The sequence below is a fragment of the Pleurodeles waltl genome, chromosome 1_1 (assembly GCF_031143425.1).
Source record: "Pleurodeles waltl isolate 20211129_DDA chromosome 1_1, aPleWal1.hap1.20221129, whole genome shotgun sequence".
Classification (NCBI taxonomy): Eukaryota; Metazoa; Chordata; class Amphibia; order Caudata; family Salamandridae; genus Pleurodeles; species Pleurodeles waltl.
Genome location: NC_090436.1, coordinates 637,115,189 through 637,259,367, shown reverse-complemented (window position 1 = coordinate 637,259,367; position 144,179 = coordinate 637,115,189).

Sequence of the window (144,179 nt, the reverse complement as noted above, 5' to 3'; positions counted from 1 at the left end):
AGCTACTGGAAGGGAGAAATACAGCAATTGGGCATCTATTTTTTAATTACATGTTGACCTAAACTACTAAGATTAGGAGTAGTTGTGTAGGGCTACACGCTAAATTATCCCCTTTTCACCATAAAATGTAGTGACCTATTTAAGGGCTAGGATGGAGCGTTGGCTCTGCGCCCTAAGCTTGTTCTTCACAGATGATTTTGTTGTACGCGATCAGCCTGCAGGGTAGCATGGATATTTTACAGGTGTACCAGCCACAGATTCTCTTGAAATAGGTACATGACTTCATTAAATTTACGGACAGTCAACTTTCATTAGCCGCTGTACGCTTTCAACCTTGTGCAGACATCAATAGATGTAGTCAGAGATCTTGGCGTGTTACCTGATGATTGCTGACTTGGAGACGCACGTGCGACCTACAAGCGTGACATTCCAAGCCTCCAGAAATGGACTGCACTGGTGAAACTCCTATGGTGCATCAACCTATCTCCCGGTGCGCACTTTAAGTTTAGTGTGCTGGAGCTTCCAGTGACCACTTGACATGGGTGCAAAATCAGGACACTGAATGTAAAAATTCAGGACAAACGGTCAAAATTCGGGACAAATGAAACGTTTTGCAGACACATCAGAGAAGGTTGCGTAATAGTATATAAGTAAGAAAATAGACAAAACCAACATAAGTAAAAGTTAAAATACGTTTATATTAGGTAATATTAGGTTAAAAAAAGTAAAAAGTAGTAGAGGCACACCAAGCAAAATTTGACCACTGAAATAAACGACACTTAAATATGAATGCTAGCACATGGAGCCTGACCGCAAGATGGCCACCATCTGCCGGCTGGAGTCCCTTATCCACCGATTATCTGTCCCCAAAGGTGGTATTGGACTGCACAGGCAGAATATCCCCATCCGCTATACTCAGCTGATAAAAATTATCCCCATGGGAGCTGCTGCCGGGGCCTTGGGATGGAGTTGAAGCACCCGCGCGGGATGCCTGACCTGCACTGATTAAGCTAGGGATTTAGGCGGCACACAGTTGGACTCTCTGGCTTGCCCCCTCCGTGGACGCCTGTGCCAGCCAGGTGAAGTGGACCCCGAACCTCAGGGTTTGCATTTGAGACCTGTACTTTGCCGGGGACGAAGTGAGCTTCCAGCCTTAGGAATCCCCTCCTTGAGGGACAGACTGTTTTGTGCTGTGCTCCAAGGGTGATGGACTTGCCTGCGCTGGGGACCCTGGAGGGTTTTCCCACCTCCTATTTCTGCTGCAGCTCTGGTTAACCCGACTGGTAGATGCACCGAGGTGGCGCCTGGAGCGTCACAATGTCTTTCTGTGGACTCATTGCGCCGTCAGCCTGCTCATGCCACCTGCAGCAACACCCAGGGGTGTCACAGGGCCTTGACCAATATACTGCACTGATTCCTTCTTCGGCGGTGTGGGCTGTAACCTCCCTGTACCTGCTTGCTTGGGTCACTGAAGGAGACCCAGCTGGGCCTGTCAGACTTGCACTGTGGACCCAGAGTACGAGGATGCCTGGCCTCGGCTGGTGTCTTCGGCTGAGACCCACCCCCGCTGGACCCAGATGACCTCTCAATGTTCCTTGACCTGAAGCACAGCCTCACTGTAATTGATACCAAAATCAACTTACTGATGGACAGATTTGATTGCCTGAAGGACAAAGTGGACAAACATGATGAACACATTGATTAGCGTGAACGCCGCACGTCGCAAGTTGAAGATGCCCAGCAAATGTCATGCAAGAAGCTACTTCAAATGGAAAAAGTCCTAGAAGTGATTTGTAACAAGAATGAAGACCTAGAAACAATGTCTCAAAGGAACAACATAAGGATCAACTGAGTCCCAGAATCAATGGCAATAGGCCGAATGGAAAACTATATTAAATCCATGTTTCGGGAGCTGTTTGCAGATGCGCTCTCCAACATGCTCATTGTGGAGTTTGCCCGTTGCTCCCTTGGACTGCAACCTCCCCCTGAGGCTACTGCATGGCCCATCATTGCCCGCTTATTAAATTACCAGAAATGTGACACAGTTTTTTGCCTGGCCAGGGAGCAGCAAACACTACACTACCAGGGCAACCCGATCTCAATTTTCCCAGATTTCACGGTGATGGTCCAGGCAGCTAGAAGGGAATTTCTTTGAATAAAACGCTCCCTCATGCAGACAGATGCCAAATACTCACTTCTTTACCTGGCCGAAATCCGAGTCTTTTTTTCAGGTAAAATCCACTACTTTATGGATCCGAAGGCAGCCACTAAGTTTGTTAAGACCATCCCAAAGGCCACGCCATGAAGGTCTCCGGAGGCAGGTCACTCCGGAACTGAACATGTCAGCAATAACGACTAATCCCAACACCAATGGAAACTTGAGCTGGGCACTGTTTTCCCCGTTGTGCATAACATGGGAGTTGTTATGCCCTGTGAAGTAAAATTGGGGCCCACCTGGTTGGGCCCTGGCTACATGCTCACTAGTACACCGGCCACCTGCCTATTCCATGGCTGGGAGTTGTTGGGCCTCTTGCTCGCCCCCACAGAATGAGTTCCTGTTTTCTTTCTATGATGTTCCTATTGGTAATGTTAGTTGGGTGGGTTGGGCTGGTTTGGCTTATTTGGGAGGCCAACTTGGGAGGTGGGAGGATTATTAGGGAACTGTTTCTGTTTACTATTGTCAGGTCCTGTAATCCCCTTTCCCTGCCTGCTCAGCACCATGCCATGATTACATGAGCTGCCAGCACACAGTAGGTCCCCAAGCTACAACTACATATACCACCATTCCACGGTAGGCCTGCTGTTTTCTGTATTTGTATCAGAGAACCATCCCCATACTTGCCGCATTTGCGACACTTGAGCATATATGCAGCGGCACCAGGTGGACATTTGTCTGCTGCAGGAGCTGCACCTCACGACCGCCACCAAATCGCGGTTGAGGTCAGGCTGGTTTGGACAGTGTCACGTCACACCCTATTCTAATTATGCTCAGGGTGTGGAGATTATAATGAGGAAAGGGCTTACCTGGCGTACTCGGACAGTGCTGTGCAATCACTTGGGGCACTATGTGCTGCTTGCTGGTGTACTCTGTGACCGTCTGTTCTGGATAATATCAGTATAAGGCCCCCAACTCGTAATGCCCTGGCTTTTTCGCTGAGGTCTACCGCTTGGCAGGTACGCTTGCCACAGGAGCGCTTCTATAGGGCGGCGACTTTAACACTCTGTTGAACCCTGCGGTAGATCGCAATAGCATGACCAGACTGCCACACCCTAATGCATCTGCACTCTTACACTGACTCATGAAGGAAAATCAATTGGTTGATCTGTGGCGCTCTTAACACGCATTTGACAGAGAGGACACCTGTGTCACTGCCTCCTACAACTCTTAGTCACACTATAGACATTTGGCTAGCAACTCACAATGTAGAGTCCTGGACCCGGCAAGTCGAGCACTGCCCATGCACGCTATCAGACCATGCCCTGGTCTTAGTAGAACTGGACATTCCCAGGAGCGCTCAAAGATCATCCTCTTGGCACCTTCCCTGTGGCGTCCGGAGTGACCAGGTTTTTAGAACAGAGATCAGGGAAGCTATAGTAGATTACTTCAATTGCAATAAGCACTCTGTCCAATCTCGCTATACTGTATGGGAAGCATTCAAAGTAGTTATCCGGGGGGGTCTGCATTGCCAAACAATCCAGAATACTGCAGACATTGCGATGAGAGCTGGTCTCATTTGAGGCAGAACTGCTGGGCTTTGACTGCCAATACTAGTTGACGGGGCACCAGGCCACCCTTGCGCAGATTAGAGTGAAGATCATCGACTTTGAGGAGGCTGCACGGCAGGGGGTGTGCTACCTGGGGCGTGAGGGAGACAGAGCAGGAAGAACACTTGCAAACCTGCTGTACAGGCCTTGGGCTACTATGTCATGGAACTCGAGGACAGCCAGGCGACCCTTCAGGTTGGCAAGGAGGCAGTCCAGCGAACATTGGTTGCATTATTTACCTCGCTCTACTCCTCCACACATGCAGCCCCACTGGAGACCTACACTGACTACTTTGACACCATCGACCTCTGTGGCTGGATGTCAGCCACAGGCAGTATTTGGATGCCCATCAATGGTAGAAGATATTGTTCAAGTGATTCGAGGACTCCATAGTGACAAGGCGCCTGGTCTGAACAGCTTTACAGCTCTCTTTTATCAGGAGTATTCTGAGTTACTGGCACCATATCTCCTTGACACGTACACCTTTGCCGACGGGAGCCCTCCCCCCATCACTGAAAGAGGCTCTAATCATGACCATCCCGAAGCCAGGCAAGGATCACCGTAAATGTGACTCATACCGTTTACTCCCCATGATTAACACTGACAACCAAATCCTGGCTAAACTGATTGCCTCCAGGCTGCGCCCGCTGCTGCCCACTATCACTTGCCAGGACCAGTCCAGTTTTATACCAGACAGGTCAACAGCCCATAACTTGTGTACTTACTTTGCAGTGGTGCAATCAGTGGACCCACTTAGCAGGACCACTGTGGTCTTCTTAGATGCCACTAAGGTGTTTGATTCCTTGGAATGGTCCTACCTTTTCTTGTTGCTGACCCTACTGGGAATAGGTGCCAAGTTCCTTTGACTACTTGGACTGCTGTATGAAGAGCCTACGGCGCATTTGCGCATAAATGGAACCATAACTGCACCATTCTCAGTGACAAGGGGTACCCGACAGGGATTTCTCCTCTCCTCTTCCCCTCTGTTGCTCCCCATGGCAAATGGAGCCCCTGGCTGCCCATTTACAGCAACATCATACCCACAGCCTTTACGCCTCAGGAGGTACTGGTGTCCGTATACGTCAATGATGTCAACCTATATGTGAAGGAACTGCAAGAAAATTTGGACACCCTCATTAGAGAGTTTATACTTTTTGGCAGCCTCTTGGGCATTACAATTAATTGGACTAAGTCCATGATATTCCCCCTGACTGCCGCCACCACCCACTTTATCTCCGCATTCCCGCGAATATTTAGGCATGTACCTGAGTCTGAACCTTGACAAGCACTGGAGAGCAAATTATGGCAGAGCAATAGCCTGGCTAGAAGAAAAACTGGGACGCTGGCGCTCGCTCTCACTTTCCTTGACAGGCAGAATTGTGCTAGCCAAAATGGTGTTCCTCCCCATATGCCTTTATTTGCTTGTAATCCTCCCCATACCTCTATCACGCAGCTCCCATGCCTGATAGCTCTTGTCTGGGCTGGGAAACTGCATAAGGTATCCTGGGAGGTGCTCACACTTCCGTTCGAGCAGGAAGGACTGGTAGCCCCGGACACGGAACTCTGTTATAACTGTGCACAAGCACATTTCGCACACTTCTGGGTTCACCCTATTCAATATCAGCAACACAGGGCCCCTCAACACTATTGTGCTCATCCTTGCCCGCTACGTTTGGCAATTTACTCACCTCTGCGATGCCCGTGGGCACACATGGACACAGTGGCATGCACAATATGGGACTGGAGAGAACTCCATCACAGGGCCCAGACAGACGTCCTCTTCGCCGCTTTGATGCCTGTCCTCAGGCACCCAGAGCTGCCCTTCTCCAGGAAGACGGACACGCGTGCCTTGCTCTGTGCAATGCTCTCAATAAGCATGGAAGGCTTGTACCCAGAGGGGCAGTTTATTGCACCTGAGCAGGCCGTGCAGGAGCCTCTTTATACCTTCCTCTATAAAATGACATACTTCCAGCTGCACGCTGCTATTCACTCCCAACATAGTACCTTTCTAGAAGCCCCTATGATGCTCTGGGCGCTGGAGGTGCTGCTATCCGCTCCCTCCCCGTGCCACCTGATCACTAAATTGTACCTTGCCATGCAGAGCACAGCTCCTGTTGTGCTCCCTGTAGGAAGCTGGCTCTGTATATACTATATCAAAATGAGATATAGGGGGTTATTCTAACTTTGGAGGAGGTGTTAATCCGTCCCAAAAGTGACGGAAAAGTGACGGATTTACCACCACCCGTATTACGAGTCCATTATATCCTATGGAACTCGTAATACGGCTGGTGGTATATCCGTCACTTTACCGTCACTTTTGGGACGGATTAACACTCCTCCAAAGTTAGAATAACCCCCATAGTGTGCACAGAGTCCAGAGGTTCCCCAGAGGCTTAACAGAGGCTAAAGTAGATAATACTAATGCTCTCTTTTGTGGTAATGTGGTCAATCAGTTAGTCTTATCAGAGGGTAGTGCAAATCATTTGTTGTACGGACAATAGAAGAAGCACACACTCAATGACTTAACTCCAGACCAATGGTTTTTATATAGCAATAATTTATTTTTCGAACCACAAGATTCAAGTTGCAGGTAAGTACTTCAATATATTTGTTTTTCACACATATATCAACAGTACTTTATTTGAAATCGATAAGTTGTACAGTTTTGAAAATATTGGCAATAATCTGTTTTCAAACTTGACACTGCAATTTTCTTAAACAGTTCCTGGGGGGAAGAAAAGTTTGATTGGTTTACAGGTAAGTACAACACTTACAGTTCCAGTCTCCGGGGATTAGGAAGTCCACAGGTTAGAGTTCAAGTTAACCCCAAACAACCACCACCAGCAACACTGGGCCGGCCAGGTGCAAAGGTCAAAGTGTGGGCAAAATCAACATGGACGCCTATGGAGACTGGGGGCACTCGGTTTCAGATCTGCAGGCAGGTAAGTACCCGTGTCTTTGATGGGCAGACCTGGGGGTTTAGAAAAGCACTGAGGGGGGCCAGAAGTAGGCACCAAACATACCCCCTCAGGGGCGCTGGGGCAGTCGGGTGCAGGGTGCAAACAATGTGTCTGGTCTCCAATAATTCTCTATGAGTGGGCCCCGGGGATCACTCGGAGGCTGCAGGCGAGGTCCAGGGGGCCGTCTCGGGCAAATTACAGGCTGGACAGGGAGGAGAGCCACCTACTCAATGTTGCTGCACCGGGGTCGGTTTCTCCAAGGCCTGGGTGCTGCAGGTGCAGTGGGTCCTTAGGCATCGGATATCTTCGTCCGGAGCTTTCGCGGTGAGCGGGGTCCTCGTGATTCCCTCTGCAGACGTCGTCGTGGAGGGATGGAGAGGTCAACCAAGGGTGGGCACTTGCTTGGAATCGCCTAGGGATCCTCTCTAGCTGGTTGGGCCACCTGGACACAGGCCGTGGGCGTCGGGTGCAGAGTGGTTAGGACGCATTCGGAGTGAGGTTGGAGTCCTTAGTTGTTGTTTCTTCTTGGACAGGTCCACTGTCCACGGGAGTTATTGGTCCTTTTGGGTGCTGGGCAGTCCTCTGGAGCTTGGCAGAGGTTGCTGGTCCCGCTAGATGTGTTGCTGTTCTTTTGCAGGTTATTTGAAGCAGGAGACAGGCCGGTAGGGCTGGGGCCAAGTCAGTTGTCGTCTTCCTTCTTCTCTGCTGGGGTTTCAGCTTAGCAGTCCTCCTTCCTTCTTGTCAGGTTGCCAGGAATCTGGTGAGCTGGGTTGAGGGTGGCCCTTAAATCCTAGATTTAGGGGTGTTTTAGGGGGTCAGAGGGCAGTAGAGAATGGTTACTGTCCCTGTGGGTGGCTACACCTTCCTTGTGCCCACTCCCTTTGGGGAGGGGGGCACAAACCTAATCCTATTGGTCCCTGTCCTCCAAACCAAGATGGAGGATTCTGCAGGGAAGGTGGTCACTCCTCCCTGTTTTCCCTAATTTTCCTGCCAGACTTGTCGCCAAAAGTGTGGCTTTGTACGGGGGGGCGGGCAGCTCTATTACCTGGAGTGCCATGGGGCACTGTAATCCGAGGTTGAGCCTTTGAGGCTCACTGCCAGGTCTTACAGTTCCTGTAGTGGGGAGGTGTGAAGTACCTCCACCCAGGACAGGCTTTGTTTCTGACCACACAGTGCACAAAGGCTTTCACCCCATAGGGTCAGAAACGTGTCTGAAAGTGGCAGGCTGGGACAGACAGGTCAGTCCTACACTAGCAGTTGGGCTAACATACAGAGGGCATCTATAAGATGCCCTCTGTGTGCATTTTTTATGAAATCCCACACTGGCATAAGTGGGGGTTTATTGTGGTGCGAAGTTTGATATCAAACTTCCCAGTATTTAATGAAGCCATTATGGAGCTGTGGCGTTTGTAATGACAAACTCCCAGACCATATACTCAGTATGGCTACACTACACTTACAATATCTAAGAATGGACTTAGACACTGTGGGGGCATATTGCTCATGCAGCTATGCCCTCATATGTGGTATAGTGCACCCTGCCTTAGGGCTGTAAGGCCTGCTAGAGGGGTGTCTTACTGATGCCACAGGCAGTGGTTTGTGGGCATGGCACCCTGAGAGGGGTGCCATGTCGACTTTGCCTTTTTCTCCCCACCAGCACACACAAGCTGAATAGGCAGTGCATACATGCTGGGTTCCCTAGGGTGGCATAATACATGCTACAGCCCTTGGGGACCTTCCCTCACCACAGGGCCCTTGGTACCATGGGTACCTTTTACAAGGGACTTAACTGTGTGCCACGGTTGTGCCAATTAAGGTTGTGCCAATTATGGAAACAAAGGTACAGATTTTGGGAAAGAACATCGGTGCTGGGGCCTGGTTGGCAGGATCCCTGCACACTTTCAATCAAAGTTGGCGCTCAACACTAGGCAAAAAGTGTGGGGGGGGTAACCATGCCAACAGTGGCACGTTCCTCCACTCACAGGAGGCATGGGAAGTCGAGTTGGGCACCCCCCTCCTGGCTGATAGATGAAAATACTGCTGTGCACATATCTGCACCCTCTCTCCTAATTACAGGCTACACTTTTTCCACTTCAAATTCCTGCACCGCATTTATTACACACCTGCGTGCTTGTATAGACTAGGCCTCCATTCAGATGCGCATTGCCTGTGCTGCTTCACACCTATGGTGAATTTTGTGCATTTGGCCTGGGCCTTCCCCGTGGTACAGGCATTCTGACAAGAAGTCTTTGATGCACTAGATGAAATATTAGCTGGCAGATTCTCCGCTCCCCACAGATCGCCTGGCTTGGTTACGTATAGGACGTTCCAGATGGAGGGAGGAAGCTGGCAAGCATACACTTACTGTTGGCAATGCGTAGGATTGCAATGTGCTGGGGAGGGCATTGTGTGCCCTGGAAAACTGACTGGCATAAAGACACTGCTAACTGCCAAGAAGAACTGCAAACGTATTGGGAACTGATGCCTGCAGGTTCACGCGCTCCAAATATTTGGATTCCCCTGGTCATTTACCTGGAGAGGCAAGCTGGTGAAGCAATGCACACACCAGCGGACCCCACTGCTGAAAACACAACCCCTGTTGACAATGATCGCTGATAGCACCTTATATGCTAATGTAACATCTGTCATGCTTTACTGCAATCTGGTTGTTCCCCCTTCCCTCCCTTTCTAAGCTCCCCCTCCCTTCTCTCACCTCCCATCTCCTCACCTCACTGCCTCACGCTTTCTGTATCATCCATAACTGTAATGGGAACTTTTGCTCCCTGTATAACTCGAATGATACGATGTACTGTACCTGGTCTGCTGATAATTGCTGGCTCCCCTCCCCTTAACAACCCATATATGAACCTGTTTATTATGTGATTGTTGTTTAAAAACTCAATAAATAAAGTTTTAAAAAAACATATATGAGTGCTAGCACATGGATTCATGGGCAGTAGCAATATTGGTTTTAGTACTTGTTTTTGGGACAGAGTGACCAAACCGAGACTCGTTTTATGTGTGTAAAAGGCCGCTTTATTGGAACAGGTGCCCTTAAACCTACCCCCCTGACCTTTGCCTTACAAAACTAAAACCTCACTAGACATCGAATCACCTGTCCCCGCCCCTCTCCCTCTCCTACCCCGATTCCTCCCCCCCTTACTCTCGACCTGTCTTTTCCTTCCTCTTGTCTCCTTTACTTTCTCCCGACCTACCCGCTTCTTTGAACCTGTCCGCTAATGAGCAGTCTCCTGCCTGTCCTTGTCTAATTAATGCTCCTTCCCGTCCTAATACCTGACTTTCCCTGAGAACCTGACAGGGGTGTATTCTTCATGTGTTTTCGCTTGTGAATACTTGCCAAGATGTATATTGTCTGAACATGGCATCATGTTGCTAAGCCTGGCTTGTTGTGCAGAAAGGAACTTGAAACTATCTGCCACCATGGTGTCCCTGGATTTACCTGTCTCATAGAGAATATGTAATATATGCACTGAGCGCAGATGATGATTGGTGCAGGTGTCATTCATCACATTTCCCTGCATTCGTTACTGCTGTCATTTATGGCATAGGCAGTCTAGTCATTCGGCTAAGGTGTATGACAAACTTATTACTGCTGTACTGCAATGAGTCCATATGCAGAGGTGCATTGTGTATTCTTTGGTTTAGTGCGTTGTTTGCTGAGTGGAAAAACATTTTCAGGAATATATTGTGTTTTTGTTGAGCAAAGAATGGCATCATAAAAAAAACTGGCTTTGGAAATATGTACCATGCTCAAGATTAATTGAAGACCAAAAACCAAAAAATAGCTCACAAGTCAAACAGTGATGAGCAGAAAACTGGTAGGTGCAGGACTGGAACAATTCCACACAGGCCTATTTCTCTGGAAAACCACAAAGGCCTGTGCAGAGTTGGTCACTAAGCCTATAGGACTGTAGCAAAGTCATTCACATGCCTCATGCACCTCTTTATAGGACAATTGTACCATGGCACAGTCAGTTAAATGTGAGGCCCATCTCTGATAGAGCACAGGGCTAAAGTATAGTCACATGCTTCGCACAAGCTGGTAAGACATGGATCACTCAAGAAACAGACACATCTCTGAAAGGCTATTAGCTCTGTTCCAGTCACTCTCATATTAGGCGACGGCGTACTGCTGAAAGATTGGTATGGGTGGGTAGAATTAGGCATGTGGCAATTGCATATTGTACAAGCCTGTAGGGGCAGGCCATCTCAATGACGTCAGAACACATTTTGCCAGAAGAGAGGGCAAGAGCGTTAGTAACTAGCCATGTGCACCTCTAACAGATAGAGTGAGTCAGTCAGATGAGCTACTCCTCTCTGAAAGGCCGGCTTGGCACAAAACATACAGGCTAGCATACATACAGTAAAAAACAGTTAAAGGCTTTTATACGCATACACATCCCTATGCACTGAGACAACTCACATACAGTGACCTCCTATGTAGAAACCACAAGTAGCACTCATGCAGACTCCCATACACACCTCTGTCTGCGTGGGAAAAGCTAGTATTGCTGATGCCATGTGGTGCCTGTTGTATGTGTACCCAAGTACACTCAGAACGGGGTGCTCACAGTGCCTTTCTGCCCAACCCTCTGTTGCATACTCCCCATTGTGATTGCCCTCAGCCAATGACTGAAGGCCCAGCCATGTGCTAACCCAATGAACCCATCACAGGAGGCCTTCCCCAACTGCCAATGGCCTTTGGCCATTGACTCTGAGGGTTGGCCACAGGGTTACGCATCTAGCATCCATTATTCTTCACCTATTACACAATGACTTTATCAGTAAGCCAGACTTTAAAAAACTAACAGGGTGTAGACAATGAAAAATATGATACTTATTAAAGTAATGAGTTTCACAATTATAGGTGACATCAGGATGGTTTTCCCAAAAGAATATCTTCCTGCTTTTTCCCAAGAGAGCTCTTGTTCACAAAGTTTACAGATCACCTTGTGAGCATTTAGGTTTTTTTGGTCAGGAGGATTCTAGAAATATTTCATAACCAAATATTCTGCCTCAATAACTACCCAATAATGAGGGCATCAGCAAATGGTAATGATGCTATTGCTGCTTCTCGAATTGCAGTCTGTGATGTTGTGATCTGGGTTGGGCCTACTGATAACTGAGGACGTGAAGCCACCTCTTTTTCCCTTCCATTAGAAACTATGCTTCTCTGCTACTCTCAGGAGATACCCCTATTGACTCATCTGGAAAGCAAAACTATATCAATGCTCTACCAGTTGTCGTGGAACAATAATAATGTCATCGTCAAAGAGAAAACTACATTTCTGCATTTTTCTGAGCTCCTGAACCTGAATAGGATATTCGTGACCCTACACGATGATATTTTGATGCCGGATTTCCTGATTTCTGCTTGTGACCTTCCGAGTGTAGGCTGTGAGCTTGTAAAATTGCACAGTTTACCTACATTGCACTTTAATATCAACAGTCTGAACATTGAATCTAATGAATAAAACTTGTATTTTCACAATCTAGATTTTTTGTGTGATGTAAGCACTCTGGCCCAGAAGCAGATGCCAATTGGCTAAAAAAGAAAGTCCTACCTGCGGAAATTACTTTTTAGTCAGGACGCAGTTATACACAATCTGACCACACCTGTGTAAAATACAGGTATATTAATTAACTTGCCCATTCCTCTCAGATCGGTTGAAGCTCTGCAGTGGTATCTACAAATGGTCCAGTATAATGTATGCCAGTCGGCGGTATGTCTGTCTCCTCAGCAAGCTTCCTGGGACCAGTCAGCTTGTTAATAATCAGGTGCTGGCACAGTTCTGGAAAACAAAAGTCTAATCTGTGCTCCTTCAAAATCAAGTTGTACAGCCCAGTAAAAACATCAACCTTGCTGCCCCTCACCCAGCTCTTCAGTGCCTTTCTAGCATAGTCCGCGCATGTTTGAGATGAGATTTTGTGGCTGCCCCTGAATCTCTGTCTATACTACTCAGGGTTCAGCCTGAATTTGTTGACTAAAATGGCCTTCATGGGGATGTACTGTGTTTGATCCTCTACCTCTAGTGTCAAGTGTGTGCCTCTCCACTGTGGACATAAATCTTCACAAACTACTCCCAGGACTCCTCAGGGACTTTGCATACCCTTAGAGCCACTTCATAGGTGGAGAACCATTTGTCAGTGTCATCCCCCACAAAAAACTGGGTACCATATCTTTTGGGTTGAGGACATTCCCTTCTCCAGCAAACACTGCAGGTATGCTGCCACCATTACTGCTGGAATCCATCTGCTTAGCTCTGAGATCCAGCTCTCATGTGCCATTTAGCAGTCCTCCATGACTAGTCTCCACTCCTCTAGTGCTTGCCCCTTCCCCAATTTTGCAACCTCCAGCCTTAACTTTCTCTGCTCCCTCCTGTCCTCCAGCTCCTCTGGGGGCAGTTTCCTGGAAGACATGCTGCTCCCTGCTCGTGGATGGACTTCCAATCCTGGGAGGATGCTCCCACCCACCTCAATAGATAGCATGCTCTGACTCTCCTGGTCTGGTTGTGATTTTTCCTCAGATCCTGATCTTTCCTCATTGTCTCTGTTGATCTGGAGGGCTTCTGCCTATGTTCCTGAAGCTCTTTGGAGCCCTGCTTTCTTAAAGTTTCCTTTAGAAATCACCCCCTTCTCTTGGCAGAATCCTTTGAGCAGGGCCACAGTGTAACTCTTCAGGTTGGCCAGCTCAAACTCAGTCCTGTCAGGTGAGGTCACAGACACAACAGAAAAAAATGGGAATAGGAAAATTATGGAAAAATCCAAAAGTGTCAATCAGGGAAAAGTGATTTGAACTGGCCTAGATATGGAGTCGTAGGGTACACCAAGTGCTTGTATGGCACTGCACACACACAAGTTCTATTCCACTGTTTGCCACCAATGTTAGAAATTGGGTTTCTGGTTGGTAGAGGTATGCATCCTGTCCAAGCAGGAACCACAATCCCTGACAGGGTAAGTCATATAATGTAATGTAATGTAATTCGAGATTTATAAAGCGCGTTCCTACTCAAAGAGCATCGAAGCGCTGGGAAGAAAGCACGTGGTAAAAAATAGACAGAGGATAAGAAAAATAACAGAAATAATGAAGATAGAAAAACATCCAATGGAAGAAACTGAAACAAACTAAATCAAAAGACCCTGATCTTGATGTACCAAAAAATTAACGAGGAAAGAGCCAAGTTTTCACCATTTTCCTAAATTTCATATAACCTGATTCTTGCCCAATATTCTGTGGGAGAGAGTTCCATCCTCTGGCTGCAGCTACTGTAAAAGCTTTGTCTCCCCATTTGGCCTTATGTGTGCGAGGGACCTGAATCAAGTGAGCTTGGGAAGACCTCAAACTTCTTTTAGGTACATTCAGGAGGAGTCTGGAAGTCAGGTACCGTGGTCCTATTCCATGAACTGCCTTAAAAGTAAGACAGAGCGACTTCAACTGGATACGCTGCGCCACTGGTAACCAATGTAATTTCCTGAGACTCTCTCTAACTGATATACATCGTGGGAGATTAAGAACCGCTCTGACAGTGGAATTCTGAACTAATTGGAGTCTTTTTATCAGCCCCTTATCCAGAGTAAGGAACAGTGCATTACAGTAGTCTATCCTGGACATTACCAATGCCAGGATAGCAGATACTCTCCATTCATGTAACAGATAGGGGAAGAATTTTCTGAGCATTTTAATTGACCATAAACTGATGTTTACCACATGATTAATCTGTTTTTTAAAAGACAGATGTTCGTCAAACAAGATGCCTAGGTTTCTAGTAACAGTAGTGGGCACAGGGCAGTTACCAAATTCAGAGGGCCACCACCGTGAGTTCCATAAATTCTTTCCAGGTCCAAAACATAAAACTTCAGTTTTGGTGGCATTCATTTTTAGCCAATTGGCCTTCATCCATTTACTCACTTCCACCATACAATTACTAAACCGATCTGCAACCTCCTCCCATGGCTGATTAATAGGAATAATAAGCTGGGAGTCATCAGCATAGGAAGATGGAATGAAACCAAAAGTACGAATTAGACTAGCCAAAGGCGCTATATACACATTAAACAATGTGGGGCTGAGGGAAGATACCTGCGGAATCCCACATAGCAGAAGATAAGGTCTAGATTTGAAATCACCACAGCTAACTGAGGTCCATCTATTTGTAAGAAAAGACTTCAAAAGTTTAAGCGCCTTGTCCCTCAAACCCACATGATGCAAACGGGACATTAATAGTGTGGGAGAGATAGTGTTGAAGGCAGCGGATAAATCTAAAAGAACCAAAACGGCCCCCTTGACTTCATCAACCATCCTTCGAATAGTATCAGAGGATTAGGGCAGTTTCAGTACTATGCCCTTTTCTGAACCCGTATTGGGAGATATCAAGAGCATCCGCTTTTGTTAAAAAGTCGATCAATTCAGAGTTCAAAATGTTTTCTAGAATCTTTGCCAAAAACGGGAGACTCATGTCCTGATTATCCCCCTCTGTTTTTTTCTTGAGGGGTACTACTATTGTTTCTTTCCAGATAGATGGGTACTCCCCAGACATAGCTACCTCTTGGTAAATGGGCACCAACATCCGTGCCATTAAATCCGGAACCAAGTGAAAAATGGAACGAGGACACGGATCCAGAGGGGAGCCCGATTTAATTTCAAGAATCTTCTTTTTAATAGTATCCATGGAAGGGGGTTGGAAATATGACATTAGTGACTGGTCATCTGCTGTAGCACTCTCTGTTATCATGGGGGGTAATACTTCGGGAATAATCTGGGTATCAAAGTTGCTATGTATTTGCAATATCTTATTTTCAAAATGAAAAGCAACTTTGTCACAGAAACCCTGAGAGTTTTCTAGACCAGCCGGCTTCATGGGCACAGTTAGGGCCTTAATAGTCTTAAAAAGTTCCCTGGGGGCATTAATAGCCTCCTTTACTTTGGTAGTATAGAATTTAGATTTGGCCATAAATTGTGCTGCTTTATAAGCCTTTAGAGTGGACTTAAGGGCCACCCTTTCCTCAGGTACTGGATTAAGTTTCCACCGTCTTTCCTGCTGTCAATACTTTCTTTGAAGGAGTTTGAGGTCTTTTGTAAACCAAGGGTGACGTGGTTTCTTCTGACTATTGGGCCTTCTAATTACGGGGGTACCATTTCTTCCATGGTCATTTCCACTCCTTTCAGAAAGCTGTCAATCAGGGGCAAGGCCATAGCTTTAGCCTTATCCCAACCAGCTTCTAAAGCTGGGCCTAATTCCTCTGCTTTAACCTGTTTCCATAACCTGGCTACCTTGTTCGTTTCCACGTTAGCAGCCCCAACATTCTTTGAGGCGAGTTTAAATTTCAGCAGATGATGATCTGTCCAACTCAACTGTATCATGGTTACCTCCACCTGTTGAGTAGCTCGTACAAACATCCCATCCAGAATATGCCCTGCAATATGGGTGGCCGACGAGACTCTGGAGGTCCAATCCAGGGCCTCCATAAAGTCAATGAATTCACGGATTTTAGGAGTTGACGTCTCATCAAAGTGCATGTTAAAATCGGCCAATATCACAGCTTTTGCAGACAGAACCATAGGTTCAATCAACTTAGGCCAAAACTGTAAAAAAATGTTAATCGGTCCCGGTGGACGATATATCAACAGCCCCTCTAGTAGTACCCCACTGTTTTGAGACATTGTAAATGTCATTGCCTCACATGAATCTGTCGAAGAACTAATGCATGTGCATGCCAACGTAGACCTATAGATAATGGCCAGACCCCCCCCCCCCCCCGTTCTGAGGTCTATCAAGTCTGTGGAAGGTAAAACCTGGTGGAGAGGTGACAATAAAGTCTGGGTCTAATTCTACTTTACCCCAGGTTTCAGTAATAAATAGACAATCAATCTGCCAATTATCAATCATTTTGCAGATTTCCTGTTTATGTTTGGGAAGGGACCTATCATTTATTAAGGCATACTGAAAGCTGTAATTATGAAATGCCTTCTGTTTCATTTTTTTCTCTCCCAACCCTGCCGGCCTAATGTCTTGGTTTCTTACCTTTGTTGCCTCTATAGGGACTTGAATAGCCAAATTACAGGTTTCACAGGTCCAAATAGCTCCACCCTTCCTTAAAGGCTTAGATACTACATTATTAGTGGGATTAGGCGATAGTTTATTGAAATCTTCCTCTCCCCCAGGTACTGCACAGCTATGAAAAAGGGCAGCATTTCTGGCCCCGGGGCCCTGTCGGGCGCGGACGGGTGCAGACAAGCTTGCCTTTGGCGTGCCTTCGGCTGCGCGGTCGCTCATTCCAGCACATTTATGCCTGCAGGAACGAGGCCCAGCCCAGAATTGGCTCCCTAACACTAGACCGCTAACTTGCGGTCCCAACAAGAAGGAGGGCTCTTACTGACCCTCACTTCCTGTTTAAAACAAGTGAAACCGATTTCCACTCCCTACACAGGCTATTTTAACTAAACTCCCCTTCCCCAGACCCCCAGAACATTAAAAATACTCAGAAATGACTTTTGCACAATTTAAAAATGCTAAATTTTACAAAAAACACACACATTGATTAAAAAACGATTTTCCTTATTTTTCTATTCTATTTTCCTCTTTCTATTAAAATACTAAAATTTAATACATCAAAGCCACAGTAGTTATAAAAAGCAGAGGTCACCACACAAACCTTAAAACAGCAAAAGCTAAAAAAAATGCTTTCTTCTCAAGCGTGGTCGCTCGTTCCGGCACATTTATGCCTGCAGGAATGAGGCCCAGCCCAGAATCGGCTCCCTAACACTAGACCGGTAACTTGCGGTCCCAACAGGAAAGAGGGCTCTTACTGACCCTCACTTCCTGTTTAATACAAGTAAAAATGATTTCCACTCCCTCCACAGGCTATTTTAACTAAACTCCTCTTCCCCAAACCCCCAGGACATTAAAAATACTCAGAAATGACTTTTGCACAATTTAAAAATGCTAAATTTTATAAAAACACACACATTGACTAAAAAACGATTTTCCTTATTTTTCTATTCTATTTTCCTCTTTCTATTAAAATACTGCAATTTAATACATCAAAGCCACAGTAGTTATAAAAAGATACACACTCTAAATTAACCTGTGCTCATCCTCTGGTAGCTAGGCAGAGAGCAGTCAGGCTTAATTTAGGAGAAAATGTGTGAAGTATTTCTGCAGCACGTAAATACTGTAGCACAGGGGAAACACCACAAAAAGACCTCACACCAGTTTAGGAAAATAAAGTATCTTTACCTGGTTAGAATAAGACTAAATGACAAAAATCCAATCAATATTTCTCAAGCGATACTTAATTAAAAGCAAGTATGCAATCATAGTGCTTTAGAACACATTCTTCTCTTAGAGTGATTACAGTAATTCTAGTCCAAGTACATTGTGCTCGTCAAGAGAATTAGACAGCGTGTCTGTCCTACTGGGGAATTGTAAGCAAGGTAAGCAGTGATTAAGAAAGGGCCTTCCCGGCTGCCCATGATACGCTGATCGGCAGTAAGAACCACACAATCCCACAGTACCTGAGCTATGGCTGGGGCACGAGGATGGTGGTCTCTTGGGTCAGGGCTGGTCACATGGCACACCCCCTGAGCTAAGGGGCAGCCTGATGGCAGTCGAGCAGAGTGGCAGAAGGCAAGAAACACCCGGCAGCCTGAGAAGGTTGCAGGGTCCAGATGCAGCGATCACTCACAGTTGACCCCACCCTTCTGAGTTCGGTGCTGGCGGGCACTCAGTCACAGAGGGAATCCCTGGTTGTTCAGGTGATGCTGGGGTCCACACACAAAGGCTTCTCTCAGCGCTGCAGTGCCGGCTCACACACAGGGTGAGTGGTAATGATTAGTGCAGAGAGTGGGTCATTTGAGTTTGTACTTGGAGGTCAAACAGAAAATTCTCATACTTTGTAGAGCGTAGTGCTTGAGCTGGTGGAAACAAAGGGGGTCATTACGACCGACCGCCAGGGGTAATGTGGCGTCCGTACCGCCAACAGGTTGGCTGTACAGAGACCCGTATTACGACCACGGCGGTAGCGCCGCGGTCGCACCGCCGGGGTTAAAACGGCCCGGCGGTGATAATCCACCAGGGCAGCGCTGCAAGCAGCGCTGCCCTGGGGATTATGACTCCCCTACCGCCAGCCTGTTTCTGGCGGTTTGCACCGCCAGGAAGAGGCTGGCAGTAAGGGGAGTCCTGGGGCCCCTGGGGGCCCCTGCACTGCCCATGCCACTGTCATGGGCAGTGCAGGGGCCCCCTAACAGGGCCCTGTGCTGCTTTTCACTGTCTGCATAGCAGACAGTGAAAAGTGCAACGGATGCTACTGCACCCGTCGCACGGCCGCAACACCGCCGGCTCCTATGTTGCGGCCTCATCCCCGCTGGGCCGGCGGGCGTAAACTAGGTTTGCGCCCACCAGCCCAGCGGGGATGTTGTAATGGGGTCCGCCCGCCAAGCTTGTAATGACCCCCAAAGTCTTTTATGGCACTGAGACTTCTACAACAGGGGGCAAGCCAACAAGCCGTTGGAGTTCTTGGGTAGCAAAAAGGTTGTATAGGGCAGATTCAATGCTCCCTCACTGCCAGAGGTTGCAGGCAGCAGGCCAACACAGCAGAGCAAGTTGCATTGTAGTGGGGGGGGTCTGGCCATTATCTATAGGTCTACGTTGGCATGCACATGCATTAGTTCTTTGACAGATTCATGTGAGGCAATGACATTTACAATTGCTCAAAACAGTGGGGTATTACTAGAAGGGCTGTTGATATATCGTCCACCGGGACCGACTAAACTTTTTTTACAGTCTTGGCCTAAGTTGATAGAACCTATGGTTCTGTCTGCAAAAGCTGTGATATTGGGCGATTTTAACATGCACTTTGATGAGACGTCAACTCCTAAGATCCGTGAATTCATTGACTTTATGGAGGCCCTGGATTGGACCTCCAGAGTCTCGTCGGCCACCCATATTGCAGGGCATATTCTGGATGGGGTGTTTGTACGAGCTACTCAACAGGTGGAGGTAACCATGATACAGTTGAGTTGGACGGATCATCATCTGCTGAAATTTAAACTTGCCTCAAAGAATGTTGGGGCTGCTAACGTGGAAACGAACAAGGTAGCCAGGTTATGGAAACAGGTTAAAGTAGAAGAATTAGGCTCAGCTTTAGAAGCTGGTTGGGATAAGGCTAAAGCTATGGCCTTGCCCCTTATTGACAGCTTTCTGAAAGGAGTGGAAATGACCATGGAAGAAATGGTACCCCCGTAATTAGAAGGCCCAATAGTCAGAAGAAACCAGGTCACCACTGGTTTACAAAAGACCTCAAACTCCTTCAAAGAAAGTATCGACAGCAGGAAAGACGGTGGAAACTTAATCCAGTACCTAGGAAAGGGTGGCCTTTAAGTCCACTCTAAAGGCTTATAAAGCAGCACAATTTATGTCCAAATCTAAATTTTATACTACCAAAGTAAAGGAGGCTATTAATGCCCCCAGGGAACTTTTTAAGACTATTAAGGCCCTAACTGTGCCCATGAAGCCGGCTGGTCTAGAAAACTCTCAGGGTTTCTGTGACAAAGTTGCTTTTCATTTTGAAAATAAGATATTTCAAATACATTGCAACTTTGATACCCAGATCATTCCCGAAGTGTTACCCCCCATGATAACAGAGAGTCCTACAGCAGATTGCCAGTCACTAATGTCATATTTCCAACCCCCTTCCATGGATACTATTAAAAAGAAGATTCTTGAAATTAAATCGGGCTCCCCTCTGGATCCGTGTCCTCCTTCCATTTTTCACTTGGTTCCGGATTTAATGGCACGGATGTTGGTCCCCATTTACCAAGAGGTAGCTATGTCTGGGAGTACCCATCTATCTGGAAAGAAACGATAGTAGTACCCCTCAAGAAAAAAACAGAGGGGGGTAATCAGGACATGAGTAATTTGCGGCCAATAGCTCGTCTCCCGTTTTTGGCAAAGATTCTAGAAAACATTTTGAACTCTGAATTGATCGACTTTTTAACAAAAGCGGATGCTCTTGATATCTCCCAATACCGGTTCAGAAAAGGGCATAGTACTGAAACTGCCCTAATCTCATCCTCTGATACTATTCGAAGGATGGTTGATGAAGGCAAGGGGGCCGTTTTGGTTCTTTTAGATTTATCCGCTGCCTTCGACACTATCTCTCCCACACTATTAATGTCCCGTTTGTACCATGTGGGTTTGAGGGACAAGGCGCTTAAACTTTTGAAGTCTTTTCTTACAAATAGATGGACCTCAGTTAGCTGTGGTGATTTCAAATCTAGACCTTATCTTCTGCCATGTGGGATTCCGCAGGGATCTTCCCTCAGCCCCACATTGTTTAATGTGTATGTAGCGCCTTTGGCTAGTCTAATTCGTACTTTTGGTTTCATTCCAGCTTCCTATGCTGATGACTCCCAGCTTATTATTCCTATTGATCAGCCATGGGAGGAGGTTGCAGATCGGTTTAGTAATTGTATGGTGGAAGTGAGTAAATGGATGAAGACCAATTGGCTAAAAATGAATGCCACCAAAACTGAAGTTTTATGTTTTGGACCTGGAAAGAATTTATGGAACTCACGGTGGTGGCCCTCTGAATGTGGTAACTGCCCTGTGCCCACTACTGTTACTAGAAACCATAGGCATCTTGTTCGACGAACATCTGTCTTTTAAAAAACAGATTAATCATATGGTAAACATCAGTTTATGGTCAATTAAAATGCTCAGAAAAATCTTCCCCTATCTGTTACATGAATGGAGAGTATCTGCTATCCTGGCATTGGTAATGTCCAAGATAGACTACTGTAATGCACTGTTCCTTAATCTGGATAAGGTGCTGATAAAAAGACTCCAATTAGTCCAGAATTCCGCTGTCAGAGCGGTTTTTAATCTCCCACGATGTATATCAGTTAGAGAGAGTCTCAGGAAATTACATTGGTTACCAGTGGCGCAGCGTATACAGTTTAAGTCGTTCTGTCTTACTTTGGAAGGACCATGGTACCTGACTTCCAGACTCCTCCTGCATGTACCTAAAAGAAGCTTGAGGTCTTCCCAAGCTCACTTGATTCATGTCCCTCGCACACATAAAGCCAAATGGGGAGACAAAGCTTTTACAGTAGCTGCAGCCAGAGGATGGAACTTTCTCCCACAGAATTTTAGGCAAGAATCAGGTTACATGAAATTTAAGAAAATGGTGAAAACTTGGCTCTTTCCTCGTTAATTTTTTGGTACATAAAGATCAGGGTCTTTGATTTAGTTTGTTTCAGTTTCTTCTACTGGATGTTTTTCTATCTTCATTATTTCTGTTATTTTTCTTATCCTCTGTCTATTTTTTACTACGTGCTTTCTTCCCAGCGCTTCGATGCTCTTTGAGTAGGAACGTGCTTTATAAATCTCGAATTACATTACATTAGTAGTACCTTCTGGCAGCATAGTGATCAGCAAGCAGCAGGCCACCACAGCAAAGCAAGTAGCAAAGTGGCAGTCCCTCCTGGCAGCACAGCTGCTCTTCTTGGCAGAGTCTCCTCAGGAACCAAAGGTGAACTGATTTGGTGGGGCTTGGGGTCCAGTTTTGTACCAAAATCTGTCTTTGAAGTGGGGGAGACTTCAAAAAGGTCTTTGAAGATCACAAAGTCCCTTCCTTCCTTCCCTGTCTCCAGACACTCTACAGGGTGTATGCAGTCCTTTGTGAGAGGAGAGGCACAGACCTATTCAGGTGTTGGTCTCAGCTCCTCCCTCCCACCAGCCCAGGAAGACCATCAGATAGGTGATGGGCCATCTGGATGTAAATGCCACACCCAAGCTCCCTTTGTGTGTGACTGTCTAGTAGTGTATTCAGAGACATGCCAACTTTCTAAAAGTGGCATTTTCAGACTTTAAATCCGACTTCACCATAAGATGTGATTTTAAATTGTGAGTCCAGAGACACCAAGCGCCATATTCTTATCTTTTCCCAACTGAACGTTACACTTAAAGGATGCTTTAAGATAAGACCCCAATGTTGGCCTATGGAAAAGACAAGACTTGCAGCAGTGAAAAACATATTTTCACTACCTGGACATGTTAAACTTAAAAGTACATGTCCAAGTTTTTAAATACACTGCACATGCCCTTGGGGCTGACTAGGGCCTACCTTAGGGGTGACTGATATATAATAAAAAGGAAGGTTTGAGTCGGGCAAGTAGATACACTTACCAGGCTGAAGTGGCAGTTTAAAACTGCACCACAGGCTCTGCAGTGACAGGGCTGAGACATGTTTGCAGGGCTACTGTAGTGGATGGCACAATCAGTGCTCCAGGCACACTAGTAGCTTTTAAGTTACAGGCCCTGTGTGCAAATAGTACACTTTAAAAGGGTCTTACAAGTAAATTAAATATGCCAGTTGTGGATAAGCCAATGTTACCATGGTTTAAAGTACAGAGCACCTGTACTTCAGCACTGGTCAGCAGTGGTAAAGTGCCCAGAATCCTAAACGGCAGCAAAAATTAAATCAGGAAACAGAAGGTCAGAGGGCAAAAAGGTTGGGGAACCACACCAATGATGCCAGGCTTAACAGTGTTGCTTTGCATCAGTCCTGAGGAGCTTTGCAGCAAGGTTTTGCGGGGCTTGCTGTCACTATCCGTCTATCCCAGGGAACTGTGTAGTGAGGCTTTGCAGGGCTGGGCTTCACTGTGTGTCAGTTCCGATGGACTTGCAGATGCATGGCGAGGAGGGGAAACCACTTGGCAGGGTAGACTCACAGATGGCTGAGTGAAATCCGGTGGCAGGTGAGTTGGAAGTCTTTTGTATTCCTGAAACTTCAGAAAACAGGAGGCAAGCCCTTGGAGACACTCTGAGGTCAAGTTAGATGGACCAAGCCCTTCCTCAGCAGGGCAGAGGGTAGCAGGCAATAAGGCAGCACAGCAGAAAAGCAGTTCTTTCAGAGCAGCAGTCCAGAGTGGCAGTCCTTGTAGCAACACAGCAGTCCTTTCTCCTGGCACAGTTCTTCACAGGTCCAGTAGTGTACTGAGTTGGTAGGGTCACAGGTCCAGTACTTAAACCCAGTTGTACTTTTGAAGTGGGAGTGACTTTAAAGGGTCTTTAAAATGCACAGAGGTGCTTTCTTCCTACCCTGGCTCCAGCCTCACTAAAGGAGGTGGGTCTATTCAGGATTAAGAGTTAGCTTCTCCCTCTCATCCTGTCCTGGATGACCCATCACGATATTGATTGTACATCAATCACACGTAACTTCATTTGTGAATGCCTGTCTTGAGACAATAACACAAAGTCCAGCAGTCACCCAATCCAGAAGTATATTGGAGACATGCTACAGGCTTATAGGGCTAAGAGAAAATGGCTACTTTCTAAAAGTGACATTTTCAAAATTGTAACAATAGATCCAACTTTACCATTAAAGAGTATTTATTATTACAATTCCATAGGTACTAAAAAATGACAGGCCTGATTCACAAAGGTATACTTAGACCGAAAGTCCAAGTTTAGACCAAAAGTCTAACTTTACTTCTTGTAAAGTTAGACTTAGACGAAAAGTCTAACTTTACTATGAATAAAGTTAGACTTTAAGTATAAACTTAGATTTTTGGTCTAAACTTAGACTTTTGGTCTAAGTTTACCTTTGTGAATCGGGCCCGACATGTCTACTACATCTCATTTAGGAATTACAGCCTATTAAATATAATAAGGTTTCCCCAATGAGAGGGGTAGGGCCCACAGTAGTGAAAGACGAATTTGGGAGTGTTTCATTACAAGGACATGTAAAAGTTAAAAGTACATGACCTGCCTTTTAGTTACATAGCAACCTGTCCTGTGGTCTACCTAGGACCTACCTTAGGGTGGTGTATATGTAATAAAAGGGAAGTTTAAGGATCTTCAAGTGGTTCTAAATGCTAAGTCGACATGGCAGTGTAAATTGTCCACACAGGCTCTGCAATGGCAGGCCTGAGACATGTTTAATGGCTACTTTAATGGGTGGCACAAGCAGTGCTGCAGGCCTACTAGCTGTTGCATCGCAGCTCGCCGCGGCGCGAGTTGAGCATTCGGTTCCTGTTTCTGGCGGCCAGGTGTGCCGTGCCCCTTCTGTTCTATATTTCTTCGCAAGAGGCCCCAAATTGGGTATGGGGCCTTGGCGAGTTCTGGGCGAGTCGCACCCTCGATATTAGGCCTGGGCACTCCAACCCCTCACTTACCTTGTACAGCCTGTTCCTTTCTTCTTTTCTTCTTTTTCTCTTCTTTCTCCTTTTCTTCTTTCCTTATTTTTACACTTAGCAGCCATGTTCTTCTTTATCCCAGAATGCCCTTCTTTTTCCCTGCATGCCTTAGGACCCTTTTCCAAAATGGCACCTTTCTCTATATTCTCCTATGATTCTTTCCCAATCCAATATGGTGTCTTTCTTCTTCCTGTTGGTCATTTCCTGTTTTAAGGTATATAAGGAGTGTGATTCTTGTTCTCCTTGCGCTGCAACACTTCCTTCGGTGGTGATCTTCGCACTTGTTTTTTCTCCAGTTTTTTTTCCCCCTCACTTGTGCCAGTTTTTTCCGGTATTGTTTTCTTGTTGGAAGACTTACCTTTTTGCTTATTTTTGTTCCAGGGAGCTCCTGCTATAGAGGTTTTTCCCTTTGGGGTTGTTTCCTCTGGGAATCCTTCTGGAGGACACGGACTGCCTTTTGGTGTTCCATCGTCAGCAGCACCGTGGCTATCTGAAAGGGCCGCCCTTACCTTGGTCAAGGCAGAACGTACAAAGATCAGGACCACTCTGCAGTTCCAGTTGGCCAGAGACATAAACGCCGAGTAGCCCGTGACACTAACAGCATTTCATTTATAGGCACTGGGCTCAAGTAGTGCACTTTACTAGGGACTTGTAAATAAATGAAATTTGCCAATTAGGTATATACCAATCAAACCATGTTTTAGGGAGAGGGCACATGCCCTTTAACACTGGCCAGCAGTGGTAAAGTGCCCAGAGCGCTAAAGCCAACAAAAACTAAGATCGGAAAAAGAGGAGGAAGTCAAAATGTTTGGGGTGACCCTTTAGAGAGGGCCATTTTCCAACATGCCTAACCATATATTTACTTGGATTTTGAAAATATATGGGGGCAGATTTAGCAAAGGGTAGTAACAGGACTTCAGTCACAAAAATGGCTAAATCCCCTTCCTCCCTGTTATGCACTGCTCTGTCTCATTTCAGGGTCGTTGAAAGAAGGCCTGCAGGATGGCACAGTCACTTTCAGCTCTGCCACAGGTAATATGAATTTGGTGCTTATGCCAATACTGGAAACATCATAGGACCCATTTTAAGGGTGGATGCCTAACACCATTTGTTGTGGCATCAATTATGTCAAACACTGCCATGTAAACTTTGGAGGGATATTCTAGACATCCCTCTCATTGTCTCACTCATGCTGAAAGAAAACTCATAGCACGACATGGGACTTTTAAACGTGGGTGCTGCAGAAGGTCATTTTCGTTACCTCCATTTGCGGTGGCAGTCACACTGTACTGGCACAACATGGTAGACTTGCTGCCACAGAAACGTGAACCTCAAAGTATCTTTAAGGCTTCATCAGTGCAGTAAATGAGTTACCTTTGGCCCAATAGCAGATTACCAGCCCATCCACCAGAGCTTAAACCTGGCCCATAATGCTCTCTTTTTCTTATTTCACTACACATAACAACACTACCAAGCAGGTGTGTGGGGATGTTGGTGTACTATGATACAGTTCTGGGGGCCTTATCCTGCAGTACACTTTCAAATACCATCTTGGGGCCATTCAGGGACTTTTACTTAACCTTACGCACCACACTGGGTAGCTGTGGCTGCAAGCAGTAAGGCTTAGCAAAGGAACAATGTGTAAAGCATTTAACAGCAACAAACCACAAAATAAGAAAGCAACAATACAGGAAAGAAAGATACTGATTTTTAAAGCTAATACTACTTTTATATGCAACTGCAAGCATGCATTAGTCCACAAAAACTTTGAAAACTTTTTAAAAGTTTGAAACAGTCAGTTTGAATACTCCAGCCTGGGCTGTGGGACTATTTCCAGCAGGACAGAAGTCTAGGGGCCTAGCATGGAAAATTTGGAGTTACCTGGCCACCAAAGCGTTTTTGAAGCAAAATCCTTACTTAACAGGACAACTGCCATAGATGACAATGGAGTGGTCCTGATGCAGGCAAAATATTTTCAAAGGATGCTCCAGTTGTGATGCAGTCAACCGGGGTGGCTTTGTGGGTACTCATTGGTCCACAGATGTTATGGGGTGAACTTGGCCAGAGAGAACTGGGTTCTCTCGAAGTTCTCTACGCTGCAGTAGCGGGGCCAACCGATGCTAGGCTACTGGCCACTCTGCACCGCAGTTGGGCCGAAAACCTTAAGTGGGATCTAGTTTTCCTTGGATGCAACAAATTCAGACTTTGGTAGCACTCCTAGGTCAGGCAAACTCGGGTGCAATGTTTGGCTATTTCAGACTTGTTCTCTTGTGTGCCCAGCGACTAGTGGTGGCTAAACTTCTGCAGTGGCTACAAACTTGGCTTTTTGGGCAACTTCACCTCTTGTGCCTCTGGAGCTGGTTCCAGATTAGCCAACTGATCCTTGGAATTACTGCTGTTGTTGGATGTCAGGAATCACCTTTTCCCAAAGCTAGGAGCTGTAGGTACAGTCTAAACTTTACTAGACCAAAGTGCAGCAGGTGCAGTCCTTCCAAGGGTGCAGCCTCTCTTTGGGCAGTTTCAAGGGCAGCTGGCCAGTCCTTCTCCTATCCTCTCTCTGATTCCAGGATGATCTCAGGGTTAGAGTGCCAGGGGCACCATAGTTATTTCAAGAAAGTGCCCTGAGGGGACCATGCGGTCACTAGTCAATGGGCTACTAGGTCCCCTTCAAGCTAGTGATAAGTTCCTGTGATGTGTGGCATCTAGCTATCCCAGAGTGCCACATTCGTGCTGCTTTCAAGATGGCACAGCCGTCCTTAGGTTATTAGGAGCTTGGTAGCCCACCACAGAGGTCTGGCTACCAGAGGACTACACACCCACTGTAGAAGTGGTTTGGGCGAGTTTTCACTCTTTTACCCTGTCTCCACATTGCAGGAACAAAAGGCATCCTGCTCAAGGGTATTGGCACTTCTTCCCTCACCTCATAAAGGCTTTTTCAACTTGGAAGCTCGCCTTGTGGGCTAACACCGCTGAGTGGCCATCCTGGGGGAGGAGGTGACACCTCTCTGCTGCACTGCCTTTGTTCTTGTGTGGGTGAGTTGTTTACATATCTCCCCAGGCAGTCAGAAACTTGCCTGTGTGCCTGGGCTTTTCTGGGGCCGCTGGGATAGCTGTGGCACTGAGTGGCAACTTCCTAAAAGTTGCCTACCTTTAATAGTGGTATTAAATTCAACCGGGGCATCAAGTTGGTTTACTGCCACAATTAATTTGACACCTTACAAGGCCCAGTTTGGTAGTCCTATTCAAAAGTTAGCTGGGTTGTAATGCTAATCGGGTACCCTGTGTTAGCCAATGGGGCTTCTAACTTTATCCACAGCAAAATGATAATTTGGAAGTGTTGCTGTTAAGACATATCAAAAATATATGTCTTACTTAACAAAAAACAGCTCCCTGCCAAAAGGCTCTACAGGTCTTCCTTAAGGAAGACTTGCATACAGTGTTAAGGATAGAGTGGCTTTGCCATTGTAGTGAATGGCAAGGTCGAACTGGCAGCGAGTGCACTGTCCTTCTAGTCTGCAGTGGCAGGCAGGGCCATTTTGTACTTTGCCACACACAGTGCTGAAGCTGTTAGTGGACACTGCCTTACATACCTTGTGTAAGGAAATGGCTCCCTGTTGCAATTACCCCCCACTTTTTACCTGATACTGATGCTGACTTGACTGAGAAGTGTGCTGGGACCCTGCTAACCAGGCCCCAGCACCAGTGTTCTTTCACCTAAAATGTACCATTGTCTCCACAATTGGCACAACCCTGGCACCCAGGTAAGACCCTTGTAACTGGTACCCCTGGTACCAAGGGCCCTGATGCCAGGGAAGGTCTCTAAGGGCTGCAGCATGTCTTATGCCACCCTAGGGACCCCTCACTGAGCACAGACCCACTGCTTGCCAGCTTGTGTGTGCTGGTGGGGAGAAAATGACTAGGTCGACATGGCACTCCCCTCAGGGTGCCATGCCAACCTCACACTGCCTATGTCATAGGTAAGTCACCCCTCTAACAGGCCTTACAGCCCTAAGGCAGGGTGCACTATACCACAGGTGAGGGCATAGGTGCATGAGCACTATGCCCCTACAGTGTCTAAGCAAAACCTTAGACATTGTAAGTGCAGGGTAGCCATAAGAGTATATGGTCTGGGAGTCTGTCAAAAAACGAACTCCACAGCTCCATAATGGCTACACTGAATACTGGGAAGTTTGGTATCAAACTTCTCAGAATAATAAACCCACACTGATGCCAGTGTTGGATTTATTAAAAAATGCACACAGAGGGCATCTTAGAGATGCCCCCTGTATTTTACCCAATCCTTCAGTGCAGGACTGACTGGTCTGTGCCAGCCTGCTGCTGAGAGACGAGTTTCTGACCCCATGTGGTGAGGGCCTTTGTGCTCTCTGAGGACAGAAACAAAAGCCTGCTCTGGGTGGAGGTGCTTCACACCTCCCCCTACAGGAACTGTAACACCTAGCAGTGAGCCTCAAAGGCTCAGGCTTCGTGTTACAATACCCCAGGGCAGTCCAGCTAGTGGAGATGCCTGCCCCCTGGACACAGCCCCACTTTTGGTGGCAAGTCCAGGAGAGATAATGAGAAAAACAAGGAGGAGTCACCCACCAGTCAGGGCAGCCCCTAAGGTGTCCTGAGCTGAGGTGACCCCTGCCTTTAGAAATCCTCCATCTTGATTTTGGAGGATTCCCCCAATAGGAATAGGGATGCGCCCCCTCCCCTCAGGGAGGAGCACAAAGAGGGTGTAGCCACCCTCAAGGACAGTAGCTATTGGCTACTGCCCTCCCAGACCTAAACACACCCCTAAATTCAGTATTTAGGGGCTCCCCAGAACCCAGGAAATCAGATTCCTGCAACCTAAGACGAAGAAGGACTGCTGACCTGAAAGCCCTGCAGAGAAGACGGAGACACCAACTGCTTTGGCCCCAGCTCTACCGGCCTGTCTCCCCACTTCAAGAAACACTGCAACAGCGACACGTTCCACAGGGTCCAGCGACCTCTGAAGCCTCAGAGGACTACCCTGCATCTAAAAGGACCAAAAACTCCCGAGGACTACGGCCCTGTTCCACAAAGACTGCAACTTTGCAACAAAGAAGCAACTCTTAAAGAACACACGTTTCCCGCCGGAAGCGTGAGACTTTGCACTCTGCACCCGACGCCCCCGGCTCGACCTGCGGAGAAACAACACTACAGGGAGGACTCCCTGGCAACTGCGAGCCCGTGAGTAGCCAGAGTTGACCCCCCTGAGCCCCCCCAGTGACGCCTGCAGAGGGAATCCAGAGGCTCCCCCTGACCGCGACTGCCTGCTTCAAAGAACCCGACGCCTGGTAAAGACACTGCACCCGCAGCCCCCAGGACCTGAATGATCCAACCTCCAGTGCAGAAGCGACCCCCAGGTGGCCCTCTCCCTTGCCCAGGTGGTGGCTACCCTGAGGAGCCCCCCCTTGCCTGCCTGCTTCGCTGAAGAGACCCCTGGGTCTCCCATTGAACTCCATTGCAAACCCGACGCCTGTTTGCACACTGCACCCGGCCGCCCCCGTGCCGCTGAGGGTGTACTTTTTGTGCTCACTTGTGTCCCCACCGGTGCCCTACAAAACCCCCCTGGTCTGCCCTCCGAAGACGCGGGTACTTACCTGATGGCAGACTGGAACCGAGGCACCCCCTTCTCCATTGAAGCCTAGGCGTTTTGGGCACCACTTTGACCTCTGCACCTGACCGGCCCTGAGCTGCTGGTGTGGTAACTTTGGGGTTGCTCTGAACCCCCAACGGTGGGCTACCTTGGACCAAACTTTGAACCCTGTAGGTGGTTTACTTACCTGCAAAACTAACAAACACATACCTACCCCAGGAACTGTTGAAAATTGCAGTGTCTAGTTTTAAAATAGCTTATTGCCATTTTTGTGAAAACTGTACATGCTATTTTGCTAATTCAAAGTTCCTAAAGTACCTAAGTGAAATACCTTTCATTTGAAGTATTACTTGTAAATCTTGAACCTGTGGTTCTTAAAATAAACTGAGAAAATATATTTTTCTACACAAAAACCTATTGGCCTGGAATTGTCTTTGAGTGTGTGTTCCTCATTTATTGCCTGTGTGTGTCCAACAAATGCTTAACACTACCCTCTGATAAGCCTACTGCTCGACCACACTACCACAAAATAGAGCATTAGAATTATTTCTTTTTGCCACTATCTTACCTCTAAGGGGAACCCTTTGACTCTGTGCATGCTATTTCTAACTTTGAAATAGTACATACAGAGCCAACTTCCTACACCTTGGGTACCATGTACTAGGGACTTTTAAGTAAGTCACTACTTGCCAATTAGGTGTATCCAATTCAACATGTAATTTGCAAAGGGTCAGAACACTGGCAGTGAGGTCTGGTTAGCAGGCCTCAGTGCACTCTCAGAATCAAAAAGCCAGCAGCATCAGTCCAAAAATGTGTGTGCACATGCATAAAGAGGCATTTTCTTACAAAGTACTTCCAAGCCTCGACCTGATGCATCTTTTCTCTATGCAGGATATGTAGAACTGCATTATCTGTGAGCATTGTTTCATATAGTGTTACTGAACTGCTAGGTCTCTCCTTCAGTTGCGTTTTGCTGCCAGTTTAATGGGCCGTGCTACACAGAACATGCACATAAAAATAAGCACAATCTGTTACTCTGGGAATGAAGGATATGTTTTCTCTTAAAGAGATAAAATAGCCTGTTTAGTTAAATGTCTGCTGACTGAAGCATTCCTGAAATAATCTGTAATGATGGTAGTCTTCTGTTCTAATATAACTCTAGGGAGATAAGGAAAGTATTTTAAGATAAGCTCTTATGTTATCATAGTCATAATATGTTAGTGTACAATCGCATGTTGGAACAACATTCCATTTATGGCACTCACGGTAAAGCTACTTGCTTAAAGAACTGCACAGAAAAGAGCCTTATTTGAAAGCACTGCTCGGGAGTGCTAAGGAAAGCTGCTCACTGTTATTGATATCATTATTATTAATAGTAGTAGAAATATTATTGATAATGATGTGTCAACATAAAAAATGGACTACTCTACGATAGGTTTCAGCCAGATATCTGCATCAAGCAGTTATGCTGCTGAGCTAGATCACTGAACTTCTAGCTATGACTAGAGGTGTGTCACAAGACAGGGACGAGGTATTTATTATTAACTGTTTGGGCTGATAAATTGTCAGTGCTGTAGGTCAACTGTTGAATTTTAATGCACGTCCCTATGTATTTGCAGATATAGGAACGTATTTAGAGATTAATGAATGGGGTACTCCTTCACAAATGTGGGGGATGCCTCATCTGCTGTATTACAAGGACATTAGAGTCTATGACACTTGGAATACAGCAGACGTGATATCCGTCACATTTTAAGGGAGTATCCCATTTGCTGAACTCTAAATAATGCCATAATTGTTCTTCATTGTGTTCTGATTACATCGGTCTTTCGGCTTTTTTGAGTTACAGATTGCCATTTCTAGATTGACTGATTATACTTTGTACCACAGTTGCAACCTTGGTCTATGGGAGGTATGGTACTGCAATCTCCGAACTGTAGTGTCTAGTCACAAAACTCCTGTATAGACTTCTGTGTTTGGACTTAATTTCCAACCTGTATGGCTTTCAGAAATACTTTCAAAAGTACAGATAGATACATAGGCAAGTGGTAGCTATTTCTGAGCACTCAAATGCATAATTCTTTCTGACAAAAAAATGGCGTAGGCAGAAATGCTTTGTTTTAATTGACTTTATGGTACATGGTTCTGGCAAACAGAATAATACACATCAACAATTGAACACTGCAGCAATATCTCCAAGTATGCAGACATGTTACACGTAGTGGTTCTACACCACATCACCTTTAGTGAGTAAGCTTTGACTGTTTAATATCAACAGCTCCCAAAAAAGGAGTTACTTGGCAATTATTGGACTTACAATAGTGCCTGGTTGCTGTAGTTCTAACACAATGTTCAGACTTGTCACAAGGATTGGTAAGTTGCGCTTGAACACCAAACTGACACAAAGAACAGGCCTCACAGTAGGATGGCGACCTATGTATACTGGGCTTTTACTTTCTTTCAACTGTCCATCCTTTGGACATAACACATATATTCGAACTCAACCCATTGTGCTTTGCATCTCGAAACCTAGGTTTCATCACTCAGAATCCTTGTTCCGCCAGTCAATTGATTCCGCCTGCTTTTACATCTCTTTTCCTCTGCATTGCATTATGCTGGATCTGGTAAGCCCCTACAACACCATGCCTCAGCAAAATCACCTTACAGTCACCGAACTTGGAAAGTTCTCTGAGGTTGTCAAGCCTGAAAAAATGTAACCTGTCATTTAGTTAGACTATGATTTTGTTGCGTTTTTTTTTACAACCAATGTTATTGTTTTACAGGGACAGAAGATCATAGCAACCACCACATCCGGTGACTCCCGGTTGACATTTGAAGTAAATTTAGTAGTCTTACAGACATAGTGGCAATCCACCGTTACCATACCAGAACAATTTTTCTCATGAAAGTTATAGTGGGCCTAACCAAAAACATTCACACCATTTGCCCCAGATCCCAGCATGTTTTTCAGGGCATCCTCTGGCTTCGTAGTTTTTCTTGATAGGTTCAACAGTCCACCCCTTTACGCCACTGAGATAGTAAAGGACCCACTGCAGTGGTCACTCCCAGTAGTGCTCAGTCAGCCCTCATGCCTCCCATGCCCTCAGAATTGGCCAGAAGAAACAATCGTTGACAGGTACACCGCTCAGCCCAGTACCTCTGACAACTCCCCAGCGATAGCCTTCCAGTACCTCACAATACTTGGACATCTCCAGACCATATGGTAAAAATCTGCATGAGCACTCAAGCATATAAGGCAGGCAGGGGTGAGGAGTAAGCAGGATCTGTGTAGGCGAGTGGTGGTAAGGTAGGCATTGTGCAGGTTATGTCTGTACCAGCTGCAATTAAGAAGAACTGGAAATGGTGAGGGGGCTATCACAGCATCCTGCCAGTCCTCGTCATCCAATTTTCCTACCCACTCCTCCCATTGAGCCATTAGGTTTATCAGCACATCAGGGGTGTTTTGCATCAGCGTCCAACAGATTTGAGAAATACCACCTTTTTGGAGGGCACCCATGAGGAGGTTAGCCTCCATGAGACATGATTCAGGGAGAGTTGTATCAAGTGAGATGTGTTACTTCACTGCACGCATCAGTTGGAGGTATTTATGTAACTTAGTGCCAGTCGCAGCTAGCGGCAAGCAGAAGGGGTGGGGCAGTGCGCCGGGGGGGGAAGGGGTCTGGGAAAGAAACATTTTACAATTTTTTTTTTTTTTTAAACCACTTATCTCCATTGCCACCACATGGTGCTCCATCTGCTTCTCTGTTCCAGGCACAGGTTCCCAGCAGCTCAAAGCAGCATCATGATCGTCTGAGAGCACCCAGCCAGGGCGCTCCCAGGCAATATGGGAGCCTGGGCAGGCTCTCTCCAGCCCGGCAAGAGGACTGGAGAGAGCCTACTGCACATGTGTGTTTGTCCGCCCGAAACGGCCAGCCAAACATACATGGGCAGTGAAGGGGAGTGCTGTGCACTCCCCCTCAGTGCTTGTCACAGCCTGTGGCCCACCCCTTTTACCGAAAAACGATAATAAACAGTTTATTATAATTTTTTGGTTAAAGGTTTGCAGCTGCCGCTGCTGGTGCTGGGGGGGGCTCCGCCTTAATGGAGAAGCTGCCCCTGCTGAGTGCGCGACAGAGTATATGTGATCTGGAGTTCTTGAAAGGAGCACATTCAAGTGCCTGACTAGATCTGTCCCAATAGGTAGATAGCTATTGTGTCCCATCATCGAACCCCCCTCTCTGCCAGCTGTCTCTGCCAACCACTTCCCCACCTACAATGGTGTTCGATGGGTGAGCTTAGAGTCCCAACCGATGTGGCGAAGCGCAGCCCACCACTTCACAAAATACACACTGGTCGCTTCTGGGAGAGTCTGCTTGAGTCGGGCACCGTACAGCATTGCCAAGACCTCCTCGAATCCCAACGAAGACAGCTCTACTCTATATGCCGGGTCTGACTATCCACTGTTAAACTAGTCATGTATGACTACAGTCTGGAATGATAAATAATAAAGGGACAAATTGGTCATACCTAGTCTACCCTCATATGGCGTTGGTTGATATTTAACAAGGACCAATCGCGATCTGGTATCATGCCAGAGAAAGGACATCGCCAGGGTGCCCATCTCTCTAAACCAGTGTCGAGGTATAGATTGTGGGTAATTCTGGAAGAAGTAGAGAAATGTGGGTAATATTCTCATCTTATAGAGAACGATGTGCCCCATCACATTAAATGGGAGAGGTTGCCATCTTTTCAAATCTGCCTGCACTTAACAGAGAAGCAGTGTGACGCTCACGTTCCAAGTTAGATCAGGGAGGAGTGCCACTTGGATTACCAGATATCAAAAGCTCAGCCTCCACATTGGTATAGTCTCCTGCCAGGCAACACAGTTGTGAGCAGGATGAAGAGGAACTAGATGTACTTTGCATGGTTCATATGTAAACTGGAAGCCTCTGCAAATAATTGAAGGTGATGAAGACAACGTGGGCAAGTCTCTTCAGCTCTGGAGAGGAACAAGAGGACATCATCCGCATAGAGTGAGATACAATCTTCGTGCCCCATGTCCCACTCCCAGCTCCGCACCTGTGCATCGCTGCATATAAGTCCTGCCAGGGGCTTGATGACAAGAGCAAAAAGAAGAAGAGACAGAGGGCAGCCCTGTTGGGTGCCACGGCAAGTAGGGGAAGGCCCTGAGACCACACCATTAATATGCACGTGGGCAGATGGACTGAAGTAGAGAGGTTTGAGGTAATTGCAGAAGCAAGGTCCCAGCCCTGCCTTTTGAAGACCCTGTGGCAATTATGTCTGGCCTACCGTATTAAAGGCCTTCTCAAAGTCTATCAATAATAAGGCCAGAGAGGGGGACAGAAGGTGTCAATGAGCCAATGCAACATGAAGGCATCTAAGACAGTACCGTTTACTCCGAGCTGGCATAAAGTCACACTGATCCAGATGTATAAGGGTACTGAGGAATGTCCTAAGACATGTGGCCAGAATGGTTTTGAAAATCTTTACCTCACTATTAATAAGCGAGATAGGTCGATACGTCACAAGTCGCTAGATGATGGGCTTGATTTGGGAATGACTACAATGGTGACCATATCTAGTTCCTGCGGAAAGTGCCCAGCTTTTGCTGCTTCAGTGCATAGGGACAGTAGATGTGGGAACGCAATATCCCTATTTGTGCAGTAGAATTCAGAAGGGAATCCATCTGGGCCAAAGGGTTTTGCCGAAGGCTAAGTTCGAGATGGCGTTAGAAATGTCTTCGATCGTGAGGGCCTGTTCTAAGGCCTGTCTCTTCTAGCTAGTCACTCTAGGCAGTGAAATGTCATCTGGCAGGTGGGATTTGAACTCTGCTGGTGGCTGTAGAGCCTCCACATGGTGGTGCTGGTAATATTCCACAAATGTCTTTACTATATTTTGAAGAAAATATTGTGGGGAGCCAGCAGCATCGAGTATCTCCAGAATCTCTCAGGTAGTCATGGGTCAGGAGGCAAGCCAGTACAATAGCTTGCTGTTTTTACCTCCTCATTCATACATGTGCTGTAGAAGCCCACCATAGTGGATGCCCTTGTTCCAGCGATAGGCGACGAATCTGGGCACAGGTCAGCTGACAGGCTATTTCCCCTTGAGGGTCTTCAGGGAGACGTATCTCCAAACGGAGAGCACAGGCCTCCAACTGGGTTACCTGATGGAGCATATCTTTTTCCATTCTTCAAAGGATGTTTCTGGTGTGTCCCCTAAGAGTAGCCATACAGGCCACCCAGAGTACACAAGTTGACTCCACCATCCCCACATTGGTCTGGAAGTATGTGTGGAGTTCATACAGATCTTGAAGACACCATGCATTTAAATGCTGCATCGGTTGCTGAGCGGCGGTCCAGGGACCCAATTGAAGGAGTATCTGGAAGTGTATCAGGGAATGATCAGAAATGCGTTGAGGGAGAATCTGCACTTCAGATAGTCGGAGACTATCCACGGCCGCTACGAGCACTAAGTTAATTTGTGCATGGGAGTGGTGAGCAGCTGAGGTGTGTGTGTGTATTGTCGTTTGCAAGGGTTCCATAAGTAACATGCATCGCATAACCCAAGAGGGTCCACCCAGCTACAGAGCCGATGGGCTCCTGCACACCAATGAGTAGACTGGGCACCAGTAGCATCTGCAGTGGGGTCGAGTACTGCATTGAAGTCAGCCCCTCACTGTAAATCCATCGGGGAGCGCCAGGACTTGATCTGTAAGGGTCTGTTTAAAGCAATCCGCCATGAAGGGAGGAATATAGAGACAAAGAAGATTAAAACCATGGCCCCCATCCCACTCTCAAGAACAAGGAAGTGAAGGAGGGTCAGATACCACCTCATTGACCACCATAGGGAAGGACTGATGAAGACGGATCACAACTCCACGGGAACCCCTCTTATAGCCAGGATTGAACACTCTATCATACCCCTGAAGGAGTAGGTGGGGGCAGTGACTGCCCAACAGGTGTGTTTCTTGGAGCATCAGGATAGCCAGCAGAAAGGGATGGGCAAACCGAAGGACCACTGAGCGCCTAATATGGTCCAGCACAGTGGTTCCCAACTTGTGGTCTGGGGACCCCTGGGGGTCCGCAAAACCTCCTCAGGGGGTCCGTGACTGCTTAGAAAATTAAATAATATTAACATACATGGTCCCAATCTTTTAGTAATGACTCAGTGGGGATCTTCAGATTCCAATAATGATTCAGCAGGGGTCCCCGGGTTCCAGTAATGAAAAAGTGGGGGTCCAGAGAAGTAAACAGGTTGGGAACCACTGGTCTAGCAGCCCATTAACATTCCATGATAGGATCTGAAAGACCACAGGAGGGAGTATAGCGTGTAGAAAGGATGAAAAGAAAGGCACGTGCAGCATGCAGTGGATGTCATATGACCAGGTGATATGGAGGTTCTTACAAGTGTAAGGTAAAAATTTAGGTGTTGTGTGAGGTGGTGGGGTGGACTAGAACAAAGGAGCGAAAACAATTGCAAACAGTCAAATGAAGAGACCACCAACATAAGAAAAACACTAACCCCACCAACAACCCCCACCCCATACTCATCCCAGAAGCATCTATCGCCATCATAACTGAAACACAACCCCAAAGCATCATATTCTGAATGTGAAATTGTGGACCCCTCCTAGATGCAGGGTCAGGTACTGATCAGTTCCTATAACGAGAAGATGTAGTGTCTCAGTCACATCACAGGACTCAAAGACAGTCTTTCATCCTCATCAGTGGACAGAGGAGGGGTAGTGCCCATCAGCAGCCCCAATGACCCAGACCCAAGCTGAGGCAAATGGGCCAGCTCAGATTACTGCAGTTCGGATGCCTCAGATGCTGGGGAAAAAGATCCTGTCTCCAAGCGACTGTGCCCTTTGTAAGAGCGGGTCCGCATTCCCTGCCCCATCTTAGTAGTCGCAGATTTTTTGTGCAGGGATTGTTTCTCCATGGGGTGGGGTGAGCGATCTAGGAGGTGCAGCCACTTCTTGTCAGTGAGCCACTCCCATGTCTCCTCTGGTGTGTCAAAACAAAATGTGTTTTTTCCTCATGAATCAACATGAGCCATGTCGGAAACAGAAGCATATACAAAAGATTGATGGCCCTCAATTTCTGCTTGACAGTGGTGTATGCCTGTCTCCTGGATTGTACCTCTCTGGTGTAGTCCGGAAATATCAGGATTTTGGAGTCATTACAGTATAGTTCCAAGAGGCGCCTCACCTCGCGCAGGATGGAGCCTCCATAGCAGAAGTTAAGAATGCAGGCAATCATGGGTCTATGGGGGTTTCTTTCTATGGGGGAGGCCTTGGGACCAGAGCCCTATGTGCTCACTCCACAACAAACCAAGTTGACAACTTATCTGCCAGCATCCATGACCTGATCCAGTGTTCCAAGAACTCAGCATAGTGCGGCATATCCATGCCTTCCGGAAGTTCAAGAAATAATAAGTTATTACAACGAGTTCTATTTTCCGCATCTTTGGCGTGGTTGTGAAGTTTCCCGGTTTGGGACATGAGGCAAGATATTTCGGTTCCAAGTTCAAATATGTCATCAGATAAGTTCACGAGGCACCCGAGAGACAGAGAACGCATAAGGCGGTTACAAGGGGACCCCAGGGTGGGGGGAGAACACACCACCTCAGGAAGAGTCCCCACAGTATACAATCTTTTATGAAGGAGAGATGGCAGTTAAAATCCAGAACCCCAGGCACGCTGTCAGTAGGGACAATACAATCACATTAGCTGCTGGGGTTGCAATATGTTGCAAGGATGGGGGCACCAGGGGGACAGCCTCCAGCGTCATCTCTCAGGTCCCCAGGAGCCCCTAAAGCACTAGAGTGCAGAGCAATCAAGCCTGCACAGGCAGGGAGCAGCCATAACAGGTGTGGGCCCCCATCCCCGTTGGTAGAAAAGGATGTCTTGCCCCAAAGCACCTGCATGTCAACTCCCTCTGAAGAGGAAAATCCCGACTGCCCCTGCCCCACCCCTGCAGCTTCTGATGAGGAAAATCACCACTGCCCCTGCACCATTGCACCCACCTGCGAGATCGACAAATCGGGCGGCTGCTCATCAAGAGCAGTTTCAGTCCGAGGCTGCCCCTCTGCCGTTTCGTGCATCTGTTTTTTCATTGGGGCTGCACAGGAAAGAGGCTGCGACCCACACAGCCAGCGAGGGACCCACGGCACAGGAGCCATGTCCCACGGTAGCTGCACCCAGCAGCCTCCCAGCCCAATGGCCCTGCGGTGTGTCAGATGGTAGGACCCAGGCCGGCAACAGAGAGGGGGGCTGATCCCCAGTTACCGCAAGTAAGTCTCCGGGCCCAGCTAGAGGGAGCGCAGTGTCCAAGCGCGGCCCTCCGCCATGATGGGTAAGTCAGCGGCTCCACTATAGGCATCTCCAGGCAGTCGAGAGTCTCTCACAGTCAGACCCCAGGCAGCACAGAGGGTCGCTTCAGTCAGTGAAGGCAGTCAGGCGGTGAGTTAAAGTGGGACGAGTAGGCTGAAGGTGGGGATGATGGAGGGGGTTGCAGGCACTCTTAGAGAGCAACCTCCATCTAACGGCCCTAGGCCACGTCCTCTGCTGTGCAATTCTTAGCATAGTTTCCATCTCTCCACTTTGGGTACATTGGAACTAATGATATTATATTTGTCCTTTAATGGGCTACTAATCTTTGTGCCTTTAACTGCCAGCAGTTGATTTGATTTTCAAAGGCTATAATCTTTCTGAAAGTCTAAAACAACAGGTTCTCCATACTCCAGTACCCTATTGTTTGCTTTTATTCTTACCAGGTGTAGGAAATTACCATCTTGCCTGGCATGTTAACCCCATTTTTTACTTATATGTATGTTTGTTTTTGCCTGTGTCACTGGGATCCTGCTAGCCAGGACCCCAGTGCTCATACGTTGTGCCCTGTATGTGTTCCCTGTGTGGTGCCTAACTGTATCACTGAGGCTCTGCTAACCAGAACCTCAGAGTTTATGCTCTCTCTGCTTTTAAAATTGTCACTGCAGGCTAGTGACTAATTTTACCAATTCTAATTGGCACACTGGAACATCCTTATAATCCCCTAGTATATGGTACCTAGGTACCCAGGGTATTGGGGTTCCAGGAGATCCCTATGGACTGCAGCATTTCTTTTGCGACCCATAGGGAGCTCAGACAATTCTTACATAGGACTGCCACTGCAGCCTGAGTGAAATAACATCTGCACTCAAGTAACTTATAAGTCACCTATATGTCTAACCCTCACTTAGTGAAGGTTAGGTGCAAAGTTACTAAGTGTGAGGGCACCCTGGCACTAGTCAAGGGGCCCCCACATTGTTCAGGGCAATTTCCCTGGACTTTGTGAGTGCGGGGACACCATTACACGTGTGAACTACATAAAGGTCAATACCTATGTGTAGCTTCACAATGGTAACTCCGAACATGGCCATGTAACATGTCTAAGATCATGGAATTGTCCCCCAAGCCAAATCTGGTATTGGGGTGCCAATCCCATGCATCCCCGGGGCTCCAGCATGGACCCCGGGTACTGCCAAACTAGCTCTCTGGGGTTTTCTCTGCAGCTACCGCTGCTGCCAACCCTCAGGCAGGTTTCTGCCCCCATGGAAGGCCCAGGAAGGCAGAACAAAGGATTTCCTCTGAGAAAGGGTGTTACACCCTCTCCTTTTGGAAATAGGTGTTAAGGGCCTGAGAGGAGTAGCCTCTCCTGGTCTCAGGAAATGCTTTAAAGGGCACAGATGATGTCCTCCTTGCATAAACCAGTCTACACCGGTTCAGGGATCCCCCAGCCCCTGCTGTGGCGCGAAACTGGACAAAGGAAAGGGGAGTGACCACTCCCCTGTCCATCACCACCCCAGGGGTGGTGCCCAGAGCTCCTCCAGTGTGTCCCAGACCTCTGCCATCTTGAATGCGGAGGTGTGAGGGCACAATGGAGACCTCTGAGTAGCCAGTGGCAGCAGGTGACGTCAGAGACCCCTCCTGATAGGCTCTTACCTGGTTAGGTAGCAAATCCTCCACTGAGGGCTATTTAGGGTCTCTCCTGTGGGTTTCTCTTCAGATAACGAATGCAAGAGCTCACCAGAGTTCCTCTGCACTTCTCTCTTCAACTTCTGCCAAGGATCGACCGCTGGCTGCTCCAGGACGCCTGCAAAACCGCAACAAAGTAGCAAGACGACTACCAGCAACATTGTAGCGCCTAATCCTGCCAGCTTTCTCGACTGTTTCCTGGTGGTGCATGCTCTGAGGGCTGTCTGCCTTCACCCTGCACTGGAAGCCAAGAAGAAATCTCCTGTGGGTCAACGGAATCTTCCCCCTGCTAACGCAGGCACCAAACTTCTGCATCATTGGTCCTCTAGGTCCCCTCTCATCTTCACGAGCGCGGTCCCTGGAACACAGGAGCTGGATCCAAGTGACCCCGACAGTCCAGTGGTCCTTCTGTCTAAATTTGGTGGAGGTAAGTCCCACGCCAGACAATAATCCTGTGTACTGCGTGATCTGCAGCTGCTAGGGCTTCTGTGCACTTTTGCAAGACCTCCTCTGTGCACAGCACAGCCCAGGTCCCCAGCATTCCGTCCTGCATTGCCCAACTCGCTGAGTTGACCTCTGGCTTCGTGGGACCCTCTTTTGTTGTGTTGAGACAACCGCCGTGCTCAGATTTCCTGAATGCCTGTTCAGGTGCTTCTGCAGGTGCTGCCTGCTTCTGCGTGGGCTCTCTCTGTTGCTGAGCGCCCCCTCTGTCTCCTCCTCCAAGGGGGGACCTCCTGGTCCTTCCTGGGCCCTGGCAGCACCCAAAATCTTCAACTGCGACTCTTGTAGCTAGCAGGGCTTGATTGCGGTCTTGCTGCATGGAAACAACTCTGCATCGTTCAGTACGCCATGGGACATCTTCTGACCAAAGGAGAAGTTCCTGGCACTTTCCGTTGTTGTAGAATCTTTAGCTTCTTCCACCCGGAGGCAGCCATTTTGCACCTTCATCCGGGGTTTAGTGGGCTCCTGCCCCCTCTTGACACTTGTGTGACTCTTGGACTTGGTCCCCTTCTTTTGCAGGTCCTCAGGTCTAGGAATCCGTCTTCAGTGCTTTGCAGTCAGTTGTTGCCTTTGCAGAATCCCCTTTGCTGTCTTTCTGGGGTAGTAGGGTAATTTTACTCCTACTTTTTAGGGTCTTGGGGTGGGGTATCTTGGACACCCTTAGTGTTTTCTTACACTCCCAGCGACCCTCTACACACTACACTAGGCCTGGGGTCCATTTGTGGTTCGCATTCCACTTTTGGAGTATATGGTTTGTGTTGCCCCTAGTTGTTCTACAATGTTTGCACTACTTTTCTAAATGTTTTACTTACCTGATTTTGGTTTGTGTGTATATTTTGTGTATTTTACTTACCTCCTAAGGGAGTATATCCTCTGAGATACTTTTGGCATATTGTCACTAAAATAAAGTACCTTTATTTTTAGTAACTCTGAGTATTGTGTTTCTTATGATATAGTGCTATATGATGTAAGTGGTGTAGTAGGAGCTTTGCATGGCTCCTAGTTCAGCCTAAGCTGCTCCGCTATAACTACCTCTATCAGCCTAAGCTGCTAGAACACTACTAATCTACTAATAAGGGATAACTGGACCTGGCACAAGGTGTAAGTACCATCAGGTACCCACTATAAGCCAGGCCAGCCTCCTACACCAGTGCTTTCCTTTCTTTAATCTGGTGGATTATATGAATGATGAGTGCTGCAGATTTATGATGTGTGCTGCAGATTTGTATTCATTTATGTTTTTTAAAGAGTATTTCCATTTTAAACAAAACAATACAGGCATGTTTAAGTAATTGACATTGTCGTAACAAACGGATACTTCAAATACATATGACATTCATCTGTGTGTTCCACAGTGTTGTATACCAGTGCAATAGTGCGGTTTCCACCTACAAGAACTCTAACAGTAGGTGCGATACCCATAGTGAGATTGCAGAGACAGGACATTTGATAAGTCACTTAAGTAGGGATATAAGATGCATGGTTCAGCAGAGCCTGGGACGAATGCAAAGGAGGCCATATATCACTAGGTCTCAAGGATTAGTGGGAGGAGGAGCAGATTGTAACTTTCTGTATGTTCAGAGAAGGTGCTGAGATCTCAGACCCATTGGCCATGCCTAGGAGGGACCTTGGGTTTCCAAGACATGACTATTCTATGCTTCTCCAGCAGCACAGCCAGAGCCACTAGTTTAAGATATGGTTTCAGAACTTATTTGGCGTAGCCAAGGAGTGCTACTAAAGGTGTAATGTATATGTCTGGAATTGTCATTGGCTGCAGTTCTGGGGTCAATGTCTGCCAATATGCAGAAATTACAGGCCAAGTCATGTGCAGGAAATTAACGTCGGCCCCAAATCTCCAGCAATTTGTGTTAGGGAAGAAGCCATCTTTAAACATTGTGATGGGGTGTAATACTCTCCATCTATAAATGTAAGATGTAAAAACCTGAACCTGCTGTTTGAAGATATTTCCTGGGTCTGTTCTCAACAGTATGTGTGTCAAACAGGTCTTGGCCAAGTTCGTGCTCCCAAATGGATTTAGTAGAGGTAGTGGAGGCATTGATATGACAGTGTTGTACATACAAATGATAAGTTTGGCGGGCGAGGAATTTATGCGAGGAATTTATGAAAAGCATTTTTAACAGTAGGCACTCCAGTGGCTCCTGAGGGATGAAAAGTATAATACTGGAGCTCTGGAGACAATGGTATGTGAGATTATGCAATGCGTTTCCTGTAGTGCCACAGAAATAATCTGTGTACATTAGAAAGTTATTGTTAACAAACAGATGGCCTAGTGTGGTTAATTAATGTTCGCATAGGTGCTTTTGAACCACCTTTTTCATTGTGAGGGCCAGTAGTGGATTGTTGGTGGAAGCATGTGTGGAGAGAGGGGCATCAGAGAGTCGGCGCGCAAGATGGCCACAGATTAGTGAGACTCCTGCGGTCTAGGGGGGAAATCCGACATAATCGTCAGCATTTTGTGCACACAGTTCACAACAAACACCTTCCTGCTGATCTCAACAGATACGCAAGTACTGCAGTGTTGAAACCCGCGGGATTGCAGAGAAAAATTAAGTGGCTGTGTGGCTGATGAGCAGCCTAAGATGGTAGATGTGCAGGGGCTGAGACTCAGCGCCGCCTGAGATCGACTGCGCCAGCAAACGCTAACTGCGACAAAATGAGGTAGTGACCTGTTGCCCTGAGGTATTGTTTCCCAACTATGCAGCCAACTCCCAAGCAGCTTACATAGCAGGCTGTAGGACTGCGCGAGTGCTGGGGTGGATAGTGGAGATGGGGCTGCGGTGGTCAGGCCTAGGTGAGGCCACGGGTCCAACACCCTTCCCACACATACCTGCTTCAATATCAGGTGAGGATAGGACTGGATGCTATGATCTTTGGTGAGTGCGGTGGAGACCTAGACTGCTGGTGGGCTGCGTGAGCCCGTTGCATGGCACAGCCTACGAGGCTGCATCAACTATGCATTAGTGTATGCCACAATTGATGTTATGCCCCCAGCGGCCCTGCGATAACACTAAAACGCTGTGGTTGCTTTACTAATTTACATGCCGCAGCTGAAGACTCCCCGCTTTGCAAATGGCACGTCACTATGGATCTGTGAGATGCTGATGCTTTGCAGAGAACTCAAGACAATCCCTCTCTGCTGACTGCCTATGTTGTAGGTCACGCTATTCATCCACTGGCCTCCCTGTGATTTTACAGATCTGTACTCCAGTATGATCGGTCTGCTCATGCCCCCCCAGCTACATACTTGTGGGGTGAGGCGGGACCGACCTTGATTGCTGTGAGGTGTGTAGGAAGGGAGGAATGAGCTACAGTGGCGGCCCGTCCTTAAGGGCGGAGGGGCCACACCCCCCCACCTTTTGCCCCTCATGACCTTTGTTAAGCCTGACAGACACTCTCCATTTTCAGCTCAGGCAGCCAGGAGCAGACATGCGCGATTTGCGCACACTCCTGGCTGCTTGAGCTGAACTTTGCTCCTATGGGCGTGACCTCCTCGGATCAGCAAAGGTACCTCGAGGCCCTCCCCTGGGTGATGAGGAAAGCGTCACCCATTGACACTCTCCCTGGGCGCTTCAGGTTTACGCCCTGAAGTGCCCAGGGTGAGTGTCAATCAGTGACACTTCTTCACAGAGTGGGGTGGGGTCAGCAGTCTCACTGACCCCATACTACTCTGTGACGAAGCTGGGACTGCTGCCTTCCCTCATTGGGTCAGCCAATGAGGGAAGGCAGCAGTCCCAGCCCTCCTGGGACCTGGAGGCTGAAGGTAAGTGTGTGTGTGTATATGTGTGTGATGTTTTAAATTGAATGTTTGGTGCGCGCATGCATGTTTGAGTGTTATGAGTGTTGTTAATGGATGTGCGTGCGTGTGTGTGTGTGAAAGAATGAGTGTGCACGATATTTTAAAATGAATGTTTGGTGCGTGCGTGCATGTTTGACTGGTATGAGTGTTGTTAATGGATGTGCGTGCGTGCGTGTGTGTGTGTGAAAGAATGAGTGTGTGTGCGTGTGTGCCACACTCCCTCCTAAAGCTGCTGGCTGCCACTGATGAACTATCAGCCATGCTGGTGTAGCCCTGACTGCAGAACAAAGTGTAAAACATTGTATCTGCCATTGTACAAAGGCTTTACTTCGGGACCGTATGGCACTCTCGGCTGCTGAGCTGACCCTGCTATACCAGGTGTGCACACAGGGGTGGCCGTGACAAAGCGGGGACTCCCCTGTGAGATAATGCAACAGACGACTGCGCTTTTCTGAGCACTGCAACCTGTGACATTTCGCGGCACCCTGGTTGCATTTCACAACATTAATATCATGGGCAAGACAGATATCTGACAATCCAAGCTTCAATTTGACTCACGGTGCTCGACAAAAATGCCTAACGAAGACGCTGGGTCCTCTGAAGCTGCAGAGCGTCCAGCAGACTGCTCACAAGATGATGCGGAAATGAAATCACTTATATTGGCCATGAAACACAGCATGACATCGATGGACGCTAAAATGGACACCATGTGTACTAGAAATGATTCCATGGCACAAACTGGAGGGTTATGATGGGTGACTTCATGCAGAACAGATTTTATCCAATATAGAGGACACCGTGACCTCCCATGGCGAACAACTTCTCAATTAGAAAAGGTATTGAAAATCATAGCTGCCAAGAATGAAGACCCGGAGGCGCGTTCACACTGCAATAACCTGCATGTCCTAGGGGTGCCCGAGACAACCAACACAGGCAGGATGGAGGAGTACGTGGAGTGACTTATCCTCACACTATCTGGTGCTGACTCCTTCTCCTAAGTGCTTATTGTGAAGAGGGCTCATAGATCGATAATGACTCGGCCACCACGTGGGTGCCCGAGCACACCCGATTATCATGAACTATTAAGTCTGCGACACAGCATTTAGGCTGGCTAGAGAACAGAAGGTTCTGAAATTAGATGGTAACACTGCATCTGTTTACCCTGACTTTACTATAATGGTGCAGGAGGCCAGGAACAAAAATCATTGCCATCAAGCAGAGGCTACGTTAGGTGATGATCCCCTATGTGATGCTGTATGCCCACTGATTGAAGATTACTTATAAGGGGAAGGATCATATTTTTGGAAACCCACAACAGGCACTGGACTTCATGTGGAAAAATGCTATTGGTCAACCGAGGAAGGAATCTAGGGTGGCTTCATCCAGGCCCCGCTGTCCGACCTCTGATATTGACTAACGAGTTCCTGCCGTTGTATGAAGTCGCAGCCACGGTCTGCTGCGCTGGACTGTTATTCTAACAGATCCCTTTGAAACTTCTATGGCAGGTTGCATGCTTTACGATTGTAGTGATTTGCTTCAATCGCACTCCCATTTAGCTAAAAATGTTGATGATATTACAGTACCCCCATACACCCTCGTACCATCGATGAGAAACCTGTTTGGCTCCTGGGGTGACCCCCACAGGTTAACCCTATTGTAATAGATCCTTCACTAGGCGTGAGGATTTTGTATGGGAATGTTTATCGATTGTGGCGAGGAATTGTAAATACCTGATGGGTTTAGGCCTCTAAAGTGGAAGGAGGGAGACTTTTGGGGAAGTTTTTATGCTGTGTTATATCAGACATGGTTTGAAATGGTCACAATGGGGAACGCTCTTCTGTCTTTTTATAAGTCATGTAAACTACCTATTACATGACCAGCCAAGAGTACAACCAACACATTGACCCACGTACACTTGACACCCACGTGAAATGCAGGTGCCTGACATGGAATGTCTAGAGCCTGGGTGACCCACATAAGTGTAGACATATTCTGGCCTACTTGGATAGGCAAGACCTTCATATTGCATTGTTACAAGAGACACACTTTTCATCCACTGCAGAGGCGACTTAATTTGCTACTAGATGGGCCTCCTATAGGCAATACTCCACATACTCCTCATATGTGCGTGAGACTATAACAATAGTGCGCAAGGGAGTGCCTTTCCAGCCACAGGGATCTCTTAACGATGATCAAGGTCACTACACTATCCTATGGGACAGGTTGGGCTCCCATGACATTATTATAGCCAATTGTTACGGCCCGAACATGGATGATCATGCCTTTTATGATAGATTGTGGGGGATGATTGTGTATATTGGGACAAGCCTACTATTCTGGGGTGGAGACTTCCACCTAGCACTAAATACTGAGAATGATAGATCGGGTTGTGTCCACACCTCACGTAGTATAACAGAGAGACATGTTACTGATATCATGGAGGAGAACTCTTTAGTTGATGCTTGGCGGCAGGTTAATCCCATTACTTGAGAGGGCACCTATTACTCAGGAGTGCACAACAGCTGGTCACGAATAGACTACTGGCTTATTTCCAGAGGGATGGGCCCATGGGTTCATCAGGTGCGACACCTTGTGAGAAGGTATTTCGTTCACTCTCCCGTTCTGCTGGTGCTTCACCTGCCTACCAGAGTTGGGGGTTTGGCTAACTGACGGCTCACCCCTACAATCCTCTTAGATACACCCTTACAGGAGGAAATGAGACAAGAAATTGCAAACTGCCTAAACAGGAATCTTGACTCAGTCCCATTAGTAAGCACTGTATGGGAAGTGCTTAAAGTTACAATACGAGGATTTGGAATCGCGAAGAGCTGCGGAGTACAGTGTGCTCTACACTCAGACTTGCATAGACTATAGGCAGAACTTAAATGACTTGAACATCTTCAGAGCACCCATGCCGACTCCGCAACGCTGACTGCACTTAGGAAAACTCTCTTGGAATATCAGGATGTTGCTGAGAGAGTGCTTATACCAGGTCAAATAAGCTCACAGCTCAAGGCTATGGAGAAGGGAAAAGGCCAGGTCACAGCCTAGCCACTATGACTCGCAAGCCACCGGCGGCTAATGAGATACTAGAATTGAAGGTGCCAGAGGGACACGTCTGCAGAGACACGATAGATATACTACATTCCTTTGCACAATTTTACGAGAGCCTCTATGGCTCTCGTAGGAAGACACAGGTGGACATCACTAAGTTTCTAGATGAGGTGGTACTGAGCTGGACCAGTGACTCACAGCGTTACTTTCTCGCTGAGGCCTTCACAGAGCATGAGATACGTGAAGTGATCACGAAGCTGCGGGTTGGAACGGCACCTGGGCCTGATGGCCTCCCAGCAGACTTTTATAAAGTGTATGCTGAGTAGCTGATACCAATTTTAAAAAAGGTCTACCGGGAATCAAAAGACGTAGGTTCACTGTCCCCTTCCATGTGCAAAGCTGTGATCTTGGCCCTCCTCAAACCTGGCAAACACTCAGATATATGTGATTCATGTAGACCCCTATCTTTAATCAACTGAGACTTTAAGATATTAGCTAAAATTCTTGCCAATCTCCTCTCATTGCTCATGCCATTTCTTGTAAGGCTGTATCAATCTGGATTCATTCTGGGGAGCTCGTCTTCATATAACCTAAGAACTTTGTTTGCAGTACTACAAGATATAGAACGAGATCTTGCTACAGTGGCTATCTTCTTAGATGCCACCAAAGTCTTCAACTCCCCCCAATGAGATTTTTTTAATGAAAATTTTTAATGGCTGTGCTGTGCTGTGCTGTGCCGTATGGGGCTCTCTGGGTGACTTTTTGGCCTGGATAGCCCTCTTATATTCGCACCCCACAGCAAGAATGCAAATTAATGGCTCAGTCTCTCATCCGATAGATATGTCCAGGGTCACAAGACAGGGGTGATTTTATTTGTGCTGGCAGTGGAGCCCCTAGCTGCCAAACTGAGGCAACAGCACTGGGATTTTGCTCTTTGTTACCCCCCAAGACACATTTTAGTGTCTCAATATGCGGGTGACATTACTTTATACCTGAAAAATCTTCAGAAAAGCCTGAATAGTGTACTACGGGAGTTTGTTTATTTTGCAGAACTCTCCTGTATACAGATAAACTGGGGAAAATTCCATATTTTCCCACTGATGCCTAAAGTACAGCCCTTCACTCCAGACTATCCGCTACAGTGTCTCACTGACTTTTAGGGGTGGTGGTTACTTGAAGGAGGAAATGCTGAGAGTCAATTAAGGCGTTACACTCCCTACCATCACGGATAACATTACTAGATGGATATTGCCACCTTTGTCTTTGGCAGATTGCGTCGGACTCATGAAATGGATCATACTCCCTAAGCTTTTATGCTTTTATAGCTCCTCTTAAACATTCTATACCCGCCCTTTTTTCACGCTCTTTGCAGTCAGATGATATGATTGGCGTGGGCAGGCAAGCAACCTCATACACAACGGGATATCCTTACCCTCCCCTTTTCTAAAGGTGGATTTGAAGCACCGAATCTGGAATTCTATTATTTATGTGCATAAGCGCACTATGCCATTCATTTGTATAAACCCACCCCATATCTGCCACATGAGCCCATTGCCGTTAACATCCTACTTAGGTGCTGGGATGCATTTTCCAAATTCGACAGACTACAATTGCATGCACCACCGCTGCATGGTGCAGCCTTGCACGACACGCCCGTAAATCTTTTTTGTACTCTCCACATGTCCCACTCCCATACCACCCTCTGTTACCCGTCACACACGAAGGGGCATATTTATACTCCGTTTGCGCCGGAATTGCGTCGTTTTTTTTTACGCAATTCCGACGCAAAACTAACTCCATATTTATACTTTGGCGTTAGACGTGTCTAGCGCCAAAGTCCATGGAGTTTGCGTCACTTTTTAGCGTGGACACCTACTTTGCGTTAATGAGATGCAAGGTAGGCGTTCCCGTCTTAAAAATTGACTCCGAGGCATGTGCGCCGTATTTACACTCCCAGGCAAAATTCACGCCCGGGAGTGGGCGGGTCAAAAAAAATGACGTATGGCTGCTTTTGCGCCGTTTTTTAGCGCCTGGAAAAGGCAGGCGTTAAGGGACCTGTGGGCTCGGAAGGAGCCCAGAGGTGCCCTCCCATGCCCCCAGGGACACCCCCTGTCACCCTTGCCCACCCCAGGAGGACACCCAAGGCTGGAGGGACCCATCCCAGGGACATTAAGGTAAGTTCAGGTAAGTATATTTTTTTATTTTTTTTTGTGGCATAGGGGGACCTGATTTGTGCCCCCCTACATGCCACTATGCCCAATGACCATGCCAAGGGGACATAAGTCCCCTGGGCATGGTCATTGGGCAAGGTGGCATGACTCCTGTCTTTGCTAAGACAGGAGTCATTTCTATGGGGGTTGGGAGTCGAAAAAAATGGCGCAAATCGGGTTGAGGCGAAAAATTTGCCTTAGCCTGACTTGCCCCATTTTTTGATGCCCAAGCTCCATATCCACCTACGCCGGCGCTGCCTGGTGTACGTCATTTTTTTCCACGCACACCAGGCAGCGCCGGCGGCTAACGCCGGCTAACGTCATTGATTAAATACGGCGCCCGCATGGCGCTTCAGATTGGCGTTAGCCGGCGCAAATTTTTTCGCCGCAAAACTGAGTTAGCGCAGTTTCGCGTCAAAAAGTATAAATATGGCCCGAAGTCTCTGGTCGGAAGCTTCTCTGAAGACTCGACTGCCTCTACTAGGGTGATTCGCATGTAAATGGCCTGTTGAAAACGAAAGAGCAGTTCTTTGCAGGAGCAGTGCCGTCCCATTAGACGCATTCATGTAGTAAGGATTAGACATAATGCGAAGACAGCCTTGGTTATAAAGTTGTAGAAAACCAATACATAAATCAATTAAAAAAAGGATGCGTGGAGAGAATCATGTTCCGACCCATGTATAATCTGCCAGTCTGGTCCATACCCAGAGTACATTAGACTGTATTTCATCACATGGACGCAGAAGTTTCAATAGTACAGAATGACACGATAGAGTGGGGTGAATCAAGCAGGCCTCAAAGTTTATGCAGAGGGGGATACCATTGGTCAGGTACCCAGTGGTGTTTGTAATGTGCATGAGACACCAAATTGTAGTTTTCAAAGTTAGGGACTGGAAAACCGCCCATCTTGTATGGCAATTGCATTTTTGACCACATAATCTTCTTGGTTTGTTTTTTGGTCCAGAGCAGCTTTAACATAATCGATTTGAGGTGGTCGAAGAAAGCTAGGGTGAGCATGATCAGTATATTTTGAAAGAGATAGAGCATTTTTATGAGGGCCATCCTGGCTGCCACCGATAACAAAAATTGAATCCAGCAGTCCACCATGTCAGAAATGCTGGATATGCACATCCCTCAGTTTGCCCCAGTGAGCACCGAGATAGCTGTGTGGTAATACATGCTGAAGTATTTCACTGGCTCAGACTGCCACTTAAGTGGATATTAGAGCATGGGCTGGTGTGTAGCCGGCGTGTCCCGACTGCATGCCCTATTGTGAAATGTCATCTAATATGGGTGTCAGATTTGACGCTGGATGTATAATTAGGAGTAAGATGTTGTCAGCACACATCAACAGTAACAGGTGTTTCGTACCCTAAGATATGCCTCAGTGGTGGTGAAGCTCTCTAAGGATGCAGGCTAGTGGCTTCGTTGCCAGGGTGAAGATGATAGGGGAAAGGAGGCACCACTGTCTGGTTTTTCTTGCTGATTGGGAAGAACCATAGAGCAGGAAATTCACCCTGTCCCTTGCCACTGGCTCGGAATACAACGACGTGAGCCATTTTATGAAACCTTTCCCCACACCTATGCATTCGATCACAGTTAGCATGTAACCTCATTCCACTGAGTTGAATGCTTGGTGGCTACGAAGAACACTTCAACCACCTCTAATGTTTGACCAATTTGATGTGTGGCCAAAAATAGGGTGCGCAGATTATCGGAGATGGATCTACCTGGTCTATCAGGTCGTATAATGTTGGGTAGCAGGCGATGTCATTTTCCTCAGATTTTGGCCAATATTTTATTGTCAACATTTATGAGGGAGTGGACTGTATAAATCACATAGATGTGACATCTTAGCAGTTTTTAGGAGTGTGACAATTATTGCCTCCCGTAGTGATGGTGACAGGGAGCCACACTCAAAAGACTCGTTATACACCTCGAGCAGCACTGGTGCTAATTCTTTCCTATATGTTTTATGAATCTCTATGGGAAGGCCGTCTCCTCCTGTGGCGGAGCCATTTCTTATGGAGCGGATGGACATCCTCCCAATTTCTTGTAGTGTGATAGACTGACATAGTGGCTCGCGTTGGTGTAGGTCTAGCCAGGCCAGAGTAGCCTTATTTAGGTAACCAAGGATGAACTGCATAGAATTGCCGGAATGTGATGTATAATGTTTGGAGTAATGACGAGAAAATAAATTAAGGATAGGATATGTAGTGTATTGCGGTGTGTCATCAAGGGAATCCACCCTAATGATATCTGAAGTGGCTCACTTAGGAAAGATCATCTGGGCTAGTTTTTTCACAGGTCTATTACCCTCCCCATATCAGTTGCCAGCAGCGTATTTCTTGAGGAATTTCACCTCTCGTTCCTCTTCCTTAAGAAATTACAAGCGCTTTCGATTAAGCTCAGCTAGTTTGGAGGGAGTGAGCCTACCATCGGTACTTGGTTTGAGTCGTCATTAATGTGTTAAGGAATGTGCGTAAGTATTTGCCCTGCACTTTCAAGATGCACTTTCTGCGGATCACTGATTTGAATGCATTCCACAGGGAAGCTACAATTGTGGTTTAGTTTTTATTGAGCTCGAAGTATAAAAGTATGAAACTTAGGGGGTATGGTGAGCAACAGAATGATGGGTTCGGATGCTACCCAGAGCGACTGGCTGTAGTTAGACTTATGGCAAGCATTTTTCCCATCATCTTTTGTGTGTTTCCTATTATTCCCAAACCTATAGTATTTACACTCCACACCTCAGAAGAATTAACCTCGCCTAATCATAAGTGACATGTATTTTTGGGTTTTGGATAGTGATGAGGTTTTGGCCTTACTGACTTGTAGTTCTTTAGATGTTGTAAGTCGTTATGACTACAGCTGTAACGGGGAGACGGACTGGACAGCATTTGAGTTAGGATTTAGGCACCCAGAACATTTTAGGAATACAAGACTTACCTAAGGTAAAACAAACATGAACAACAAGACTTTTGGTAACTAACACTTTGATTTTGGGAGCATATATTCTCTAATGGTTAGAAGGGCAAATTAAAAATCTAAACAAATGTTCACAGCATTTCTGAAAACAAACACTCATAACACACCACGGCATATGTCACTCAGCTTCCGATTCATTATAAAACAAAATATGCTGCAGCAGATTTCAAATATGGCATTGACTACAGCACGTTAACAATTACCGCATGCAGAGGAATGTTTTCTAAAGCAGGTATGTGAATAATTTGGAACACAAGATAGTAAGTAAATGCGTTCTGTTACAAGATTACTTAAAGCAATAAAACAATTCATCACATAAACAATCTATTTTTACACCTAGATAAACAGTACCAGTGGCCTGGAGACTATAGAATCTCACACAAAAATATTAATCAAGCTACTCAGTACTACCAAACTACATCACAAATCAAAGAGACTATTGCAAATTTTCGCTTTTGCGTTTAGCTGAACTGCTGCTAAATGTGTTGTGCACACAATGTAAAGCCAATAAACTAATTGAAACCCAACATGATTTATTTAGGTCTAGAACTTGACATTCGTCATTGTGCCGGAACCGAAAATGCAAAAAAGCAAATTAAACAAGCCATTCAATGGCCAAAATCTTTTAGGTCTTGCTTGCGTGATTTAGATATAATAAAGGTGAGATCTATTGCCTACAATACACTACATATTGAGTGGGTTTCGAGTCAACCCCTTTTGCCCATGCCTGGATGGATTTCTTGTTCCATGCTCCTAACCCACTCTAAACAGAAGCTTCGTACAGGGCCTCCCAGCCGTTCAGATCCCTTCTACCTTGTCAACAAAAATACCACAGACTTTCTTGGTGTGTAAACAACCACAGTATTAGCAACTTTTTTCATGCTGGGTCACATAATTTCACAAGGTTATCAGTCATTAATGTGCTCTAGAGCATGCAAACATCCTGAAAATTGAACAACTTGCACATTGTAATCATGTCTACATTGGTTTTACATCAACTGCAGTCGTAAATCATTCCTTGGAGAATCATAAATCCTTCTTGGCTGTCCCCAGAAATCATCCTATGACAGCACTTTGCTCTAGCGCCCCCTTTTTTGTTTTGAGTGCCACAGCTTCTAGGCTTCCCTTACTACCGATGTTTGGCGTTCACACCCTCTGTCCGGGCCCAGACAGCAAGAGCTGTGTCCACCCTATGCTGACTCCATGGTGGTCTTCTGTTTGCCCCCAGTGTCCCTGCCGTGAGGCACCCCAAAGACCCTGTTTGGGCAGTTCTTGTTTTTGAGTTTAGGTGTTCATCTTGACATTTTGGGGATACTGTCCAATGCCACTCTGCCGGTGGTTCCACAACCGCCACCAGCTCCCCCCTGTTGTTCCAACATTAGCTGCCCCTCAGAAAACCCTAACAGCTCGAGTTTCCCTACGATGTTCAGGTTGAACATGTCCATTCAAACTCCAGATAAGTTGACCCCATCACCTGCGTAGTTACCTGGGAGTCAAAGGTTGATGAGACTGTGCCTGAAAAATTGCTAATCCATGCTCCTGCAAAATTTGGACATGGAAATATTGAGCTTCCTCCTGAACCTTTCTATCGCCTTGTGGCTTACTGTCCCCTTCAAACGGGCCTTGCTATTAACTTTGGACCACAGGATGTCTGTGGGGCAAACCAGCCTAGTTAAGGCTATCAAATACACCTTCATCATCCCTAGGAGTTTCTGTTACCAGAGCTCAGTGGGATTGTTACCGCCCAAGTGCACCACAATGGCCTTAGTTTGCTGAGCCCCTGAAGTGCTTTGTGAACATTGGGTAGGAGCTGCACCCATTTTTGCCTCCCCAGCCCTTTTGGCTGTGTGCAGGCCAAGCTGCTTGCCTTACAATTGGTTGCTTGAAACCCTGTCAGATAGTGCAACGTAGGGATTTTCGCAGGCTTCCGGCTGCCGGCCTCTTGTGCTGAGCTGCCCTAGGGGTGCATTGGCTGTGGTCCCCTCTAGGGTCAGGCTTTGCCACCCAGGACTGCACTTCTATGTTGTGGCTTTCCTTCCTACTGTTGTGTTTGTTCTGCTCCAGAACCATTTATTCTCTATGTCACTTTGTAATTGGATGACTTGTTTCCTTCCATTGCTGAAATGAGAGGGCTACGTTGTGTAATTGTCTTTCAGCACTTCACTGGTGTGCATCACTTTCCTCACTGTCTCTCTGGTCTGCTCACCCTGCCCCCATCATTCCTGCGCCTGCACATTCACCAGTTTGTACCTCACTCCTGTCGTGTCCTTTGCCTCACAGCAGAAGAAGCACATGGAGACAGGCAGGTAGTGGATCAGGATTCTTTATTCTTTTGGTATTCAGGATAGGTATATGGAAGCTGGAGACCCTTGGCACACATCCTGCTCTCATGGCTGCATGCAGTAAGTGTGTGTGCCTGCTAGGATGTCTCCTCCACTTCCTGCCTTAACCCTGCTGACCAGAAACAGTGTCCAGCGTCCATTGCAGTGGCCAGTGTGTGCAAGGTCCTAGTGCCCTGTCACATTCCGTCACTGTGACATCTCCCCCCTTTGCCATCAAATAAACACATTCCCTTGAACAATAAGTGAAAGGGAAGGGAGGGAAAAGAGAGAGCAAGAGAGAGACAAGAGAAAAAGAGAGACAAGAGAGAGAGAGAAAGAGACAAGAGGGTGAGAGCAGTAGCCAACAATGAAAGCTGGCTGTGCCGTATAACTACATATCATATTTCTTCAATTAGTCTTTTGGCCTTCTGGATCACCCACAATGGGCGTGCGCTCTCTCGAGCATGGTGTCGCTGACTGCCTTGCTCATCTTCCGCTTCCTCATCACACAGTGGTCCATAGCCATGTGACGGACAAGATTCTGCTGCTTCGTGGGTGACGTTGCTCCAAATCTGCATTTGGGTGCCCTTGCTCCCTTCTCCTTCATCATCTTCCAACATCAGAAACTCTATGAAGTGTGAGCTATTCTTAGTGATGGAATAGGGCCCTGCCGCTGCTGTGATCATTGTGCCTTTGAAGGTCATGATCGTCAGTGGATGGCTTAAGAAGGGGTTATCCGACATCTGTGCTTGACGCAGACGCATGAGGGCTACATCTCTGAGTTTGAGTCTGGAGGTGGTTGTGAGACATCTTGTGTCTGCCTGCCTTTTCTGTTCTGGCCGTAACTTGTCCTCCAGCTGAGACAAAAAAACAAGTTCTGCTTTTCCTTCCCAGTACCAGTTTCAACAGTGTTCTGCTTAGCTTCAAACCAAGAGGGGATGAGGCTAAAGAATGTAAAGAATGCAGCACTCTTAGTCTGGGTAATGAATTTATTAAGGCACTTCCCAGGTTTCAAACAAAAGTATACAAAAATATTTACATGAGCATTTCACTTGACTGCAGCAAAACGTGCAGATACTAAAATAATCACAGCAGTTGAATAATAATAAGCAAAAAAGTGCAATGTATTAACAATGAATATGTATGCAGTGCATTTATATATATTTATGCATGCACAAAGGAGACTAGATAATTAAGAAATAAAAATGCATCACCATGAGCATCAAATCCAACATCATCATTGTCCTTCCTTGCCAGTGTCATGCTGTAGAACCCTGGACAGCTGAGACAGGAGAAATATTCCTCAATGAGACTCTGATTTTTTTGAGAAGTGAGTACACCGTTAAAAATTGGTTCCTTCTGCCTCAATGCCACATTTCCCCACCTGATATACCTTAAACAAACCCAAGAGAAAGGTTCTGGTAACCTTCCCCCTCCCTTAGAGTAAGTTGTGTAATTCAAGCGCTGGCTGTACTTGTCCATGTTAAAAACACACAAAAGAATTAGCCAGATCCCAATGTGCATTTCCAAGACAGAGCTGTACCCTTCTCTGCTATAAACATTTTCATCCTTGTACAGTCTTATCATCGTTGCATCCCCCATGATACGTCACCTTCTCTAGTGAGAAGAGCGAAAACACGTTCAATGTAGAAAACAAGCTGAGTGACGAAAAATAGCTGCGCCACTGACGGCATTTGAAGCCAAGCTAAATGGAGGCAGTGGTCAAGATGGAATCGGTGGTTAAATGCAGATAGCATTACAGATGGGCATCGCCCCATGGAGCTGTGTGGAGTGTTGCAGTAGTCCTGAAGTACTTGGCACATGGCTTGGCCAACTGTGCAATTTGTGTCAGCTTAGCTTTTTGGACTGCCTTCTTTATGATGACCATACAACACTTTGCCATGCCGTCGCTTGGGGTCATAGTGGCGTAATTTCCAATGACGTATTCCCACGTAGGCCATGAACCTGCAAACATTTTCTCTGGAGAAGGGTGGAGCTCCATTGTCTGATTTGAACATCAGGGGAGCGCACCTGGCTGCAAATATCTCATTCAGGACAGATAGTGTGGTTGATGCTGAGGCTGATGGCACTTGGCGCATTAGAGAGAATCGAGAATACTCATCAATGATGACCAGTAGGTATCCCCCAGTATCCAGTAGTCCATAGAAATCCATGGCCGGTGTCGACAGTATGGTATCAGGGAGGTCCTACATGTGTAGTTGCTCCAACTGCCTCCTTGTGGTCTCACAGAGACGGTAGGCAAGAATCATCTCCTCCACCAGAGGGTCAAGGCCTGGGAACCACACTTTTTCCCTCAGCACTTTTTTGTTGCCACCACTCCTCTGTGGCTCTCATGTTCAAGGCTGACTGTCCGTCAGCGAAGAGTATGTGGTATGACTATTCTGGTGTGTCGAATAACTATCCCTCATTCTGTTTCAGACGGTTCTTGGTGCAAGTGTTTGAATGCAAGCACTTCTTCTCTATTGAGCCCTTTGCTCTCCTGACTGTTGTTGTTCCTGTATCTCCACCTCTGTTGCTTCATAATGGTTTTCACAGCTTCCAGCATGACATCTTTCATTGTTTCTTTCATCTTTCTTCTTTCATTGTTTCTTGTATGAGGTCCTCCATTGTAATCTGGGAGTACTTTGTCGCAGCACAAAATTCAAGTATTCTTCAAGCATGGAGTGTGTCTGTTTTGTACTCGACAGAGGGTGCCTTGACATGTAACCAGCAGGGTTATGGTCCTTCCCTGGCTTGTGAACAATTTTGAAGTCGTAGTGCATGAGACGTATCCCCCACCTATAGATGCAGGGTGGAAGCTTTGCATTTGGTTTGCTGTATATCGTAAGTAGTGCTTGCTGGTCTGTCACAATTGTGAACGGCTTTCTACATATGAATATGTGATAATGCTCACATCACCACACCACAACTAGGCTTTCTTTCTCTGGTAGAGGGTACGCCTTTTCCACTGCTGTTAGGCTTCTGCTGACATATGCAACAATGTGCCTCAGTGAGTCACGACCAGGCTTGTGTTACGCTAGAATGACTCCTAACATCACCAGGCTGGCATCCACAGTGAGTTCAGTGCAGAAGAAAGCGTTGAAGTATACAAGGTGATCCACGGCTGTGAAAGAATGCCGAATGCCTGCAAATGCTTTTTCCCACTCTGGGGTCCAAATGAATGGTTGCCCTTGTTTAGTGAGTTCTCGAAGTAGGGTACTCACTGTGGCAAAATCCTTGATGTAATGAGTGCAGTAGCTTGCCAACCCTAGAAATGACCTAACTTCTGCAACATCCGCAGGGGCCCGTGCCTGGTGCAGTGCAGTGTTTAGACTTTGCTCAGATCCAGTAGCATTCCCTTACTTGAAAAAATGTCCCCAAAAAAGATGAGTTACTCCTTCTCCAATTCACATTTGTCTTCATTTAGTGTGAATCACCTTTTTTTTTAGCTGACTTCATATTTCCCTTTGTGCTGTATAGCAGTGGTTCCCAACCTGTCGTCCAGGGACCCACAGGGGTCCACAAAGCCTCCTGAGGGGGTCCGCGACCACTTGGAAAATTAAATAATATTAATAGATTAGGTCCTCAGCATTCAGTAATGACTCAGTGGGGGGGTCCCAGATTCCATAAATGATTCAGTGGGGGTCCCCGGGCTCTAGTACTGATAAAGTGGGGGTCCACAGAAGTCAAAAGGTTGGGAACCACTGCTGTGTAGTGCTGTTCTTTCATGCGGCAGAATATACAAATTTCATCAATGTAATTCAGACAGCTCTTTATAGGCCTAAATACCCTCCTCACAATCTCCTGAAAGATTTTAGCTTTGGATGACACACCAAATCTTATGTGTTTGTAGCAAAACAGTCCCAGGTGTGTGTGGAGAACGTGGTGATGTAGCTTGACTGAATGTCAGGATCCAACTGGTGGTAGCCTTTTGAAGACATCTAATTTGGAGAACACGCAAACTCCATTTAGGCAGCTGATCATGTCATTCAAGTAGGGACTAGGGTCTCTTTCTCTCTCTATGTGTTTGGTAGACAAATGTCTACGGAGATGAGTACTTTTTGTGTGTTTTTCTCAGGCATAGCAACAATGGGGTGCATCCATGGAGTTGGCCCTTCAACTGGTTCAATTATGTCTTGTGCTAGTAGGTCCTTGAGCTCCTCCTGCACCTGCGGTTGAAGGTGCACTGGAACTCAGCAGTGATTCTGAGCTACAGGTTTGATTGCTTCATTGATATGAAGAGTGACCTGCATGTTTTCAGCTTTCCAAACCCTTTAAAGAGTGCTGGGTAGTCTTTTCAGATACTGTGATGTTTTGACACCTGGTATGTCATGGCCAGCAGTCACATGAGTTGTGCCGTGACACTGCTTAGCAAGCATGGTGCTGAGATGTCTCCTCTTAAGACATGTATCTCTTCCTACACTGACGTGTAATTGTATGTGTCTCTCCATGAACTTCCCTAGTTCATTACCGGGTGGTTTGCACTCCATGCTAAGACATCAACCTTGGACGGCGATAGTTTATGGCTTGGGGGTTCATTTTATTGTAAACCGACGCACACATGATGTTGCATGTGGCTCTACTGTCAAGCACGAACCTTGTTGCATGACCCCCCTGCCCTCAGGTCCACCGTTGCTGTTTTTTTGATGTCTTGTTTATCTACTATATGTATGTGTTCCGTTTGTCTTTCTGATTCCACACCTTCCGTCATGAGGTACAGGCGCTCATTGGTTTCTCATAGTGAGATAGCATCTGAATTCATGGAGGAGCTGTGATTGCCTGTTTCCACGTGTCTCGCATGATAACTCGACTTAGCGCTCAGTCTATTATATCGACCTCATTCTGGCTGTATGAAACCACCCCTACAAACAAAGAATTGATTCCCTTGCATTTTGGGTGCTTCTGTCCCATGGCAGGGTAGGTGCTAACACGTGGGCACAACAGTCCACATCAATAGCATGTTTTCTTATTCATGGTCAGTGGCAGTGTCTATTTGACATGTCTGTTGCTGCTTCCTTCCATGCAGAGACCTCTTCCAGAGTTCTTGTTCTGCCACTTTCCATATTAATGGTGTGTGATGTGGCCCTGGCCTCCGTTCTTCCCATGGCCAGTATCTTGTCTAGTGTGCATGTTTCTTTTAGAATCTTTGTTCAAAACGCAGTTGAAGAGCACCCTTCAATAATGCTTAGTCTGATTGCTTCCTTGTTGTTAAATTTGTTGAATTTGCAATATGTTACCAGCTTTCGCAGACGAGTGGCGAAATCATCAAGGGATTCATCCGCTTTTTGGCATGCTGTGTTAAACCATTCATAGTCAACATTCCTCTGCAGAACAAAACGGTCTGTAAGACTTTGTACGTTGTTATTGATTCAGGTGGGAACGGTACAAGAAGATCCTCTACGTCATCATCTAAGAGGTTGAGGAACAGGTCTCTAGCTTGCTCACCTGAGTAGTTTTTGCATGTCGTTCGCTCATAATGTTCAAAACACCTGATCCACTTTTCCCACCTAGTGCCCTTTGTCTGAGAGCCAGAGAGGTCAAAAGGCAGTGGGCATCAAAAGATGGAGCTAGGGATGCTTTCTTCAGACCTTTCTTCAGACATGGTACTGTTTCAGGCTTCGTAAACCTCTTTTATTGGCTTTTACGTGCTTTTGTTAATTATTAGCATGAGTTGCCTGACCTTGAAATGGCAACTCCTATTGACTTCTATGGATAAATCTCCCCACCCCCAAACTCAAAATAGCCATTTTTGATGTTTCTATGGAGTTTCTGAATGGCATGACTCCAGGATGGCTGCTCCCATTCATTTTAATGGGGCCTTGCTTGACTTCAAGATGGCCCCGAAGTCTCACAAGATCTCGCAAGCCTTCCCAGTCATGTAGGGCAGTCGCAGTGGCTTCTGGGGTGCCCCTTAGTCCATATTTGAACTGAATTGGCAGTCGTGCTTATGCTGTGGCATCTGGGGCACTTTTGAAACTTTAGTAGAGGCATTCGGAAGGTACACTCACATACACTGCACTATGACTTTGTTCGTTTTTTTCCCCGATGTAGGGCGCAAGCATATGATCACACTTCACGTGTTTGGACTGGCTGGTATTTGCCCACATTCGTTGCCAGGTGTCGCGTCCCTTGTCCCATGGCACTTGGAGACAGGCAGGTAGGGGATGAGGATTTTTTATTCTTGTGCTGGTCAGGATCGGTACATGGATGCTGGAGACCCCTGGCACACGTCCTGCTCTTGTGGCTGCATGTAGTAAGTGTGCATGTCTTCTACCGTGACCCCTCCACTTCCTGCCCCCGCTGACCGAATGCAGTGACCAGTGTGTGCAAGTTCCTAGTGCCCTCCCACATTCCGCCCCTGCAACAACTCTTACTGTCCCAAAGCCCAGTTCATAAATTTAAAAAATATTTTTTTTAAAACTTTTTTTTATCAATATCTTGTGCGAAGGCCCAGCATGGCACACTGCTGCCAGACGGCTGTTGCTCTCCATCCTGCTCTTTCATAACCCCTTCTTTAATTAAAAATAATAATTCTGTGAAGACTCAGCAGCTGCACACTGCTTCTAAGAAGCTTGCTTTGTTCTTTTAGCTCTCAGGGGCATACTTTTTTTGCGTTTAATTTACAGTTTAAAAATGGTACGTTTGGAACAGTAAATTAAAATGTATAAAATTGCAAGCAGTGTCTCTCCATTTCTGTGCAAGTACGAGTGGCCTTTTTAGAACGATCTTTTCTTTAAGAAAAACTCTCCCGAGGAGACCACCAAGCCACAAAACAGATCTGCATATTTAATAACACACCACTGTCCACTTTCGATTTTCTTTTGCTTTTAACAATACCAATGGAAACAAGCACTGTCAAAGTAAAATAGCTCAGTACGCCAAAATCTATTAGTGTTGCCAATTCTTATCATGTAGGAACATTACTTTAGTTGAATTAAATTTCTTTAATTTACAACTAGACTAGTGCACTGTGCATGATGATCTTCAACTGAGGATTTTATTAACATATCTGCTGCTTTCTAAAGCTTTTAACAATGTGGGTCACATTAACATGTCTGTGCCTTCTAAAAATCAGTGGCAGCTGCCACTAAATGGGGTGGCGGGGTGGGATCGGAGGGGGGGAGAGGAATTTTTTTTTTTTTTTAAAAAGCTTACCTGAGGGTGAGACGCGTTTGCCTCCCCGCCATCCTCATCCTCTTCCTAGCTCACACAGGCTCCCAGCCAATTACAACGCTGCTGTCACCAGTATGACAGCAGCATCGTGATTGGTCTGAGCGGCCTGCTTCGCCCCTCGGACTGGGAGCCTGGGCATGTTCTCCACTTGACTGTGCAATACAGCCGGGTAGAGAACCTGCAAAGTGTGCAACACGGCCAGCCAAACAGACATGCGGAAAAACAAAACAAAATGATAATAACATCACCTTATCATCATTTTATTTTTCCATTCCCCATAATCCAGTGGGGCAACATTTCCCCGCCTTAGTGGAGGAGCCGCCCCTGCTAAAAATACTTTTATGACAGCCTTGACAGACTTAAGAGCCACCCCGATGAACAATTGTTTTAGTAAATGTCTGTAGTGAAACAATAAGCAGGTACATATGAATAGGGTATCTCTAGTGCGATTGTAATGGACATTACCTCCCGTCCCTCCCTCGCCTTCCTTTAAACCAATGAGGCTTCCTGCCTCCCACTAGACCCTCCCTTCCCCTTTTAAACCCCCCCCTACCCCCTCCTGTTCTTTTTGTCTAGCCCACGCTAGACTTTCCTTTTCACTTACCTCCACGGCAGGGCCTGAGGGACATCGTTGGGTGCACTCCTCGGGATGCGGAGCTCCGCGAGGTGTGCTTCGGCCGGGCACGTCTTTTCTGAGCAGGCGGGCTGCTCGTAAGACGCGTCCTGGGAGGCGGCTGACGGGGTCAGCCGGCTCTTTGTGGCTGGGGCATTAAGTTCCGGTTTTCCTACGCCGCGGAGCCGCAGAGAGATGCCGAAGAGCGTTTTTTGGTGTTCTGTGCGGGTAGGACGGGCGTTCTGCCCGCATTTTGACTGCAATTCTTGTTTTGACCTTTGTGTGGATTGGTTGATGGGGTATTGTGGGAGGTCTTGGGCCCTGTATATTTGGGGGTGGTTTAGAATTGGTGGCAGTGTGCTTTTTTGGATGATATCATGCCTAAAGCTCCAGCTAAAAGACGGAGGATTGTTTCTTCTTCCTCCTCAGAGGAGGAAGGTGCTGATGGCGTTTCCACCCCTGGGGGCCCCCAGATTCAGGGTGGTGGTGCTGCGCCCCTCATGTCCAGGGAGGAGGTACAGGAGATGATCGAGGTGGCTGTTTCCAGAGCTCTTCAAGCGGGGAGGGCCAGGCCTAGTCGGTCTAAAGCTACCCATACACCTGCATCTGCAGGGAAGTCCTCCTCAGAGAGTGAGGAAGGGGATGCTCCATCTACGTCCTCTGGGGGTAAATATGTCTCCAGGGAGGAGATGTGGGATGTGATGGCACATGTACGGGACAATTTGGGGTTTCCTGTGTTTCAACCTACAAACTCTGACTCTCACTTATTTCCGCAATATCAGACGCCTTCTAAATTTGCCATGCCTTTTCAGGGACCTGTGAAGGATATGGTGTTTCGAGAATGGAAGGATGTGGATAAGGCTCAGGTGCCACAATTCCTTCAGAAACTTTATTTACTTGAGGGTGAGGAGGTATTGCCTCCCTCGGTCCGCCTGGATTCAATTTTGGCTACCCTGATTGGCAAAACAGCTGTCAATCCGGAGGATTGTGTGCCTACTGATGCCACGGACCGTAAGGTGGATTCAGGGCTTAAGAGGGCTTTTGAGGCTGAGAATCTGGCTCTGAGGGCAGGTATATATTCTGCTTATGCGGCCCAGTCGTTGGTGCAGGACTTTGATAAATTGGCGGTGGCTATTCAGAAGGGGCGGAGTGTTTGGAGCTCCTGGCTGGTATGGAGCAGCAGGCCAGGTTGTTGGCAGATGTGTCTTCAGATGTGGTCCGTACTTCGGCTCTGGCGTCTGGTGCTTTGATTGGGGCCCGGTGGTCCCTCTGGTTGCGATCCTGGAAGGCCGACCCGGGGGAGAAGTCTGCCTTGCTGAGACTGCCTTTTGAGGGTTGTAGCTTGTTTGGGAATCAATTGCCTTCCATGCTTTCCAAAGCGTTTAAGGAACGGAAGCATGCCTTGCCTTATAAAGGGGGATCTGCTTCAGGAAAAGGGTGGAAGAAGCATTCCCGTTCTTCTCCTAAGATGGATGCCAAATCTTTTTCTTTTAAGAAACGTCGTTTTCAGCTTCGTTTTTCCCCTAAGAAGTCGCGCCTTTGAACCGGGGTGGGTTCAAGAAGGGGTCCTGACAATCACTGTGGGCCTGGCATAGGGCCGGTTGGGGGAAGGCTGAGTCACTTTCTTTCAACTTGGAAGGAGAGTGTTAGTGATCATTGGGTGCTGGACATTGTGGCCAATGGTTACGTCATCGATTTTGTTGTGGTGCCTCCAGATTCGGGGGTACGTCCCACTCCTCTGCCTACAGGAGGGTCGCGGAGAAAGGCATTGTTGGACGGAGTCCGGGACTTGCTGGTCAAAGGGGCCATTTCCCGCGTCCCGCTGGAAGAAAGGGGTCAGGGCACTTATTCGGTCTTATTTCTAGTTCAGAAAGTATCAGGGGGGTTTCGGCCTGTGCTCAATCTGAAGGAAGTGAATGCTTGGATCAGGACGGTGCATTTCCGCATGCTGTCTATTCAGACTATCTTTCCATTGGTCAGTCAAGGGGACTTTCTGGTGTCACTGGATCTGCAGGATGCTTACCTGCACGTGCCTGTGGCAAGGTCTTCGCAGAGGTTCCTGAGGTTTGCTGTGGATCAGGAGCACTATCAGTTTTGCGTACTGCTGTTCGGCCTCAAGTCTTCTCCTCGGATTTTTACGAAGGTGCTGGCCTACCTGGTGGCTTTGCTACATTCAGAAGGGGTGTTTATTCATCCATATCTGGAGGACATCTTGATCCATGCACCCTCGCAGGCCCTGTTGCAGAGACAGGTGGCCCAAGTTCTGGTGGTCCTGCAAAACCACAGGTTTTTAATCAACTGGGGAAAGTCAGATTTAGTCCCATCCCAGGATCTGTTTTTTCTAGGGGCTCGGTTTCAGACTCTTCTTGGCTTGGTGACTGTGTCAGAAAAGAGGTTAGGTGTGCTCCGGTCCATGGTGAGGAAGGTTGTGGTACAGACGCCCCCCGTGCTCTTCTATGGTTGCGTCTGAAAGGTCATTTGGCGTCTGTGATATTTCTGGTCCCTTGGGCGCGTTTCCATCTGCTGTGCTTGATGACATGGTTCTTGACGAGGTGGGCGCCAGGGTCCGGTTCCCTGATGACCAGGGTTCCGGGTTCCGGATTGATTCGCAGGGAGTTGAGATGGTGGTTGGATGCAGATCATCTTCGGGTAGGGGTGTCTTTGTCTCCTCTGAGCCCGGTGGTGGTGGCCAGATTTTTGTGTGGGCTCAGGAGTGGGTTCCTTCTCTCAGGGCTACGTACATTCGGGGGGTGGTCAATGTTCGGGCGGATCTGCTGAGCAGGGTGATTCCTTCCTCTCAACTTTTCTCCCTCCGGAAGTCACTGTTTCTTCATCTGGTTCAGCTCTGGGGTCTTCCAGTGCTGGATGTGTTCGCGTCCGCAGAAAACGCGAAGCTCGCTCGCTTCTGCTCCCGGTTTCGGTGTCCCCGAGCCTGGGAGCTGGACGGGATGTCGTGTCCTTGGCCAAGGGGCCTTTTGTATGCGTTCCTGCCGTTTCAGCTACTCAGGTCTTTTCTGTTGAGGGTGCGGCTTCTGTGGGCCAGGGTTATCCTGATTGCACCCCATTGGCCGAGGGCGAATTGGTTCCCATTGCTGCGGCTGACGGCATCCGGGCGGATGTGGCCTCTTCCTCTTTGTCCGTCACCCCTGGAGTTTCCCTGCCTCTCGATGGGGTCATTGAGGAGGTTACACTTGACGGCCTGGAAGTTGAACGCCGAGGTTTGACGGGTCTGGGGCTACCAGTGGCTTTGAGTTCTACTTTACTGGCTTCCAGGCGGCGTTCCACTTTGCTTTCATATGGTATGCAGTGGAAGGTTTTTTCTTCTTGGTGCTTAAGGCATGAATTGGATCCTACCTGCGCGTCTATCTTTGATGTGATGCAGTTCTTGCAGGAAGGTGCACAGTTGGGGTTGTCAGTGGCGTCTCTGCGGGTACAGTGGGCGGCTATTCAGGCATTTAGAGGTCCGTGGCGTAATCTTCCGGATGAGGGTCGTTTGATGCCTAGATTTTTTCAAGGGCTTCTTAATTTGTTTCCTCGCCCTGTACGTTCTTTTCCTTCATGGGATCTTTCTTTGGTTTTGGATGTTTTAACGGATGCACCTTTTGAACCTCTGGGGGACTGTGATTTACGACATCTTTCCTTGAAGACGTTCTTTTTGGTGGCCATTACTTCGGCTCGCCGTTTAGGGGAATTGGGGGCCTTGGCCTGTTCTTTTCCTTTTTGTAAAGTTTTTCAGGATCGGGTGGTTCTGGTTCCGGTACCTTCTTTTATCCCGAAAGTCAATTCTTCTTTTCATGCTCGCCAGGAGGTCATCCTTCCTTCCTTTTGTCCGAATCCCTCCTTGGTGGAGGAGGTTCGTTTGCATTCGTTGGATGTACGCAGGGCTTTGTTGGAGTGCCTGTGTGTGGTGGCTCCTTTCCGTAAGGGTGATTCGCTTTTTGTAAATTTTGGTCCGGCCCGTAAAGGGGAGAAGCCTTCCACGGCTTCCTTGAGCCGGTGGGTGAGATCATTGATTCTGTTGGCGTATTCCTTGAAAGGGGTGGTTCCTCCTCAAGGGATTCAGGGTCGTTCTACCAGCGGTATGGCGGCTACGGTGGCAGAGCTTCAGGGGACTTCAGTGGTGGAAATTTGCAGGGCCGCCACTTGGGCCTCTCCTTCGACGTTTGTTCAGCATTATAGGCTGTCGGACTTGGGTAGTTTGGAGTCGGTATTGGGTCACAGAGTCTTATCCTCTATGAGGTAATAGGGGTGGGGTTTTGGTGGCTTTTGTGCATGATAATAAACTTCTTGCAACTCAGTGTCCATCTCCTGTGTGTTTCTTGCTATGTCTCATTGGTTTAAAGGAAGGCGAGGGAGGGACGGGAGGTAATGCGTCCATTTTCTTGCGATAATGGCATTACTCCTAGTCCTACTCCCTCGCCTTCCTTTCTGTTCCCTCCCGCCCTCCCGGTACGGACTGTCTGAGTTGCTGCTTGGGCTTGGTTTTTGTACAGGAGGGGATAGGGGTGGGGGGGTTTAAAAGGGGAAGGGAGGGTCTAGTGGGAGGCAGGAAGCCTCATCGGTTTAAAGGAAGGCGAGGGAGTAGGACTAGGAGTAATGCCATTATCGCAAGAAAATGGACGCATACCTGACCATTTTCTTCAGAATAGCTATATATATCTCTTACCTCTTTAAAGATTATCAAAAGAATGCAACACAGAAACTTTTTGCACTGAATAAGGTCGGCTGATAAAGAACAACCTTGTCTTGTAGACGCAAAGCATAACCTATGTCGCATGTGCATCCTTTGTTCGAACCGCCAAAACAGTGTGTCCAAAATTAAAGAAGCAACATCTTATCTCCGTTTGTACCAGCAAATGCCATTCTTAACTATTAAATAAAACGTCTGTAGCTTCTCACCAGAAACCTGTTCTTCTCCATCTGCTAGCAAACATTTTCTTGTTCATTAGGGTTCCACATCTGTGCGAAGTAAAAATAAATACAATTATTAATATGCAATTGATATTTAAGCTATGTTATGACAGATATACAGCAAGCAACTGCTAAACCATACTGGTCAAAACATGAAACTGATTAAAAAAACATTCACTGCAAGTTGGAGAAAACAGAAATGAGCCAGCTTAAAATAGAATGAAATCTCAGCGCATAATAAAATGTACTGATTACACACCTTACGCAATGGAACGCTGAAGGACAAACAAGCTCATGGAGTATTTCTCAATATTGTGGCCGTGGTCCGAGAGTGGCATGTTCACGAGAAAAATTCCAACCCGCTGCTGCCAAGCAATCAGTGTCACCCCCGATCTCTCAGTGAGATCGGTTATCTTAAGATGTGCCAGATCTTACAAGTGACTTTGGACCTATATCGTCTTATCTGTGCATGTCAGTGCCAGAGTACTTTTCCTCTCACAGGTGATTTCCAAACTGCAGGGTGTAGTCATTTTAATTCAATGCCACCTAAAAACAATCATAGCAAAGCTGACGAAGTTACTATGCATCAGGTTCTTCGCAAAGGGTTTCGGAAGCAAACAGCTAGTTGTATATAGGAGGCGCAGAATGGTGACAGTATCTCTTTGGATCCGAATACACGCTGCCATTTCGTATCTGTTGCACATCAGGGACTCTGTTACGAATGTGCTTCAGGGAGCAGCATACGTTTGCAACTCGATGCAGTTTCCCAGGGTCATCTGTAATATACATCACGTGAGTGCACATTTTGCTCCCGTGTGTTGTCGTGGGAACATTCCATTATGAGCATGGGGGTTTGGGCAAAGGTAATTAAGAAACGCCTCTACCCTTGCAAACTCTGTCTGTTATCAGAGAAGAATGGGTATGCATGCAATGAATGCTGGAATTGCGGAGGTGACAGGAAGTAGTGTACAGACAATGCATTTCTTCGGGTTCTTTTTTTGGAGAGGACCCGTTGGTCACAGTTAACTTCAACATAACCAACTATACGCATTATACAAATGCTACATGCCAATACAATACAGCACTATACTTCTACATCAATGAGGTGGATTCCCCAAGTCTCTCTCCTCCTCCCAGGCCCAATCGAAAGATGTGGGGCATGGGTCTGCAAAGGTGCGCAAAGGGGTATCCTTTGTTGAAGACAAATTGAGTAGATTGCGCGATTAGGAGACTGGAGGAAAATTACGTGAAGGTGACGTCAGGCTACTGTGCCCGACTTTAGGAGGGAGCACAGCAAGGAAAGCGGTTCTAACAGATGACGTCTAGCTGTGCTGTGAGGCCTTGGTGATGGAGAGTAAGGATGCAGTGAACGCATGGCATTTGTTTGTGCAAACACATGCTTGAATGTCATAAACATGCTTAATTTGTACAGAGACCAAGAAAGACACAACAAAAGTTTGCAACAGTAGGCAAATTCTATGTAGAGTTTACGAGTTTCATTAGCAATCTTATAATTAATATGGATATACTATGAAAAGAGCAGGGATGATCGAAGTGTCCCTAATTGGGTAGAAAAGTTAAAACAGGGATCTTGATACATGTGTCAAAACACAGAAAGCACCAAGAGCAGTTAGGTCAACGATGATTGCGCAGTATGAGTTCAACAAAATTCAGTTTCAGGCGCTCAACATCTCGTGAACCCACTGCTCAGGGAACACTTACTTTGAACCACAACCCCACGGAACGATGAGGAGCACTTAGAGTTATACATGAATTATGTGAGACATGAAAGTTACAAAAGTTCATCAAAGCATCAAAAAATATATAATAGGCCTCAGAAATCTGGGTCATCCACCATTCATCCAACGAGGAGCCATGTAGTACTATCACAATAGAGCCTTCCTGATTGCCAAGCAGCCCAGCCAACGCTTTTTTGTCCAACAACGGACTTCATCAGATTTGAGATATCCATATAAGTATAGTATTTGTAGTGTTCATAATATTCCACTGCTGCACAAATAAAGATACTGGAGTATTGTGTTCTTCCCAAGTGGGATCTGTATTGTTACGAGCAGGGCACCAAAAGCAGGAAATTACTCATCAGTTTCATTAGCAATCTTATAGTAAATATTGAGATACTATGAAAAGAACAGGGACAATTAAAGTGTCCCTAAGATGGTAGGAAAGTTAAAGCATGGATCTAGATACATGTGTTATCTAGGTCCATTTGAATCTTGGATTTTAGGAGGAGCACTGTGGGAGTGTTTGTAGCTGGGCAAACAGGAACTACAGCAAAAGCTGGTAAGGTTACGCATGGGAATTTTTACCCCATTGGTTAGGGAGGGGCCAGGAGTCACCCAACACCCATTAGCTGGTTTCCAGGCATTTATATGGCATCCCAAGGCACCCTCTTCACAACACTTTCTGGACCTGCAGAAGAACAAAAGAGGACCGGACCTGGTCTCTGTGACCTGAGAGGCACCATGAAGGACCTTCTCCCCCTTGCACCCTGAACAAAGAAGTGGACTCCAAGGGTCATTTGACTGACTTCCTGTCAGTCAAGAGCAACAAAAAGCTCCAAGAAGTCTTTTTCCTGAAGTGTTCAGCTGACTAGTACCAACTGGACCTGTAGGGGCCTCTGATGGAATGAGTTTTGACACCCAATTGTTTTTGCTGAGGTCCTGGTACCCTTGGCAGTGTCTAACTAGTTGTCTCCTACTACGCCTGAAAACCTGAGACTTAGAACAATTTTAGACTTCTAGACCTTTGGAGGAATGGGAACCCCCCCAGCCTAGTGAAACAAGGCATGACCTCGCTTGGCTGAAAAAACAGTTTTTTTTTTCTCCTCCAAGCATCTTGACAGCTGCAAACCTGATTCAGGGGACTGTCAATGACAAGGTATACAGCCTCATAGAACTCAACGTCAGATATAGCCACAGCTTTGCCCCACTGAAGGACACTGAGATACAAAAAAATACACTTGGGGCCTGGTTTGTATATTGGCGGGAAGGGAACTCAATTGCTGCGGCATAGGACTTTCCTCCCTGCCAAAACAGTGGTCTGCCAGCCTGATCTATATGCTTACCTGGGTGCAAAATTTGAACTTCTCTTGCTCTGATATTTTCCTACCAAAACCCATGCTGTCAGTGGGATCTCATCCAATGCCTATCAGACTTTGTGAGGACTTCCTCAGATGGTCTGCTGCTTTGTCCCACTGAAGGATTCTGACTTCCAGAAAATAATCTAAGGGCCTGATTTAAATGTTGGCAGAGAGAATACTCCCTCACAAATGTGACAGATATCATGTCTGAAGTATTACGATCCCCATAAGATATAATGGGATTGTAAGACAGCGGACGGGTTATCTGTCACATTGTGATGGAGTATTTCCTTCCGCCACCATCTAAATCAAGCCTTAAGTCATGTTCGGGTCGAACCTGGTTGGTGTATCTGGCCCGCGCTCCATTGGAGTCAGCCTCAAATCCTGTCTAGGCCCCAGTCTAGCGTGACCATTTTACTACCATTGGAGTTTTGTGCTTTATAACCCTATTTTTTCCTTACATCTTTAAAAATTCATATCTCTGTTTCCCCTTACTGGACTTTTGTTGTTTTGGTATCACTTTGTTCATTAAAGTATACACCATTTTTATAAATTAGAGTTGGAATTATATTGTATTTTGTTTTTGAATTTTTATCAGTTTTTTATTTCTAAATTACATTTTTTCTCCAAGTTCAGCCTGTCTGCTCTGTGCCGCCATAGCTGCCACGTGTTGAGATCAGGTTTAAATAATTGAAAAAGTTAAATGGACCTAAAAAGATAGTGACTATTACTTTTGGTGGACCCTAATGCACTCTTACACTATCAGGTATTCCTCTATTGTAGGAGAGATTCTTCCTAAAAAGAAAGGATATGTGCCACACCCATACTCTACTTGCTAAAGAGGTGTGACTAAGGGAGCAGGAGTTTCTCTTTATATATAACGCTCACCCTCTATAGTGGCATGCCTTATCATCAGGTTTATTCTGACCCCTAAAAGTCAGAGTGGGCTCAGCCATATTGCAGGGTGTTCTTAGAATATTTCTATGTAGGGAGGCGTAGTAGTTAAAAATTAGTCATCCACGCCCAGGTGTCCCTTTAATAGTGGGGTGGATAGGAGAGGTTTAAATCGTTATACATTGGGTTTTGAGGATATGATGGTCCTATGACCCTATTATTGAGCCAACATGTTTCAGCCCTATACTGCTGGCCAACTGGCTTTCGTCGGGGTGGGTAGACTCAATAATACTTCCCCTATGATATGTGATTTATCCGGGCAGGTAGTCACATGGCATGCAAATCACTTTGAGGCACACACCAAGCACAATTCTACTTGCCAGTCATCAGCTTAATTTGTAAAGAAAAAACAATTGTAATGTACAACTCAAGTGCGAGCAAACATGGTTCCTGGCCGTGACGCGCACACTTCACAACTGCTTCTTTCTTTGCATACAAATATGTTGTGACTAAGGTACTCTGTCTCCTAGAACAGCACCCATTTTTAATATCCGATGCTGTAAAGTGCATGTAAATTATTTTTAGTAGTGTAGCAACCACTTATTAAGGTGCAATCACTACCTTTCACCCATCAACAGAGTGCTCCAGTTACATGAGGATGGGGATAGGCTTATGGCAGCACATTTAGATTTATTTAACTCTCTCCAAAATCATTTCATCAAAGAGACGTCTGCCAAAACAAGGAATAAGCGCAGTGAGAGTTGGTTTAACCATTCATATAGGGAAGCTAAGCTTAAGCTATTGAGGGATTGGAGAAGAAGGGCTAGAGAGCCTATAAGGCAATCAAGAGAGAGCTATAAACAGGAACTCATCAAGGCCCGTAGGAGCTGGGAGGAAGCGAGGTGGGCTGCTCTTCTGGATTCAGCAACAGCTAATGACACCTCCAAGTTCTGGAAACTGATTTCAAGCGATTGTGGTGACTCCCGTCCTCCGCCTGGTACCTCAATCCTCCCTGTAACTTGGGTAAAACACTTTGGGCCTCTTTATACAGAGGCAAATGCATCAAATTCCAGGGAATTGGTTGAAACCAGGAAATCTGTTGTACCACCAATTAGATTCACCTTGGCAGAAACCAAGGCAGCAATAACCTCTCTGAAGTGGGGGAATGCCCCGGGTCTCGACAAAATCCTTGGTGATCTTTATAAATTGAACCCCGAAATCTGGGCCCCTTATCTGAACTTGGTCTGCAATGCAGTTGCTGCAGGAGCAACCATTCCCCGGACATGGAAGGGAGCCGAGATAGTTCCCCTCTTTAATAAAAGCAGCCCTAGCGATCCTTCTAATTATCGCCCAATATGCCTACTTGATAACCTCCAAAAACTCTTTGCAAAGCAGATCTTGTTCCACTTAGAAGAGTGGATAATAGAGAAAGGAGCCATCTCCGACTTACAGGCAGGGTTCAGACCTGCGACCAGTACAATAGACCAGGTCTTAAGGTTTCTAGCAATTAAATGGAAGACAGTGGATGTTGGAGGTGGAAATCTATAAGTGGCTTTTGTTGATCTGAGAACGGCTTTTGTCATGGTACCTTGGAAAAAACTTTGGCTGACACTATCTAATATGGGTGTCCCTAAAGGTCTTCTAAACCTTGTAGTTCGACTTCATGACAGTACCTTTGCCCAAATCAGGAGCGGTGAGGATGGTGAATTATCTGACCAAGTTGCTATCGAAAGAGGAGTTAGGCAAGGCTGCGTCTTAGCACCGACCCTCTTACTTTTATATATAAACAACTGTATTAAATATTTAACCAACTGTAATAATGATTCGCCCAAGTTGGCAGGCAAGAAAATTCCAGGTCCGCTCTATGCAGATGACACCATCCTACTAGCCAAAACTCCTATGGGATTGCAAAATCTTGCTAACCAATTCTGTCTGTTCTGCAAAGATTTCGGTTTGGAAGTTAACGTTAACAAAACCAAGCTTATGATATGTAGCTCCAGGAGAACAAAAGCTAAAGCGACCAGTATAATGAATTCCATTCCTTTGGAAAGGGTCACTGAGTATGATTACTTGGGGATCAGATTAATGGATTCGGGCAGTTGGTTCGCAGCTATCAGAAAAGGGGCTCATATAATATGCCAAAGAGGGGGGGCCTAGGACGTAAAGCTAGGACTGTAGCCAGTCCGCCCTTGAATCCTATCCTTGAAATATATAAAGTTCAAATTTGAGGTGCTGCACTGTATGGGGAAGAGCTATGGGATTCTCAAAGGCAGTTGGATGTTCTCCAAATTAAAGAGAACTATTTTCTCAGGTATATAACGAGGTTGGGGAAAGGTACACCGATGATCTCTCTCAGACTTGATCTCGGAACAAATAGCATTAAAGATGTAGCAGGTCTAAGACCTCTCTTATATTGGATCCGCATATGGAAAATTGAAGAACTGGAATCTTTTCGAGAGGCAATAAAAGATCTCATAAAGACCCAGAATAGCTGGAAAAAGATCAGCTGGCTGAGGGAGATGAAATTGGCCTGGTACGAATTGGCCTTCCCCCATTTTTGGAAGAAACCAGAGTCGATCCCCACTAATGCTATTTCATTAGTTAAACAGAGATACTGGGAGAGGGCCAATGCGGAGATCCTTCATAGTAATGGCGTGGGCCGATTAACTTCCGATTTCCTGCTTGTAAAACAAGAACCATGGCCTGAGCAATTTCTTGACCTTCCAATACCTGCTTATGCCCGTGCTCTATTCCTCCAGTTTAGATATGAAACTTTACCAGTCAACAGTTTTACTGCTCGATGGTCGAAGAACAGTTCCGAGGCAAATAAATGCTCAAAATGTAATACATTGGAGGAATCAATCGAACATGTTTTGTTTCTTTGCCCCCTATATAAGAGTCCTAGGGAGAAATGGATTATTCCATTGTTTAAAGCTTTGCTATTATATGACCGAGCTAACGCCTATAGAAATGGTAAATATGACTCGTCTACATTGGTTGTAAGCACGGTCACTAAATTTTTGCCAGCAGCTTGGTCTATTCGTCATAGGGCCACTCTCCGTGTTTGACTTCCAATGTTGAGCTTTATAGCAGGTATAACGGGGAACAACAGATGGTTATGATTTTTGGATGGTTTATCCCCTTTTTCCTGTTTCTATTTAATGGTTTTAGAGATGATATTTTCTCAATAAATCTTATTATAACTTATAGTGACAATATTATGATAACAACAGCATTTGTTTTTACTATTTTTAGTTTTCATGGTCAATGGCTGAGATAAAGCACTTATCTGTCAATCTATTTACTGTATTATAGCACACTGCACTTTAGATTGTTACGATCAAAACAGTTTTTATGACTTACGGCTGAGATATCGCATCTATTCATAAATGTATTTACCGTATGATAGCACATTGCACTTTAGACTGTTAGTATCTGAATTGTTCTAATAAGAGTAGTTTTGGCTACAAAATGTGTTTTTCCTTATTAGGCTAATGTTGTACTGGACCTTATATTAGTAGTCTCGAAATTATTTTTTTACTGAAGTCTTGGTTCTATGTATTTATACATGTATTAATGGTTGAAAGCACATCTCATTTCAAATAGCTGTGAATGGGAATCCAATATCTTCTAGCAGGATCATGCTGAAATGTGCTGACGATCGGTTTTTAAGTAGGCAATGAGGTTTCCTGTTATTTATTTCTCTTGGACTATGAAGAAACCAAAGGTTGTTCCTGTTTTTAGTATTTATTAAGAGCTTTTTTATTACTTCTTTCTCGTTTTTCTTCTTTTTATGTACTGATGTATGGTTGATTGTACTCTAATGGTCTAAATCTTGACCAAATAAAGAGAAATGAATTGAATTGAGTGCGACCATACATTAAACAAATTTATAAGAAATTGGGCTTGTGTGCCCCACAGTGCTTCCACACACTCATACATATGACAAACCCCCTCAAAGAAATATAATGGGATCATAAGAATAATCTTGTCGTCCATGACCTGTTTCCACTTACCCTCTAATCCACCCCAACTAATAAACCACTTTCTCACATTAGTATTCAGTATTCACAATGATTGTTCTAATTCTTTAATTCTGGTAGGGTTTGTACAAAGCAGTGGCTAAATAAACAAGTGAGCATAACAAGTGATGCCAACTCAAAATGCTTTCTGAAGATGTGTAAACAATACACCACTCAAATGTCTGCACAGAACAGAGAGTAAATAGTAATTACATTAAATACATATCGCCCCTTGTACATAGATATTTTTAGTGTGCCTACTGACCTGAAACCAGATACATACATGCCACATACAAAATCCATATTAGTATTTCAAATACGAAACAGGATCCTTTCTTACCAAATAGCTAGCCAGACAAAGGCAAAGGCCCTCATTACGAGTTTGGTGGTTTTCGGGCAAGACCACCATGCAAAATGGCACCACCATACCGCCAGTGGTGGCGGTATAGCAAACGACGGATCCTGAGTCACAAAACATAAACCGGCTAAAAACAGACACAAAACCAACACCGCCAGGTCAACCCACGGAGAAAGAGTGACTGATGAACCGCAGGCCCGCCACGCCAACACCATTCTAACCATTATAGTTAGAGGAAAAACTCCAGCACAGAGGTACATGCATGGTGGTAAACAGTTGGCAGTTCACACTGCGGTGGTACAAAAAGGCACAGCCGAAAGTAGCCAACACCACATTGGCCAGTTTGAATATCCCACACCTGAAACTCATACACACACCACTCATACCTGCACACACAACCATATAACACCCCACACACACACCCACAATCCCTAGTGACAAACACAAGCAGCCACACACAACACGAAGCACACCCAAAACACAACAAAAACAATTACACTGCACACATTGTACAAATTTCCACCATAGCCCACCAGCACCCACAGCCAAACACCCTCACATCACCACACACCCCGCACTGCACCCAACACGCACACCACATACCCACCCCACAACATGTCACGTCAGAAGCACCCAGGGTTCGCCAACAATGAGTTGCAGGTCACGGTGGACGAGATCATCAGAGTAGAGCCACAGCTCATGTGAGTCCAGGTACAGCAAACATCGATATGCAGGAAAACGGAGTTGTGGCAGAGGATCGTCGACAGGGTCAACGCATTTGGCACCTATTCACGCACACCGGAGGATATCTGGAAGAGGTGGAACGATCTCAGGGGGAAGGTCTTTGCCATGGCGTCCAGACATCAGATAGCCATCAACAAGACTGGAGGTGGGCCCCCTCTTCCTCCTCTTGATTTGACAACCTGGGAGGAGAAGGTCCTGGATATCATGCAACCCAGGGGCCTGACTGGCATCAGCGGAGGGCTCAACAATACCACCCAAGCACCAAAAAACCCTGTCCCACATGCCTCCCACCACCCTCCAACCTACTACAACCCACCCCACTGCACCCATCCCAAACACTCCACGCCCCTCCACTGCATGCCACACCACCCCACTCCCACCATCCCCTCTCACTCACTCCTAATGCGCGGGTGACATTCACAATGTAGAGAACCACAGCTCCCACAATCCCACACAGCAACACATCACATACCCACTGCACAGTGGAACATCTGTATGGACAACCATACCACAGCCCACACCAACTGGCTGCCACGACCCCATCCTAACACATGGCAATGACAGCAATGCCAACCACTATCCACAACAAAATCAATGTCTGCAGTGCAGAAACTGTCATTGCCATCACTGGAAGCAAGTCGAGCCACTCCATGCATCACAACATGGACATGACAATTACAGTTACACAACTAATTTCTACAGTTTCCATCCACAGGTACCCCTGCCACTGCAGCCCTGCAGAGGATGCCATGCTCAGAGAGCCCTCCCCAGGATGAAGGCCCCACTGGATGACTGCGGACGACTTGACTGGGCAGTCTGGGGCAAATGGACAGTCCACCAACAACAGACCCACTCTGGACACACCGGACGCCCCCACCCATGTGGCAACAACACCACAGCCAGCCCCTGAACCCCAAACCTGTGCCCCAGGGACCTCACAATCAGAGGTGTGCCCCATAGTATAGGGGCCAGAGTCAAGGGCACAGACCCCAGAAAATGAATGCTCGGCTGCTACTGGGAGTGGCCACACTGTGCCAGGGGCACAGGCACAGGGGCCCATGGGTAGTGGGAGGGGAACCATGGTCCAAGGCTCAGGCAGCCACACCAACTGTCTACCCACGAGGCCCTCAACCAAGTCCTGGGTGTACACCTGAAGACCCAGGAAACAGTGGCCCAGATCCTTGCTACTGTGCAGGAGACCTAGACGCTGTAGGGGAAATACCATCAGGAGGCCATGCAACAGTGACAGGCCCACAATGCCACCATGGCCTCCATAGCAGGGGTGCTGAAGGACATGACTACCATCATGCATGAATCCACCAGCCCCCAGCAGGCTCCTCAAACTGGTCACATTCCATCGGAGCCCGCCACGTCAGCAGCAGCCGGTGGTATGGAGACCCCCACCACAGGACCCGCAGGACTCCAGCACCCCTACCCCTGTAGCTGAGGAACCCCCACGCATGTTCAATTAGACATCCAGCTGGACAGGATGCCAAGACCACAACCACCACCAGGAAGTGACCCTCTCCTGAACATTCTCCCTTGTGTGTGACTGAGACACCCTCTCCCCAGTCCACTCTCATCTCTGTTTTCCCATGGCCAGAATTCTGGACCTGGACAACCCACAGCTGGCCTCACCACTCTGATGATCTCAACCATGACCCCACTCATCACCCCTTGCACTCTTCCCTCCCCAATAAACACCATTGAGCACAGTTACTGCCGACGTCTTTATTTGTCATGAGTACAAATGGAACTGCCAATACATGTGCAACTGGCAACTCATCGTCCAGCACATGCACAGGAGGGTGACAGAGGGGAGAGCAAAATGCAGGGAGGTTGATCGGGGAGCAGCCAGTGTCGGTAGATCTGTGTCAAGGGAGGCAACAGGTCAGGCAGAGACCGCAGTACACCAATACGATTTCCTGAAAGTAGAGCAAGACAGGGACAACAATCACTATAGGAGTCACAGATGCCAAATCAACACAAATGCACTGTAGGAACAGGTTTCCAAGGAAGATATGGCAGTCAAGTCCACAACCATATGGGCAGTACCAACACACAAAAACAACACATACCAACCCAATGGTAACACCCTTGCGGCACCCAGCGCTAGACCTGACCCTATACCCACTGCCACCAACAACAATGTAGCATTGCCACCCAATGTAGACTCCCAGGATAGATGCTGCACAGGTGCAACAACCCTGTGTGGCACACACATAGCACTTGAACTGGCAGCTCAGGGAACATTGTACATACACGTTGATGGCACTAGTGCACCAACACAACAGCTGCCTGACTATAGGCCTGACCTGTACACTGTGACTACCTAAGTCATGGGCACATGTGACCCCCCCTCCAACCCAGCCAGAATCAGAGCTGAAACCAGTAACATCAGTGGTCACAGACAACAGGTGGTAGGAGGGACAAGGCAGACAGTCTTAGAGGACACATACCAGACAGTTGACACATTCCTGCATCTCAGTCGAAGTACTGTCGAATCAGCTCTGCCCTGGAGTCAGCTGCATCCTCATCATCCTCCTCTTCATCACACCCCATGTCCCCTTCATCAGCCACTGGTACAGCTACCCCCTCCTCCTCTGCATCCAGCAATGGGATGTGATGCCTCAGGGCCGGATTGTGCAGTATGCAGCCAGCCACAATGATCTGGCACACATTCTGTGGGTTGTAGAGCATGGCACCCCCTGGAGATATGCATACACCGGAATCTGGCCTTCAGCAGGCCGATGCACCTCTCAATGACCCATCTGGTATGACGTGGGCCTCATTGTAACAGTCCTCTGCATCTGTAGTAATATGCCTCACGGGTGTCAGGAACCATGGCATGTTTGGATAGCCAGAGTCACCTGTGTGCACAGAGGTAAGAGGCATGTCAAGATCGGGAGGGCGATAGGGCAGGGACACAAGAGTGCAGAGAGCTGAGGGGCACACATATGCAGTGGTACATACCGATGAGCCAGGCCTGGTCCCTCAATAGTGGTGCTATCATGTGTGGGAAGCTGCTGTTCCGCAGGATGAAGGAATCATGCACAGAGCCTGGGAGCCTAGCCATCACCTGGGAGATGTATTGGTCCACGAGCCTTACCACCTACATGTTAATCGAATGAAAGTTTTTGCGGTTGCTTTAGGCCTGTTTAGTCCTCCTGGATGGCACCAGTCCAATGTGGGTGTCATCAATGGCCCCAGTGACATGAGGGATGTGTCTCACTCCGTAGAACGCAGCCTTGACTGTGGGTAATTCTGCACATTGGGTGAACAGGATGTAGCTGCCCAGATGTTTGAGCAGGTCACATCGTACATTCCTCAGGATGTTGCTAAACATGGGCTGCGACATCCTTGCTGCCAGGCCCACTGTGACCTGGAAGGAGCCTGAGGCAAGGTAGTGGAGGACTGACAACACCTGCCCTGTGGGAGGGATGGCATTGGGATAGCGAATGGCAGGCAACAGATACGGCTCCAACTGGGCCACCAGTTCCATGATGGTCTCACAAGGTCTGGATGACGTGGCACTCCTCGAGGGTGGCTATGGATAACAAGGGGCCTGTACATCAGTGCATTCCTCATCCTCAACCTTCCATCATACCTGGGAACAGAAGAGAGTAGGAATTATGTTGTGCACCATAGACTGTGTAGATGGTGTTGATGTGGCCATAGATCAGCAAATGTCACCACACTAACGGGGTCATTCCGACCCTGGCGGTCCAAGACCGCCAGGGCCGGGGACCACGGATGCACCGCCAACAGGCTGGCGGTGCTTCCCAGCCCATTCTGACCGCGTCGGTAAAGCTGCGGTCAGAAAAGGGGATCCGGCTGTTTCCCGCCAGATTTCCCCTGCATGGGCTGAATCTCCATGGCAAGCAGCGCCGCCATGGAGATTTCGACCCCCTTCCCGCCATCCTGTTTCTGGCGGTTTTTACCGCGAGGAACAGGATGGTGGGAACGGGTGTCGTGGGGCCCCTGGGGGCCCCTGCACTGCCTATGCCTCTGGCATGGGCAGTGCAGGGGCCCCCTAACATGGCCCCATAAAGATTTTCACTGTCTGCTTAGCAGACAGTGAAAATCGCGACGGGTGCAACTGCACCCGTCGCACCCCTGCAACTCCGCCGGCTCCTTTCGGAGCCGGCTTCCTTGTTGCAGGGCCTTTCCCGCTGGGCCGGCGGGCGCTCTTTTGGCGGTCGCCCGCCGGCCCAGCGGGAAAGCCAGAATTTCTTTTGACCGCGGAGCGGCCATATGGCGGTAACCGCGTGGCGGGCGGCTACCGCCGCCCGCCGCGGTCAGAATGACCGCCTGAGATTTCACAGACAACATATAGTGGACTTGTAAAATGTCAGCCACCTGTCCTGCATGCATGGGACAGGTGGAAGTGAGCTAATCCCGCTGGCGTAACATGTCATGGCGGTAGGCGGTCACCATGCAACTCACCATTGGTTAACACTGCTGCCAATGGGAGGCAGGAGTCAATGGTGATCGCCGCGGGCAGTGACGGTGATGTCCGGGGTGGCCGTGACCGCCATTTCATGTGCTCATGCTCACTTGACTCCTGAACATTGTGCAATGAAGACCTCCACTGCGTGTGCTGCTGTGTTCTGACTCTGGAAGCTAAGATGCCACATCCTGCAGGAGACAGGGCCCCAGCCTTCACCCAGGAAGATTTGGAGCGGCTCATAGACGGGGACCAGCCCATGTATGGACATTTGTATGGGGCAACAGAGCAGCAGGTGAGCCCAATGTCATTGTCCTATATGTGAGTTGTGTGCATGGGGATAGGGGCCTTGGTGGGTGGCAGAGTGTCTGGAGCATGGAAATGGGTGAGGAGCTCAAGGCTACATTTGGTGACGACGTGTGGGTGTGGAAATGTGATGTGTGCTGTCCAATGCTAAATTGGGATGCCACTCTACATGACTGTGTCCTTCTGTCTGTGTCTCCCCTGTGTCTCCCATGCAAGTCAGCGCCCATCAGAAGAAGGGGATTTGGCATGCCATCGCCAAGCAAGTGCAGACCCTGGTGGTCCATGCCCGGTGGAGCACCCACTGCAGGAAGTGGTGGGAGGACCTGAGAAGCTGGGTCCAGAACACTGCGGAGGCCCAGCTGTGAAAACACCAGGGCAGTGCACGCTCTACGGGCGACTGGAATGCAAAAACCTAGCACTTATGAGATAACGTAATTCATGCATTATGTTGATATGCTGTTGTTTAACCTTTTGCACTGCAGAGTTTCATCCTGAAGACTTATATTCAAGGTGCCTGTAAATACTGTTCATTTGCAATGTATTGCTGCAGGCTTTCAGAGTGTATCAGGGTGTGGTCCCTTTCCAGGGCCTTCTAGAAGCTTTCTCCACAGCATGACTGGGTTGTGGTTTGTGGGCTGGGCCAGACTCTATATAAGGGAGCCAGCCCAGCTCCACGTGCTCACTATTCAGAGGTCCCGGTGCAGAGCAGCAGCAATTTCCTGAGCTCCTACATTGATCTTCCAGGCCTTTGCCCTTCATTGTATTGGTGATCCTTGATCAGGGCGGTAAGACAGAGGTCGGGCTGGGTCCCCGATCCCGTTTTCGAAGGCATTCGAGTTTTTTGGGCGTAGTTTTCATGTTGGAAGAATTTTCCTTGTGCGTGTGAATGTGCTCGTGGTTTCTGGCATTTACATGTTAATATTCGAATCGGCAAGACGCGCAATTCATTCTTGGCATTTGACTTTTGAGATTCGAGTCGGCAACAGTGTGCGCGACCATTTCTAGACATTTGCATAATGACATTCGAATCAGCAAGACGCGTAATTCACTCCTTGCATTTAACTCTTGATATTCATTGTGTGCTACCATTTCTTGGCATTTACATGGTGGCATTCGAATTGGCAAGACGCGCGATTCACTCTTTGCATTTAACTCTTGATACTCATTGTGCGCTACCATTTCTTGGCATTTACATGGTGGCATTCGAATCGTCAAGACACGTGATTCACTCCTTGCATTTAACTCTTGATACTCATTGTGCGCTACCATTTCTTGCCATTTACATGGTGGCATTCGAATCGGCAAGACGAGCGATTCATTCCGTGCATTTAACTCTTGATACTCATTGTGCACGACCATTTCTTGGCATTTACATGGTGGCATTCGAATCGTCAAGACACGTGATTCACTCCTTGCATTTAACTCTTGATACTCATTGTGCGCTACCATTTCTTGGCATTTACATGGTGGCATTCGAATTGGCAAGACACAAGATTCATTCCGTGCATTTAACTCTTGATATTCATGTGCGCGACCATTTCTTGGCATTTACATGGTGGCATTCTAATCGGGAAGACGCGTGATTCATTCCTTGCATTTTAAACCTTGATAATCATTGTGCGCGACCATTTCTTGGCATTTACATGGTGGCATTTGAATCTGCAAGACGTGAGATTCATTCCTTGCATTTAAAACTGATGTTTTAGATCGCTTGCAGAGTGCGCGATCATTTCATGGCATTTACATATCCTTGTTGAAATTGGCAGTGTGCGCGATTCATTTCCCGCATTTAAAAACTAGGTGCTAAAATTCAAGATGTTACATTATATGTGTATATTAATTCCTTAATACAATTCCTATTGTGTTCCAGGAAATGTTCAGATTACTTTTTGTCCTCATGTAAAAAGACCATGTTTGTTCTGAAAACATAATTCTAGAAGGTTCTTATAATCCTAGACAATGTGTAACATTTCATGAAAAGTTTCATTGAGAAGTTGTATTAATCATTGTTGATTCCTTCTCAGGTCCCCAGATGTCTTGAGGCCTAGTTATTAGTCCTTTCTTAAGTTATCCATGGTTACAGTATGACAATGCTTAGAATCATAGTCCAGTGAAAATCAATGTGATATAATCTTGATATTGTGTGGTTTAACCTTTTTGCTTCCTACAGGTCTCCTTCCCTGCTGTTCCCATCCTAATCCCCTTTTACCCCGCTCGGACTCTCTCAGGCTCTGTGATTTTATCTATTGGAGTCTTGGAGCTGTCTAGTGGTGGACATGTTGGGAACGTGCGCAGACCCCGAGGATCTGGTCTCCCTGACAGCTGGGGACGTCCTCCCAAAGAGGGAGGGGTGCCCGTCGGACCATGACCCCCACTAATGGCCTGCATATTGGCGGTGGCCTACCCTGAGGTGGATGGACACTTGAGGGCAGCACAGCAGCCACATGGGGTTAAGTACCCACTCTCACTTGCAACATGTTTTGCCATAGTGGCTCTGGGTGGGCACCATTTGGTAGCTGTGGCATGGGTGCTTGGTACAATGGGGTCAACTATGGGTAGTGTCCATCTGGGCAGGATTGGCATCACAGGTGTAGGTAATGCCATGGAGTCAGTGGTAGCGGGGCAGCTACCTCCAATGTTGAAACAGTGTGGCCACCTACTAGATAGATGTGCTTGCCAGCTCATGCCGACAGGATAATTGGACCTGGGGTGTCAGGCCATTGTGATTAGTCCTTGCCAATCACTGTGCCAGGGGTGGATCCGGGGACCTCAATCAGCTGGCAGGCACTGCATGTGTAGTGGCGTAGGGACTGCTAAGTGGTCACAGTGCTAATTGACAATAGCAAGTAGGCCTTACACCTAACCATGCAGGATTCTGTTGGGTGTGCAGTCCATCACATGCCTGTCTCAACGGCCATGGGTAGTGGGCAGGTACTGGACAGGTGTGGCGGGTATGCCACTCCTCATGTTGATGTTTGCATCAGTCAGACCATCAGCGGTTGACATGTGCATTGTTGTGGTTTCCCCCATGGTGTTCCCTAGTTGTAGGATGTGCAGGGGTGGGCCGAGTGTATCATGGCATCAAGTGCTGATGTTCTACCCAATGTTACTGTTGTGCTGGCATTGACCGATTTCTTTCTTTCTTTCTTTCTCTTTCTCTCTCGCTCTCTTTCTCTTTCTCTCTCTCTCTGTCTCTCTCTCTCTCTCCCTCCCTCCCCCTCCCTGTCCTCCTCTGTCTTTGTGTGCATCAGCATCATCTGCTAAAGGAGAAGGGGCACCGGGGAGTGGGGAAGCTGCAGCCCACAGGACACAGGAGGCTGACACCAGCAGAGCAGAGGGGACCAGTGGGATGGAGGGAGAGGGGAGTGCCACAAGGGAGACAGGATCGACCACACCATCTTCAGAGTCCTCCTCCGATGGCGGCTCCCTGGTGGTGGCAGAACCGTCTGGCACCACCCCAGCACCATCCTTGTCTGTCACCCCCCTTACCAGCACCACCCTCCCTGTGGCTCTCCACCCAGTTGCCCGTGCCTACTTACCCAAGAGGGTGAGCATCTCCTTCACAGCAGGCACCTCTGCCCCTGCCCCAGTCAGCCTTGCTGCCTTCAATGAGGAGGTAATTGACCTCCTGAGGTCCACCTCTGTGGGGCAGACAACTATTGTGAATGCCATCCAGGGACTGGCATCTCAGATGCAACAGAGCAATGCGTTCCTGGAAGGCATTCACATTACCTTGTCTGGTCTACAGAGATCGTTTCAGGCTCTGGCCTCCTCCTTGATGGCAGCCAATTGCCCTTCTTCCGTCCCCCCTCCAGCTACTTGTTCCCATAACCACACCCCTCTCCCCTCACCCATCCAAGGCACACCTACTGTACCACATGCATCCACATCAACAGTCACGGTACGCAATGATAGACATGAGCACCACAAAAGCCACCACTGCCATGCACACATACAAAAGACACATGCAGACATGACAACATCCACACCCTGCACCGACTCACCCACCACCTCCCCCCTCACAGTCAGTACACCACTCACACCTGCATTCAGCACCTCATCCGTCACTGTTCCTGCCATATGTGCCCTCACTGCCACCATCACCACATTATCTGACCCCCATTCATGCACCCCATACCTCACTGGTGCAGACACCATGACAGTCAACACACCCACTTGCAGCAAATCCACCCTACCTGCAGACACCACCCCAACATACACTCACACGTCCCCTTGCCATCTCCCTGCAACTTCTCCCTCCTCCCAGTACATCTAAACACCTGCACTCACCCACCCAACAGTCCCTCAGCACACACATTTCACCCACCCATGCACCTGCACCCAAGGCACCTCCAAGTACACACCTCACAACCATACCCACTCCCTCCACTCCCAAGCGTCCTTACCCTGGCCTCCCTTGTGTCCCCAAAAAACATTTCCCCAGAGAGTTTTCCCTGCTCTTCACCACTGCCCCAGTCCCTGTCCCCCCCCCCAGCGCCCTGCTACCCTTCCAAGGCCCCTGCCTTCTGCCTCTCAGCCCACCACTGCCCCTCGCCATGCCCCTCGACCACCTGCCACGTCCGCCCCTGTCACGTCCACTGCTCCTCCTTCCAAACCCAAGCCCATGCCCAATCCCTCCACTTCCAAGGCAAAGCCCATTACCTCCACTTCCAAGGCCAAGCCCAATTCCTCCACTTCCAAGTCCAAGCCCACCCCCCCCCCCCCCACAGCTAGCCCCCTTCCTCCCCCTCCAAGGTCATGCCCAAGGATGCCCCCCTCCTAGCCCGAACCAAAGGACTCCCCTCCAAGCCCAAAGCCCCCCCACCCCACCCCTGAGGTGCCTGCATACCCCATTGATGCCCCTGCCCTGTGGAGGCCTGCACTTTGTAGTCAGGAGTCAAGTTGGGGCGTCACCTTGTGCCAATGTACTCAGGGCACTGTGGGACTTTTGGACTGGCCCTTGGGCTTGTGTGGTCATTGTTTTATTCAGAATTTTATCTTTTAAAATATATAAGCGCACAACACAGTTGGTGTTGATGGTACCTACCTAGTCCTGGCTTTCCTTCCACATGTATGTGTGGTGGTTGTAGGTATTAGTGTGTGTGGATGTGTGTGTTGGTACGGGAGTTTCTTTGCATGTGTGTGTGTGTGGGCGTGGCTTCCTGTGTCGTGTGTGTGTTGTGTGTGTGTACTAACGTCATTCCCTCCAGTGTGTGGTGGGCTGGTGTACTTACGGTTGGTATCTTGGTCGCCGTTGCTGATCCGGGTGTTGCATGCCAGGTAGAGCTTTGGGAGGAGTTGCAATACGCGTGACATGGCGCCTACAGACATGCGTGTGCTCCTGAGGGTGGGTGTTCCCTTTTATATTGTTAGTTTCTGCCAGGCTTTTGGTGGCGGTGGATCCGCCCCAGAAATCCTGGCGGTGTGCAACCTCATAATGTCATCATGGGATACTGCCTGACCATCGGCCGGGAGATGGCTGGCACCAGCCCCTCCACTGAGGCTAATCAAACAGTAACTTGGCTGTGTTCTTCAGGTGCCTTCCCAGTACTTGTGATATGGCGGTCTTCACCGCCGGGCCCACAAAGGTGTGACCACCAACTCCACTGCAGCGGTCGCTGACTACCATATTCATAATGAGGGCCAAAGTTTCCATTACCCGAAGAAAATGCCTGTGAACGGGTGAGATGCCCTGATGTGACAATCTCTTCTTTATTCTAGAAATGTTTACTTATTGTCAAGGCAATCACATGGGAATCTGTAGGATCTTCCATAACCTTCCACCAACTGTAGAAGTGTTGCATTGAGCCTCTTATGTACCCATATTGCGTCAACATCCTAATCTACATTATTTTACTGGTGAATGGTATACTTGGTATATATACATTTGCTTACATTAAAAATAAAGCTAGTTGACCTTCCTATTTTTCACTTAAATTTTCAACGCTGGTAATTCCTTATGGAAACAAAAACTTGGATACAATTCAGTGCTCATGACCTCACCCTTAACAAAATGAATGTAATTATAAATGTTATAAAGCATCTCAGAGAGGAGATTACTTATCACATTACCCTTACTATATTGACTGAGACAACTATGAATGTAGTATAATTTCTTGGTTTGAATATGTATTGTTGTTTAATTGCATTTTGTCTTTAAATGTTGCTCTTTATTGGTATAAATATTGCAAGACCATAAGCCTTGCATCTGGTAGGCAAGTGTTTGGTTTGCATGGCTGTTGTGCAAGTTATGGTTCGTGGTCCTAAACATACCATGTGAATTTAAGTGTTTTTTTGGTTTTAATTCAGTTTTAATTCATAATCTCAGCTGCACTTTAACTATGGTTTTTAAGTGACTTTCTAATGATTTTTAAAACCGTTGTCAATGTGTTATAGCCAAAGCACATAAGATCTTAGTTTACATTAAATGAAATCCAGAACATCACTGAAAAAACATAAGTTAATGTGACATTCTAGTTTGGTGTTGAAATGAGAAACAAACTAATGTTTAAAAACAAAAAAAACTGAAATTCATAAGTTATAATTTAGTGAGCTCCTGTCATGCACTGCTTATGACATCACATTTTACATCACTCATAACGTGTTCAAGGATATTCGTCCAGGCTCTATACATTTTAAAAGTTATATGATGTACTGTTTGAAAGTCAGTAAATCTTGGGGTGGAAGGAGTACTTCAAGTTAAACATGGTACAAAGCAGGGGCAGCTCCTTCTCAATGGTGAAGGAGGATTGCCCCCCTGGCTAAGCCAGGAGTTGAAAGATAAAATAATATTTCATTATTGTTTTATCTTTCAGCTGCAGGCTCAGCCAGTACCATGTGAAGGGAAGTGGGCTGGGCCACGGGAGGCGGGGAGGGAGAGTGCCAATGCCGTAGCACACCAGCACCTTCGGAATGCACACTGTCGGCAAAGCAGAAAGTGCGCATACCGAACGTGCTGGGCAGGGGGGCCCCTGCACTGTCCATGCCATGGGCATGGGCAGTGCAGAGGCCCCCTAGCAATCCCCAGCACTGGCTTGCCACCAACATTTTCATGGCAGGATCCCTGCCATGAAAAGGCTGGTGGAAAGTTGAGTTGCAGTCAGAACGGCGGCACTAAGTGCAGCACCGCCATGGCTGACCACAAATCAATCCTCCGTCAGCCCATCAGGAACAATGTTCCTCGCATGGACATCGTCCTTCAGGGGCTTCTGCATGCCTGTATGGTAATGTGTGAGTCGTACCGCCTGGAGTGAGGTGGTCTGACAGTTACCGTGGGGCTGGCGGTCTCATGACCACCAACCTCGTAATCGGGCCCTGAGTCCACTGTCCTGAAGCTAAAAAAAACTAAAATAATATAAGTGGGAAGGGCTGGGTTACCCTGAACCCCTATGCTCTATGGGGGACCCAGAGGGAGCCCGCTGGGGCCCCAAAAAAAAAAATAATTGGTAAAAAACGCCAAAATCCTGCAGGATCAAAAAAACAACAAAAACAGACAAAATTGTAGCTGAGCCGCATTTATGAAGATATGCCCTGGGGAGCCCAATCCCTGGGCTGTATTCATGGTAGGGAGGGGGCTCCTTGAGCCATTAAAGACCTCAGGGAGCCCATCCTCGGACCAACATTAGTTTATGTGAGGAAGAGGCCAAGCAGCACACTCCCCAAGCTTCCAAAGGCCCCAGGGAGTCCACTGCTAGGGCTGAAATTTTACAAAATGGGGACGGGGTGCCACCTGGCCACCCTCCCCAAGCCATTAATGGCCAGCCCACCCCAGGGATATAGCCGTTCCCCTGCAGGCAGAGAAATCTGTGTTTCCACTCGCTTGGCTGGAGCCTTTTTTAATTTTCCACTGAGCGGGAGCAGACATCAAGGGCTTCATTACAAGTTTGGTGGTCTGTAGACTGCCATGGCAGCATTGGCGCTCCACCCACCGTCGGGTTGGCGGTCGGAAAACCAGATTACGAGTCTGTCTAGTCTATGGAATAAAGACTCCTGCGGTCCTGCCAGCACCACCAGGCAGCACAGACCACCACGGTCACAAGGCAACACAAACAGGCCGGCCCTGACAATGTTTCTGCCGGACACATTACGAGGTTGCACACCACCAATGTGACCATGGCGGTTCAACCACCACATCTCAGAAGGCGGAAACAGGGACTTTAAAGGGAGACATTCACCTGCAGGCGGTCTTACACATCCAGTGCCGCCATGGAGCCCATCAAAAATGTCCTGCTGCAGCTGATGATCATCAAAGGTGCACAAAATCAAGGCTGCCGTAGGTGCAACCGACCGTGAGTACACACACCTCCCTGTTTTATCAACTGCACCAACAGATCGTTGTGCCATAGTCCACGTGATATCGGGGGGTCACACTACAGGCATCAAGTATATGTCTCATTGTGTTCTGGGTTGGAATCATACACGAAGAAGGACACATTCAGTCACAATAAGCCCCCTTTGGACAGGTCACTCACACTGCATCTCAACACTGCACAGAAACACACATCTGCCAAACTCAGGCACAGCGACAATGAAGTGTACACAACATTGTCTCACACAACACCAACAACACACCAACATCACATATACAAATACAACTCACATTCCGCACATGCCATGGCCTCTCATCACATTCAACACACATATGTATGGATGTGGCATGGAACACAAATCCCACTACCAGTAAACAGTCCTGCAATGGACACACACATTGCAACACAATTGAAGGACAATGGGATGCACAATAGTTAGAAAGACAAATATACAACCCTCACTATGCAAACAATACCTGCACAATAGGGTTGGGGCCAGCAGGAACACCCAGGGAAGGAGGCTGCACTGGGACATATATCACCTTGCAACTGCCCATAAAACAACTATTGCACAGGAATTGGCCCTTCAGGTATCTCTGGGACAAAACATACTAGACCAAAATGACATGCCACATCCAACTCCAACTGGATGGGACATACCTCCACATGAATTAGCTGCAAGGTACCTCCAGCTAAATGGACACATGCACAGTCAAATGCAAACAAAGGTAGCACAATTCAACACACTCCATGTCAGCTCAAACAAAACTCAAGCTGACACATATCAGATGAATACATAATCTATACCAGGGAGACAAGTCTAACATCATACATGTTCACATTGGACATCACAAGATGAAATACTTACCATAACTAACAGTACACAATGCCATAACACCACCAATGCATTTACATCCACATATCCATACACTCAACATATACTTTTGTCTTGGGGTACACCAGCACTGCCCACAAAGTCAGACACTGCAAACAATAGCAAATGGATAAGCAAGCTGAAACACACACAATTGTAGGCAGACAACACAAGTTACTCAGGAACAACATAAAGGTAGAAAAGAAATTGCAGAACAAATGTATAGCCAAAACAACTGTTTGGGTTTATTGAATAATAAATGTGAAGAGTCCAAGGCCATTGGCCAGTCCATGCGTGTTGGCACAGAAACATTATGGTGCCAACACTTGACTTCTAACTAGCACGGAACCTCCACAGGAAGCGCCATCCAGTGGGCAGACAGGCACCTCAGGGATCATCCAGGGGTGGCGGGTGTTGGTCTTGGGCTTGGGAGCGGTGATCTGCCTTTTGGGAGGGGTGGGCTTCTTCTTGTGGGGGGGACATATGGTGCTTGCAGGGGGGGCAGGGTAGGCCTTGGAGGTGGAAGGGAGGGGCTGGGAGGAGGGTGGGGGAAGAGGGTGGAGGGAACAGGGTAAAGGTTAAGGTCCAACAAAAAAAAGTTTCTTAGGGACACGGGGATGGTCAGCAGAAGAGGGTGTGGATTTGGATGTCAAGGGAGTAGTTGTCTGCTGTATTGGTGTGGATGTCATGAGTGCGTGCTTCAAGAAGGTATACTTGTGTTTGATTGGTGTCTGTTGGGTGGGTCAGTGAGTGTGCTTGTGTGTCTTGGGGGTCTGGAAGGTGGAGGTGCTGGGGGATGGAGAGGTGGATGTGTGTCTGTTGGGGAGGTGACTGCAGGTATGCAGGATGTGGTGTATGTCTATGTGTCTGTCTTGGGAGTGTCTGCAGGTATGGTGCTTGTGGTGGATGTCTGGGTGTCTGTTGGTGTGGTGTTTGCGGGTATGCTGGATATGGTGGGTGTATCACTGACTGTTGTGGGTATGCTAGATGTTATGTGTGTAACGCTGGGGTGGTGGGGGTGTCTGGGGAAGTGGTGACTGTTGTTGCGTCTGTGGGTGTCTCTTGTTTGCTTGTGTGCTGGTGTGGTTTGTGGTGCTTGTGTCTGTGTGTGCTGCTCTTGTGTGTTGAGGTGGATGCCTGTGGGTCTGTCGGTGTGCTTTGGGTAGGTAGAGGAAGGGGGGATTTGGATTGGGAAGAGGGAGGTAGAAGATGGACGGAAGGTAGGGGTGACTGGCTGCCATCAGTGAGGAGGCCAGAGCCTGAAAATATATCTGTAGACCAGCCATTGCACTATGATTGCCTTTCAGGAATGCATTTGTTTGTTGGAGTTGGGTTGCCAATCTCTGGATGCCATGCACAATGGATGACTGACCCACAGAGATATTTCTCAGGAGAACAATATCTTGCTCACTGAGGGCAGCATGGGTAATAGGGGATGAGGTGGAGGTGCCTGCAGCAAAGTAGATGCCCACCCTCTTGGGTGAGCGGACACAGCCAACTGGGTAGGGAGCAATAGGAAGGGCAATGTTAGAATGGAGTGGCAGACAAAGATGGTACACAGGGATGCCCCGATGAGTCCACCACCACTAGGGACTATCCACTGGAGATCTGATGATGAAGAGGATTTTCCAGTCTCCCCCATGGCACTCCCCTCACCTTCTAGGCCACTGGGTCCCTCTGTGTCGGTGATGTCTTGACCTGAGGTCCAGTGGTCTGATGCTTCCCCACTCTGCTGTGCCCCCTCTCCTTTGCTTGCCGGTGCTGATGCTGCAAATGCAAAGAGGAATAGGGTCATCACATATTCATGATCACACTTAAAGAACTGCTCAGATTAGAAAACATTACCATGATATCAAGTAGGCCCCAGCAACAAACTCCACCTAAGTGTCAATACACGTGCCATACCATATGCATGTATGCCATCTGAACTGTCAACAGTTGCCCTCGGGAAAATCAGGATCACAGACAACTACAATTGCAGGGCTGAAGTTGTGCAATCACAATTACCATTCAACAAGTAGAAGACCCTATCACCCTCAAAGCTTTGCCCCATGGAGCAGACCTCAGTTACCTGTTGTCATACAGTAGTAGGCCAATGCCAAATGCATTCCCACAGATCCCACGCAAGGTCATGCACACATCTCTTTGTCACATACATAATGACCCAATAATAAGAAATGATGCTCCAAAATTCTGCCATGTTGCTGACTAAAGTACAATAGCCTGGAAAAGGTGACATGGAAATACTCATGCCACACCAGAAGCAGTTCCACTATGCACACTTCACCAAGTGATATTTGTCCCAGTAGAGCCATGGAGGTAGTGTTAATTTTGCTCAGATAGGCCACACATGTGTAATGGAAATGGACACTGTAGAAATCATGTGCAATATGTCAGGGAGCGATGTCCCCAAAATCCACAACACAATGAATCAGCAAGCCCCAGGCTAATCACCACTAGTGTCTGGCGCCCCATACAATGACATACTCTGAGTGCATTGGTAGACAACATTTGTCCTTTGGATGTTGGAGAGGCCCAGACATTTGCAAGCACTTGTAGAAGGCCCTCAACATGTTTCCCAATTGGAAGCTATATAATTTTCTCCATTATGGTCATGCAGACCCAGATGTGGGTCTGTGGATGAATGTTTGTACCCAAACACATGTAATTCCAACATAACTGCAAGTCACTCCATGATGCTGGCCAACAGTCAGGTCAGAAACCTTACCCATTACACATGTACAGTGCACTTTTCCACATGCCACATCAAGGGCACACATTTTGACACCGTGGCTCGAAACTCTAGGCCTACCTGTCATGTCCCTCATTGATACTGCAGCTCTACATGCCACATGGCATGTTATGATGCATGAGGGAATGTGCCAGCCAATAAACAATGGTGACATACTGCTGACTGTGGCACAACATGAAATGTACCCCCATTGTTAATGTCTCATTCCACACAGTTTGCCATGCACATATATGTGAGGGAATACAGACATCATCCTATCAACATAGGTAGACCATGCACGAAACAGAAGCTTACAAATGTTTCTCAAAATAGAAGGGCACTCATGCTGACATGTAGGCACAATGAATGTTGGAAACAGTGATGGCACATAAATCATGTCAATAGACATTCCCCACTTACTAAGGGAAAGTATTGATCCATAGCTGACCCAAAGAACAATGTGGGCACTGTCACATGTATGTTGGCCATCTTAACATTACAGACTGCAGTGAGGTACCAGCATCTGTCATGAGGTGAAGACAAGTGGCTTCTGGGTGGCATATACCTATATAGTTGTTTACCCAAACAATTACCCAGATACATGGCTGAGGACAGTGATCTATCACTTACTTACATTTGGCCTGTAACATTGAGGAGTAGTGGTCTGTTGCATAAAAATTACACACACTACAACAAAAAACAATAGCTGATTGATCAATGTGCCCAGCCATATGTCATCCCTGGAGAGCAAGTGGTTTGTGGAGTCTACCCATTTGTGTCCTAGGTCCCTGGGCCAATAGGCAGGGAACATCAGTATACACCACATGACATGTCTACACAAACAATCACTCATCTACTATGTGACACATGGCTCTCCCTAATTGTCAGAGGGAGCTGTTAGAACCTAACTTATTCACTTGGCAATGCAACACGCAAGAATATGCCCTGTACGCACCACCTTGTGGCTGCTGTCCTGCCCTCAAACACCCATCAAACTCCGGATAGGCCACCGTCAGAATGCAGGCCATTAGGGGGGGTCATGGTCCAATGGGCACCCCGTCCAGGTTGGGAGGACATCCCCAGCTGGACCTCAGCGATCTTCCGGGCCCAGAATCTCAGGTCCTCCCACCTTTTCCTGCAGTGCCCACTATGCTGGCTGTGGACCCCCAGGGTCCGCATCTTCCAGGCAATGGCTCTCCATAATCCCATCTTTGGATGGGTGTTGACCTGCATGGAAGCAAAAGACAAATCAAAAGATCATGATCACAAGTCTCATCACAAATGGTTGAGTCACATACATGTCAGTGACATCAAGCTAGGACTTTCCTATTTGTCAATACTCCTCAAGTGTGACACATACAAGCCAATTAGTACAGGGATATGACAACAGATATACATTTATCCATCTGCAGATAAACTCACTACCCTGTTCAGGGCCTACAATTACTAAGCAAGCTAGTCCATGCTCTAGCAACCTGTACTGTGATGTGAGCCACTATAAAACACATCACACATATGTGGCATCTTAAGGGTAAACTCCTTAGGCATGAATGGACCAACACATTCACACTCTGTGAGAATGACTCAGTGCATACACTCCCTACGGGCAACTGCCAGACTGCAAACTTAAACATTACACATGAGTAACAATGAAGGGACAGGCATGGTGGATACAAAAGGTGTCTCCCCTGTCCATGTGTGGAGATGTGCAATAACAAATGCAGACTCATGTTACATCAGGGGGTGAGGTTCTGTCCCATGTACCTGTACCACGGAACACTCTTTTGGACATAAGTGTCCATCCCACAGAGATGGCATCCAACAAACAAAGGCATGCATTGTACAATTTCTATGATGTGACCAAGCTACTGAGTCACATATTATGGCCTCCCAGGAATCAACACACTGTCTGCGCCGTGGGAATGTCATTTATTATGCAATAAGCCTGTACAGGACAAATATGACCTGTGGGTATGTGACAACAGGGCTGTGGAAGTAAGGGACCTTTCATGAGTCAAACACACACATTGACAATAATGCTAAGTGCATTTATAGCTTAGATGAATTACTTACCTCTGTACCCATTCCTAATCTACTCAAAGGAATGAGGCATTCTGGGCAGGATTTGTCACTGGAGTCTCATATTTGTCACATGACAGGGTCTTCTGGTGTACAGAGATTGGGCACAGTGCCACAGTTGCATAGCCACAGTGACTCTACCCCAGCATAGAATAGGTCCTATAATGGGAGTTGACAGAACCTACATGCCCCTCCATTTCCATCACCTCCATGCATGACAGTACATCATGTAGCCAGCAGCAATTTGGCATGTGGTGTGTGTGGCAACCTTAAGGGCAGAGTAAGTCAAGATATGCCTTCCACATAACAGTTTAGCAAGGGCAGATGTGTTCACAAGTATGTGACATCATACACATTGCTCACATTACTCTCAACTGACTCATACAACATGCATACTCAGCTCGTGCTGTCAGGCACATACATGTTGTCGGACATTTAAAACAATCATGAGGAAAGAGCTGTCAGGGGATTGCAGTAATGTCTCCTCACTAGTTATGTGCATCCAACACAAGGAGGATCTAGGATCCTAAAAACCTCACACAACACAGTGTGTCTGAAATTAACATATGGCACTGGCCACCAATACCTGCACATTGTTCCTCCCATTGATGCCACACAGACTGCAGCAACAGGCACATGAGTAGTCATACTGGCACACATGGCCACATTCTAGCCTGTGAGGAGGAAAAGGATGGTTAAGTACGGAGAAAATTGTGCATATGAGGTTCTTACCTGTTCCTCTGGTGAACCATAGAGCTGTCCATACAGGGGTAGAAACTCAGCCACTAGCCTCTCCAGCTCCAGAGAAGGCAGGGGCCCTATCACCTGCTGGACATGGCATGATATCTCCCATAGGCGGTACACAGCAGCTCAAGTCGTGGAGGTCTTGCTGGCAGCAGTGGCAGGAGTCAAGAGAATGAATCTGCAGAACATATTGGTCACATCCACCACATACGGGGTTGTCACTGCAGGCGGACACAGTCATTGGCCCACGACCGCCACTGGCAACAATGTTAACGTATGGATGTGTCCTCCGCGGTTTCAACAGCCTACCATCATGACGACTTCCGCCAGCAGTCGCAGGCGGTTCCTAATGTCCAGTGGTGTAAGTGAGGCACCCGCCATTTGGCGGCCTGAAATGCTATATTGAGTTTTGTAAACAGCGTCACCCCTCCAATATATATTTTTGACCACACAGACATGCTTTTCCTGTCTTGTCATGTAGGTCCTACTACTCAAACACCATTGTAGAATGTTACAGGGTACATATGGCATTTAACAGAGGTACACAGTCCACCACCGCCTACAGTAATTTTGGTAGTAGGGATACTGAGTCACATTTCGAGGGGCAATTGTGTTGAACATCTTTGAGTTTGGCCCTAATACATGTTGTGGACATGTGTGGAAAACCATGGGGGTCATATGCGACTCTTGCGTTATTTGCAGCTGTGATGTGTTCTGGTAGCCATGTCTATTAATTCAGAAATGCCTTGTCACATGATATCATTGACTAATGTATGTTGCTGTGGACACACTGACTACTGTTAGAAATCATGTCTTGTCATACATAGCTACCCAGGAAGAGGGAGGATGCAACAACCTCCTGTCTACCGTCCACTGTCAGACCTTCAGACCATGGAAAAACGCCACATTATCCTTCTTTAATGTCTGAATAGGCAAACAATAGTGGACATATGTTATCAGTTGGAGCTAGATCTGATGCCAGCTATTAGTTATCCAACCAGCATACCACCCATTGTAGAAGTCATGTCAGTATTGCACTTCCTGGCCACAGAGTCCTTCCAACATACAGTGGCCTTATAAGCTGGCATGTCACAACCTATGTTCAGTCTGGTGTTGAAGGCTGTACTCTCAGAGGTGTTGAAACACATGGACAGCTATATCTAGTTTCCCCAATTTGAGGACAGAGCCCATTTGAAGGCTAACTTGTATGGTTTTGCACGCATCCCACATATGGTAGAGGCCATTGATGGCACACATGTTGGCTTGGTCCCACCGCCAACCCATGAACAGGTATACCACAACAGAAAGAACTTCCATCCCATCAATGTGCAAGTTGTATGTTTGGCAGATCTCTACATTTCCCACCGCCAACCCATGAACAGGTATACCACAACAGAAAGAACTTCCATCCCATCAATGTGCAAGTTGTATGTTTGGCAGATCTCTACATGTCTATGCCGGATATCCAGGTTCTGCCCATGATGCCATCATAATGCAGAACAGCACCATACCCCAGCTGATGTCACAACTGTACCCAGAGAGGGCTTGGTTGGTTAGTAAGCCACATCTGTCCTTAGTAGTGTGTTCAATGTCTGGTGCTACAATCATGAAGTGAGTGACTCATTGTTGCACATATGTCCCTTGCCTTAAACGGACACTCTGCATATCCAAACTGTCCTTGGTTGTTGACGCCAATAAGGAATCCAACTACGTCAGGGGAAGTCAGCTTCAATGAGGCCCATGGAAGAACAAGGCGGGTAGTGGAGAGGTCTTTTGGGCTCCTGAAAGCCGGATTCGGCTGTCTTGTCCGGACTGGTGGAGCCCTCCTCTACTCACCCGGAAAAATGTGTCAGATCACTGTGGCATGCTGCATGCTCCACAACATCGCCCTGTGGAGGAATATCCCAGAGGAGGGGAAGTCTGCAGTGCCACCGGGTGACAGTGGTGAAGAGGAAGGAGTTGACTTGCGGGAAGATCTCATCAACAGCTACTTTTCATGTGTGTAAGTATGTCAGTTGATGTCATGACTGTGACTGTACAATTTACTGTAGGTCTGAGAACGTATGGAGCTAAATGTTTTAGCAACAACTAAGGAGCTGTTACTCGGCAATATTTAGCCAAGAGATGCTTGATAAGTTAATATTTCACATATCCCCACCTTGATGCTGCTGCTTTGTTTGTGACAGTCTCATTGCAATGTTATTCCATTTCAGATGCTTGCTAAGTGATTTGTGTAATAGGTAAGTTTTCAAGTCCATACTCCTTGTTTTGTCTTTTTACAGGTACCTCTCAATGACATTCTCATGTGCATGTGGGTATTTCAGAGTTGTGACAGGTATCTGATGCTGTTCTGACATAGGAAGTGGGCATGGATTGTTCCAGGTAATGTAGGTCACAGATTTGGGGTGTATGAGACCTGTGCCAAGGCAGCTTGAATAGTGTGTTGATGGCAAATCTGAAGTGCACATTGTACTTGTTTAGAGTGCTGTGTTGGGCCAGTTGCATCATGTGTGCCATTATGTGGGCATGAAACCTGTAGTCATCAATTGTGAACAAGACATTCACCCTTCACAATGGCTAAACACTCTTCTTGCATGACCTGTATGTAGCTGTAGATGTGTTTCATCATTGCAGGCCACAATGTCTGTGCCACAACACTGACATATGTTTGTGTCATACCACCAGATGCTTGGTCTTTGGCTAATGATGGACCTGGTCAGGGAATGTTGTACTACCCTCTGTCTGACCCCTAATTTATGTGATAGTGGATTACTCTGGTGTGGCATATGATAAGTCTCAAGCTGGTGACACCAGGCACTTTTCTGTTTGCCTGTCTACAGGACAATGTCTGACAGGGCCTTTCCTTCTGTGGTCTGGGGGGCTGTACATTGGTATGTGTACCCTACCCAATAGGAGTCAGCTATTCTTGCCTATGACAGTCCAGACATTTCAACAGTCTATGTGCTATACAGTGGAATAAAATGTTTGGTTTGACCAGACATGTGTTGCAATGTGTTTGTGTGTGTTGGTAGTAATCCTTAGCAGGACACTGTACCTGTAACATATCCCTTCTTGCATTAGTTGCTTATGTCTTCCTCATTTGCTTCACATGATTTTACACCTGTACATAGCAAAATTCGGAACATAAGAAGGAAGACAATGACTTTGTGATAAGTGCATTTATTGGAAATGTGTGCAGAATATAACTGGGGCATGATGGAACAGAAAAGTGAAGGGGTCAGTCATGGTGGCTGAAATCACTGGAGTAGATACCATACCATTGGAAGTCCAAAGTTCAGTGCATTCCTCCCATTGGAAATGGAAGGTAGTTTAAGAACAGTCAACATAGTGAATATGTGGCACACAAAGAAGGTAATTTTGGAAGAGCTCACTTGCTGGCAGTGGTGGTTTCTTGCCATCTGCACCTCCTAGGTTCTTAGCTGGATGTCTCCGCTTGCATGGGGGGGGGAGGCGGATCTGCTGCTACAGAGGCAGGGGTGTCTGGGGCAGGTCCTTCCCCTGACAGGGCCTCCCTTTCAGGGGCTGGCATCAATGAAGGGCCTGGTGTAGATGTGCCAAAGGAAGGGGTAGAATGTTGTTATCGATCCCTGCTCAGGGCAGTGTTAATGTCCCTCAGAACCCCTTTTAGGGAGGCCTTGTTGGTATTGTGAGCCTCAAAGTCCCTCTGCAGCTGCTTCAGTTCCCGGAGTTCAGAAAGTACAAAACCCATCACACCTTCCTGATAGAGACCCAAGATGTGGCTGATGGTGTCCTGGCCAATAGCAGCCCCATTGGCCTCATCCTGCTGGCCCTCAGCATCCCTCCCACCCTCCCTACCCCCACGTCTCTTTCCCCTTGCCACAGGGTGCCCACTCCCACTGGACCCTGGACCATCATTGTCAGATGTGTTGTGTTGCGACTCAGGATCCAGGACTGGGGGCACAAGATGGTTGACACTTCTAAGGACACAGGTTGGGGGGGCACATAGTTGCCCATGATGTAGAGGCAACCGGGCTGGGACGTGTTGATGTGGCCACAGTGAGGCTCGCTGTTGGTGTCTGACCAGGTTGCTCAGATGGGCCAGAACCATCCTCCATGTCCAGATATCCAGGAGTGTCTTCATCACTGAGGGCTTCATCCACAGGGATAGTGGCAGTCTCTTCAGTGGCCTGTGTGTGTGGCCAGTGGCAGCTCGAACTGTTGATGTGAAAGATACATTGTTACTGGTTGTATTGTGACATCTACCTCCAAAACGTCCCAGTGACATTTCGCAAAGACCTTATACATATTTGATTTGCAGATAATCCTATTGTGACTGTGTTAGAAATGGGGTCTCTGGTTGGCAGTCAGTTTGGACTCTGCCCAAGCAGGGACCCTCACTCTAGTCAGGGTAATGGAGATAAACACTTAGGATACCCCCTGCTCACCCCCTTGGTAGCTTGGCACAAGCAGTCAGGCTTATCCCCAAGGCAATGTGTAAAGTATTTGTACCAAAGCACACAGTAATACAGTGAAAACTCTACAAAATAGACACCACACCAGTTTAGAAAAATAGCCAGTATTTACCTAAATCAAACAATACCAAAAATGATAAAAATGAAACATACACAAGTAAACTTATGAATTTTTAAATTAAAAATAAAGCTGCATGGGCGAGCGTGCATCAGAAAAGTCAGCGATGTGTTGATTCCTTACTCGCAAGTGAGGCAGTGCGTCGTTTCTTCTCCAGTCGGGTGGGCAATGCGTAGTTTTTCTCTCCCGCAAGAGAGCGATTCGTCTATCTCTGGTCAGGCACGTTCACGTCAATTTGGACACCCAGAGCTGATGCGTGCAAAATCCGGCTGCGCGGTGATGAGGGACCGCGCTGCATGGGGCTTGTGTGGATTTTGCAGCCACAAGCGAGTGTTGTGTCATTTCTCCAGCCGTGCTGCAGGTGACACACCAATTTCCCAGCTGCGATGCAGGTGGTGCGTTGATTTCTCAGCCGCGATGCAGGTGGTGCGTTGTTTTTACAGCCACGTTACAGGTGGTGCGTCGATTTTTTCCCCCACACAGCTTCTCTGCATGGGTTTCCTCCTTGGTTCCACCAGCTTCACCTTTCAAGGGCTCAGGGACTGGAGTGAGCACCACTTTGCAGGGTAGGAGTCTCAGCAGAGAGTCCACGTGCTGGCAGAGGAAGTCTTTGATGGCCCTGAGACTTCAAAACAGGACGCAAGCTCAGTCCAAGCCCTTGGAGACACTTCACATGCAGGAATATACCACAAAGTCCAGTTTTTGTCCTCTTTCATGCAGAAGCAGCAACTGCAGGCCAACCCAGCAAAGCACAGTCACAGGCAAAGGGGCAGTACTCCTCCTCCTCTAAAAATCAGGGGTTTTGGGCCCACTACTTATACCCCTTTCTGCCTTTGAGGTAGGCAAACTTCAAAGTAAAGTGTCTGTTGTTCACAAGAGCCTGCCTTGCCCAGGCCTGGCCCCAGATACACACCAGGGGGTTGGAGACTGCATTGTGTGAGGGCAGGCACCGACCTTTCTAGTGTAAGTGTCAGATCCTCCTGCCCCACTCTAGCCCAGGAGGCTCATCAGGATATGCAGGCTACTCCCCAGCTCCCTTTGTGTCATTGTCTAGAGGGAATTCACAGCCGCCCCACTGTCAGTCTGACCCGGACACAGAATATAGAAGCAGGCAGAGGCACAGAATGGTTAAGCAAGAAAATGCCCATTTTCTAAAAAGTGGCGTTTTCAAACTGACAATCTAAAAAAACACTTTATCAAAAGATGTATTTTTACATTGTGAGTTCAGAGACCCAAAACCCCATTTCTCTATCTGCTCACAATGGGAAACCTCACTTAAAAGATATTTAAAGGCAGTCCCCATGTTAACCTATGAGAGGAATAGGCCTTGCAACAGTGAAAAACGAATTTGGCAGTATTTCACTGTCTGGACATGTAAAACACATTAGTACATGTCCTACTTTTAACATGCACTGCACCCTGCCCACAGGGCTACATAGGGCCTACATTATGGGTGCCTTACATGTACAAAAAGGGAGGTTGGATCTGGCACCTGGGTACACTTGCCAGGTCGATTGGCAGTTTAAAACTGCACACACAGATACTGCAGTGGCAGGTCTGAGCCATGTTTAGAGGGCTTATCATTTGGGCGGCACAATCAGTACTACAGGCCCACTAGTAGCATTTGATTTACAGGCCCTGGGCACATCTAGTGCACTTTACTAGGGACTTACTAGTAAATCAAATAAGCCAATCAGGGATAAGCCAATCACCAATACAGTTTACAGTGGTTAGCAGTAGTAAAGTGCCAAGAGTCCTAAATCCAGCAAAAACTTGTAAACAAAAATAGGAGGAAGGAGTCAAAAAGTTAGGAGATGACCCTGTAAAAGGGCCAGGCCCAACAGACAGGTATACAGGGTATTGTTTATATTGACATGAGATTTGTGGAGCATGCCAGATGTCCTTGCCTAAAGCAGCTGCTGAGATGAGCAAAACCTTCTCCCCTGGGGTGATGGCCTGAAAATGTCATCTTGCCACCAGTGAGGGTAAACAGTGGCTAGGCAAGCAATGTTTTTGGTTCATTTTGAGGCCTGGCTGAATTTGATGCAGGCAGACCCAGGAGTTACTGCAGTGCTAATGTGTCTACTGCCAAACCATTCTGGTGATGCATCTTGAGGCCTTTGGGGTCATTGTTTTGCATGCTGGGTAAGGTGTCCTCAATAGTTACATCTTGGGTTAGCAGGTCAAGATGGAGCTAGGTAGCCAGAGACATCTCAGAGTTGGGCATGATCTGTATCCTGGTCACTAACAGATAAGTAAACCTCAAATCTGACTTAGCAGGCAAGGGTATTTGATCTAGTGACCACTGGTGTGGTGTTTTGAGTTGGAGAAACAGTGCCTCCTGGAAGTTACAGTCATGCCATGGTCTCTACTGCACATACTTGACAATTTTCATCATCCCATGTGTGTGGAGTGTATTTGGGAGTTCTCTACTAGATGGATTTGGGCAAGTAAAACAGGTGTTGTTGTTAGAGTTAGGTAAACTAGGCCATTGGTATTTGCATTCTGGTCATTCCCTCTACTTTCCACCATTTTCCATATGGCGTCCTCCAAGGGGAGTGAACTTCAATAGGGATTTCACAGACATGGCTATTTGGGCATATGGACCCTGGGCCTGTGTCTGCAGTGTGGGATACAGAGCCTCCAAGTCTTAGCAGTCAGGTCACTCCCTTTGCTACATACACTTTACAAATGGTATCCTCGCATCTAATTAAACTTATGTTGTGATCTGACAAGCTGGGCTCTTTTATCTAATGTACACTGTTCTGGTGTTTGGAGTCAGAGAACAGTGCCTCCTGTGAATCGCAGAGAGGTTATTCCATGTACTTCACACACTTGACCAATGTCAAACCCCCAGGTGGGTAAACTTCAATTTGTGAGTTGAGAAATAGGGGTATTTGGACAAGGGAACACTATGCTGGTGTCTGGGGTTATGGAAACAGTGCCTCCTGGGATTTACAGCCATGTCACTTCCTCTATTACACACACTATACATGTCTCATCCCCCCAGGTGAGAAAACGTCATTTGTGAGTTGAGAAACAGGGGTATTTTGAGGGAAGGGCACTGCACTGGCTGTTGGGGTAACAGTATCAGAGCCTCCTGGGATTTGCATTCATTTCAGACCCCTTACTACACACAGCATCTATATGTTGTCCCCCCAGGTGAGCACACTTTATTTGTGAGTTAACAAACAAGGGTATATGGGCAAGTGAACACTGTGCTGGTGTTTGGAGTTAACAGTTCCTATAGGGCTTTGTAGTTATGTCACTCTCTACTACGCACACTTGACAAATTGTATCCTCCAAGGGGAGTAAACTTAATTTGGTAATTCACTAACATGTATATTTGGAAAAGTGAACACTAGGCTGGTGCCTGGTTTAGGAGAAACAGGGGCTATTGGGCTCTACAGTCACGTCACTCCCTCTACTTCCCAACAGTTAGCCCATGGTATCCTCCCATGTGAGTACACCTCAATTGTGAGTTCACAAACAGGAGTATTTGGAGAAGATGCCACTGTGCTGTTGGTTGGAGTCATTATAACAGTGGCTCCTGGGAGTTGTAGTCATGTCAGTCCCTGTACTCACACACCTGACAAATGTTATCCTATCAGGTGAGTACACTTCAATTGGGAGTTAACTAACTAGGGTATTTGGTGAAGGAAAAACTGGGGTGGTGGTTTGGGTAACAGTATCATTGCTTCGTCGGAGTTGTAGTCATGTAACTCCCTGTACTACACACACCTTACATATGTTATCACCCCAGATGAATACACTTCAATTGTGAGTTGCTAAACAGGGGTCTTTGGAAAGTAGAACACTGGGATGGTGAGTGGAGTGACAGTAAAAGAAACATAAGGTGAGCTATGGGCATGCATGACATAGCATTTTGGTGACATTTTTCATGTGTGACGTACCAGACTCTACTCCTCCGGGTATTCCTGTCAAGCCCTCAGGCTACAGGATGGCCAACACCTTCTTCTCCCAGGGAAAGAGATGTAATGGGGCACTGGGAGGGCCACCGTCAGCCTTCTTGGTCTGCAGCTTTTGCCTAGAGACCAGGGAATGGACCTTGGCCCTGAGGTCATTCCACCTCTTCCTGATGTCCTCCTTTGAGCACAGGGTGGTGCCTACAGCATCAACTCTGTCGACTAGCCTGTCCCACATTTCTATTTTCTTACTGAGAGGAGTGTGCTGGACTTGTGCTCCAAACAATTGTGGCTCTACTCTTATGATTTCCTCCATCATGACTCTCAACTCATTCTCAGAAAAAACGTGGATTTTTAGAACGTGACAAGGTGGAAAAGGAAAAACAATGTGATGGTGACTTACTAAAGAGGGGAGATGCAAAAGGGTGTGACTGGACAAAAGTGTGTGCTGGGTGTGAAAAGAGATGGTGAGAAAAAAGAGGTGCCTCATATCTGTACTGTGTGGTAAATAGTTAGCTCTGGCTTCAGTGTGTTGCAGTACAAATACAAGAGATTGTGGTGTATGAAGGGGTGTTTTTTATAGTATCCTTTCCAGGTGTGGCCAGCGGGGCAATGTATGTCAGCTGTGTTGTTTTCAAATCCATCCAATGTGCTGTTGTGTATTACTCTGCTGACCGCAAACCGCCATAGTTCAGACCACCACTGGCTGACCACCATGGGTATCTGCTACTGCAACTTTGGACTTGTAATATGGTCAGTGGTTGGTCATGGTGCTGTGAGGGGTAGAGGTTGGACCACCTATTCCTGGGCCACCATGCCGCTGCCGGTCTGCCTTTTTTGACTGGCGGTCGGCGGTCCTGCCTATATAAATCGTAATACAGCAGTCTGGGAGACCGCCAGCATGGCGGTCTTTTTAGGAATGCCAACATGGTGGTTTGACCGACAAACTCATAATGAGGCCCCAAGTCTGCTCCCAGCAGATAGGAGCTTTGAAAATGCTCCCACTCACTGGGAGTAGACATTTGATCTGTTTCCCTGCCCACACTGATGAGGCAGGGAAACAGATCAACCTATTGCTCCTGCCCACAATAGTAGCTACTCCTTCAGGGCGGAAGCAGTGCTGACCCCGCTACTTGCAGGAAGCTGGCTGTGGCAGTGAGGGTCCTTGGGCTTCCCTGCGGCTCCTCACAAGAGTAGGATGAATTTCCTGGGTGGGAACCAGGGAACCCACCTATTTGAGATGTCATCAGTGATGTCATAAATGATGTCATAGAACATGTCATGAGTGATGTAATATGTGAGGTCATAAGCAGTTCATAGCGGGGCACAAGTTATAGTTAGCCCAGCTATCTATAACTGGTGAATTTCTGTGTTTGTTTAGTTAATGTTGTCACTTTATCACACCTAACTATAATGTCACTTTAACCTTTGGTTTTTCAGTAAATAAGAATATATATATATATATATATATATATATATATATATATATATATATATATATATATATACATACATATATATATATATATAATATATATATATATATTATATATATATATATATGTGTATATATATATATATATATATATATAAAATTATACTGTATATATACATATATATGTACAAATATACACATAAATGTATTTATACACAAAGAGACAGAAAAAGAAAGCGAGCGAGAAGTAGATTGAAAAGCTCTTACCTTTAAAGATACTAAGTAAAGGCACTCCCAACATAAAAAGTCTCAATATATAGGTACTTCAGAAGTTCCTCCCACAATATAATGACTCCAGACATAAACTCCCACAATGTAACGACTGACATTCCTGCATTTCATTTGCATTTGGCCATATGTGTTTAAAGCAATCCCACATTCATAGACAGCTGACAAGTCCCTAATGATAGTTATAATCAATGTCATCCTCAAGGCATTGTTGAGCATTTTTATCTTTCATTACTACAGAACACTGTCAATAGCACTTTCAGCTCCTTCCTCAATATCAAATGTGAGCTCCACATGTTATTATATCTATTCCTATGACCTAATTCAGATCTGCCACATTTATAAACCAATCAATTTACAGTACTCAGAAGAGATACTGAAATAACATTTACAGAACCCTGTGGATCATTAGTCAGGAATCACAAGTTTAAATGAATCTAAAACGTTTGAGAATTAATTAGGTTAATTGAACTCTGATTCCAACTGTTTTAGGAATATCTATACTCCCCTGGTTACATTTTATGCTTTTCACCATTTGTATGGAAGTAAACATAAACCTGGAAATATTTTTCAGCCCTTGGTTAAGTTCTCACTGGGTCTGATATCTGCAAAAATCATACAACTTCTCCCTGTCATCTCATCATACACCTCAGTCCTACCTGAGGTGCAAACTTTCTTCAAGGCTACTTAAACAAGGTCCTAGCAGTTCCACTGTATTTCTATGAGTCCACCTCCCAACCTTTATGCTGCTTTCTAAAAAGGGGTTGGCTTTCTCCTCCAAACTGGAGTGCTTGGCAAACATCCTTTACGATGCAGTCTTTGCCACACATATGCCTTTACCACATGTCTTTAACACACATTTGTCTATACGACACATGATGGTAAGTATACATATGTATTGGAAAGTATTTATTTTTAAAATGCATTTTAAATGTATTATTCAACATTTAAATACATTAAGTGTTATGCTATTCTAAATGCATTAAAGTGTTTAATTTACTATTTTGAAACTAATTTAAGCTAATTAATTTAAAAATATTTAATTAAAATTCTAGGTTTGGGATGTAAGGATATAAAGGCAATGGGTCTGGTAGTGTATTAATACTCAGGTATCAACCAATTTTTTAAATTATTAATGCAAATTAATGTAAAAATATGTAAATAACATTTTCGTAGTGGGACATAAAGGAAATAGGGGTAATGGGTGGGGTAGTGTATTAATACTCAGGTATCAACTGTTACACCTGAGTATTAAATGTGTAATATATTCAAATAAACTTAACATTTGTATAATAATTTAAGCAAATTAATTAAAAAACATGTAAATAAAATTCTAGGAGTGGGACGTAAGGGATTTAGGGGTAATGGGTGGTAAAGTGTATTAATACTCAGGTGTCAACTATATATTAATTTAAATAGTTGGAGAAAAGATATTTCATATTATGTTTTGCTAAGAATTTGAAAAAAATGTAAAGTTAATTAAAAACTTTAAAAAAAATAGTGCAACAGGATTATTTACAAAAAGTAAAACAAAGAATATTTATAATATTTGAATTAAGTTTTGAACAAAGATAGCAATTTTTTGCAGTAAAAACTTGATATAATTATTTGTTACTTAAAAATATTTATAAAATACAACAAATATAATTCATTTTTACAAAATACAAAACATCTTTAAATAAAATAAAACACTTTCATTTACTTAATTAAAACATTTTTCCACAGTTTTCCTATGACTTGAAAGGAAGAAATTGTCCTGTTTATGTTTTTACTTTTTTCAGCTTTACGTAAATGGTTCAGCGTCTGTTTCTACAGTCGGTAGAGCGTCACAGTCAAGATCCAAAGCAAGCAGGAGCTACAGTCAAGTAAGAACATTTTAATTGACTTTTTATAATGTACTGAAAGGCAATTTATTGAAAGAAGAGATGGAGGGAGGTAGACAGATGGTACTTACTTAAAAAATATAAGCACTTTTTGTTTTAACCAGTTTTACATCCTCACATGGATTGTTTTTGTATGCACACATTGGGTGCTTTGTTTTATTTCAATACATTGGTTTAAAAAAAAAGAGAAAAAAATCATGCTAGTAATATTTTAATACCTTTTTGAATTAAAGCAACATTTTCTTTTTGTTTGTGTCGTGCTTTTTATCGCTGTTCAATTTTAGAAGAAGGCAACAACGCTTTTGGAGAAAAAAATCTGGATCATTGGATTGTTTTTCAGTTTTCCCATTCAATTCCTTCGAGGATTGAATTTTTTTCTTTTTTTAATTACCAAATTTTTCACGTAATATGGTTATTGGTTTGTGTCATTTCTGGAATGTTTAACCAGTCGGGTGCCTTGGACGAGGTCACCTCGTCCTACACCCGGGAACTGGGGGGAGCGCTAGCGCTCCCCCCATGTGCACCCCACCCACCCCCCCAAGGCGGGGATGGGAGGGGAAGCCCTTCCCCTTCCACCCCCGACCCCCCCGGCAATCTGATGAAGTCAGCGCGCGCACAGCGCGCCAACGTCATCAAGTATTGCCGGGACGCGCTGGAAGCCATTTGCTTCCAGCGCGTCGAGAGAAGAGGACTTGTTTGGGTAAGTCCTTCCCTTTTTGGGGGTTTTGGGGGGGGGAAACAGACACAAGGGGAAAGGAAAGGGTTTTTCCTTTCCCCCTGTGCCTGTTTTCACTGGATTCCTGCTCCACGATCGCGGGCAGGGCCTGCGATCGTGGAGCAGGAATCTCCACTAGACACCAGGTAATTTTTTGGGGTATGTTTATTTTGGGGGCGACCACTTGGGCAAGGGTCGCCCCCCTGGGGGGCTATTTTTTTTAGTATTTCGCCCCCTCCTGGGGACAGATCGCCGATTTTTCGGCCGATCTGCCCCCGGGGGGGGGGGGGCAAAATCCACTAGACACCAGGGATTTTGTTTTTATAGTTTATTTTGGGGGCGACCCCTTGGGCAAGGGTGGCCCCCCGGGGGTCTATTTTATTTAATATTTTGCCCCCCCCCCCCGGGGGCAGATGGCCGATTTTTCTGCCGATCTGCCCCCGGGGGTGGAGGGGGCGAAATCCACTAGACACCAGGGATTTCTTTATTATAAGTTTATTTTGGGGGTGACCTCTTGGGTAAGGGTCGCCCCCCGGGGGGCTATTTTATTTAGTATTTCGCCCCCCCGGGGGCAGATCGCCGATTTTTCTGCCGATCTGCCCCCCCGGGGGGGCGAAATCCACTAGACACCAGGGATTTTGTTTTTATGGTTTATTTTGGTGGCGACCCCTTGGGCAAGGGTCGCCTCCCCCGGGGACTATTTTATTTAGTATTTCGCCCTCCCCTAAGGGCAGATCGGCTGATTTTTCGGCCGATCTGCCCCTGGGAGGGGGGCAAAATCCACTAGACACCAGGGATTTCGTTCTATAAGTTTATTTTGGGGGCGACCCCTTGGGCAAGGGTCGCTCCCCTGGGGGGCTATTTTTTTTTTCTGTTTCGGCCCCCCCGAGGTCAGATCAGCCATGTTTTTGGACGATCTGGCCCCCGGGGGGGGTCGAAGCACACGAGGCGCCAGGGATTGTGTGGTGGTGTGTGGTGTGTGTTTGGGGGCACCCTTTGGGCAAGGGTCGCCCCCCAAAGTGGGGAAAGTTCGTATTGGCCGGGGGCAGATGGGCCTAGTTTTGTAGGCCCATCTGCCCCCAAGGAGGGCAGAAACCACCAATACGCCAGGGATTTTATTTTTTTCCCCTTTTTTTGTTTTGTGCTGGGGGTGCCCCCTTTGGAAAGGGTCGCCCCCTAAAGGGGGCACAGAGCTGTTGCCCAGTTCGGCCAATTTTTTTACGCCCATCTGCCCCCAAGGGGGGCAGAATCCACTTAGGTACCAGGGACAATTTCTAAGTTCTTGGTGGTGGGGTGTTTGTTAACTGGCGAAGTATTTGTGATTATAACAATTTATTTCTTCTTTTTCTTCTAGTTCAATGCTGTTGCTTCCTTTGCTGTGGATCCTTGTGGTTTTGGCAGTAGTTGTCCTGCGGTTTGCATAGTTGCATGTTTTAGGTAAGTGAAAGCAATTTACTCCAAAGGAGTATTGTTGACATGCATGAATGACATGTTTGTAGGTGGTGTACTAAATGCAGTATTGTGTGTGAAATTTTCCTTAGATTTGAGCACAATGATATTTGTGTTGTCATATGTCTAATTTTCTTTTTTCTTTTTTCTTTTTAGTGGGATATCATTGGTGATTGCTGTGTCTGTGCAGAGTAGTTGCTTGGTGAGTAGCTTTTTCAGGCAAGTGAGTGGTATAGTTTTTAGTACATAACTCTTTGTGATAAAGCTACACTTTGTTTATTACTTATTTTAGTGCTAGTTGTTGTTGACAATCCATTTGTTGTTAGTGAGGATCATGGCTAGCCGCAGAGTGACCGCTCATCAGGTTGTTGGCATGCTCTTTGAGTCGTCTTTAGACCATGATTACGAGACTGACTCTGCATCTGAGGCAGAGGAGGAAGTGGGAGATTCTGGCAGTGAGTTTTCTGTCCGAGAGTATTCTTCTGATGAGGAAGCTACTCTCAGTGCAGATGAAGGGCCTGTTGTAGAGGAGGACGTTGATGTGCCAAGAGTGCAGCAGCATGGGGCTGAAGGGTTTCCCATTAGAAGACCTGACACCTGGATTGCCCCAAACATGGAGCAGCCACAGTTACCTGCATTTACTGGTCTCCCAGGGTGTAGAGTCAATACAGCAAACTTTTTGCCTGTCCATTTCTTTCACTTGTTTATGGACGATGTATTTTGGAAGAGATTGTGGAGCAGACTAATTTGTATGCAGAGCAATATTTGAGGGACAACGCTGCCAGACTTAAGCCTCAGTCTAGAGCTACTCAGTGGGTTCCCACATATCTGGAAGAGATCAAAAAGTTTTTAGGTTTGACTTTTTTGATGGGGTTGATCAAGAAGCCGTCACTGGCTTCTTATTGGTCTACTAGTCCCTTGATGGCAATGGCTATATTTCCTGCAACTATGACACGTAATCGGTATTTGCTTCTTCTTCGTATGCTGCATTTTGTAGACAATGCTTTAGCCTTGCCACGAGAGCACCCTGATTGTGACTGTCTTTTTAAGATTAGGCCTGTCCTTGATCATTTTGTAGATCGTTTTTCAGAGGTCTATGTTCCAGGCAAAGAAATAAGTGTGGACGAGTCTTTGGTCCTTTTCAAGGGGCGTTTAGTTTTTAAGCAGTACATTCCTAGTAAGAGGGCACGGTATGGGATTAAATTGTATATGCTGTCAGAAAGCAGTACAGGATATGTGTATAATTTCAGGGTCTATACTGGTAGGGATTCCAGTATTGACCCTCCTGGTTGTCCGGCCACTTTTGGAGTTAGCGAAAAAATTGTGTGGGAACTTGGTAGACGGCTGTTTAACAAAGGTCACCATTTGTATGTAGATAATTTCTACACTGGAGTGCTGTTGTTCAAGGAGTTGTTTAGAGTGGACACTGTTGCTTGTGGCACAATCCGTTCTAACAGGGAAGGATATCCAAGGGAGCTTGTCTGTAAAAAACTTGAGAGGGCACAGTGCAGTGCCTTGCGGAATAATGAGCTGCTAGCTCTGAAATTTTCAGACAGGAGGGATGTGTACATGCTGTCTACCATCCATGATGAGAGTACTTCCCCTGTGACTGTTTGGGGTCAGGTTGCGGAAGTGCGCAAACCTGCGTGCATTTTGGACTACAATAGGCACATGGGTGGTGTTGATAGAGTAGATTAGAGTTTGGAACCTTACACTGCTCTTCGTAAGTCTTACGTGTGGTATAAAAAGGTGGCCCTACATTTATTTCATTTGGCAACTTTTAATGCTTTTATTGTATTCAAGGATTGTTCACCTGAGTCAAGGATGACATTTGTTAAATTTCAGGAGTCAGTGATAGAAAGCCTTATTGTGGTGGAACAGCCAAGAGTTCCTAGAGTAGAAGTGGTGGAGGATGTGGCTAGATTGAAAGATTGGCACTTTCCAGATCACATTCCTCCCACTCCCAAAAAAGACTTGCCCACAAAGAAATGTAGAGTATGTGCCCGGAGATTAATCCGGAGAGAGAGCCGGATGTACTGACCCGAATGCCCTTCAAAGCCTGGGCTGTGTGTGCCCAGCTGTTTTAGAAGTTACCACACAAGGAAAAACTTTTGGGAAATACCGTGAGCGTAAACTGTCTGTTGTATATTTTCATATGTTGAGTTTCACGGTTGGCATCACTGTCATGTATTTAGTTAGAGCTTTTGTGTTTGTAGTTTTGCACTTATTTTATAATTAGTTAGTGGTTTCTTTGTTGTTTATAAACAAAAAAAAGTGATGGCAGTGTGCGTGGGGTGGCGCTTGGCTGGCGGTGTGCTTGGGGTGGTGCTTGGCTGGCGGTGTGCTTGGGGTGGCGCTTGGCTGGCGGTGTGGGTGGGGTGGCGCTTGGCTGGCGGTGTGGGTGGGGTGGCGCTTGGCTAGCGGTGCCAGCCAAACGCCAGTCCACACACTCATCAGCTGGTGTGATTGCTGTATCAGGCATGTGGGCATATGAAAGTGATGGGCCCTTGACTGGCACTGTCTGTCGATGCAAGTCTTGTAATGTGCTGGCGGCATGAATGGTCTTGTGCATGTCATGTATGAAAGGTGTGTGAATGGACTGTAAAGCGGTTGGTGCCTTGCCGTGGCTTTACAGCTCACGAGCTGTGAGTCATTGGTTCCGTTTTTTGGCCTTTCAGTTATTACCAGTGCATTTCACTTTTGTGAAATCTCTTGTTAATAAAATTTGATCTACTGAACCATCACTCACCCTCGTGCCAAATCCAACCAGTATGTGTGGTACAAATGACAAAACCTGCTCCGCTGTAATCAGGCGTCGCAGCACACTTGAGACACGCCAGGTGTCTCAGGTGGGACCCCGATGATGAAGCATGCCACCAACTTGGTTGGTGGGTGAGGGGTCTTTTTCACATAACCTAAGTGCGTTTCTTTTCACAATTTTAGTGTTGGGCACATCACAGACGTATGTGGACACATCAAAATGATATATTACAAAACTACCTGTATTTGGGGGGAGGAGCCAACTATGTTTTTGGTCCTGGGTGTGGCCTTCATCTAGGGAAACCTACCAAACCCAGACATTTTTTTAAACTAGACACCCCAAGGAGTGCAGGGAGATGTGGCTTGCGTGGATCCCCCAACATTTTCTTACCCAGACGCCTCTGCAAACCACAAAATTTGCTTAAAAAAGCATATTTTCCTGACTTTTGTTTGTACGATCACCGCTCCAGCACAAAATTCCTACTCCCCAGCGTTCCTCTCAGTCTCCCAAGTAAAATGACACCTCACTTGTGTGGGTCCCCAAAGCAGAGTCAGCCTAAAGATGTATAAAAGAAGAATATGTCCTTATCAACTCGCTGTGCTATCCCCTCTATCTCTACAAGTTTTTGGCCTTATTCTGTTGCAGGCACCTGGCCTACCCACACAAGTGAGGTATCATTTTTATCGGGAGACTTGGGGGAACGCTGGGTGAAACGAAATTTGTGGCTCCTCTCTGATTCCAGAACTTTCTGTCCCCAAAATGTGAGGAAAATGTGTTTTTTTAGCCAAATTTTAAGGTTTGCAAAGGATTCTGGGTAACAGAACCTGGTCAGAGCCCCACAAGTCACCCCATCTTGGATTCCTCTATGTCTCTAGTTTTAAAAAATGCACAGGTTTGGTAGGTTTCCCTAGGTGCCGGCTGAGCTAGAGGCCAAAATCTACAGGTAGGCACTTTGCAAAAAACACCTCTGTTTTCTTTAAAAAAATGTGATGTGTCCACATTGCATTTTGGGGCATTTCCTGTCGCGGGCGCTAGGCCTACCCACACAAGTGAGGTATCATTTTTATCGGGAGACTTGGGGGAACCCTGGGTGGAAGGAAATTTGTGGCTCCTCTCTGATTCCAGAACTTTCTGTCACCAAAATGTGAGGAAAATGTGTTTTTGTAGCCAAATTTTGAGGTTTGCAAAGGATTTTGGGTAACAGAACCTGGTCAAAGCCCCACAAGTCACCCATCTTGGATTCCCCTAGGTCTCTAGTTTTAAGAAATGCACAGGTTTGGTAGGTTTCCCTAGGTGCCGGCTGAGCTAGAGGCCAAAATCTACAGGTAGGCACTTTGCAAAAAACACCTCTGTTTTCTTTAAAAAAATGTGATGTGTCCACGTTGCGTTTTGGGGCATTTCCTGTCGCAAGCGCTAGGCCCACACACACAAGTGAGGTATAATTTTTATCGGGAGACTTGGGGGAACGCTGGGTGGAAGGAAATTTGTGGCTCCTTTCTGATTCCAGAACTTTCTGTCACCAAAATGTGAGGAAAATGTGTTTTTTTAGCCAAATTGTGAGGTTTGCAAAGGATTCTGGGTAACAGAACCTGGTCAGGGCCCCACAAGTCACCCCATCTTGGATTCCCATAGGTCTCTAGTTTTCACAAATGCACAGGTATAGTAGGTTTCCCTAGGTGCCGGCTGAGCTAGAGGCCAAAATCTACAGGTAGGCACTTTGCAAAAAACACCTCTGTTTTCTTTCAAAAAATGTGATGTGTCCACGTTGTGTTTTGGGGCAATTCCTGTCGCGGGCGCTAGGCCTACCCACACAAGTGAGGTATCATTTTTATCGGGAGACTTGCGGGAACGCTGGGTGGAAGGAAATTTGTGGCTCCTCTCAGATTCCAGAACTTTCTGTCACCAAAATGTGAGGAAAATGTGTTTTTTTAGCCAAATTTTGAGGTTTGCAAAGGATTCTGGGTAACAGAACCTGGTCAGAGCCCCACAAGTCACCCCATCTTGGATTCCCCTAGGTCTCTAGTTTTCAAAAATGCACAAGTTTGGTAGGTTTCCCTAGGTGCCGGCTGAGCTAGAGGCCAAAATCTACAGGTAGGCACTTTGCAAAAAACACCTCTGTTTTCTTTAAAAAAATGTGATGTGTCCACGTTGCGTTTTTGGGCATTTCCTGTCGCGGGCGCTAGGCCTACCCACACAAGTGAGGTATAATTCTTATCGGGAGACTTGGGGGAACATAGATTAGCAAAACAAGTGTTATTGCCCCTTGTCTTTCTCTACATTTTTTCCTTCCAAATATTAGAGAGTGTGTAAAAAAGACATCTATTTGAGAAATGCCCTGTAATTCACATGCTAGTATGGTCACCCCGGAATTCAGAGATGTGCAAATAACCACTGCTCCTCAACACCTTATCTTGTGCTCATTTTGGAAATAAAAAGGTTTTCTTGATAGCTATTTTTCACTCTTTATATTTCAGCAAATGAATTGCTGTATACCCGGTATAGAATGAAAACGCACTGCAGGGTGCAGCTCATTTATTGGCTCTGGGTACCTAGGGTTCTTGATGAACCTACAAGCCCTATATATCCCCGCAACCAGAGGAGACCAGCAGACGTAACGGTATATTGCTTTCGAAAATCTGACATTGCAGGAAAAAGTTACAGAGTAAAACGTAGAGAAAAATTGCTGTTTTTTTCACCTCAATTTCAATATTTTTCTTTTTCAGTTGTTATTTTCTGTAGGAAACCCTTGTAGGATCTACATAAATGACCCCTTGCTGAATTTAGAATTTTGTCTACTTTTACGAAATGTTTAGGTTTCTGGGATCCAGCATTGGTTTCACACCCATTTCTGTCACTGACTGGAAGGAGGCTGAAAGCACAAAAAATTGTAAAAATGGGGTATGTCCCAGTAAAATGCCAAATTTGTGTTGAGAAATTGGGTTTTCTGATTCAAGTCTGCCTGTTCCTGAAAGCTGGGAAGCTGGTAATTTTAGCACCGCAAACCCTTTGTTGATGCCATTTTCAGGGAAAAAACCACAAGCCTTCATCTGCAGCCACTTTTTCTCATTTTAAAAAAAAAAACGAAATTTTCACTGTATTTTGACTAATTCCTTGGCCTCCTTCAGGGGAACCCACAAAGTCTGGGTACCTCTAGAATCCCTAGGATGTTGGAAAAAAAGGACGCAAATTTGGCTTGGCTAGCTTATGTGGACAAAAAGTTCTGAGGGCCTAAGCGCGAACTGCCCCAAATAGCAAAAAAAAGGCCTGGCACAGGAGGGGGAAAAGGCCTGGCAGCGAAGGGGTTAAGAATGCAACGTGAAAAATTTACTGTTTTTTATTTTTGCTTTTTTTGGAGGGGTTGTTTGGATTTGATAGGAACTTTCTGGATTGTTACCGCTTGGTGAGAGGTTTATTAAAATAACACCAAGATATGAATAAAGAAGATTACTACAGGTAGGAAGTGAACATGTTTTAAAAATTAAAAAATGATTTAAAAAATGGCCAATAAATTAGTTTGTGCAGTCAAAACAAGAGAGTAATTTTAGAAGGTGTTAATTGTAGTTAGTAGTGTAAAATGTAGGCAATATTGTCAAGGTAGTCTGAAGTGCCCATCAATTGAAATTAATTAATTTTTGCCAAAGGTTTTTCTGACAGTTTGTTTTTTTTTGGACATCCAAGAGTTCAGACTACCTGACAATGAATGAGCTAGTCTCGTTTTCCTGAAACGTTGTTCTCTTTTAAAAATTTCTAGGAAATGTTAAAGGTGACTTTTTTTCTACTGAGCTGTTGGAAGAACTATGCCAATCCTCTAGGTCATTATTGTTTTTTGCACCTTCCTCCAAGCAGGTCGAGTATGAGCTTCAACATTTGATAGGAAACCTTGGTTTCTTTCTAAGACCCAACCTGCATTATGGCTAGTCGATTTGTCTTTGTAGTAATTTAAATTTAGAAGTGGGGCCAATTTTTCTTGTTTTGTATAAAATATTCTTATTGTATAATTGAAGTGTAGAAGTAATCCACACATTCAGGAGGTACAAAATACAATGCAGTTCATATTGCAGTTTACTATTTGACCTATAATCCTCAACTGAGGAAGTTGTTTTGAACTTTTCACCAATATGCTTGGGAAAAGTGAAACGAACATTCTTGAATTTGAGAGTTGGGATACATTTTCATAATTATATTAATCAGATGCAATTCAAAGTCAACTATGATTTTTCCAGGACATTTACTTGCTTTTTAGATTTTACAAATTATAAAGATTCAGTGTAAGTTGAGGATTGTTTGTCAGGCAGTAAACTATAAACTAATGAGATTGTACTGTGGTTAATGTCTCCATGAATATTATAAATTTGGGTGAATGGGAGCAGGGTTGATTTAAAAGTTCTATCCATGGGGGACGTAGCCAAGATGGCGGACAGCTAGGACATGATTCCCTGTATCTCCGCTACCCGCCAAACAACACAGCACACAGTGCCCTCCCTGCCACAGACAACGCTTCCCATAACTCTCCCCTGACCATCGGGAAACAGCGGACAACGTGTGGGCCTCTTGGCCCTTCCCCCGCAGACGGCATCTCAAGTAGAAGAAACTCTGGAAGGCGTCTGAAGAACTAAAAGGGTGCGGGTGGGTTGCGCTGTCAAACATGCGGCCCCATAGTAGAGTGACCTTCCAGCTTTGGAGAGGCACTGACAGAAAGAAGGATCGGGGATCCCACAGTGGGGCCCGCCACAGCAGTGAGTAACGTGCTCCCTCATTGGCAGTCCAACGAGCTCCCGCCGCTGCATTGACCTCTCAGCTCAACGATGTGGCGGTCTGCCCTGCAGCAGCCTCCTGGAGCTAGGGAGAGGCCACAAACCCTTGTGGGCAACAGCGCCTGGCGCCGAAAACATAATGAGAAGGACTACCTGATCCTTTGTCAATGCCAGCAATCCCTAGCACCCGGACAATACTCCTGACACGAAGTGCGGCCGCTATAGCCAGAGCGGCCTCTTGAAACTTGCTCCGACGTAAAGCTTTAGCACCACGTGCCCAGAGCATGCGCTCACTCACGACCTCACTAGCCTAAGAGACGCATCACTTGCTTATCAGCCTGCAATCACAGAAGGAAGACCAGCGTGATCCCCTTGATTAATATAGGGGAAGTACTGATGCATAATTTGCCTCACTGTACTGGAAAAGCCAGCATATCTTCCCCTCAGTGCTTTTTGTCCTAATTGCAGTTACAGGTGGCTTGGACCTGCAATGCAAACTTGTGCAGGGCCTTGACTAATGCACTACTTGCCCAGCGGACTTCCCACATCTTGCCATCACCTCCTGGGAGGCCTACATGCAGCTAGGTTCCACTCTCTTAGTTCTGCAGCTCATCTTGCGCTTTCTTTAAGATGGGCCCTGAGAACACTTCTGGGGGCTGCACACTCCTAATGAAGCGGCTCTCCCGGAGTCTGGGGTGCTCCCGGCAGGGCCCTCTGTGGTGAATGGGCCTGTGGCCCCCATTTCTGAGACTCCCCTGAGATCTTGGAGGATGGAGGGCCTCGCAGCCCTCTGTGATCGAGCCTGCTTAATAATCACAAAGTGATGCAGTCGCCATGTCGGCAGCCTGAAGTAAAAAAGACCGCTCTCGCTAGGACATATTGACGAGGCCCCCAGAAGGCTCGGTGGGGGATGGCACACCTACCAGCGAGCCTGATCGTGTACCGAAGACGGACAGCCCAGTAAAGCAGGCCTTCTTAGAGTCCCTGTTCGCTTCCCTCTGCGACGACCTACAAGCAGTCAAAAAAACCTTTCAGCCCACCTGCGGGACATATGCCACGACTTAGATGATGTCTGTGAGAGGGTCTCTGCATTAGAAGACAAGGACAATGGCTGCAACGAGGAAATTGAAAAGGCTCCAGAAAGAAATTCTTAGGCTTCAGGACCAACTACTGAACTTGCAGGCACATACAGAGGACTCAGAGAACCTCACTAGACAAAATATCACTCTTATCAGGGGCATCCTGACTGATGCTGAGGAAGCTGACCTTCATGCTACATCACAGCCCTTTTCCAGCAAATACTAGGTGATCCTCCTCACACAAAAATAAAGCTGGATAGGCTTCATCGGGTGGGCCCCGCGCAATCGGTGAAAGCACCCCCGTGGATATCCTGGTGTGCCTGCATGATTTTCAACTGAAGGAAGCCATCCTGCGCAAGGTGTGGGCCTCACATCCACTCCAATTCAGAGGCCATATTCCTTTGCTCTTCCAGGACCTGGCAGCCATCACGATCCAGAAGTGATGTGCTTTCCGTCCCATCTTGGCCCACCTGGGGGTCTCTTCCGAATCGTCTTTTGACTTGAAGGCAAACTGCACCAGATCCACTCCCTCCAAGAAGCTTTTTGCATGCTGGGTATTGAGGAAACTCCTGCCGATGACCACCCAAATAGCCCCAAGAGCCAGATATTGCAGAGTCAGAAAAGGAAACGCCGCTCAAATTGCACTATTAAAGTGTCTTGCCCGGATCCTGTAACATTGTCAGTAGAAGGACAGGAAGTTCTGGATTCGCTATCAGGGGACACTGACAAAATAGACTCTGTCTGAAATGGGGCCTCCAACTCCACCTTCGCCTGTGGGGTTAGGGCACTTTTCTTCTGTTGTTTTGGGGAGGGTTATTTGGGTACCCTGGTGCCTCCAGCTACTAGTTTTTCCCACATGCCTTTTCTGTCTTGGCACTATGCAGGGCGGGCGTCTGACATTCTACAGAGGCGGACTACCGAAGCCCTATAGGGACGTCTCTAGATGCTTGTACAATCCCCTAAAGAGCAACGGAATTTAGAAAATCCTTAGTTTTAATGTCCGAGGAATCAACAATCCTTCGAGGAGGTTAGCCGTCTTGTTCCTTCTTGAGCAATCGGAGTGTGATATCTGCCTCTTACAAGAAACACACTTGCTTACAAAGGATGTTCATAGGATGCACTCCTGCTGTTTCCCACACAAGTACTGGTCCTCAGGTCCCACTAAGAAGGAGCCGCTTTCCTTCACTCCTGCGGATTCAGGGGGATGTCCTTTCCCCAATAGCTGAGGTGAAGGGGGCATCTGTTAGCACTTAAGCATAGAATAGGCTCTTTTTGCTTTACACTAACAAACATTTGCGCCCCCAACACATGTCAGGAGGCCTTCATCCTGAAATCACTAGCCCCAGTGCTTCAAACGCCAGATGCAGCCATACTGGTGGGCGGGGACATGAACCTGGTTATAAACTCCGACATGGACAGAACCGGTCAACGCTCAGACCAAACAGGGGCTTTTTGGAGGCAGGGAGGCAGTGGCTTGATGACTGTGGCCTCAAAGATACCTAGCAGCACTTACACCCTACTTCAAGAGACCATACATACTATTCAACCGCCCACAAAACCTATGCCTGCATTGGCTACTTCTTTGCCACTCCCCCCTTGCTGTCACTTGCCATCGACATTTCCATCGCCCTGCTCTCCCTCCTCGATCACTCCCCTTTAACCCTCACATTACACCTACTCTCTCCCCGGCCTCTCTGCTCCCTGCAACGGTTGAATCATTGTGCCAAGCGATCATGTCCTACCTACAGACCAGCGATACCGGAGAGACTTCCCTGGTCTATGTCTGGGAAGCTTTAAAACTGGTTATCTGAGGAGAGTTGAAAGCTTCCTCAGCTGCCGAGAATACACGTCACCGGGATAAGTGGCGCAACCTGCAGAATGCTGTCTCTGAGATGCAAGCAAAACACAAACACACCGGGGCACATGGGATTTGGAGGGATATGGAGAAGACCAGACGCCTCCTTAAGCGTCTTGATTTTGATAGAGCCGAATACACAGTCCTATGCTTCAAGCACAAATTCTACTTAGGGAGCAACCGCTGTGGGCATATGCTTGCACACCGCCTATGAAACGAAACCCTTGCAAGCTTGGTTAAATCAATCCACACCCCAGCAGCTGGAAAGATCCTCAAAAGGGATAGCCTCAGCCATCCAAACCTATTATAAGGCACTCCACACACCGGATCAGGCTCTATCTGACGACTCCACGGACTATATCAAATTCACCACCCTTGTGGCCCTCCGAGAGACGGAGGCAGATGCACTGGACAGGCCCATTCAAATTGACAAGGTAATCGTAGCAATAGCTCATCTTAAAATAATGAAATCACCCGGGCTGGATGGCTTCACCGCGCTATTTTACAAGCCATTCTGCCCAATTCTAGCTCAATTGCTGACTTGCCTTTTTAACTCCTTTGCAGAGACAGGAGTCCTCACCAATGCAATGGTGGACTCAGTTATCTCAGTGATACCCAAGCCTGGCAAAGACCTGAACCATTATAACTCTTACAGACCCAATATAACTCGTACAGACCCATCTCCCTCCTCAACAATGACATGAAACTCTTTACTAGTGTCCTTTCGCGCCGTCTTAATCCTTTTATGCCGGGATTAACTGACCAGAATGGATTTGTCCCTTCTCGCCAATGCAGTGATAACACCAAATGCCTGTTGCATCTTATTGACAAGACTCATCCATCGCATAGAGAAGCACTCCTCTTGTCTATTGATGCTGAGAAGGCATTTGACCGCATTCACTGGCACTAACTTTTTGAAACACTGCACCTCTTCAGGATTAAGGACAACTTTTGTAAGTGTATATAGCGCCTCTACAACCTCAGTCCGAGTCAACGGTGTCTTCTTCTCCCTCTTTTCCTATTTGAGAGGGACGAGTATGGGATGCCCCTTGTTCCCTCTCCTGTTTGTCCTGTATATGGAGCCCTTTGCCCATCGACTGCAACAGAACCCAGAAATATCTGGCATCCCCTTTGGAGGATGCTAACATCTCATTAGCCTTTATGCAGACGATGTTATCCTTTCCACTATGAACCCCATGACTTCCCTTCCCACACTAACTGATGAGATCCAAAAATTTGGCCAAGTTTCAGGCTTCAGAATCAACCTACAAAAATCTCAGATCTTGAACCTCTCTGCAGATCCTGACCATGAATGTATATTACGGTCACGGTTCCCCTTTGTTTTGGACAAAAGATACCATACCCTATTTAGAAATCTGTTTGTCACGTTTCATCCCTGGTACGGTGGTGGCCAACTATTCAGGCTTACGTGCACAGATTCGGAAAGACCTGGAGACACGGTCCTGCCTCCGCCTCTCCTGTATGGGCAGGATTGCAGCGATCAAAATTACTATCCTCCTGTGTGCCCTTTTTCTCTTTTTTTCTTTTTTCTCTTTCAGATGCTACCCCTGTCCCCTCCTCCATTCCCTCCAACTCAAAATCAATAGGTTTATCTGGGAGGGTAAGACACCTCATTTGCACCGACATTTGCTCGCATTTCCCAAAACGTCTGGAGGGCTTGCGGTCCCACAGCTATTGCCAGGCGGCCCAGTTGTGATACACAATAGAATGGAACCGTCCAATGACAGAGAAGCATTGGACCTTTATGGACCAATTTATTACCAGCTCCCACATCTGGAAAGAATCGTGGCTCCCCTGCAAACATAGACCTGGGACTTATATTTCTCACCCATCACACGGACAATGTTCCCAGTATGGGGCTCTGTGGCAACTAAGGCGGGCCTCACCACCTTTCCTTCCCCCATGACTCCCATTCTGGCCAACCCTGATTTTATCCCCGGGATGCAACCTGAACAATTCAGTCACTGGCGGAAGGGCGGTTGTAATCAGATCGGCAGCCTCTTTGACACCCAAGTGCTCATCCCCTTCAACCAACTGAAGATTGGCTATTCCCTAACTGATGCTGACTATGTCCACTACCTTCAAGTGTGCCACTGGGTGTCAATGCCAGGGACCCAGCCTGCTTTCCCCCTTCGAACGGTGACTCCTACTTAAACAAAATGACAAACACCTCATATCCAAACTCTATACATTCCTAACACACAAGGACATCCCACGCAAGACCAAGGGACAGCTCCGGTGGGAGGCAGAATTGGGTAGAACACTGACGGCCCGGGAGTCGAGGGACATCCTTTTCAGAGTCCATCACACCACATACAATGTAGCAGGCACTGAAACCACATACAAAATCGTCACTTACTGGTACCTGACCCCGCCTCACATCCACAAGTGGAATACATTGCATTCACAGGTATGCTGGCGGGGCTGTGGAGCCACCGGAACCCTGGTACACCTCCTATGGTACTGTCCGGAGTTAACACGGTACTGGGAGCCGGTCTTAGATGACAATGACACAGCCTTTCACACTTCCATTCCTCCATTCCCTGTCTACATGCTCCTGGGCTTCCCCTACACTTTGATTTACCCGCTACGCTCTGTATGAGGGAGACAAATAGCTCTGGCACTAACAGCGGCCCAGCAGGTAATCTTTTTTCTTTGGGGCACCGATACGATACCAACCCACACTTTCTAGTTACATAAACTTTGGTTTATACTAGGGATGGAGAAGTTAGCTATGTCTACTGAAACACACTATACCACATATGTTGAACTGTGGGACCGTTTCATAAAACTTCTCTCTTCCGAATTCCACAAATGAACTTGCCCTGCATTTTTTAAGCTTTTGCGGATGATTCCTGATCGGACCCCTGGTGGGAATACCACCTTGTTGACACACTCCACATTGTGGACATCTTCCCCCGCACACTATTTGATTCACTGCGCCTTCACACTATAGGCTTATCTCAACATATCGGCACCAGGGTATTAGGGTGGGTGGGTAGGGTTTATTGATTTTGTTGTTCTTTTTCCCTCATCTCTCTTTTTCCCCTCTTACATGGCTTCCAGCACTAATTGATGGCTCATGTCCACGGGGCCTCCGACGTATCCTTGATTACAAGATACATTCTGCTTGTTGTACCGGCCCGGTGAGTTGTACGCTAATCACTGTGCAACCGTGACTTAACATTAAAATAAAAAGAGAAATGTTCATTAGAAGTTCAATCCATCATCCAAATTTGGCTAGTCTCTAGAGTTACTACGTTATGCACTATATTAAATATTAGTATTTGTTTCAGAGAGTTCTCATTGTCATAGAGTAGAAAAGTTTCATCAGTGAAAGAAATAGTAAGTTCAGGGAGAGTGTTAATATCAGAGTAGGTTTGAGAAGTTACTTTTTGGAGATTACTCATGTCTTTTCCTCTTTGAACCATTCTTCTTAAATTTGGGATTGTGGGATTACTACTGGCAATGTGCACTGGGATGTTCCTGGTTGCCTTAATTAAAACTGAGTCACAGGGTCCAGTGGAGGCTGCCACAGGTGACCTCATTTGCTGAATATTTTCCCTTACTTAAAGTTCCATTGCAGAGGCAAAGTGGTTATGCTCTGTGGTTCTTTCTACTGTGTCACCAAGAGTAACTGCTCTGCCTTTGCAATGGAATGAAAACTATTTGGGAGACCTCCAATGTCCCCTGGACTCCGTTAATCTCTCCTTACAATACATATATCAACCATATTTCATGGTCTATTTCGTCACTTGGATTTATTATAGGATGCCTGCCTTGAATTTTTCATTCTTGAAAAACCTGGAAAAAAACAGAAAAAATATATGTGTTAATGTGAAAATGATATTGTGTATTTTCTCCACTTTATAGGTAGTTCCAATACAGGGGAAAAACAGAAATGTTATTTCTTGTAATTGTTGAAATTAAAAATGTATTCCATGCTACTTGATCTGCAGTATGCAAAAACATTTATCTTTCCTGTTTAGAAAGTAAAATGTGATTGTTAAATTTAATTTTTATTTGATGACAATGTATTTACCTTTGGAATTGAAAACAGCTTTTGGTGTCATCTAGCTATAACATTACTTTAACCTTTGGCTTTTTTCAGCCCAGTGAATTTCTAAGGTTTGTTTATAAACAAAAACAGATCTTTTTATCACACCTAACTATAATGTCACTTTAACCTTTGTTTTTCAGTAAAATGAATATATATATATATATATATATATATATATATATACACACATAAATGTATTTATACACAAAGAGACAGAAAACGAAAGCGAGTGAGAAGTAAATTAAAAAGCACTTACCTTTAAAGATACAAAGTAAAGGTACTCTGTTGAGATGATTGACTTAGTTGAGTTGTTTTTTTCTGGTTTGATATATGTCTAGGGACAAAGGACGTATATCACATTGTGAAGTTTCTTAATCATAGCTGTTTTTATTTATGCTTTCTGTATATAATCTTTCTGTAGTTTCTTAATAATCGTACCTCGTTTGGTAGGTGTTTCAAGGTCTTCTTTCTGTAGTTTGAAGGTTTCCAAATTTCTTGAAATTGTTTTTCTTTTGTAATGGCCTAAAAAAAGACAAAAATGTTGTAAATATGTCCCCTAGCCACTGTCCAGCACATTCCCTGAGTTTGCACTTGGAGTTAAAATAGTAAATCTGCACCCCATCCACTTTCCTGCATGTTGCCTGAGTTGGTACTCAGAATAGTAAATCTGCTCCCAGACTCTGTCTAGCTCCTTCAGTGAGTTAGGACTTGGCAGAGCTCGAAAAGAAAATCTGCCCCCTCAGCCACAGTCCACAACCTTCCCTCAATTAGCACTTGGAGAAGTCAGAATAGTAAATCTGCCACTCAGTCATTGTCCAGCACCTACCTTGAGTTAGCATTTGGCAATGTAGGAATAGTAAATCTGGCCCCAGACACTGTCCAGCACCTGCCCCGAGTACACTGCAAATCATGATTTTTCTTTCTTTTAATGTGAGCATTGTCACTGTTCAGGAAATATTACCATTATTTAAAAAATGTGCATATTGAGATATACATATTGTAACTTACATTATTGTATATCTAAAAAAGGATCACAGTTGATTCAGGTTTTGTGATTTTATCCACTAATTAAATGTCTGAAATGTTTTTAAAAATTGCATTTCTGTCCTTATCAAATACCTTCCTATTTCTACACACAAATCATGTAAGTTAGACTTACTATGATATATAGATGGCACTGTTTTGAAAGTGGCTCTCACAAATGATCCTCTTCACTCCGGTGCATGTGGTCATGTCAGAAAGCATTGTACCACTGACTACAAAATGGTAGACACCTCTTTTTATGTGTTTTTAAGGGTTAACCATGTATTACAATAAAATAAGGGCCTCATTTCTAATCGGTGATGAGATCGCCATGGTGCTGGCTGGCTCCTCACCAACCCCATTACGAGTTTTCCACTGGCCTGACCAGTGGAAACGTCAGCCTAGTGGAAAACATGCAGCAGCATTGGGCTCAGCTCCACATGGAGCCGAGTCCAATGCCATTGCATTGAGGGGTGGGGGGGCAACCAGCACCCTCAGAATGCGCACTGTCTAAGCAGACTGCGCATTCCAGTGATGCTGGGCATGGTCGTGGGCAGTGTGGAGGCCCCCCTGAGGGCCCCAGCACTGGCTTCCTGTCAGCCTTTTCAGGGCAGCCAGACTGCCATGAAAAGACTGCTGGAAAGTGGGCTTGTAATCAGTCAGGCAGCGCTGACTACAGAGCTGCCCTGGCTGATTACAATCCTGATCGCCTTCACCCCGTCAGGATCTAAGATTTTGTCGGAGATGGAGGAGGTTGTTGAGTCTGCCCACCAACCGTGTAATGTGGCGGTCAGATCGCCACAGCCGGAGCAGTCCAACCGCCACCTCAAGGCTGGTGGTCTTGTGACCGCCAGCCTGGTAATGAGGCCCAAAGTGTTGTAAACTACATTTTGTCCTGAAGTAAATGGTGACTAAAGCTATAATTATCTTTCTGTTGAAATATACCATGTCGTTGACTTTCCTCAGAGGGTTTGCCCGTCTTCTTAGTTGGGGAGAAGATGTTTGGTGTAGGATCAGAAAAAGTTTAAATTTTATACCTGTGTAGTTTTTTACATTGTAGAAAATGTTTGCATTGTGTTGTCATTTGTTGTGCTGTAGTATATGTATGTGTGAAAACAATTGTGCAGTGTTGTAATGTTTTGCATTTGTGATCCAATAATGTTCGAATAATTGGTCTACTGTTGTGTTGTTTAGAGTTGTGTTGCGTGGTGGCATGATGGTGAAAATATTTGCACAGTACTGCGATGGACTGCATCAAGTGGCGATGTGTTGTATTGAAATGTGTTCTGCTTTATACAGATACGCTTCACAACAGTTCTTTTTTATTGATGAATTGTAGAAAATGTCTTCTTGTATAGTACAAATATTTGGCCTATGTAAATATGTTTTACTTACATTTATTAGTATTGTTTTTCTTTTACATATTGTGTGGTAAAGGCTTTTGTGGTAATTATATGGGTGGTAATGGTTACTTTAATTCAATCCTATGTATGTTCATGGTAAAGGCATGTGTGGTAAATATATGTGTGGTAAAGCTTTGTGTCTGGTAAAGACTGCGTGGAAAAGGCATGCATGGTAAATGCATGTGTTAAATGTCTTATAACCAGAGTGCATACCAAACCAGATTGCTCTTTTCACTTTTTGCTAAACCTGCAGGAAAACGTGTTCAGCAATGCTCCCTGCCAAAGAAAATAACTAATTGTTCGAAATTTGCCCTTCCTGCAAGGACACTCAGGATTTTTTTTATTGAATCCTATTTTTGTTAGCTGTAGAGCTATGTGCACTTTAACCAGAGCCACTGGAATTATGTGGCGGGGAGGGCCAAATTACACGGAAGGTTTGACTAAATTCTGCGTCACAAACAGGCAAATTATGCAGTTTAATGTAGTATATTTTGTGACAGTATTACTTCATTATTTTCTGATTTTCACCCTTGTTAAAACTGGGCATAGATTACACCTGATTAGTACTGTTGTGACATCCAAATATAGCAATTAGCAAGAAAAAAGTGACCAGTCAACTTTTGCAAAGGGCGTTCCGCTGCGCGGCAACACATGTTGCCGCATTTTTATTAACTTTTGAACTGTGTGAGCAAGAAAACAATTTTTTGTTAAAAGCGGCAGGTTATGCAGCTGATGATGGATTATGTGGCAAATGTGGCAAATGTGGCAAATCCATAATTATGTGAAAAATGCTGCAATTGCACAACATCATAATTCCAGTGGCCCTGACTTTAACCCTGCTAAACAGTGGTAAAATGCTTGTGCTCTCTTTTCTAAACATGTAAAAATTGATATACACCAGATTGGCACATTTAGTTTGCTTGTAAATCTCTAGTATATAGCCAGGCCTCCAAATTAAATGCTGCTAGTGGACTGCAACACTCATGGTCCACCCACCAAAGTAACACTATAAAGCATGACTTGAAGCCCAGACCAGCAGCCTGGGTGTGCAGTTTAAAAAAAAAAACTTTGGCCAGGCTGAGACCTTCCTTTTAACATTTATAGGGAGCCCTGAAGGTGGGCCCTAAATGCTCACAGTTCAGGGTGCATAGTATTTAAAAAGCACAGTATGTATATTTAAGGTTTTACATGCCCCTTGCAGTGAAAACTCTCCAAAGTCATTTTTCATTGTGGCAAGGCTAGCTGTCCAATAGGAAAACACTGGGTTACACTATAACAATTAATAGTGCTTAATTTCACTTTGGGAACAGCTAGAAAAATGATTCAAGAACTTTTAAAATCCAACTTAATGGTCAGGTCAGAATTTATAGTACCATTTTGCAAATTACACTATTACAAAGTTGTCACTTCCCTGTCTAATGCCAAAGGTGCCTTTCTGCCAGTGTCACATGACTGCTGAAGGCCCTCTGTGGTGAGATGTGGAGTAGTCCCAAAGAACAGACAAAGGGTTCTGGGTGTGGGGAGGTGGGAGGGGGGCTTTTCCCTTGACAGGATGGTTGATGGGCTGTGACCAGCCCCTTCCTAAGCTTCAAAGGAAGCCTTCCTAGTCATTGGCAGATGTAGCTCACCCCAAAGCCTGCCTCTCCTTTTCTCTCTAGTCAGCCTGGCACCAAATCCAGTGGGGGTAGAGGAACTGAGCAGAACTAGTTTAGGGAGTGGACAAAGACCTGCTCTCTACCCACAGCCTGGCACTGGGCATAAAAGTGGCCCACAGACCTCTCCTCAGAATACTCCTGGACCTGTGAAGAATTAGAAGAAGAACTGCCCTGCTGTCTGAAGAACCTGAAGGAAAGCTGGTCCTGCTTACCTTGAACCCAGGACCCCAGCATAACTGCACTGTCAGTTGGCTGACCTCCTGCTTAGAGCTACAGGTACACAACAAGCTTCCAGAGGCCCTTTCCCTGTAACTGCTGAGCTGGCCAGTACCAACTGGACCTGTCCTGGATCATGTTGCTGGCCTCTGTTGCAGTAAACTCCTAACCGCCAAGTAGTGTCCTTTAGGACTTGGGCCCATAGCTGGTTTTAGAAAGTAGTCCTCCTATCCCCAAACTGCAAGCTCTGGGACTTAGAAGCATTTTGCCAACTTTACACCTGGCAATCTGGTGAAGACCAGGGTCACCGTCAAAGCCACAGCCATATGTGTCAACTTGACAGTTGGACTCAGCTTGCCAGTTTACCCCACCAAAGGAAATCTGACCTCTAGAAAAGTTTTTAAGTCCAAACATAAAAGGCTTCAACGGGACCGATGAAGTGCAGCATCCATTCGATCTTGAGGCTTTCCTGGGCACAGACTTCGGACTTCGCAAGAGGCACTGCAGCATGCCTGCCACAGCATGACTGGAAAACATCTCCCTAAACCATGCACAATAACATGCTTACTATACTTAGGGGCCACCTTATACCAACACTCTTTCAACCGTGCCTCCTTCCTAATGCTGTGCATCACATAATAGTGAGAATACTTTGCATGATGTAGGCATCCATGCTAGGTCAGTAATCTCTTCTGGAATACTGCTGACCTTGATGTCATAGTGGCAGCACAGAGTGCCTAAAAGTGGATGACGCCAGTAAAGATGCAATATTTGTTATAGGAATTAGAGATGATTTTGAACAATTGATTAGTTGTGATGTATCTGAGATGCGGTTGGCATAGTGAGAGCTCTTCACTTTCTCAATGACTGCTTTAAAGGTTCTTTTTGTTTGTATTGGTTACCCCTATAAAAAGCATTTTGCTAAATTGCTTTAAAGGCTTCTAACCTATGCCAGCCAATCTTCCACTTAATAGGAATATTCTGTTAAAAGTGTAGCCAGTGCAGAGCATAGGCTCGGTGAATAGATGACAGAAGTTGATTGCTTCATTATTAATAAGGAGAGATGAAGTCTGATGAAGTTTTGGACTAGTTACACCCTGTGTTGAGATCTCTAAGATTTGGGTGGTCACTTGTAATCTCCAAAAACAAGTGCAGAAAGCGTCTAAAAAATGTGGGTCAGCAAATGACAAGGAAGAAGACGGTGATGGTGGGGCTTGGAAGCAGTATAGAAATAAAGATTGACACTGGAAAGAGACAAATTCTTTCCTAATGGAAGTTGGTAAAGAGCTGTTATTTTCCACTCCTACTCCCTCTTTTGCTGTTCACACAATTCCTGAACAAGGTTAGGTTACCCTGGGAAATGGTCTCATGTAGTACAGGAACAGCATTGTATCCTAGCCAAGTTACTGTGATGAAGAGGAGGTCCTGGCTTATGAACGTCAAAGTTGAGAGGAGAGAGTCAGTGAAGAAAAAGACAGAAAAGCAGGCAGTAAGAGAAGATTGGTGTAGAAGTATCAACATAGGTAGGCTGGTCTCTGCCATTTATAAATAACTCCGGCACAGCTCATGAGTAAGGGAAGGGGGAGGAAAATCAGTAAATATAGATTTGTGTGGTTTGTAATTGGAGATAAAGGTTCTTGCATGGGCAGGGAAATGTGAGGGATGTAGGTAGTGCTTTATTGTTAGCTTAATAAGTGGTGGTGGCCAACGTTTTTCTCAGAAGCCTGCAGCCAGCAAATATTGGGATTGCCGAGTACCAAGGCTGCAGAGTTGCAATACTACCTCATGTCTCTTTCTTCCACCACCAGACACTCATTTATCTCACTTTATAGGTTTTAATCCCTGCTTTCTCTTTATCACATTTATTTAGTCTTTCTCTTCCTCCTTATATTCTTTCTCTTGCTCTTGGTCAACGTTTGATAAAAAAGTAAGTGCCAGTCCCCAAAATGAGTGTAGATGGGCCCCACCAGCAATCACTGGCTCAAATTAATCACTCGATGTAGGTGGCCAAGTAATGATTTAAATGTAGACAGAGTAAGGTGGGAGAGCGTACTACTAGGTACTGGAAAGTGTGGTAAGAGAAAAAGGGAGGATATTGGGAATTTTTGATAGAGGAATGGGGGGAGAGTAGATGCAGAAGGAAAGGGTTGGGGTAGGACAAGAGTAAGAATAGACATAGATGTTAAGGTCAAAGACTGCAGTTTACGTTACAGTGTAGCTAACAGGATGAAAGATGTACCAGATGAGACAGGTAAAGTAGTAGGAGAGAGAGTAGAAGTACAAATATGAGCCTGAGATGGTAGAACAGAGCAAGGTAGGGATGGTGAGGGAGGCAGGAGGAAGGTAGGAGGTTGGAAAAAGGTTTTGAAAGGGGAAGGTAGTAGTGAGAGGGGTGATGGACGATGGATGTGGTAGGGAGGGAATTGGGTAAGGAGACAAGACCAGTTAAGAAACTGTCAGTGGAAGATAGTAAAGTGATATGATTGTAACGTGGGACTACAGGAGAGCAAACCACAAGGTTGTGCTGCTTCAGTCATCAGGGAGGGCTGCTCTTGGGAGTCTACCCAGGAGAGATGGAAGAGAAAGCTACTGAGGGCTCTCCAGAGTTTTCTCAGGAGAACAGAAAAACAACTTAATGAAGATCTGTAGAGTCTGCCCAGGAGTAATGAGCAAAGAACTCCATTAAATGTTATTTGCAGCCCACCCAAGGGTGAAGGAAGAGCAATCCAAAGAGGAGGCCCTGCTTATCAGCAGGAATGTAGTCTATGATGTCAAAACAAATTGGAGTCCTGTCACAAGAGAGAGTGGCCTAATGGACTCACAAGTGAACCATTCAGAGGGATAAGCTTTTTAGAGTTAGATGGAAGGGCATTGGCAGAAATGGATACTTGGGACACAAAGACCTTTGGGTGTTGAAAGAGGAGATAATATTATTTAAGAAAAATATACATTTAGGTTTAGATTAAATGAGAAGAGTGAGTAAGGAGTGAGGGGCAGGGTTCAGGCCCTAGACCCTGAAAGCCACAAACAGGAGAAGACAACACAGGAAGATGCCCCTAATTTATTTGTGCTATACCTGTATCCTCCGGCTGGATGCCCTGGGGGATGAGGTTAAGTAAATGTGGTGAGCATCAATTACCAACTGGAGGTGTGAGGGATAGAAAAGGAGGGCTGGTGATGTAATGCAATGAGCAAATGGTAAAAGCCCATGCCTTAGACCATGCTAGTAGGTAGGAGGGAATAACAAGAAGATAAAAAGAAGATGGAAACAGGAATAGACCTGAAAAATGAACATGGAAAGCAAAGAAAACAATAAGAAACCCACCAAAAATGGGTCCTAGGCCGCACAGAATACACTATCCTGCACTAATCCAATCTCCTGCCTTCTCTCTGATGTGGAATAAAGAGGGTACCCTTTCAATTACCACATGTCTAAATATGTGGTGCCCTGGAGCATAGAATTGTTGCTTTTGAATTAATAGGGCTGTAGTTTGCACCATGTTTGCATCCACTATACACAAGAAGGCTATGTTTAGTGGGCTCAGCCATGTAGAAGTTAGGCACAGGGACTGATAGCAATGCAGCTGCCATCTTTGATTTAAACAGTGTACATTACCCAAAGGGTTGCTGGCATACTACATAATGACTGGATACCTCATGCCGTTTTGTCTTTTACTACCTCCGACATAGGGATGATAGCACTTAATAGAGTGCTGTTTTTTCTTAAGTCCTGATGTGCAAGACATTACTATGCTGTTTTATTTTTCAAGAAAAGCCTTCATTGGAGGGCACGACCAAGAGGCACTTAATGAACAACTGACTGCTCAACTTTACAAACAAAGTTCAAATGCTGCTTCTAGTATGAGGGGAATGGTGGTAGCATAACCACTATTGCCCTCTAACTCTTTCCATAAATATTGGGCTTGATGCTCAAACAAAGTCAGACGGGGCCAGCTTTAGGACTAGTGGCGCCTTGTACGACAGTTTATTGTGGAGCCCCGAACCCATGACCTCCTTGGTTTCACTCACTACAACCCAGCAGATGAGCCCCTCATCTTTCCATCGCTCCCTTTTCACATACATTCATGGATTTTAAAGCAGTTGTAAAGGCTGGCTTTACTAATCCACTCAGCTAGCCACATAAAATATAGGGACATATTTAAGGGCCCCTAGCTCCATTCTAACGCCACATTAGCTTCATTTTTTATGCTAATATGGCATTAGAGGGCCAAAAACGCAGTGCCATATTTACAAAGTGGAGCAAGACATGCATTGTGCCACTTTGTGTCCCTTTGCGCTACATTATGCCTGCACCAGGCATACTGTATGCAAAGGTGGCATTTCCCCGTTAGGGGGGCCCAAAAAAAATGTTGCAAGAAATCTGACAGATTTCTTTGCGTCATTTTTTCCGGCACTTCCAATGCCTGCTCACAGCAGGCGTTAAAAGGAGGCTTCTGTTGGCTACAATGGGCCTCTGGGTGCTTTGCAGGATTAGCATCATAATTTTTTATGCTAATCCTGCAAAGCGTCAGTCTAGCGTAAAAAATTCTGACACTAGACCCCTTGCTACCGCCATGTTGCGCCGTATTTTAAATACAGCGCACACATTATGGCTTAAGGGTAGCGCTAACGGGCGCAAGAAAAGTGGTGCAGCACTGTGTTCAGCGCCACTTTTTTCAAATATGCCCCACAGAGCAGTGCTTAGTTTGTAAATAAAAAGGTACTGGTGCCCAAAGCCTGCGGTGGCTGCAATTAAATGTGCGAACAGGGAATACAGAGGCAGCGTAATCCTGAAGCCATCTCGGCCCTCTTCAGTCCATTTACAAGCACTCCCTGACCCTTCAGCTCACTCTTGCGGATTTCTGCTTTTTCCCATTGTGACTCTTTCGTTTTTTCTTCCTCCGTCTTTCTCTTATGTGTCTTTTTTTCTCGCAGTAAATGGTTGAGGCAGAAAAATAAGCGCAGGCCCTCAAAAATAAGTGCTGGTGCTCCGCACTGGAAACAACAAATACAAATTAAGTACTGCCATAGGGGCATATTTAAGAGCCCCTAGTGCCATTCTAATGCCACATTAGTGTCATTTTTTTACACTAATCTGGCATTAGATGGGCAAAAACACTGCACCATATTTACAAATAGCACTTTGTAAACCTTTGCGCTACATTATGCCTGCACCAGGCATAATGTATGCACAGGGGGCATCACCCCGTTGGGGGGGGGGGGTCAAACAAATGACACAAAGAAATCTGACTTTCTTTTTCCCGGCACTTTTAACGCCTGCTTAGAGCAGGCATTAAAAGGAGGCTTCCATTGGTTAAAATAGGCCTCTGGGTGCTTTGCAAGATTAGTTTCATAATACTGCAAAGCGCTGGACTAGCGTAAAAAATTCTGATGCTATTTCCCTAACTACTGCCATGGTGCACCATATTTTAAATATGACGCACACGTGGTGGCGTTAGGGGGCACTAAGGGGTGCAAGAAAAGTGGCGCTGCACTGTGTGCAGTGCCACTTTTCATAAATATGCCCCATAGTTCTGTTTTTTGCAGCAGACATATTAACCCTCGATGCTACTTTATGTTGTGTCAAAGCTGCTGCTAGGCAAACCACCCATCTCTCTCTCTAGCAGGAACATTCATCACAAGAGGTATCTTGACATTTTAATTGTTTCTTGAAGGGTAAACTCACAATGAACTTTTCAGCAGATGCTTTTAAATCGCAAGTTTCGGGAGTTATTGCTAAACACAGCGCCCCCCTGAGGTCAGCGCCCGGTGAGGTCCCACCGCTCGCACCGCCCAAAAGCCGGCCCTGAAGTCAGAAATATGCACCCAGGGGTTTCTGACGTTGCATGAGTGCATATTTCTTTATTTTTTAACTTCAAAATAAGCTTAAGTGATTTTCATACAAAAAAACATAAGGACAGGGCAATTATAATTGTCACAGCATGTAAACGAAAAGAATTCTCAAGGACAATCATGTAAAGATCACAAAATCATTTGAGCAGGAAAATGCAGTATTACATTCATTAATGTTGATCCTTCCACATGTTTCGTATAAATGAAACATAAGATTAATATTAAAAAAGATAGGAGTTACAAAATAGGGAGTCCTGACAAAAAAGTATAAAGGCGAAAGGGCAGATTATCTCGTTAAAGCACGCGATGTTCGTGCTGGTACGGGTTAAAAAATCCCGCCATGTCAGATCCTCAGTTAAAAGCAAGGAAGACCAGTTCATGAGGGTTCGCGGACAGCAAAGAAGTTTTAGATAAGGCTAAGTTGCAATTTCCAGGGCAAGTGTTGCAGAGAAACGTTATCATCCCGTCTGATGTGTGATATCCATTTTAACCAGGCTGTAAAAGAAGCTTTCTGAGTGGTTTTCCAGTTAGAGGTAAACGATTTAATTGCAGCTGTCAACGAGATATCAAGTAGGCTAAAGGCTACGCATTTATTATTAAAGTCAAGGAAACCTTTGATTTAACAAAAGGAGAATTTCTTCTTGGGGCATATAATAAAGTGCTTGGAGATAAAAGAGAAGACAATGTTCCAGAAAGATTTCACAGATTTGGTGTGAAAAATCAGATGGGCAATGTTCCGGGTTTCTTCCTTAGAATTCTAACGTGTAGTGGTTTCTAAAATTTCCAGGGTACGTAGGCAGGAGGGAATCCAGTAGACTTTATGGATTAGCCAATATTTAGTTTGGGAGAGAACAGATGTGAAGTAACCGATTTCCAAACGTCATTCCATTTGGTTTCAGGCGTAGGGGTGGAGGAGTGGGTGTCCCAGTTTTCCATTATTTGCTTGTTTGCTTTTGATGTGCTAGGTTGCGACATATGATAACATTTAGCAACCTGGTGACCTACTTTATTGAGTTCCGTAATGAAAGATGGCTCTCTCTAGTGGGTCTTGGATTTAGTAATTGATACCTTAATTTTGAGGAAATTGTAGAATTCTCGATCGTCTGTATGATATTGTGTCTTTAGATTCGAGAAGGTGAGAGAGGTGGATAGGAGATCTAGTAAAATAGGCAAGTATATACCTTTGGTAACCCGTGAGTCCCAATACAGGGTCTGACGCTCATATGTGATGTTCGGGTTGTGCCAAAGAGAGGCTAGATTGGAGAACTTCTTCGAAGGCCGTTTCTTGTCAATGGCCAATAAGGAGTTTCTGGTATTTTTAAATATATATTTGGATTTGTTGAGATGTTTGCAGGCGATAGTGAGCGGGGTCGCAGGGCCTACATGGTCCAGGATGGACCTTACAACTTCCAGTCAGATGGGAGTGTAATTTTCAGGTGTGGAAAACCAATATGTGCCCTGTTTGGATAAGAAGGCTGTCTGACAATTTCTAAAATTGGTGAGATTAACTCCTCCCAGTGTTTTAGGGAGACAGCTTATTTAGTACTATTCTTGACTTTTTACCATGCCAGATAAAGTTTGTGATCAGTTTATCTAACTTCCGGAGGAAGTCGTTAGAAAGCAGTAGGGGGAGCATACTAATTAGATAATTAATTATTGGGGTAACCATCACTTTTATGGTTTCTAGACAGTCCCGCCAAGTGACGAATTTTGATGTCCAACTATCTAAGAATTCCTTGATTTTTACAAGGGTTATTTGTTCATTATGTTTTAAGTGTCGATTAGATCAGAGCATAATTTGATGCCCAAGTACTTAATGTATAAAGGTTGCCAAGTTGGGCCTGAGTCACATAAGAGGTCCTTTGTTCCTAGTGAGTTAAAAGATTCAGCTTCTGACTTGTCTGTATTTCGTTTTCGATCTTGAAACACAGCTCAATTGTTTCCTTGAGGGTTTGTATGGATGAGTTGGGGTCGTCCGTGACAATTAAGATGTTGTCTGCATAGGGATATAGTTCGGTCACTATATAAGGCCATCATCATTCATATAAACCCCTCACCAAGTATAAATGTTCTATTGGATGCCTTAAGAAAGGTCCACAAAACCACAAATGCTTTCTCAACATTAAGCACTATCACTACGGACGCCGAAGTTTTTGCCCTTTCTACCAGATGGCATAAGAGATGGGTGGTATCATTGGACATTCCGTTTTTTAGGAATCCTACTTACGTATTACTAATCAAATATGGTAAAAAGACATTTAGGCATTTGGCAAGTATTTTTGCATATAGCTTACAGTCCATATTTATTAATTAAATGGGTCTATTTGGCAGCAACATATTTGTCCTTTCTTTTGGGATCACTAACATGTTGGCTTCTGATGTAGTACCTCTAATAATACCAGAGGTTGCAAAGTGATTAAATAAATCTAACGTGGTAGGTTGAAGCGAATTGGCAAATGTTTTATAAAATTTGGCAGCGAAGCTGTCAGGGCCATGGGCTTTGTCTTTTTAGTGTAAAAAGTGTTTGGTTAAGGACTTTTTTCTTAACTTCTGATAGTTGGGGGATTTGTAACTTGCTTAAATAGTCAATACATTGAGCAGGAATTCTTGTTTCATTGTCGGAGTACATAGGTCTCCGTAAAATTGTCTAAAAGTGTCAAAACTTTTCTGAGGGTTGGTGTGAGTTACATTTCTACTGTCTTATCATGTGTATATTTTTTTTGTTCTTTTTATGTTTGAGGTACAAAGCCAAGATTTTGCCCGCTTTATTAACTTTAAAATGTTTGAGGCATTTAAATTTGTTAATCCTCACACCACCTTCTTTTCTTAAAATTTAGTTGCACTCATATTTCTTGGTTGTGAATGAGGAAAGTGTTGTTATTTAGTGTCCTGACGCATGTTGATTCAAGCCACTTAATTTCTTCATCGGGCTTTAGTAATAAAGCATTGTGTGTTATCTATAATGTAATATGAAAGAAGTCCCCCAATTTTCTTTATGTTGTCTTGGTCAGCCAAAACATCATTATTAAAATGCCATATCTTAACAGGGGCCTTAAGGTTGGTGCTGGAAAGGAGTGTTTTAAATGCAAGAGTGATCACAGAGTGAAATGTTCGTTTTGTCTGTTAAGTGCGTAAGAGTTCCAGAGATGAGGATATAATTGATTCTTGTGTAGGAGTTGTGTGGTGGAGAATAAAAACTGGAATCACTGGAATCAGGATGCTGCAATCTCCATGTATCTTTAAGGTCATATTTGGTGCAGATGATAGTTACAGGTGGATTGGTGATCAAGGATCTTGTTGAGTGACAGGTTGAAATCCCCCTACAATAATAATGTTAATGGATGGTAAACAACCAATATTATCATGTATTTTGTTCCAGAATGAAGTGTAATTATTAGGACCATATATATTCACTACGAGTACAAGTGAATACCCCCTACATAGGTTAACGTTGGTCCGTCTGCCATCCTCATCAGAAGAGCAAGATTCACGTTTATTGTTGGAGCATTTAGAGATCAGCGTAATAACCTCTTTTTTCTTGTGTATTGCAGGGAAGCAGTGGTCTTCAGATATCCAATTATTTTTACGGGTATTGGTTTCTCTGTCGTGATTCTCATCCCTTAAGGGAGAATTATGTCTCCTTTGGATTTAAAGAGGTAGTTCATAATTTTGCATTGTTTTACTGGGTGGTTTAGACATCTTACATTCAGAGAGACAATGTCGAGATTGTAAGTGTTGGGTCAGTCATGTCTGTGGTATGAATAATGTTGATACAGAGTAACGTATAAAGTAATTTTGTACATTTGGGTCAAATGGTATTTACTATCTTTAGCCGATTGACGGAGGTGCATATAACGCCTAGTAGTACATAAATAAGCTATGAAGTGTAATAAAATACCTAAGGTTTCCGACATGGTGACAGGTGTAAGGTTCTTTTGCACTCTCAGTTGAGATTGAGACAGCACGTATACAGAAGTTATTGATACAATTTTTTACTCTTGTACAAAAAATGAAATAAAGCGCAATCAAATGGAAGGATATAGAAAATTGGGTGGAGAAAACACATGAGCATCAAACATACTCAATGAAAAAAAGAAGATAATGAACAACCAACTCCCGTACCCCCGTGTCCCACCACCCCACCCACATCCCCATTACCAACAATACTGGCACAGAGAAAGAGACAAAGAAGTGTGTCCATCCCCCAGCACAGAGCTTATAACGTAAGTATTGGAAGACACTCATCCCAATCCAGACACAACTCAATGAGAGGGACCATATATTTGCAAAAATTAGTACAACTCTCAGTATAGACAATAAGAACATGAAAGTTACAGAAACAACTTATGCCTAAAGTACATCAACCTAACATAGTTGGGGAAGTAAGCATTAACAGTTAACAATGCTGAAGTAGGGAGACAAAAGCTCTGATTCAAAAGGATATTAAACATGGCAATAGCAGTACTAAAATACTTCATCCCAATAATAGCAGTAAGTAGCATATGAGAGCCATATAGAGTAGAATATTGGCAATCGCATTAAGACAAAACAATTATGAAGTACAATCATGCAATGTTATGTGTCTAGGCAAATAAGAAGCAGTGAATATAAAATGTATTCATCCAGGCCACGTACAGCATAGGGGGTTACAGAGAATGGCTGAGGACAGAAAGACATTAAAGTCATCCACTAGATAAAAGGCAAATCACGGTTTCCTTTGGTTAAAGGTAGATCTGGAGAATTCCATCTCATGGTCAGAGATCTTGTCAAGACTTTGGGTTCTTCGAAAGGGTGAAGCTTGCCTCTTGCCGGACCTGCAAAAGAAAATTGAAGCCTCGTCTCTTTCAGTATGTCATGTAAAGCCAGGAATCCCTTCCTGGTTTCCACTGTTGTTTTGTAGTAGTCTTGCGAAATGTGAATCTTGCATCCGTTCCACTTGATGTTGTTCTTGTGCATATATGCCAGTATTGCTTCAGCGTGTTTAAATTGTAGTAGCTTATAGACTATTGATCTTGTTGTGCTCCTGCTGGTAGGTTTGACGGATCGGACCCTGTGAGCCCTCTCCAATTCAAAGTCCTTTGCAAATTTCAGGTCAGTATCCTGTGGGAGCCTGATTTCAAGGAAAGAGATGCAGGAATTTGATGATTCCTCAGAGCCCTCTTTGATATTGAAAATTCTCAGGTTCCCTCTTTTATTGTGGTCTTGAATTTCTGAAACATCTTTTGTTATTGATCTCATAGTGATCTTGAGTTTGTAGGTCTTTGAATGCACAGTTGTTTGTGTCTTCCACAGTGCTAATCTTCTGTTCTGTATCTATTATCTTATTGTTTATAGTTTTGATGTCTGTCCTCTTCGCTCTCATTTCTGATTGCATAGAGTTCGTAATTTGTTTAGTGGATTTTGCCAAATCATGTACCTCCGCCAGTATTTCTTAGAATCATGTCCATTGTGCCCATTTATTCTTTATAGGCGAGTCCGGAGAGCATGGTCAGCCTTTCAGCATTTAAAGTGTGGATTGGACTCTTTTTCTGCCATTTTAGATAGCTTAGTGGACAATGTTTCACCAGGAATGTCAAAAACTGATCTGATGTGGTGTGTTTCGGGATCGGTTGGGAGAACTTGATCGTGAAGCAACATGCCTTCAATCAAGTGACAATCGTAAACAGTATCTTATTTATTTTAGAGAACTATCTCAAAACATCCGCCTGGGAAGGGAGTGTCGACCAGTGTTCTCTAGGTCTCTTGTTGCCAGTATAATAGTTGCGGTTTGCGTTATCACTAGCAGGTAGATATTACCGGGGCCTTTAGATATCATTGGTACGGTGACAGACCAGGTTATTTATCCCCTGCTCAAGGGCATCAAGGTCTCACAGATCTCTCAGCTCATCCAAAAGGTACAATGAGATACAGCAGTAGCGACAAAGCACCACATACTATGAGATACGCACAGATGCGGGACAAATCTATGTCATGAAAGTACTGCAACTTCCAGTCAAGTACACACCATATGCAATTTCATAATGCAGGGTTTCATAAGATGATAGTGTGTGAGCAGATGTTAGGAAACAGGAGCCCCAAAAGGCGGAACTCAGCAAAAACAATAGTACTTCAGGAGAGAACAAGCAGCTTTGGAGAGACCTTAGATGCAGGTAAGCCTCCCCGTGAAATTAGTTCCATAAATTTCACATATAAACGAGGTGCCTCCCCACCACCATTTTAGGTTCAGGCAAACTCATGAGCAACTTAATTCTAGGCACAGAATAAGGTTATAGAAGCATATGGAGCACTGGGTGAGCAGCCAACATCATTACAGTGGGTTGAGGTAATTTAGTGAAGGAGGGATGCAGTCGCTAGTTAAGCGGCAGATGAGCTGCGCGCCACTGATTTTCAGGAGGAGCTGCCACCATTTTGTGATTGCGGGTCGCGGCTGAGTGAAAAGTACAAAATAAGGCTCCCCGAGGGGTCTAACCATCTTCTAGGACCTCATAAAGAATGCATGGCCCCTTCTGATGTCTGTAGATGTCTTTGCTCAGGTGAGAGCAGGATTCTGGATGGCTGAAATCAATGCATTACGTTCCACGCTGGAGAGACAGAGTCGGGCACCCATGCACTCCCTCATCCAAGCCACGAAACCCCATGAGTGCACATTTCTAACCTGAACTGTTGCAGACCTCAGTCGATACTTTTCAGGTCAAGCACCCACTCTCTTTATTGATTCACTGCCTGGATTCTACAGGAGCACCATAGATGCACTATGCTTTCTATCATTTGAGTCCATCACCAAAGGGAAAAGAAACCCTCAATGCCACCAGTTAGATGTCAGCCATAAGAAGTGTTCCAGCTGGATCATTCACGTGGATCCACAGCATAATCTTTCACTTGGTTACTTAAATAAAATATAAAGCAGATGAGAGAGGAACTTAATTATGTAGTGAAACCTCCCTTTACCCTTAACCTTTAATACCCCCTAAAGTTATAACACTTTTGAGGCTGTCTGTACTGGTACACATGGCTGTAAAGAACCCGCAGGGTGAAGGTACTAGATAAACACTCTTATGGGTTATGTCAGATTTAGTTTTATCGCCAACAAAACTTCTGTGATCCCTTCCCTCATTGTGTCATCAGGGTTTCTTAGGATAGAGGACGAGTAATGGAGAAGAGAAAAGCAAGAGCACTGACCATGTAGTGTGGAGCAGCAGGGATACTGCAGAATGAAAGCCTTCCTGAGCCACTGGTGCTTTCAGTCCTGAAGAGTGGAGTATGGCAGGAGCAAAACATTTTTAGAGAAGGAATGGGGAGTTTGTGGCATGAGGCAGACAAGCAGGAGCAAAGGCAAGAGGCTCAATAAACGTGCAAGGCTAATTTCTGAATTCTAAGTTGGCCTCTGTTCACACAGAGCTGAGGTCTCATAGGCACCAACCCTTGATGT